The sequence below is a fragment of the Myxocyprinus asiaticus genome, chromosome 49 (genome assembly GCF_019703515.2).
Source record: "Myxocyprinus asiaticus isolate MX2 ecotype Aquarium Trade chromosome 49, UBuf_Myxa_2, whole genome shotgun sequence".
NCBI lineage: Eukaryota > Metazoa > Chordata > Actinopteri > Cypriniformes > Catostomidae > Myxocyprinus > Myxocyprinus asiaticus.
The window spans coordinates 10377760-10493280 of NC_059392.1; the positions used below are offsets into that span (position 1 = coordinate 10377760).

At 37.6% G+C, this 115521-nt stretch overlaps 3 protein-coding genes across 6 annotated transcripts; 2 read left to right on the forward strand and 1 right to left on the reverse strand.

Moving 5' to 3' along the window:
* Positions 1-2872: 2872 nt before the first annotated feature.
* gatad2ab (GATA zinc finger domain containing 2Ab) lies at positions 2873-60923 on the forward strand. 4 transcript variants are annotated; one of them, XM_051694021.1, is made up of 12 exons: positions 5370-5545; positions 24717-24800; positions 42628-42871; positions 51215-51341; positions 51522-51650; positions 52033-52104; positions 52187-52306; positions 52747-52932; positions 54067-54331; positions 54648-55063; positions 56711-56930; positions 58976-60923. In XM_051694021.1, exons 3-12 carry the CDS (start codon positions 42636-42638, stop codon positions 59107-59109), a joined length of 1905 nt encoding a protein of 634 aa, XP_051549981.1. In that variant the 5' UTR covers positions 5370-5545; positions 24717-24800; positions 42628-42635; the 3' UTR covers positions 59110-60923. The 4 variants fall into 4 exon arrangements, with proteins under 4 accessions (XP_051549978.1, XP_051549979.1, XP_051549981.1 ...); XM_051694018.1 differs by lacking the exons at positions 5370-5545; positions 24717-24800 and adding an exon at positions 2873-3262; XM_051694020.1 differs by lacking the exon at positions 24717-24800.
* A 2639-nt stretch (positions 60924-63562) lies between these two features.
* On the reverse strand, positions 63563-64405 carry tssk6 (testis-specific serine kinase 6). The gene has a single exon (XM_051693357.1). The coding sequence runs from the start codon at positions 64403-64405 to the stop codon at positions 63563-63565; it is 843 nt and encodes a 280-aa protein (XP_051549317.1).
* A 2872-nt stretch (positions 64406-67277) lies between these two features.
* On the forward strand, positions 67278-113662 carry yjefn3 (YjeF N-terminal domain containing 3). The gene is made up of 6 exons (XM_051693228.1): positions 67278-67435; positions 101218-101326; positions 108684-108794; positions 109799-109912; positions 109996-110146; positions 112541-113662. Exons 1-6 carry the CDS (start codon positions 67377-67379, stop codon positions 112735-112737), a joined length of 741 nt encoding a protein of 246 aa, XP_051549188.1. The 5' UTR covers positions 67278-67376; the 3' UTR covers positions 112738-113662.
* The last annotated feature ends 1859 nt before the right edge of the window (positions 113663-115521 follow it).

The following is a 115521-nucleotide window of genomic DNA, read 5'->3' on the forward strand; positions in this document are numbered from 1 at the left end:
TTAAAATGGTAAATTCTCTATATTTTGGCCTCCTTTAAGAGATCTTTTAAAAACCGGGATTTTAATTTAGGGTAATAATTGATAAAGTTAGGATAAGATTATAACATTAATCTAGATGCTGGTTAATGTTTTATACCATTCACTTTAAAACTCAGGCCCATATTTACTCACATCTCTCGTGTGTGATTAACAAAAAGGCATGTTTATTAATGAATACATTAGTTGCCAGTTATAATTAATAATTAATTCCTTTAATTATAATGTATATATAATTTATTTTATAATTACTATAATTATATTTAACTTAAATTAATAAAATGAACATGCTACTTAACAACATGTTACTTAAAAAAATAGTTCACCCAAAAATGAAAATTCTCTCATCATTTACTCACCCTCATGACACTCTAGATGTGTATGAATTTCTTTTTTCTGCTGAACACAAAAAACTTTGAAGCTCCAAAAAGCACATAAAGGTAGCATAAAAGTAATCCATACGACTCCAGTGGTTAAATCCATGTCTTCAGAAGCAATATGATAGGTGTGGGTGAGAAACAGATCAATATTTAAATCCTTTATTACTACAAATCTCCACTTTCACTCTTACACGATTCTTTTGTTTTTGGTGATTTGCATTCTTTTGCAATTTATAGTTATAAAAATAACTTAAATATTGATCTGTTTCTCACCCACACCTATCTTATCGCTTCAGAAGACATGGATTTAACCACTGGAGTCTTATGGATTACTTTTATGCTGCCTTTATGTGCTTTGTGGAGCTTCAAAGTTTTGGTCACCATTCACTGGAATTGTATGGACGTAAAGAGCTGAAATATTCTTCTAAAAATCTTTGTTTGTGAAGAAAGAAAGTCTAACATATCTGGGACGGTTTTAGCGTGAGTAATTTATGAGAAAATTATAATTTTTGGGTGAGCTATCCCTTTAAAATATGGGTTAAGTAATCATTGTAGAAAAAATATAGAGATTTCAGAGTGCTATGTTTATACTTACGTTTATAGTATATATATATATATATATATATATATATATATATATATATATATATATATATATATATATATATATTTGTCTGGATATATAGTATACATATATATTACTTTATAGTAGTGATTTTGTTCAGAAAGCTTGAAAGAATCCACCTCGTTTAGATCTTTTAGGTGAGAATTGACTTGCTCTACTTCAAAGCAACCAGCAGATGTCGCCACTGCCCTGTGAATTCCCAGCATTCTATGCAGCGATGACTTCAGATGAAGATGATGCTGTTGATGAAATTAAACAGCCTATATTTTTTATTCATCATATTAAGTATACAATTGCATACAATCCTAAAACGCTACAAATATGCCAAAACTTCTAATGTTTTACTGTTATTGACAAACAAGTGGTAAACAACTCTAAATAAGAGTTCTGGCCTGAAAAGTTTCTCTAAAGTTTAAATTGCATGTTGTATATAAATTATGCTGTAGCCTTATTAGAAAGATATACACTGGTGGCCAAAAGTTTGGAATAATGTACAGATTTTGCTGTTTCGGAAGCATATTGGTACTTTAATTTGACATAAAGTGGCATTTAACTTGATCACAAAGTATAGTCAGAACATTACTGATGTAAAACAAAAGAGCACCATCACTATTTGAAAAAAGTCATTTTTGATCAAATCTAGACAGGCCCCATTTCCAACAGCCATCACTCCAACACCTTATCCTTGAGTAATCATGCTAAATTGATCATTTTCGTACTAGAAAATCACTTGCCATTATACCAAACACTACTGAAAGCTTTTTCGTTCATTAAATGAAGCTTAAAGTTGTCTTTGTGTTTGTTTTTGAGTTGCCACAGTATGCAATAGACTGGCATGTCTTAAGGTCAATATTAGGTCAAAAATGGCAAAAAAAGAAACTTTCTCTAGAAACTCGTCAGTCAATCATTGTTTTGAGGAATGAAGGCTATACAATGCTTGAAATTGCCAAAAACTGAAGATTTCATACAAAGGTGTACACTACAGTCTTCAAAGACAAAGAACAACTGGCTCTAACAAGGACAGAAAGAGATGTGGAAGGCCAGATGTACAACTAAACAAGAGGATAAGAACATCAGAGTCTCTAGTTTGAGAAATAGACACCTCACATGTCCTCAGCTGACAGCTTCATTGAATTCTACCCGCTCAACACCAGTTTCATGTACAACAGTAAAGAGAAGACTCAGGGGTGCAGGCCTTATGGGAAGAATTGCAAAGAAAAAGCCACTTTTGAAACAGAAAAACAAAAAGAAAAGGTTAGAGTGGGCAAAGAAACACAGACATTAGACAACAGATAATTGGAAAAGAGTGTTATGGATCTTAACCCCATTGAGCTTTTGTGGGATCAACTAGACTGTAAGGTGTGTGAGAAGTGCCCGACAAGACAGACACATCTATGACAAGTGCTACAGGAAGCATGGGGTGAAATGTCACCTGAGTATCTGGACAAACTGACAGCTGGAATGCCAAGGATCTGCAAAGCTGTCATTGCTGCATGTGGATGATTTTTTGATGAGAACTCTTTGAAAGTTTAAGAAGTAAATGCATGTAAATGCATTTATTTTATTTTTACATTTGTTGTCTATTATTATTATTATTATTATTATTATTATTATTATTATTATTATTAATTATCATTGTCACCATCTAAATTACAATATTAACATATGTATTTGCTCTTTCCATATATGTTCTTATGTTTTTGTACAAACTCAAATAAGGTTTAATAAAAATAAAAAATAAAAAAGAAAGAAAGAAAACGAATGGGCGCTTCTGTGACGTCTCCCTATTTCGCTTTGCCGGTGTTCTGCTTCCGGTCCCTCTAATATCCTTTCGTCACATTCGCAAACGGCGAATCCGAGGTGTCAGAGTGTAAAATGAGCTCCGGGTTCACCTGTGCTGTTTCTGGCTGCTACAACAGCTCGAAAAAACTGAAGAATTTCCAAGAAAATTTATGTATTGAGCACCAAAAGATTCGGAATGAATGTCCGTGCCCAGCGCCGTACGCATTACACTCTATGCCGAAGAATGAGGAAAGAAAACAAGCCTGGCTTGCGGCTCTGAAATTAAAAAGTCCTCAGAAGACAGTTTATGTGTGTTCATTTCATTTTGTGGATAAAAGACCCACGGAACTGCATCCTGATCCTGAGCTTTACTTGTGTCACAATCATAGTCGCCGTGATCAAAACAAAAGAAAACAAATTGAAAACGCTGACGGACTAGGTAAGTTTGTGGAACTCGTTTAAGATTATAATATTAATGGGTTTAAAGATATTTTACGGTAATAGTGTAAATACGAGATTAGGTTTGTTTTGACGGCGATGTCACGTGGTATCTGTTACTTTTCTCAGTCCAAGTCTGGATGGACCAATCAGAGTCGTTTGTGATGCCTGGAAACTAATTTTTAAAAATAAATGTATAGAGATTTCTGTGGTGGATTATTATTTCTACATCAGGTACCAATCCTTGGAATTAAAGTATTTGTAAAAGATTACACTATTTAGAGAGGAAATATCTTAAATAATACTAAAAATGGCTGGAATTTGAATTCGGTTTTTTTTAGCCGTGCAGCGCCCCCTGGAGGAAGACAACATAGTGCCCCTTAAGACAGTTATTACTACAGATTGTAAACATACTTTGTTGTCAGCATGGTTTTAAATTCTGAGCCCAGGAAAGGGTGCATATGAGTAGTTGACATGACATTTCAAGCAATGACATGCTACACTCCATCGAAAACTATTTTAAACAGGTTTAAAAAAATATATATTCTTGTATAATTATTATAAATGCTTTTTTAAGGGATAGTTCACCCAAAAATGAAAATTCTCTCATCGTTTACTCACCCTCATGCCGTCTTAGATGTACATAACTTTCTTTCATTTGTAGAACACAAACAGATTTTTAGAAGAATATTTCAGCTCTGTAGGTCCTCACAATGCAAGTGAATGGGCCCCAAGATTTTGAAGCTCAGAAAAGCACATAAAAGCAGCATAAAAGTAATCCATAAAACTCCAGTGGTTAAATCTATATCCTCTGAAGTGATATGATAGGTGTGGTTGAGAGAAATATTAATATTTAAGCCCTTTTGTTCTATCAATCTTCAGTTTCACTTTCATTTTCTTCTTTTGTTTTTGGTGATTTGCATTCTTCCTGCTTATTGCCACCAACTGGGCAGGGAGAAGAATTTATAGTTAAAAAAAATTACTTAAATATTGATCTGTTTCTCACCCACACCTATCATATTACTTCTGAAGTCATGGATTATACCATTGGAGTCTTATGGATTACTTTTATGCTGCCTTTATATGCTTTTCGAAGCTTCATAGTTCTGGTACCCATTCACTTGCACTGTATGGACCTACAGAGCTGAAATATTCTTCTAAAAATCTTTGTTTGTGTTCAGTAGAAGAAAGAAAGTCACACACATCTGGGATGGCATGATGGGTGAGTAAATGAACTATCCCTTTAATGACCTCATATTAATTGATACTAAATGGAATTTTTTCACTACTTTAAAGAACTCATTTTTCAGACCACAGAACTTTTTAAGTGAACTGGAAGAAACCAAAAAGTCGATTAAAATGGTGAAAAAAATTCAGAAATGTTTTCGGCATGTTGTATAAAATATAGGCCTAAATTTAAACTCAAAATCTGAAAAAAGTCAATGTCCATGTTATTTGTCGACTGTCACATAAAGCACATAAATCATACACAGATATTATATCTACAAAATCATATAAATGCTCAATTATATTATTTGAATAGTCTAACAGTCCTCAGTGCTTTCAGATTTTTACTCAGTTTTATATAATTAAATAATTTTGTATTTCAGAAAGAAATAAATTAACTTTGGGTTGATTTTCTGACCATTTCATCCATAGATATTTTGGAAATGTATAGTTTCTGCCAAAATACCATAGTTATTACAGTATTACAGTTATGTTGGTACTGTAAAACCATGATACATAAATATGGGAACTCTTCCAAACAGTGTCAAAGTTTTCAAAGTCTTTCATGGGTATAAACATAGTCATGCGTGCATTTTACATACTTAAAACATATGCACATTCAAGACTGTACATTGTTACATAAACCTGAAATCAAAATCTTTCTGTCATGTTGTTTACGTTGTGGTGGCTAATACCAAGTTGGCACAGCTCTATTGTAGCAACAATAACAGTAGTAACTAAGGTATTTTGGCGGAAACTATGGTTACCATGGTAAATATTTATAAGGGTGATTATGGGGTCAAAATTAAAACGAGAGGATGCTCTTCCACATTTAATGTTGCCCATTGCGCCAGTGCGCATGCGCGTTGCGTTGACTCAGGTCCATGTGTAGGCAGCAGCGAGGATATTTATTTGGCGACCGGAGCGGCAGCGGGCAGGGCAAATACACATAGAGAGGGGATCTCCGGGATACTTTTACACAAAAATTCTGGGGTAAATAACAACATCTATACGCGTGGAGACACCTCAGACGATTATTAAGAGCTTCATCTTCTCGGTGAGTTCTCATAAAGAGATGCTTGAGTGGTTTTGAGGGTGTTAAGAGTGTTTTGATTGAGTCCAAGCTGGTCTCAAGTTTTCTAAAGGTAAAGATGGGCCAGATAGCGAGCTAAGCTATCACACTAGCCAAGGTGTGTGTGTGGTGTGTGTGTGTGTGTGTGTGTGTGTGTGTGTGTGTGTGTGTGTGTGTGTGTGTGTGTGTGTGTGTGTGTGTGTTAGCCGCTTTCACTTTCAGTAATAGATGAATAATATACAACACATAGTAAGAGTGTGATCATATTTATTGTCTCTTTGCTAAATAAATGGGTAATGTTGTTGGTGGGTTGAAGGTCGTTTTTTAGTGTTAGCTGGCTTTGGTCCAGTGGACTTAACATTAGCTGTGCTAGCAACTGGACTGTTGAGATAAACAGTGGATTTACAAACTTAACCTAACTTAAACGTCAACTTGTTCCGACTCGTATAATCAGATTGTACCAGTACTATTACAGTGGTGAAACAATATTACATGTGTGAGGAGAAAGTTCTGAGTAGTTCAGATTGTAAGTGTGACAGTCTCGTCATTTAGCTCGTCTGCTAATTGGAGTTGATGAGTTAGTCAGCAGCATTAGCTGCTGTTAGCCGGGGTTGCTAACTAGTTGTGCTTCCTCAACAATAAACTCGTTTGTTTATGGCTCTTAATGTGGGTTTCGTAAATCCGTAAACTTCCCTTTTGAACGCGAGAGAATTAGTATTTGCCCAAAAATTACCAATTTATACTTAATTTGGGTTTGTTTGTCAGAAATGACTGTTATCGTGCTTATCTATGTATAACTATAGGTTGTTGTGTGATAACTGAGGTACCTAATACCTGGCAGTTTTACAGTTTTAGGCGTACAAGTAGTAAAATAAAGTTGGGACATGGTTAGTTTGTTTATTTATAGGTTTAATCCCAACCCTAGTTCAGTCTAATCTCAAATGGTTTACTGGTTTTCTCTAGTGACTTCATGTCAATGTATCAGAAAAGTAGTAACAATCAGTGTTGGGTAAGTTACTTTAAAAAAGTAATTAACTACTAACTACTAATTACATCTTCTACAGTGTAATTAGATTGCTGTACTAATTACTTTGTCTGAAAAGTAATTGCATTACTTATTACTAATTACTTTCTAAAACCCTCATCAACCTCGACCAGATGAAAATACAAGGATAGACATGAAACTGTTCTTTTAATTCTTTCAAATAAATCCTATAAAATCAAATGAATTATTCATGAACTGGCCAAAGAATTTAAGGAGGCAGCCTTAAGTTAGAAATTAAAAATTTAAATTCACTTTTGTTTTATATAGAATTGCTCTATAGTGTATACAGTATTTAAAGCAATTACATCAGAAGTAACTGTAATTAAATTACACTGCCAAAAATGTAAAATTTCTGAGTTTTTTGGGGGGGGATTTTCTCCCCAATCTGGCATGCCCAATTCCCAATGCGAAGTGACTCTTCTGAATCCAGGTGGTGGAGGACGAATCTCAGTTGCCTCCGCATCTGAGACCATCAGTCCTCGCATTTTATCACGTGGCTTGTTGAGCGCGTTACCGCGGAGACCTAGCGCTGTGGAGGCTTCACGCTATTCTCCGTGGCATCCACACACAACACCCCACGCGCCCCACCGAGAGCGAGAACCACATTATAGCGACCACGAGGAGGTTAACCCAACGTGACTCTACCCGCCCTAGCAACCGGGCCAATTGGTTGCTTAGAAAGCCTGACTGGAGTCACTCAGCACGCCCTGGATACAAACTTGCAACTCCAGGTGTGGTAGTCAGCGTCTTTACTTGCTGAGCTACCCAGGCCCCTCAGAGGTCAGAGTCTTAAAGTTTAGTGTATTAGTGTAGTACTCCCACTTTTAAGTCCAGTAAATCAGCCAGACCAGTTAATTGGCCGATATTTGGCTATTTTGAGATGATCGATATTGGCTGAAAATGTGGTAGCGGTAGTTCCCCTTTTGTCAGTATCAGCCTTTTTTTTGTTTTTGCATAATAGAGCTACAGTCTTCATCTGTCTGTCCTAGTATACATGGCACAATGCATAATCGAATATTTTAAGAAAGGACAAGTTACAGTTTTTTTTTTTTTATTGTTTAGGCACCATCTTTGAAACTATAGGCTATTTTTGCAAAACTCTACACACTAACCACAAAATCTTACACCAAATCAGCAAAACATTATACATCTCTTGCAAAAGCAACCAATTCTTGCAAAACTCTTGAAAATTTTGTTTTTGTTTTTGCGTCAATACAGTACACACAAACCATCATTTGAATAAGCACATGAAGCACCAATTACGCACTGATAGTATAAATGAAAAACACTTGTGGCGTTTGCTGTTTCTGTGTGCAGGGCATTGCAGTTTGCATAAGACTGTGGCCTATTTATAGTGCTCATGCTCTGATTTGTAAGTAGGGCTGCAACTAACAATTATTTTGATAATCGACTAATCTAACTGTTATTAGAACTATTATTCGACTAATCGGGCGATTATTGCAACGATTAATCATTAGCTCTTTTTTTCTTCTTTTTTTTTTTTGAGACTTTCTCCCCAATTTGACATGCCCAATGCTCTCTAAGTCCTCATGGTGGCGTAGTGACTCCGGGTCATGGAGTGGCGGAGGACGAATCTCAGTTGCCTCCGCATCTGAGACCATCAATTCGCACATCTTATCACGTGGCTTGTTGCGCGCATTACCGCGGAGACATAGCGCGTGTGGAGGCTTCACGCCATCCACCGCGGCATCCACGCACAACTCGCCACGCGCCCCACCGAGAGCGAATCATGTTGTAAGCGACCATGAGGAGGTTAATCCATGTGACTCTACCCTCCCTAGCAACCGGGCCAATTTGGTTGCTTAGGAGACCTGGCTGGAGTCACTCAAATCATTGGCTCTTAACCGATTATTCAGCATGTGCCCTGACTTAAAAGGTTGTATTAAATGTGCTTACTAACAGTAAAGAGGACAAAATCATCTTTTAAAAATACCTCTAAATGACATTCACTGAATTACAAGGGGGAAAAATACTTGGATTTTAGTTTAATTAGTAAAAAAAATTACTGCAAAAAATCCTATTGTTATCAAGTGCTTTTGTCTTGTTTTCTATTTTAAAATGATCTAAAAATCCTTAAAACAAGATGCATTTAATTGAGAAGCAACATAGAAGATATTTAGACTTTGTTTTAAGAGAATGTATCTTAAATATAAGTGTATTTTATATATAAGTGTATTTTTTCATACACTTCAGCCAGTGCAGTAAAGACAAAATATAATTATATTCAAGATACATTCTCAGAAGGCAAGTCTAAATATCTTATATGCTGCTGCTCAGGTAAACATATCTAGATATTTTAAAATATTTAAGTATTATATTCAACATTCTCCAATAAGTTTTTTCTTCTGCAGTGTAGTTGCTATATTACATGTATGTAATGAGTTTTAGCTATTTATATTGGAAAACAAACCAAAAAAGACCAATCAAAAACGTTTTTTTTTTTTTTTTTTTTTTTTGCACTGTGTAATGGGCTCAGACTACACCCTCTCACCTTTTTTGTTCGCTTGATTTCGATTTATCTTTAACTCACAAAAAACAAAACTCTCTCTTCTTAATAAAGAATAAAGCGGCTCTGACTGCACAGAGAAATGCCAGTTTCAGAGTTTGTGCTTATTTATACAATCCTTTTCCTTATTATTTGAACTTTAATAAAGAATGCATTAAAGATATAACGCAGGGGTGTTTCCTTTTTTAGACGCTCTGACAGGCAAGTTTTGCTCAAGTGGAACGCCAGGTACGGCTTTATTTCACGACAGCCCTGCTTCTGTATTTTTTTATTTTGTTTTTTTGTATTATAATTCCCTCATACTTTGCGATCTGCATCACTTTAATCTGTTTGGAAAGTTTGGAGTGCGTCTAGACTGTGAGCAGTGTTTTCTTCCCCTCCTCAATCAAGCGCGAGCTGAAGTGCTGCTCTCGCGCGCCATCATTAGCGTTTCAAATGATCTCATGTTGCATTAAATGAGGTCAATCGACTATTTGACAATGGAAGTTTTTCAGAGATAGTGCTTCAAGAATCACTGGTAGTGTTTAAGCATTCACAAAATACTGTAAATGCACATCGCGCAACACCTCTATCTTATGAAGCATTTCCTAGAGGTCTAGGAGATGGGCCTTAAAATGAAACCCAAACCATACCCGAGACAGTGTGGCCCGACCCTACCTGGCCCGAATGGTACCATCAGATTTTAAACCCGAACCCAACTTGAAATCACTTACTCTTATCATTTATTCTCCTAGCAAGTACTGTTGCAATAGGCTGTCGTACTGTAGCATCATAGGCAACATTCTTAACAGTATTGTAACAGTTACCATACACAGTTAAGACACGGCTGCCCCTCAGTACACTAGAGAGGAAAGAAAAAAAATCACCGTACCATTTATCAAGTGCTGAAACTTGACTTGATGCAGAACAATCTGGTATAACGTTAAACAATGTAACAGTCACATTTTTGCAACCTGAAATTGTTCAGAACGTTTAATTTTTGTTTAACCTGACCTAAAAAACAATCTAGACATTGCACAATGAATGAAACATGCATTTTTTAAAACTTGAAGTTCTTTTTAACTTGACACGGTGTCTAAAAATGTGCCTGCACGAGACGCTGAAGAAACCGCGAGACGCAGTGCAACAGTCAAAGATGTTTTTCCATCATGTGTTTACATAGGATAACAATGGATAAAAAGAGCAGACGGCCCCTAACTCATCCGATCGCGTGTGTCTGTGTGTGAGAGTGCATCCCTGAAACAAGTTCTTTATTTTTTTATTAATTACAAACACGTACCTGACCCGAAGTCCTACTGGAAAAACTGACCCGAACCTGACCTGAAACACGATGGATACATGGGCCCCTTAGGGCCCTGGTCGGGTTGCAGACCACTAGCATGTGCACAATGCTGAGTACATTTGTGGTTGGATTGTGGTCTGTTAGTACGACTTCGCAAAAAACGGACTAGTATGATTTCAGTCGGAGTAAAGCGGTTACATTTTAAAGACAAATTGTTGTAGCCCGACTGAAATTGAACGTTGAAATTGCATGTAAACGTACTGAATGAATAATCTGTTATCTAAAACGTTTCTAGTGTATTTTGAGTAAATATTTTGTAAAATAAGTCAGCTAAATTATTTTGTGTACAATGTGTCGCTATCGGCCAACCTGCTCTCTAGATGAGTGTTTCTCAAACTGCGGTATGTGGACCTGTGGGGGTCCTTTTCAGGCTGCGTCCATATTAATCTGGATGCATTTGAAAACTGTGTTTCCACACTGCCATTTTCAAGCATTTTCCAAAAGTTTCTCGATCACACTGAAATGTATGAAAATACATAAATCCTCTGTCTGCGTATGCGAAGAATCACCGTTCCATGTACAATCTGAAGCGCAATTGTCCTTGTGTTCCGTCGCCGAACAGCAATTCCAAGGAAACTTCCCATTGCCTTTGATAAAATTTTTACTTTGTACAACCTTCATATTGCATTACTTCAAAGTGAATATCAGGCACAAAAATGCTGCTACAACATGAGCCACCATCTTGATTGTTTTGGGTTGAATGTATCACATGAGTGCGTTACATGATAACAAATACATCATTGTTTGTGAAGACAGCATTTTTAAATGTATCCACTTGGGAGAACGTTTTCGAAAAGCTCAGGTTTTGCTGTCAAAAACGCCGCCTCAGTGTGGATGGAAGGCAAAAAACTTAGAGACAAAGATGCATTTTTAAACAAAAACATATGTGGATGTTGCTTCAAATAGCCAGGGGGTCCCTGGAAAATCCCTGCAATGTGAATATTGTGGTGCAGTGTTGTATTCAAATTAGCAATACAAAAACTATTCAATATAAAGCTATTGACTAGTATAAAAATACAACATAACAAAAGGGGGGAATTACTTTTTACACTACACATGTTATTAACATGAGATTCTGAGGATGACATTGGACAATATCCATCAACAATTGAGACACGGTGGTGTTGCTTCATCCAATAAAATAGAAGGGGTTTAACAACGTGTATTTCAAGTTATATCGACCACAATAAGTGTGAATATTCATAAGCCACATACTGGATTAGCAAGGTCCCTGTTTCTGAATTTATGTACAGCTGTGCTCAAAAGTTTGCATACCCTTGGAGAATTGGTAATATATGTACCATTTTTAAAGAAAACATGAGTGAGCAGGCAAAACACATTTCTTTTATTTCTTATGGGATTCATATTCAACTGTAGGTTATAACAGAATGGCACAATCATAAAACAAAACTTGGCAACAATGAAAAAAATTAAATGACCCCTGTTCAAAAGTCTGCATACCCTTAGTTCTTAATACTGTGTATTGCCCCTTTTGGCATCAATGACAGCGTGCAGTCTTTTGTAATAGTTGTCTATGAGGCCCCAAATTCTTGCAGGTGGTATAGCTGCCCATGCCTCCAGGTCATGCAAAGTCTTTGGTCGTCTTGCATGAACTGCACGTTTGAGATCTCCCCAGAGTGGCACGGTGATATTAAGGTCAGGAGACTGTGATGGCCACTCCAGAACCTTCACCTTTTTCTGCTGTAACCACTGGAGGGTCAACTTGGCCTTGTGCTTGGGGTCATTGTTGTGCTGGAAAGTCCAAGAGCGTCCCTTGCGCAGCTTTCATGCAGAAGAATGCAAATTGTCTGCCAGTATTTTCTGATAACATGCTGCATTCATTTTGCCATAAATTTTCACAAGATTCCCCGTGCCTTTAGAGCTCACACACCCCCAAAACATCAGTGAGCCACCACCATGCTTCACAGTGGGGATGGTATTCTTTTCACTATAGGCCTTGTTGACCCCTCTCCAAACAAAACGCTTATGGTTGTGACCATAAAGCTCTATTTTGGTCTCGTCACTCCAAATTACAGTGTGCCAGAAGCTGTGAGGCATGTCAAGGTGTTGTCGGGCATATTGTAACTGGGCTTTTTTGTGGCATTGGCGCAGTAAAGGCTTCTTTCTGGCAACTCGACCATGCAGTACATTTTTGTTCAAGTATCGTCGTATTGTGCTCCTTGAAACAACCACACCGTCTTTTTCCAGAGCAGCCTGTATTTCTCCTGAGGTTACATGTGGGTTTTTCTTTGTATCCCAAACAATTCTTCTGGCAGTTGTGGCTGAAATCTTTCTTGGTCTACCTGACCTTGGCTTGGTATCAAGAGATCCCTGAATTTTCCACTTCTTAATAAGTGACTGAACAGTACTGACTGGCATTTTCAAGGCTTTGGATATATTTTTATATCCTTTTCCATCTTTATAAAGATTCCAGTTAGCTTGTTACGCAGGTCTTTTGACAGTTCTTTTCTGCTCCCCATGGCTCAGTATCTAGCCTGCTCAGTGCATCCATGTGAGAGCTAACAAACTCATTAACTATTTATACACAGACACTAATTGCAATTTAAAAAGCCACAGGTGTGGGATATTAACCTTTAATTGCCATTTAAACCTGTGTGTGTCACCTTGTGTGTCTGTAACAAGGCCAAACATTCAAGGGTATGTAAACTTTTGATCAGGGCCATTTGTGTGATTTCTGTTATCATTATGATTTAAAAAGGAGCCAAACAACTATGTGATAATAAATGGCTTCATATGATCACTATCCTTAAAAGACAGTTTATTTGCATGATCAGTCATATTTTCAAAATCAAAGCCAAAATTTCACAATTTCTGCCAGGGTATGCAAACATTTGAGCACAACTGTACTTATAATTACTTTGGTTATGCTTGCTAGATAAAGTAAGCTACTGTTATATTGTAAGTTGATAATATGACAATTGATGAACCAGCTTCATGTCAAATGTGATAATGTACAGTATTTCCTAACACAGTGACTGTTACTTTAACCATATCTTTCTAATGGTAGCCAATATTAGTTAACTTCGTTGTATTTATGCAGTATATATACTGTAAGTAGTGTTGTCAAAAGTACCGGTACTTCGGTACCAAGTCGATACTAAAATAAAGATGTAATGATACCAGTGTTTCTGCAGTACCCGTAGTACCGAGCACCAACTCAATCCGGTACCAGCGTGCATTATGACCGACAAACGACTGCTTTAAAATGCTCCTGAGCGTGTGCTCTGTTACTCCTTACACTGAAATGGCCAATTAATCAAATTAAAATCATGACTTGTCCTAGTGTGATTTATTAAACCGCTAAAGGCTGCAATCTTAGTGTGGAAGAGCTGCGTACTCTGAATAAATGCAATAGTCTGACTGCTCATACATATTGAGAATCATTCACAACACGTTGTATCAGATGACAGAGCAGAGCACTAATCTACTGTGAACCACGCAACACATGTAAAATATATATTTATATAATTAAATCGCAGCATTTGCGCTTTAATTTCTCAACTCAACTTTATTTATATAGCATTTAAATCATGACCAAAGTGCTTCACAGTAATACAATTTCAAACATAACATGTAAAAATGACCAAATACACAAACACCAGTAATCTGAAACCTAAAATACAAACAATCCAAAACTACGTCCTACATTTCATTTGTCAGACTCATGAATGATGAAGTTAATTTAAACTCTAAATCTGGAAAGTTCTGGAAAATTATAATAATAATAAAAAGGAAAACATGATTTGGTAAAACAGATTTCAGTAGGGTGCTAATTAAAAACACTTAAGCAATGCCTCGATTGAAAAACACGAAGGTAACATGCATTTCTTTTAATTTATTATTTACATTGAAATGTAACTTTTTAAATAGGCTAAATGGGTGTGTTCAAAAGCACTTTGTCATATTAGCATATTTATGTTGTGGTACCGAAATTGGTATCGAGATCTGTAAAATTTCACTGGTATCAGTAACGACTACTGAAATTTTTATAACGTGACCACACAAACTGTAAGTAGTAGTAGTAAGGGGAAAATATCAAAAATCAGCATTGTTCGTGCTTTGCAGTGTTCTCGGTGAAGTTTTGTCACCCTGTGGATGGATCTAAAACCAGAAATAAGCAACAGACTGTCTCTCGAACTTCATTTTATGGCAGTGGTTCTCAACCCTGTTCCTGGAGGCCCCCCAACACTACACATTTTGGATATCTCCCTAATCAGACACACCTGATTCAACTCATCAGCTCGTTAGTGGAGACTCCAAGACCTGAATTGGGTGTCAGAAAAGGGAGATATACAAAATGTGCAATGTTGGGGGACCTCCAGGAACAAGGCTGAGAACCACTGTTTTATGGTGTTTGTTTGTGCTCTCTAATATAAATCACTAGTGTTGTATTACTCGCTTGTACATTATACATTCCCTAGATGTAAATGTAGCCTAATTGAAACATTGCACACAGAAGCCTCACACAACAGGACAGCTGTGCTTGGCCGTTCTTAAAGCTTCATAACGTATGTATTTTAACTTATTGAAACTCATTATTGAGATCATTTTTATACTTTTAGTAAAGAATACCATATTTGTTGTGATGATGGTGGGGTGGGGGTCAGCAAGAAATGTTGGGTTATGAAGGGATCCTTGGTTAAGTTTGAGAAACCCTGCTCTAGATATTGGCATCGACAATCGAAAAACCGACATCAGTTGACCACTAATAAAAATAATAATAATAATGACATTAAACAAAAGAATTCTAGTATTTCACAGAAAATTGCCGAAGGTTTAAATCCAGGGCAATCAGATACTACCACTGAATATGAGCTGCAATAGTGCTTCATTTCAACATATGTTATGCTCTTGTAAGTAGTGCCCTTATTTATTTTTTAAAACCAATACTTTGGTGAACTACAAAAGCCTTCTACAAACTGATCCAAGAAGAATTGTTGCATTTGGGTCCGTTATGAAATGTTAGCACCTTTTTAATGGACAAGGATATAGCCTATGCTGAAGTAACTCAACAAGATTAGCTCAACGGACACTTTGCTGATATGATATCAAGCTACACGATGACATCATAGTGCTGCTTACTACTCACTAAATACTTGTCTTGTTTCTCATAATAAAGAAGAGGTGCAGTTCAAGGTTGATCTCTGTGGGTGTGGTGTTGGCTTAAGTTGTTTTTGTCTGAGGGAATCCATGATGTGACTTTAAGTAAATAAATTGGGTGGTACCATTTTAGAAACATTGTTACAAGAAACAAGGCCATGTTTCTTCTGCTTTAGTACAGAAGAAACAGCTACTCTAGATGCATTCCTGTCCATCTCAGTTAGATAAATTTTGATCAATTAATCATGCTAGAATTAGTGTGATTAGTGTTGATAAATATTCAAAAGTCAGTCCCAGTATGCTGCTTCCAGTGTGTTTGCTCAGGTATTGTCGAATCTTGGCTTACCATGTTGCGTATCTATTAAGCAACCAGATTAGCCACTTGGCACCTCTCGTTGAGTAGTAGCGGATATGTCTCTGATTCTAATACCACACCAAGGACAGTTCTAAGGACTAGTGGTTTACTCCAATAGATACTTGTTTAGGAATGATGAAGGCAGACTAAAGGCTGACTAAAGGTTCACTGCATCCTGGGATGAAGCCAGATTTGCAATTATATTACTATATTTAGCAGAGATGAGGTCTCTGTGTCATTAAAGAGAGATCTACTTTTCAGAGTTTGTAAGTGTCTTGCCAAGTAGTGGTGTTGTATGTCTGTTTCTGAGATGGTGGCTGGTGGTAAACAGGAATGGTTGGAGTCTGATAGATAGCCACTGCAATCTAGCGAGATCTTTTGCTGTTCAATCTCCACTTCCTGATATGTCAGATAAGGAAGATTCCTGAAAGAGAGCATAAAAGATGGATTGATCAGACAAGTAAAATGAAGGACATGGTTTCACAGGAGTAGTATTTTTGATTTGTTTTTGGTAACGCTTCTGTTTTGGCTATAGTCCAAAAGTAAATGCCATTGTAGTAGATGGTGACCGTTTCACTTTCAGCTGACTGTTGTTATAAGGCGTGGGTTTTGTAGATTGTAAAAAGGTGTAGAGGAATCCTGTGGGATCGTAAAGAATTTATTGGTCAAGGAACCTGGGTAGCTCAGTGAGTATTGACGCTGACTACCACCCCTGGAGTCATGAGTTCGAATCCAGGGTGTGCTGAGTGACTCCAGCCAGGTCTCCTTAGCAACCAAATTGGCCCGGTTGCTAGGAAGGGTAGAGTCACATGGGGTAACCTCCTCGTGGTCACGAATAGTGGTTCTTGCTCTCAATGGGGCGTGTGATAAATTGTGCATTGATCACGGAGAGAATAGCATGAGCCTCCACATGCGGATTCTCCGTGGTGCCACGTACAATGAGCCACGTGATAAGATGCATGGATTGGCGGTCTCCGAAGCGGAGGCAACTGAGACTTGTCCTCCGCCACCCGCATTGAGGTGAGTAACCGCGCCACCACAAGGACCTTCTAAGTAGTGGGAACTGGGCATTCCAAATTGGGAGAAAAGGGGATAATAAAAAATATTTCAAAAAAGAATTTATTGGTCAGTGGGTTTCTTGGAAATCACCACATTTTTACAAGTTTCATATAGCCTAAGCTCATTTTGAAGTTTCCTTTTGATCGAATTTCAGTCAGCTCACAATTTGTCTATTTGGCTTTTTTCATCATCCATCTTTGCTTTATAGTACTTAATTGGCACAATTTGGAAATGTAAAAACAAACATTGAATTGCTTAATCTGCTTTCATTTCCCCAATCAAAACCCAATACGTAATCAACATTAAGCCAAACACTTTAAACAAGCAAATCAATTTCCAAAAGTGCAATAATAATAGGAAGCCCCTGACATCAAAACATGGAACCAGGAAATGGCCTTTTAAAAATGGAGTTGCAAATCAATATATATAATTTAAGATTTAAGATGCCTTTACAGATACAGCTGTCCATCTTGTAATTAGATCGTAGGGCTGGGTATCGATTCGATTCCGATTATAATTTTGATGCAATGTGAATTTATTTGGACATATAATGTCCATTTTGCTTGCATATGAAAATTCTGTCTCTGCTAAACGCTTTTGCACACCAGAGGTGATACCCTAATGAGAAGCGATTCTCCTACAAATGGCCCTTTCACATGAAAGCGAATGATCGTTATCACTACATTCATGCCTTTACAGTAGGTGGCGCTAATCTACAAGCAATTTTACCCTGGTACGGTATAGGGATGTGCACGAGTAATCGACCAATGGGCTAGTTGCACAAGACGTCATGTTTGATTTCTGGTTTAGAGAGTGTGTGCGTAGCCACTTCTGGTTCCGCTAGGTGCCGGTCTAGAGACCGCTGAAAATGGCCTTTTTATATGAGGTGTTTACAGAAAAGGGATTTAAAATGTATTGTAGTGTTGCAATGAAGACACAGGAGGCCGATCTCACAAATGGTATTTTTGAACGCATCTCTGCTGTGTTTGATGCTCTCATGGTTTTTACTGCTTACTAGTATGTCGCAGTGACATTTTGATATTGACAACAGAACTATTCATAACTGTTTCAAAACAATTAAATGTTAGCAGTTCACAATTAATGTGATTTTAATGTAATTTTACTAACTTTATAAAAAGGTTCCATTCGTTAACATTAGTTAATACATTAGGTATTATGAACAATATATTTTCACAGCCTTTATTAATTGTAATGTTAGTTAATAAAATTACAATTGTTCATTGTTAGTTCATTGTGCATTAACTGTTAACTAATACAACTTTGGATTTTAAAAATGTAATAGTAAATGTTGTAACTAACATTAAGTTCACTAGTTCATGTTAACTACAGTAATGTTGTGAAATAATGTTAAAATAGGAACCTTTTTGTAAACTGTTACCGTAATTTAACTGTGTATAAAACTTGCAAAAGTGTGCAAAGAGCACTTTAAAAAAAAATCATAGATTGGTATCAGCCTCAAATTTCCTGATCGGTGCACCACAAGCTAGAGGTCGAACGATATATCGGTTTTACCAATTAATCGGTGCCGATAGTTGCTTTATGGAACTGTTGGTTATCTGCAGAAATCTATGCCGATAGTTGCCGATAGTTTCTTTTATTCCTCCGTAATCCTCTGATAATTCAGTTTTTTTAAATGAAGCGAGGGTATGCAAAGAAAAATGCAACTATATGGAAAAGTATCTTGTCAGCACATACATGTGTCTTCAACATATATTGTGAATAATGATAAATATATAGGCTGTAAAAAGCTTAAGTTGTAAATATTAAAAATGGAGCATTGTGGGGCCAACTGAGACTCGTCCTCCGCCACCCGGATTGAGGTGAGTAACCGCGCCACCACAAGGACCTACTAAGTAGTGGGAATTGGGCATTCCAAATTGGGAGAAATGGGGATAAAAAATTAAAATAGAGCATTGTAACAGAGCCAAGTCTTCGTCATTTCAAAATAAAAGTCCCCGGTGAGTTTTAGGCTTTAGTGATTTTTATTGAGATTTTGGTTGAAAAATAAACTACACCTAGGAGATTATTCATTTTGTACTCTGGCCTACAATACTGATTGTATCTTATTGCCAAGTACAACAACTTATATTATACATTTGCTGAAGACCCTGCATGTTGCAAATTAAATGTGGTGACATTTAAATGCTCCAAGAATCTATATAATCCACACAATAAAACACAAATCCCAACCAACATTAACACATTTTTATATACAAAGGCATGCTGATACAAATACATATATACAGAGTGCACAGCAATAGTATTAATATTTAGCAGAGAAAAACACTTAAGATCAGTTAAGTTGTTTATTAGGAAAAAGCGCTACAAAGGCAAAGATGACGCAGTGTATATACAGTATTAGTGATCAAATTATATATTGCCAAGGCCGATAAATCAGCCAATATTCTGACATTTTTAATTATCAGCATCGGATGATACATTTTCCTGTTTGGGCATTTTCTTTTTTTATTAATTTTTTTTATTTTTATTTCTTGAGTGCGATGAACATCTACTGCTTGCATGTGAAGCGACTGACACATGTAAATGACCAGTCACAGTCTGTTTTGTTGTTATGTGCATCGTGTTACTACAATAATAGAGCGGTGTGCAGCACAGTGTCATTTAAACAGTCCGCATATCAGAGCCACGTCAGACACGTTTGAGCTCGTTAAAGTGCTCGCCTGTTTCATTCTCCCTCTCTCTCCTCAACAGTTCCCAGTAACTTTTAACTGTCTTGTCTAATGATAAAAAGACAAATAAAACTAATATTATATATAAGGTCTGCTAATATGCACATATCTCATTTAAATAGATGTAATAAACCAACCTCACAACTTGAGCAGATCCAGCATCCTGTGGAGCGGTCATTTATTTACTTCTAAAGCAGGTATTCTATCAGCCTCTCCTCAGCAGTCCCCTGTCACTTGTAACTTTCCTTTCTAATGATAAAGGGCAAATATCAATAAAACTTCTATTATATACTGTTTGCAAATATGCAGATATCTCATTTAAACCAATGTTATTCACAAACCTTACAAAAATCCAGCGCTTTCTTCCCATCGAGCGCTCATCTGATATCTTCCTCTGAAGCGTGTATTCTAACAGCCAGAATCAGGATCAGGATCCAAAGTTCCTCTGATTCACGAATCATGATGGTCAGTGGTCACAGGCGATCCAGGCTGTTTAAACTGTCAGGAGATTGCTGCTGCTCGCTGGATCCGCACGAGCGCGTGCATGCAACCAAAGTCTTTCTAGCAAGTCAGTCCACTGCGGCCATGTTCGGAACGCTCTCGGGAGGCTATTTCCAGTCATGACAGTGCAGCTCCTATCTACTTGAATGGGGGAAAAAACAAAATCTCCAAAACGGTTGGTCAAGATTACGATCAAAGAACATATTTGAAATCGGCAGTAAAATCTGACAACACTGGTATCATAAATGGTGATTTTTTTTTTTTTTTTTTTTTCCCCTAAGACTACGCTAAAAAATTAAATTTTCCCAGCTTTTATAGCTAATGCGCGTTCTCGAGTTGATTGACGGGCGATGTCTGTATCTAAAAGGTGATTTGGCTCTTTTACCTGTAAGGCGGGACTTCTTATCCACATCCATTGACCTTTGGTTGCAGTTGGGCATTCTAATTTCTCCCATTCATTTTAACAGAAGTGGCCCGTTTCTGCTAAATAGTCTCTGGTGCCACTTCAATGTTAAAGCGCTTCACGTGTGCTAAAAGTAAACTTCTTATTCACTGTGCACTGTATGTACAATTGGTTTGATTCTGTATTTTTTGAGAAAATGCGATTGCTAACATGGACATGCCATCTATGGTTGCTGGAATACTGTGTGTACTGTTATTTCCTTCCTAATATATTAACAATTTCTACATGTGTAAATAAATTACTAAAATATGATGACTAAACAGAAATCAGAAGAATCTGCTATCTACCATTTAAAATACAATATTTTTTTTTGTTTTGTGTGAAATTGAGTAAATATAGTGCTAAATAAGAGTATCATTTTTTTTTTATAGCAGTTTTATGTTTATTTACTATATTAAATTGTGTTATATATCAGCATTGTATCAGCCCATCGGCCACCCTGCTCCCTGGATATCGGCATCGGCCATTAAAAAACCCATATCGGTCGACCACTATTAGAGATATAAAATAATTAATGTAAGATTAAATGCAAAGGCTAAAAATGCACGTGTGTGTGGTTTTTTTTTTTTTGTTGAAATTTTAAGGTATTTGATGCAAATTAAAAAGGGGTGCACCAAAATTTCGGCCAGCGAAAATGCTAATTTAGGTTTTCGGCCAAAGGAGAAAAAAAGCCGAAAATCCGACCAAAAACTGTTACTTTAAAATCAAGTAACAAGAGACACTGACATGAAGAAAATGCAGCGTTTTATGTGTAAAGATGTAAACAGCAGCTAATGTTGAAATATATATTGATTGGAACAAGATTGTGCTTATAATTGAAATGCTCTTATGTACTGTATGTGTGTGTCCACACAAACAAGTGCAACGGCACAAAAACACTCAAAGGAGTTTATGAAAGAACACTGGTGAAATTTAAAATGCGCATTCTGTTGGTATTTGCCTTACCTAGTTTCCTAAAGTCTACATTCCCAAAAGTAATGAAGCGATTGCTCTCTTGAATATCAGCACATTAATAGAGTGTTTTTCTGTGCGTATTTAGAGGCTGTGAGACTGTTGAGCTTGAGCCACCATCACATATGGTAAAATATCCCCTCCTACTGTTTGAGCCGAGCCACACTCTAAATCAGCGGTGGCAAACATGAGTCCAATTCAACCTGCTTTGCATCCGCTGCTCGCATTCTCACACAAACGAGCAAATTCGCAAATCGCTTTTCATCTGAAACTGGACCCCAGTGAGTGACACTGTCACAGTTAAATTCAGTTTATTTTCCCCACTCACTACAATACTGACAATAGGGCTGAAACGATTAGTCGACGTTATCAACAATGTTGACACAAAAAAAAATTGTCGACATTTTCATTGTCGAATAGTCATTTGATCTAATTTAACGTAACAAGATTATATGAATCTCTAATGATTGCACACAAGAGCAGCACTGCAGTTTGCGCCTGACTGAGGAGAGGAATTCCACAACTCGCAGTCCAGATGCACTCTAAACTTTCCAAACAGCTTCAGGTGATGTAGATCGCGTAGTATGAGGAAATTATACAAAAATACAAAATAAGTAAATACAGAAGCACTCTCATTGTGGAATAAGCGGAGCCGGAGCTGCTGCTCCACTGAAGCAAAACTTGCGTGTCTAGCGTCTTTAAAGGAAACACCCCGGCTTTACATCTTTAATGCAGTTATATTTAATGCATTATAGCTTTATTAAAGTTCAAATAATACAGAAGTAGATTATGTAAATAACTACAAACTCCAAAACTGGCATTTCTCTGTGCGGTCAGCGCCTCTTCTGTGAGTTGCACGAATGTCCCGACCTAAGGGGGAGAGATTGAAACTGCACCCGGCTGATGCACACTCTGTCATGGGGCCGCTTGTCCCTCGAGCGTGTGTGCTTGATGGATCTCGACTTATTGAATCATAAAATGCGTCACTGTGCATTTCTTATTGTGAATAAAATCAGCAATACGGAGCTTTATTAATAAGAGAGAGTTTGTTTTTTTGTGAGTTAAAGATGTATTGAAGTGAACAGAAAGGTGAGAGAGGGTTATACACTGCATCAAAATAGGTTTTTGTTTTGGCTTGTTTTCCAATATAAATATCTAAAACTCCTTAAAAACAATGTACATTTTCTTTAGCAGCTATACTGCAGAAGACAAAATAGTAATCTGAGAATGTTGAAAATAATATTAAAAATACAGATATTTTAAAATATCTAAAAATCCTTAAAGATGTATTCAGAGAAGCAGCATATAAGATATTTAGACTTGCTTTTAGGGAATAGATTTTGAATATAAGTATATTTAGTGTTTACTGCACTCGCAGAAGTATAACCAAGTGAAAAAAATACTTTTATTTAAGATACATTCTCTTAAAGCAAGTCTAAATATCTTCTATGTTGCTTCTCAAGTAAAAGTATCTTGTTTTAAGGGTTTTTTAGTCAATTTTAAATAGAAAACAAGACAAAAGCACTTGATAGCAATAGGATTTTTTGCAGTGAATTTCTTTACTGAATTAAACAATGTATTTTTCCCCCTTTAATTCAGTGAATGTCATTTAGAGGTATTTTAAAAAGATGATTTTGTCCTCTTTATTGTTTGTATGCACATTTAATACAACATTTTAAGCCAGGGCACAAACTGAATAATCGGTTAAGAGCTAATAATTAATCCTTGCAGTAATCGCCGAATAGTTGAATAATTGTTCTAATAATCGTTAGATTAATCGATTATCAAAATAATCATTAGTTGCAGCTCTAACTGACAATATGGATGATGGACAGATACAAGAAAAACTTAGAATAGGAAGGTATGCTTTTGTCCTTTGTTCATACTGTAAGTACTTTATTAGCACTTTGTTGGGTAAATATTTGCTTATGTTAGGCAAAAGTATGTTTTATATATATATATATATATATATATATATATATATATATATATATACACACACACAGACCTATATACAGTATATACTGTATACTAGTAGATAGATAATTATTTCAAAGTCTAATAAAATATAATATACTGTATATAAAAAGTTTCAGTTTTTGCCTGGTGTCTCCAGAATGTTTGGTTTCGGCCCAAAATTTTCATTTCGGTACATCACTAATACGCATTCTCACTGCTGGTTCAGGATTTCTTTCTAGAGTTACTTCAGCGTTAAATGTCACTGGCCAAAACAGCTTTCTGTGCTTAAGCGCCACCAGTTGTGCTGGGTTTGGTAACCGCAGTGGCTCCTGACAATTGATCCATAGCTCATATTTTATTGGTCAGGGCATTTCATTTCAAGGCGAAGAAAAAAAATAAATAAACAAACCTCCCTTTGTCGAATGTTCGGTCCAGGTGTGAATAGCTTCATGGGAATCCATTGTTTCTATTAAAAAATGTCTCCCCAATTTGGAATGCCCAATTCCCAGTGTGCTTTAAGGTCCTAGAGGTTGCGTAGTGACTCACCTCAATCCAGGTGGCCGAGGACGAATCTCAGTTGCCTCCGCATCTGAGACTGTCAATCCGCGCATCTTATCACGTGGCTTGTTGAGCGCGTTACCGCGGAGATGTAGCGTGTGTGGAGGCCCACGCTGTTCTCTGCGGCATCCACGCACAATTCACCGAGCACCACTGAGAGCGAGAACCACATTATAGTGACCACGAGGAGGTTAACCCAACGTGACTCTACCCACCCTAGCAACCGGGCCAATTGGTTGCTTAGGAAGCCTGACTGGAATCACTCAGCACGCTCTTTTCAAATTGTTAATCACACTCAAATTCATGTTTGGTGTGCAAAGGCCTTAATGCTGTAAGTTATGCAGAACCTTATAACTTAATATTACGAAAATATTAGTTTTGAAAATTAACAACAGAGCACAAATTATGCAGTTCAATTACTTTTTATTTAGCAGAGACAATAATTAACACATCCAAAACTCTGAAATAAACTAGTAAAAGTAGAAGATTGATTTTGGTATTTTAAAAATCAATAATGAGATTATTCAAATGAAGGATATTCATGAAATCAATATTTTTTCCCAGCCCTATTAAACAGCAGAACATTGCCCATTTGCCCAAGTGAAAGCCATGACAAAGTTTATGATTTGAACAACACAACATTGATTGGTAAGTGTAAATGCCTTAAGTTCTTTTTTTTTTTTTTTTTTTTTTTTAAATGCCTAACTTTGTAGAATCGTTAACTTTTACATTTGTGTTTACATTATTGTTATTTGAACAGCTGCAGAACAACATTTTGCAAAAGTCACCAATCGTGAATTGTCTCGTATGAATAAAACAATAGATTGGGCTAAAATACTAAGATAGATAGAACATCATTAATGGGTTTTGTCTCTTGTTCTGTGTAGTATATTCTTAATATACACTTACTGGCCAAACAAAAGTCGCATACTCTAATATTTTGTTGGACTGCCTTTAGTGCGCATTCGTTGTGACATTGTTTTGATAACCTTATGCAACGTCACACATTTATATTCATCCAGAGATGCATTAATTTTTGGCTGAGATCTTGTATTGATGATGGGAGAGTTGAACCACTCTGTAAAGTCTTCTCCAGCACATCCCAAAGACCTTCAGTGGAGTTAAGGTCAGGACTCTGTGGTGGCCAATTCATGTGTTAAAATGATTCCTCATGCACCCTGAACAAGACTTTCACAATTTGACCCTGATCAATCTTGACATAACCTGGTCATTCAGTACATTCAAGTAGTCAGCTGACTTCATTAGATTGCTCTATAATGTCGCTGAGCCTAGACCTGACCAATTGAAGCAACCCCAGATCATCACACTGCCTCCAGAGGCTTGTAGAGTGGGCACTATGCATGATGGGTGCATCGCTTTATGCACTTCCCTTCTTACCCTGACATGCCCATCGCTTTGGAATAGGGTAAATCTGGACTCATCAGACCACATGACATTTTTCCATTACTCCACAGTCCAATCTTTATGCTCCCTAGCAAATTGAAGTTGTTTTTCCAATCAGCCTCACTAATAAATGGCTTTCTTGTGGCCACATAGCTGTTTAGTCCCAGTTCTGTAAGTTCTCGTCGCATTGTGTGTGGAAATGCTCTTACTTTCACTATTAAACATAGCCGTGAGTTCTACTGTCTTTTTTTTTTTTTTTTTTTTTAAGCGTTTTAGTGATCTCCGATCACGATCATTCAAGATTTTTTTTGACCATTTTTCTTCCACAAAGGCGACGGTTTACTACTATACTTCCAGGTTTTAATAATGTGTTAGACAGTTCTTAACCCAATTCCAGTGATTTCAGCAATCTCCTTGGTTGTTTTCTTTGCTTGAAACAGGCCAGTAATTTGCCCCTTCTGAAACACAGTAACATCTTTTCCATGACCATGGGACACGTCTTCCGACATGGTTGTTTAAGAAATGAGAAGCTACTCACTGCATCAGTTAGGGTTAAAAGAATTGTTGCCAGCTGAAACATTAATCACTGCAATAATGATCCAATCATAGGCAACTTTTTTTTTTTTTTTTTTTTTTTTTGGCTAGGCAGTGTATGATGAACATTAACTTTTGACATTGAGTTATAGTTTCTTCGTCACAAACAATAGATGAAACAACTTGATACAGTTTTAAATCATGCAACTAATTTTCCTCATAGATTCTGTTGTTTGTTTGTTTTTAAATACATTATGAACGAAGAAGCTAATTCTGTGCTTTTCTAGAGTTTCTCCAGCAGTATTTTCTGCTGTGTGTCAAAGCTGGACTTTGCTGATGTGGCAACTCTGGAACTCTGTGCTGTAGTGACATGAATACACCATTAAGGTATTCATCCAAGAGCGAAGACTTGTGGGTGCTCGCGCATCCCAGGTATATTGGGTCATATTTGTTTTTCCAAACACAGCGTAGAAGAAATGTTAATGCCTGTTGTATTTTTATGAATTTTGATTAGCTTTAATAGTAGCGAATAGGCTAATCAATAAATATGCAATTGTAAAGTTAAGAAACGTGTGAAAATATGCTTCTGGTTTTGCATACAAAAAAACTAAATAGGGTTGTGCAAAACTACATAATATCAACAATGAATAGTTGTCTAGTTAATCAGACAACACACCGACTAGTTGGTCCTAAGGTAGCCCTGGATATGGTCATGTCCACCAGATACTTAACAGACAAATTTCTTGGTTATCCTTCAGTAGGATAACTGACATACTGAACAGTTAAATGGGCTACATAACTATAAGCTTTTTGTAAACAAAACAATCATAGTCCTCACAAAAATGTGGTGACCTATACATCATGCACAATAACTGGAACATTGCTAACAGCAGGCGATTTGAAGCCTGACTGAAATGGTTTTGAAATGTATTGTTAAAGGTCGTGAATTTGTAATGAAAGATGTGTTTTGATTGCTGTAGACACGGTGTTTTAATGGGGATGAATTTATAGACGCAACTTCTCGAAGATGGTTAACTGTTAGACTCTCTGCACTAGGGATGGGAGTCGTTGGGAATTTAAGGATTCTGGTTCAGATTCTCTATGTGCACACCCTTGGTGGCTCTCTCAGATCACTTCACATGCATTGTGAAATCAAAGTAATGCAGGTTCAAGCATATGTGCAATTCCAAACATTAGTAACTGTTACAAGTTATTATACAAATTTACAAACGTGGCACAGAAAAGGAGATTACAGCCTTTCAGGAAATGCAGAAAATTGTAAACTGTCAAATACACATTGCCTTTTCTGTGTCTAAATAAATAAATAAATATGAATAAATAAAAATAAAAAGATCCTTGTGAAGTTGAAGTGAATACGACTTTTATTTTGACACTTTCGGTGTCAAAATAAAAGCCCCCATGTGAAGATGAAGTAAACAGGACAGAAATATATTAATTTTGTATAACGCAAATCTAATAATATCAGAATAATAATGATAATTCAGCATTACATTATAATAATCAACCTGTCGTGTCCCACAGTAATAATTTTGTATTATGCAATGTTCAGCAAGGGGTTCACGGACAAATGTCAGTGAAGTAGCTTTGCACAGTAAAAACATTTGAAGCTATATAATGATTTTTATTTAACTACTATGTGTCATTGTGTATGAAATTTAAATATAAAGTGCATATCAATGAAAATAATTGAATTTCGTTCTCCCTAGTGTTTATTTAATGAAAAACGAATTATATTTTTATTTAATGTCTTTAAAATATTGAATCTACTTGTTTAAGCTACAATGGCTGTTTGGATGAAATGATGGTTCCTCTGATTTAAAAAAAAAAAAAAAAAAAATCCCCAAAAAGATTTTGAGCCATTTTAGAGCAAAAACATAATTATCAAATATTGTCAATAGGCTGAAAAGTATTGAGATATACAGTACCGTTCAAAAGTTTAGGGTCACTTACTCATTTTTTATTTTTATTTTTTCACATTTTAGAATAATAAAGTCATCACAACTATGGAATAATAGAAATGGAACTATGGGAATTATGTTGTGACTAAACAAAATCCAAAATAAATAAAAACTGTGTTATATTTTAACATCTTCAAAGGTATCACCCTGGGATGCTTTTTAAACAGTATTGAAGGAGTTCCCATCTATGTTGGGCACTTATTTGCTGCTTTTCTTTATTATTCAGTCCAAGTCATCCATTTCAAAAACTTTTTTTTTTTTTTTAATAACATTTTAGTTTTGTAATTAATATGTTGTCATAATTATATTTTTGTCTACAAAACTAATTTCTAACATTTAAGCATACACCTTCAGATCAAAAGGTTTTTAAGATCATGAGAAACATTTCAGGCAAGCGACCCCAAACTTTTGAACGGTAGTGTAATTTAAGACATATCGCCCAGCCCTAATGGCACAATACATACACAATATATATCTCGGTATTTTCTATGAAGTGGGCAAATGTTCAGTTATAAGTCAAGGCCACAATGTGGAAATCATTGGGCCCTATTTTAATCCTTTTGAGGAAGAAATATTTTGAAATAATAAATGCAATTCTTACTCTAAATGTGATGTTATTGATATAGATTGAACATTATTGAACAGATTGTAGAAAATGTTTTTAAACAGACCTTTTAATCAAGATTTTATTGATTTGTTTTTATTTATAAAATAAAAATGCATTTATATATATATATATTATTTTTTTTATTTTTTTTTTTTTACATATATCTGGTGATCATTTTCTGTTTTTCCAATGCATTTTCATTTGAACAATCTCTTTATTGATTCTTCAATCCCTAGATCGATCTTTTACTATGCGCAGCTCTCTACAAATCACTCGTATATGAGACCACATTTTGCGCTATGTGACTAAATATGTCTGTGATTAGCGACTGGCTGGTAATGTTCAGATTTCACTCAACAGTGACTGAGTAGTATAGTGGTGAAGTTTAGCAGCTACAACCTTTTACTGCGTGTTGACAGTAAATGTTTAATTTGACTCGTTCCGTGTAATGTTTGCCAAAGATGAGATCCACACAATCTATTTGTCATTTGAATAATGTTTCTTTTAATACCCTTTCTGTTCTGTCCTTTTCAGTCAATTGTTGATCAAAAACAAGAAAATAAAACATTTAATTCTAATCACAAATACCAGGCATGAGTAAAGAACCCATTCATGTTCTATCTTAATAATATATATACTCATTTACAGATGTTCTTTACAGAACTGCCAGTTCTCTTAAAGAGACAGTACCAATTTTTAGCACATGTTGTAAATAGTATAAATGATGTATTAAACAAGAAACATGTAACAACATTATAATATGCAATATTATATCATTTATTTATGGAATACATTGATTTGTACATTTTTAAAAAGCTCAAATTTGACAAATGATCAGAATTAGTTCACAGAGATTTGTTTTCATATGTAAGCAAAATGGAAATTATAACTTAAATATACCCATATGAATCAGAATCGAATCGAGAGCTTGTGAATCGAATCAAATCGGGAAATCTGTATCAATACCCAGTCCTATCAATACGAGTCATTTGTTTGTGAATTGAGCTAAACTGTTTGTGCTGTATATTTTGGGCTCTAGATTCAAAAGAACTGACCAAGTCATTAGTTTAGGAATTTGTTCCAGTATTTAAAAAAATAATTAAACTGATTCTGAATGGGGTGGGTAAAAATATTGATTTTCCGATGCATCGCGATCTTCATTTGAATGATCTCGATATTGATTCTTAAATCCCAAGATCGATCTTTTACTCTGCGCAACACTCCACTTCAATGAGCGGAAATCACCCATGTTTGCAATCAAATTTCGTGATATGTGACTAAAATGTATGTATTTGTCAACTGGCCGGTAAATGGTTAGATATCCCTCTCCAGTGATTGTGTAGTATACCGGTGGAGTGTTCAGCAGCGAGATCCTTTCACTGTATGTTGAGAGTAAAAGTTGTTCCGTGTAACGTGTCCAAAGATGGAATCCACACAACGATTTGTCATTGAATAATATCCCTTTTAATACCCTTTCTGTTCTCTACAGTCAGTTGTTGATCAAAAACAACAAAAATTAAATATTTAATTCCAATCAGGCATAGCACAGATGAGATGAAGCCATTCGAGTCCTCTCTTGTTAACATGCACTCATCTACAGACGCTCTTTACAGAACTGCCAGTTTTGTTTATTATTATTATAATTATTAATTTAATAATGCACCTAGTTAGAAGGTCCCCTATATGATTAACAGCATTATCTGGGAGAGAATGTCTTTCATATACAAGTAAAACAGACATTAGGACTTAAATATACCCATATGAATGGATATCGAATCTAATCAAATCGAGAGCTTGTGTACTGGAATCAAATCAGGAAATCTGTATCAATACCCAGCCCAAATCTTGAATAAGAATGGGTTCTTGATTCCCAACTCTACTCTGCAACTAAAATCCTGTCCAAGATGTTGTCTCTCCCAATTAATCTCCTTGACTAGTAGGACCATCCTGATCCATCACTTTTAAGAAGTTTAGGAGTTTTGTTACACCTGTTGCCCATCTTTATTGTTAGGTTGAGCTCAGAGCCATGAAACACCAGTCCGCTTGCTCCCCTGTCAGTTAATGTAGGATCTCAACCGGACAGAGAGATTAACTTCATCCTGACTGTCATTCAAACTAAATGAAGGCATCAGGTGATTAGTTAAGTTTGACAGTGGAATTATGAAGGTGAACCGTTCATATGGATTTGTACAAACATCATGGATTTACAACTCATACGATTGCTTGAGTGGATCTTGACATAATTACTGTTCATTAAATGTACTTTGTTGCTGCCACAGTGTTAAATATTCTTATCTAACAATCTGAAAGACCAGTTGTAATATATGTGTGTGTGTGCGTGTGTGCATCAGTGTACATTTGCACTCTAGTCTGTTTGAGATCACAGTGGGGGATGGGTAGATGTGTGTGTGTGTTGGGGGGGGGGGGGTTGCTTGCGACTGTTCTTACAGCAAAAGCATTCTTTTGTGCCCATGTGAAAAGCAGTCATCTGCTCTCTGTCGTTTGCTTGTGTCCTGTTGCTAGGGGGCACACCAGGTGGATCTTCTGGCAGATACAGGGTTAACAACGTCCATTTTGTTAGGTAACACCCTTGTGGCCTGATCTGTCTGTGGTGTTAAAATGGCAGGGCTTAACCCATGATATGCAGAACTGAAGCTGACGGCCACCTTTGACTCAACCCTCTTGGCAGCCACTTCGTCATTGTGGGTGAGAAGATTGTATTCGTTTTGCGAGATCTAGAGGAACATCCTTTGCATGCTTGACTCTGCTCACCTGGAACATCAGATTTTTTAAAATCTTTGTGACACAATCAGGAAGTCCTTCTCATCTGGACAAGTCTTGTAAACTGTAAAAGCAATTGTATGATCCAACTCAGGAAATACTCAGACTTTGACACAATGCTCAGTCTAGCACAAGTTGGCCTATGTATCAATTCTCATCTCTGTTTAAAGCTGACTCTTAAGCAAACAAAGCTATTAATATTGTTCATACTTGTAGTTAGGGATTTGAACAAACCTCCATAACCTCAAGGATTGAACTTTGGCCTGTAGCCCACCATTACGCAACGTTTACGCTACTGATGCGATACCTCAAATTGTTCGACTAGTTGAGGAGAGGTGTGAAAACACTTTTCTAAGTAATCAGATTTATGATTGTTGTCAGGCGGATGATAAAATGTGTGAAAAAAAAGGAAAAAAAACATCCCTTAGACCGTATCTAGGGATCAGAATATTAAAGAGACTTGAGGATGTGCTAAAAAGTATAAATCCCATAATTTTTTTTTTTTTTTTTTTTCCATAGAATTAATTTTTTAGGATAACTTATAAACCTCTACAGACAGACCTTCCGTGAGCTCCGAGGTTGTTTATTGATGGTAAATTGGTTATTTCACGTTATTTCAACTTAATTTTTAAAAAAGACGTCAGGGTTTTTCTGTAGTCAAAAATGGTCTTCGGTGGTGACTAGTGTCGATACAATCAAATATCGATATATCGCAATACTTTTTTTCATGATATTGTAGCGATAATTTAGATCCATATATCGATATTTATATTAAACTATTTATTCATATCATGCAAACACAACAAACTTGGCACACTGTAACTTCCAAATCAATTTAATGAGGCCACCAAGAGACAAAAACTTGATGTTTCTATCTGCATACTTTATAACTGAAATATACCCAAATAAATTGAAATTGATCAAATTATGATATCGTGATGTATTGCAAATCGAATCGTGTCATGTGTATTGCAATTAGAGGGAGCCGATAATGGATTTTACCAATGCTGATAACTATGTTGGTGGTAAAAGTCGATAACCGATAATTGGCCAATAGTTTTTTTTAAATTGATTTATAGAATGATCAAAGATTTCTTAGTCTTTTCTTACTAGGGCGAGCACAGAAATTGAGGCTACAAGAGTTCAAAATGAATAAAATCCTAAAAGCATTTTATTGTGTAACCAAAAATTCAATAATAATCAGAAAAATTAAGATTTGGTGCATAATGTGGGACTTTTAACTATAAAATAAAATACACCGGGGACTTTTATTTTAAAAATGACAAAAACTTGTCTCTGTTACAATGCTTTACGTGTATGTATTTAACTAAGCTTTATAGCCTATATATTCATCATATATTTATTCGTGCTGTCAGAATTAACGTGTTAATTTTCTTCATGGCAATTAACGCATTTACCATTTAATACAGCATAAACCAGTATAAACACTTGTTGGGAGGGTGGAACCTTTGTAATGTGTCCACCCAGAGTCATTACAGTGACAGACACACCACAACAGTGCTTCCCTGTCAGTGATAAAATGATTGAGAAGGGACCTCTTAGCGCTATTATTTGATGTACAAAACAAGCCCAGAAGGGACTTGTGATAGAAATCAAGTATTTTCATCCTATGTAAGGCGCATTTAAATGACCACAGAAGCACGTCAATCTTAACTATCACTCCGCTTTTCCCATGGAGTTCATGGAGACGCTTGACGCTGACGTTGACGCTCTGATGCGAATCATAGCCACAGTCTACCGGCAGATTAGTATTTTAGATGGATAGTTTAAGAGTTTTAATGCCCATTGCAATGAATACTAAACCTATGGGGACTAAAGGCATCTTTACACAGTAAATGTGGCACAGAAGCTGCATCTAAAGTGGCAGTTAGAAGTATTTTCACAGAGCAGGAATAAATGCATTTACAAAGCAGTTGCAAATGCATAAATATTGTTATGAGATTAATATTTTAAATGTAAAATTATGAGAATATAGAAATATGATTTTTTTTTTTAATTCAATGCAGAATATTTGAATGTGCTATGTGAAATTAAACTAAACACCATAATTCTATAATTTATTTTTTTATAAAATCTACATTAACGTAAGAACAGAAATGAGGAGCCACCCATGGTCTTACATATGCTTATGGCATTGCACTGTGAATATAAGGGCAAGTACATAAAGGAGGTTTAAAGTCTGGACCTCCAAGAATTAACAAATAATGGACAAAAGTTTTCCTGCTGTCCAATATACACTGATCAGCCACAACATTAAAACCACTGTCAGGTGAAGTGTATAACATTTATTATCTCGTTACAATGGCACCTGTCAAGGGGTGGGATATATTAGGCAGCAAGTGAACAGTCAGTTCTTGAATTTCATGTTTTGGAAGCAGGAAAAATGGGCAAGCATAAGGAGCTGAGTGACTTTGACAAGGGCCAAATTGTGATGGCTAGATGACTGGGTCAGAGCATCTCCAAAATGGCAGGTCTTGTGGGGTGTTCCCGGTATGCAGTGGTTGGTGGGCTACAGGCCAAAATCCCTTAAAGTGGTCCAAGGAAGGACAACCGGTGAATCTGCGACAGGGTCTTGGACGCCCAAGGCTCGTTGCGTGTGGGGAGCGAAGGCTAGCCTGTCTGGTCTGATCCCTCAGAAGAGCTACTGTAGCACAAATTGCTGAAACACTTAATGATGGCCATGATAGAAAGATTTCAGAACACACAGTGCATTGCAGGTTGCTGCGTAGACGCAGACCGGTCAGAGTGTCCATGCTGACCCCTGTCCACCGCCGAAAGCACTTACAATGGGCATGTGAGCATCAGAACTGGACCATGGAGCAATGGAAGGTGGCCTGGTCTGATGAATCACGTTTTCTTTCAGAACATGTTGACAGCCAGGTCCGTGTGTGTCGCTTAACTGGGGAAGAGATGGCTGCAGGATACACCTTGGGAAGAAGGCAGGCCGGCGGAGGCAGTGTGATGCTCTGTGCAATGATCTGCTGGGAAACCTTGGGTCCTGGCATTCATGTGGATGTTACTTTGACACATACCACATATCCAAAGACTGTTGCAGACACGTACACCCCTTCATGGCAACAGTATTCCCTGATGGCAGTGGCCTCTTTCAGCAGGATAATGCGCCCTGCCACACTACAAAAATTGTTCAGGAATGGTTTGAGGAACATGATAAAGAGTTCATGATGTTGACTTGGCCTCCAAATTCCCAAGATCTTAATCCGATTGAGCATCTATGGGATGTGCTGGACCAACGAGTCCGATCAACGGAGGCCCTACTTCGCAATTTACAGGACTGAAAGGATCTGCTGCTAACGTCTTGGTGCCAGATACCACAGGACACCTTCAGAGGTCTTATGGAGTCCATGCCTTAATGGGTCAGAGCTGTTTTGGCGGCACAAGGGGGACCTACACGATATTAGGCAGGTGGTTTTAATGTTGTGGCTGATCGGTGTATGTTCTGTTTGAATGATGTTTGATATTAGGAAATAATCTGGCCTTGTTTGCCTTCAGATATTCCTAAAGATTACTTAAATTATTAAGAGCCTGATGAAAGGAATACAATATCGGTTATGGAGTAGGAAACAAACATTTTCACTGGCACAGTTCCAACTCAGTCAAGCGTTCTACTCATGGGAACAGTCAGAATAGTATAACTAGACCTGCTCAGTTTATTTTTGAAAAATATTTTGCTGAAAATTATTTATTAGAACTAGTAGCCTAAACACATTTAGAAACTTAAAGTATTCACTTTAAGTGTTGTGATTCACCTCAGAGCTGGTTGGTTTGGTTCGGTTCATGGCTTAGAACTCTTATGAAAGATTTTATGAAATCCCTATAGAAAAAATGAATGGGAGAAAAATACTTCCTTTCTAGTTTGGCTTGTATTGCCACCGTGTTTTGTAGGGTTGGTAATTGACTCCTATGTCTTTCTTGGTCTGCACCCTATGGACGGCCATTACATCTGACGATTCGTCTTCAGCTGGCCCCGTGAGGATAGTCACCACACTCCCAGCTGGCCAAAGCGTGGCATGAATAAACATGTTTTTCACTCCGGTCGAAACAATCCAATACACTGCTGTTATTGAATGCAGTGGTTCAGAATATAGCTGCAGAAGTTGGAGTTATTGGCTCCGCAGTGTAGCTTAGTTCAAATGGGTCAAGTCAGTGTTATTTGTGTTATGCTTTTCACAGTACATACAATTGTAAAGCAGCTTTATAGAAAATAGGGCCTTAATGTATCCAGTGTGCAAGCCAATTAAATAAAATATTAAATTAAATAAATTGTTGGAAAGACAATGATAAAATTGTAATTTAATCTTTAAAGGCCATCATAGAACAACTGGAGTGATGCAGGCAGCATAATTTTAAGTCCATGACTTAATGATACGCATGTTGCAACTGGCTTGCAGTTGAGTAACATCATGGTTTAAATCTGCTTAGTAATACTCAAACACATAAATAAAACTTTGTATATGTTGTTAAGACTTCAGGCTTTCTTGCTTTTGTAATTCTTTCATTTACATTTATGCATTTAGCAGACGCTTTTATCCAAAGTGACTTACAGTGCACTTTTTACAAGGACATTCCCCCCGGAGCAACCTGGAGTTAAGTGCCTTGCTCAAGGACACAATGGTGTTGGCTGTGGGGATCGAACCAGCAATACCACCTATGTGCTTTAGCCCACTAAGCCACCACCACAATTAACCCAGTGTGTATCAGTACACATTGGAAGCAACAAAATTGTGTAGGTAGTAATTTGAGTGTTACCAACTTTGATGCCTTTAAGTCTTTTTTTTTATTTCATAACAACAAACCCTGTTGAATTAGGCTATTTATGAAGGCATGAATGCTACATAGATGTAAGGAACTCCTGATGCCATCCTTTTCCCATGGAGCCATGCGAGCCACATGCCAGCTGTTTTGGCAACAAGCATCTATTTCCTAACAAGAACAAGTGGCTTGTGTATGACTAAAGTAGTCACCCAGTGTGAAAACATGGCAACTTTCCTATGTTCAGTGAATCGCATTGAGCTAAGGAGTTAAGCTGACTGTCAATGCAATGAAATGGTCTTGTGTCCAGTTTTTGTCCATTCTTTGTAATTTAGCGCACTTTCACTCTGCTGATTTGAACTTTGTTCAAGTATACTTCATTTTTTTCCCCCCCATTTTTTACATCCACTGTGCCTACTTTTTCAGTTATTTGGACAGCATTGACTATGCTAAAGGAGTATCGAAAAAACAGTTGTAATTCTTTTGCACACCAAACATTCAACATTTTGAATCGAAATAATGGATTCCTTATGAGCCATTCTCACCTGGAGCAAACATTGGTGCTAAATCATGTGGCAACTAGGGGTGTAACGGTTCTCAGTAAAAAAACAAACCGTACGGTTCGCCACCCACGATCTGGGAAGCATTGGCACCGCGGTTCACCAAGTTTATTGACGCATCTGGAGCACAAGGTTTTGTGAAGAAAATAAAGCGTCAACTAGCCACGCACAGTTACAACCTCCGCTAATGCACCTGAATGGATCTGTAAATGGATATGCTCCGCCTGTGTTTCATTTGGGTCAACTTGATGACATCACTGTTCTGCAAGCATTGTGTGTAGTTGAAAATGGCAAGTGGAGAAAAGAGCCACTGATAGAGAAGCCCCCTGCCTTATTCAGGTCTCCTGTCTGGAAACATTTTCTTTTTGCAGTCTACTACAACAAGCGACGGTCAAAAACGTTTACAAAACATGCACTGTTTGCAGACATCGCTCGACACGAGGGCCGTATATTGGTAGTACATCGACATATGATCATTTACACCGAAATCATTGGGGAAAGATAGAGCGCGGCGCGCAGAGCCGCAGATGAGCAAAACTGCACACACTCGTGTGACCATTAGGATCGTAGGTCCGTTCGAACAGCAGCGAAGCACCACCCACTCAACCGTCAATCAGCTGCTGCACTAAAACAAGAGCTTTAAAATGTACGTTACTTGCGGCTTTGCTCTAAACATCATGTTTGTGCTTAGATTAAATGTAAATATAACAGGTAGACACAATTTTTTCGCTCTTATTTTGCGCTTTATTATCATGCAGTAAAACACTGACGCATTAATTGATGTATGTTGTCATTAAAAATTGAGACTTTTGAGACTTTCCCCTCAAAATCTGAACACAAGTGGTCAAAAGAGATGTAAATGGCTATAGATATGTCTCGCCTGTTCGGATCGGATTGCCCAAAACACATTTTAATACCAGGTGTAAACAGGTCCAAGAACAGGTCCTTGAGTCCTTCAAGGTTTTTGGCTTAAATGGATTACATTTGCTTGTCGATGGACATCCAGTGACTGTGCAAAAGTCTTGGCTGACTACATTTCTAACTGTCAGTATGTAACTGATAGGTTTGGTGACCTACTTTCAATAGCCCTGTCCAGTGCTCATTTTCATTGATGATTATATCTGTGACTGCACGAAAAATTGACCAGCAGCTGGTTCGAGGGCCAGCCTCATTTTAAGAGAAATGTTTAGAATAACTTCAGGTTTGCTTCTTTGATCACTTCAGCATTTGTTAGGCCTAATTCATTTTGTGAAAGTGACAGAAATTGCTTTTTAATGCAAGAATTGCTTGGAAGAGGGATGGTTCACTTAGAGTGAAAATGATGACAGAATTTTCATCCCCTTAAATGTTTAGTCATGTTGCCTCTAGTTTTATTTGCTGGATGTGAACTTATTTGGTTCATCGAATAACTTTCATTGTCGAGACCACTGTGCCGGTTATTTTGCCAGCAACAAAGGGGTGGACACTTCCATCTCATCTCTGAAAGACTTGTGTTTTGGAATGCACACAGCCCATCCCCCACTGGCAAACATGCACATCTGTGTGGCCGCATTCGCTGCCAGTCAGTCTCTCAAGAGGTTAAAAAAAGTCTCGGCTACGTCCAACAACCAGTTTGAACTGGTTTTTAGGGAAATACTTTGTGTTCCATGGAATCTTGGGATGGGTCATGTGGAGTGATGTCACAGCAGAGGAGAGCAGGCCTGGCTGTTGAGTCAGCTCTCCTGCTATCAGATGACTGATATCATATGTAAGACAGGTAGGTCATTATAGGCAGGGCTGTCATAGACAAGTCGTAACGTTAATGAACCCAAATTATAGATTTGTTTCCCTTAGCTGTTGGCTGCATGCATATTTTAAACTTCAGTTGAAGCTTTCCTGGCTGATGTTTTGAATGACAGCCTGTAATATTCCAGGATAGAGCATTAATTCTCTCTGGGGTTCTGCTATGTGCGATTTGTATTTCCTGTTTGTGGGGTTTACCACAAACTTCTTGACACCGTGTATGCATGCGTGCAACTCCACAGTTTTCTTTGCATCTGCAAAAACTTTATACTGTATACCTTCGTAGATTTGCATAATGCATCTCTTGAGTTCGCTTGTACAGGAATTATCAGATATTAGTTGCCAATATGGACGGCGATGGTACTTTCCAGTAAAATGTCATGTGTCGAGCAATCTTGGAACAAGTGTTTCTAAGAAGTAGTATAGTATTAATGATAGAATGATATACAGTACTGTGCAAAAGTTTTAGGCACTTGTGAAAAACTTTCAAAGTGAGGATTTCTTAAAAAAATAATGACAAATAGTTTTCATTAATCAATTAACATCATACAAAATCCAGTAAACAGAAAAAGAGCTAAATCAATATTTGGTGTGAACAATTTTGCCTTCAAAACAGCACCAATTCTCCTACTTGCACCTGGACACAGTTTTTCTTGGTTGTGTTGGCAGATAGGATGTTCCAAGTTTCTTGGAGAATTATCCACAGTTCTTTTAATTTAGGCTCTCTCAATCACTTCTGTCTCTTCGTGTAATCCCAGACTGACCTGATGTTCAGTGGGGGGGCTCTGTGAGGGCCATGCCATCTGTTCTAGGGCTCCCTGTTCTTCTATTCTATTTGCAAAAGGAATGTTTGGGAGTATAAAATGTATATTTCCTATTGACACTAAAGTAGCAGATATAAATAACCATCTTAAAACAAATGTTTTTTTGAAACATCTTATGTGCCTAAGACTTTTGCACAGTACTGTATATATGGGCCAAGCTGACTAATAACAGTTCCAGCTTGGCCAATAGAGCGCAACAGTGCCCGCCTACTTTTTCAGCCACCTTGGTTGTGAGAGTATTTTTCCCCCCCATTCATTTTTTACATAGGGATTTCATATAAACCTTCATAAAAGCATTCTAAGCCATGAATTAAACCAACCAACTCTGAGGTGAATCACAATATTACAAACTTTTGATTTGAAGACTACAACCCCTGGAGTCACGAGTTTGAATCCAGAACATGCTGTGTGACTCCAGCCAGGTCTCCTAAGCAACCAAATTGGCCTGGTTGCTAGGGAGGGTAGAGCCACATGGGTCACTATAATGTGGTTCGCTCTCGGTGGGGCACGTGGTGAGTTGTGCGTGGATGCCGCGGAGAATAGCATGAAGCCTCCACACGTGTTATGTCTACGCGGTAATTTGCTCAACAAGCCATGTGATAAGATGCATGGATTGACGGTCTCAGACGCGGAGGCAACTAAGATTCGTCCTCCGCCACCCGGAATGAGGCGAGTCACTACGCCACCATGAGGACTTAGAGCGCATTGGGAATTCCAAATTGGGGAGAAAAAGGGGAGGAAAAAAAAGGGAATGAACTACAATCCCATGAAGCCTTGTGAATGATGTAATCAAATTAAAAATGATTGAAAGACTTTTAAAGTATTGATTTGTAAGTATAGAAACTAACCTATTAAGTTTATTGCAAAATTTTCAGATATCTACAAATATAAAAGTAGTTTGAGAGTAGGGTTGGGTATCGCCTAGCACCTCACGAAACGATACGCATTGCGATACGCATGTAACAATTCGATTTATTGCAATACATCACAATATCATAATTTGGTTCAATTACTAATCAATTCCAATTCATTTGGAGATATTTAAGTTATACTGATGTCTGATTAAGAGCATGTAGCTCATAACATCACGTTTTTGTCTCTTGGTGAGCTCATTAAATTGATTTGGAAGTTACAGTGTGCCAACTTTGTGTTTACATGATATTAATAAACAAATAGTTTAATATAAATATTGATACATGGATCTGAAGTAAAGATGTAATATGAGAATCGCATTATATTGATGTTTGTATCGACACTATTATCGGCCGATATTAGCCTTTCACAGATAAATCGGTATCGGCGTGTATGTTTTCCGATATGCGTAGATATGAAAACCTTTTTTCTCAAACATATAATACAGAAAACAATGCTTGGGGTGATTTAGAATTGGTGTCATAACGTAGTTTATCCATCAGAGCATGCTCTGACTCCAATGTTTAGAGAGCTGAGCTGATGGTGGTTCTGCAGACAGTGCAGTGTTAAGCTGTGTCTTCATGGTAAGTTGCTAACTAGTTTGTGAATACATACTGGAAAGTTAATAAACAATGACCCCATCGTTTTCCCTTTTCAATATAACTAATATAACGTTAACCCTGTCCCTGACAACCATGTCACTCATGTTTATCACATCTGTTAGCTATGTTATCCAGCTATAGTTTGTCAGTGCAGTCAGTAATGTAGCAGATTGAAAGGTAAACATCAGAGCATCTATTTGCAGCTCAGCAGACAACGGTGCGGTGGTGGATTGTGTCTGTTGAGTGTTGATTTCATGATATGTTGTTACCTAGTTGGTGAGACACAATGCTGGAAAGTAAATAAACAACGTCCATCTTTTACTCTGTGACAACGAGCTTATAACTAACTAGTTAACCACGTAGCTACTTTCATACCTTGTCAGCTGATTGGAAGCTAATGTGTAAACATGTATTCACCAAACTTTTGTTCAAGATTCGCAGTTTGGTACCCCCTTCAACCGAACAATTCCAGTCATTGCATTTACAAAATGTAATATTTAAATTTCCACTGTTGAATGTTTCCCCTGAACTTGTATAGCAGAATCCAGTGTAACACTGCTGCCGCTGTTTATCTCTTGACTTGGCAGGTGTAAATGCCAAGAAGCTGTGCTGCTTGTTTTACAACCTGCCCCTAACTGACTGGCCATATTAAAATAGTCAGCAATTGACTGATACTAAACAGTACTGATGTTTATTTAGCTATTTACTTTATTTGAATTTATTCTTTATTTGATACTGAACATACAGTACTGATTTTTATTTAGCTATAATTGTATTCTTTATTTAAATAGTCAGCAGCTGACTGATACTAAACATACAGTACTGATGTTTATTTAGCTATTTATTGTGTTTTTATTTATTTTCTCAATGTTCATTTCTAGAATTGGTTGACAATGTATAATAATAATGTCAAATATTCTTTGATAAAAATATTTGTATAAGAAAGCAGCCTTCTGTGTACCTTTGCATAGTCATATCAGTGCAAAATCGTGCACAATCTGTTTTCATTCCAGCTCAATTTATTTTTATTGGCCACCATATCGGTAATCGGTGAATTTCCCCCCTCTAAAATCGGTATCGGTCTCGGTCTAAAAAATGCTGTATCGGTCAGGCTCTAATCGACACCGCGCTCTTTTGAGAGTGTAGGGAGACGACTCTGTTGCGTCATTCGCAGTGCATCAATTAAGTGTCTGGTCATTGCTGGGCTCTTTTGTTGCGGTTTGTTTGCCGAGATTCTCTGATTGGTGTATTTTCCACCTCAGGATCATGGGAAGTGTAGTTATTCACCACAAATTACGCTATTAAATGTAAGTTGAACTAACATGGACTGGCGGCTTGAACAGAAGCACATACCATTGATTAACAACCTCGGAGCTCATGGTAGGTCTGTCTTTAAAAGTTTATAATTTATCATTGAAAATAAATTTCGGAACCAGACAGTTGTGCTCTGTTAACACAAGTATTAATGCCTTGTTTAAATTCCAACTTTGTTAATGGATAATAAACCATTTCTGATTTCAATGGTTTGAAGGAGTTTCCTAAAGATGGTTGAAAGTTTAATTTTGTGCACATCTGTATCAGCATTGTATTGTCCATCAGCCAGTCAGACTTCAACCTCTAAATCGTATAGTCTGTTAGGCAGTACTTATATTGTTTGAATATGAATATACTTGGCTCATTTAGTGATGTTCTTTTACAGGTGAGAAGATGTCGGAAGACGCTGTGCGTCAGACGCGCAGTCAAAAGCGGGCGCTGGAGCGAGATGCCCCCGCCATGAACCCCAACGTAAAAAGGGTCAAACTGGAAAGTGTGGATGCACTGAAGACCAAAAGCGAACAGGCCAACAAGGTGGCCAACATCCTGAGGGCCGGGGAGGTAAAGGCTACCATCAAGGTAGAGGTGCAGACCAGTGACGAGCCTGTGGACATGAGCACGTCTAAGAGGTAGGCCACATGCCTTAAAATCAATGTTTTAGTTCACTAGAAAGAACCTTGCTTGTCGAGATTTCCTGGGGTCATTAATGAAAGAGCTAGCTAACACGAATGTTGATCGTGGGTAGTGGCGACCTGTGAACTGCAGAATTACAGAGATCTAACTCCTGCCATTTCACATTTGTGCTGTTATTGAGGGCACTTAACCTCAAGTTGCTCCACTGAGACCTACTAGAGGATCTTAATATAAAGCCTCTGCTAAATGCAAAGTAAACAAAGGATGACATGACTACAGAGTTGCACCATTCAGCTTAGGTTAAGTCTGTTATTCTAAAGAGTTGCCTGGAGGGGCTTTAGCTTTGCTGTTTTTAAAAAACGTTGATCCTAAATGCCATGAATTTGTTCCAGCGTTAAGTGACAAATCGGACGTATAAAGACAGAAACTGACATGAAAACATTCTTATAGAAACGGCAAGTGTACAGACTTAATTTTACTTGATTGTGTAAATGGGTGACCAGGTTTACATGCATAAGTATATTAAGATGATTTAATTATTAATAAAGTGGTAAGCATTTAGGGTTTTTGTGTACACATATGGTTTATTTTATGCTTTGTTATATAAATTGTTTGTAGAAACATTTAGGAAATAATTGTACATTAAGATAAATCTACGCACATCCTTGTAGCCTAAATAAAAGGCCCTTTTTTTTTTTTTTCTCTTTTATATAAATACACATAAGGTTTGCATGTGGTTTATTTTACATATTACTTGTAATATGAAAAATGTAGGAAATTATTGTACAATGATGTTTAGGATGATTCTACACACATCTTTATAAATGAGGCCCCTGGTCTTGTACGTTTCTACGCATTAAGTTTATTTTATGCATTACATTTTAGAAATCGTTCGTAGGAACATTCCGAAAAATTATCATACATTAAAAGGATAGTTCCCTATTAAACTTCTATCAGAATTTACTCACCCTCATGCCATCCTAGATGTGTAAGACTTTCTTCTTCAGAACACAAATGAATATTTTTATAAACGAATATCTCGCTGCATGTAGTCAATACAGTGCAATTGAATGGTGGCCAGCACTTTAAAGCTCCAAAAAGCACAAAGTCTCCAGTGGTTAAATTAATATCTTCTAAAAGGATACAATTGCTTTGTGTAGGGTTGGGCGATATGACCAAAATCTTATATCACAATATTGGTAATTTTATATCATGAAAACGATATATATCATGATATAGTAAATTTATTTGGAAAATCAAGAGAAACTTTTTAATATATGAAAACCATTTTGTACTGCCTATTTTTGTATAATCCAGTCAGTGAATTTAATACTTCCAAATACTTGTATAATTTTCTCTTTATTTGGAACTTGACAATAGTCCAAGTAATAAAAAAAAGTAAATATATAAAATAAATAAATAAATTAAATAAACACTTCTTGCAAAAAAAAAAAAAAATTGACCGATTTAATACATTTACATGTATTCATTTAGCAGGTGCTTTTATTCAAAGTGACTTACATAATGAAGAAACATTCTCAGCAGCCTGCGGAGTGCATTTTTTTTGGCTTCCATAGTCTTTGTGTGCTTCATTTCAGGAGGCACAACAGATTGCTTGTATTACGAATGATTATCGTCATGCAACACAGTTTGTAGGTTACATTTGTTCTGCTCTGTGTTGGCTTTTGTGAACCTACACCACAGATGTCACACCTGTTTTAAAAACAAGCTCCTCTTCATTTTCTTGACTTGTTTGGGAGTTGTCCTGTTCTGTGGAGAAGTTTTTCAGGGTTTTTCCTGAGTCAGTAATGATTGAGTAGCGTGAGTGACCCCATACTTTGTTCTCGTGTATATCGGGAAGCCTGCTGGACTAATGCGTGCATGTGCTCCAGAGATAGCATGCGCGACACGCACATGAAACACATATGTGCGTGTCAGATGAGGAGCATATTAAGCGCTTATGAAGTGCCAGACTTGAGATGAATGTCATTAAATTTGCTTTGGTGGCTGCCTTTTTTTTATTTTTTTATTTATGCTGTAAAAACTCAGTTCATGTTTCTTAAATTCTCTGTCTCATGTGAAGCCCTGCCTACTGATAAATAAGCCCACACTGCACACTTATATTTACATATCGCAATATACACAATATAGCAAAACTGGTATCGATTGACACTATATCATCGCTACGATATATATCGTCATATCGCTCAGCCCTAGCTTTGGGGAAGAAACGGATCAATATTTAAGTCCTTTTTTTACTTTTTAATGTTCACTTCCGGTTGCTCTCCAATGCGTTTTCATGAGAGGACCGAGTTCATTCAGCCTCTCACGTGCGCAAGATATTTGTTACGCCACCCCCCCCCCCCCATTGGTCTAGGGATATGAGGGAACGTTAACATAAAAATGAAATGTTTCCAGGTTCTTTACCCTAGACAGGATAGTCATTCAATGGCCCACATGACTCCACATGCCGAAGTGTCCTTGGGCAAGACACTGAACCCCAAGTTGCTCCCAATGGCAGGCTAGCGCCTTGCATGGCAGCTCTGCCGTCATTGGTGGGTGGGTGGGTGGGTGGGTGGGTGTGTGTGTGTGTGTGTGTGTGTGTGTGTGTGTGTGTGTGTGTGTGTGTGTGTGTGTGAATGGGTGAATGTGTCACAGTGTAAAGCACTTTGGAACCACTAAGGTTAAAAAAAGCGCTATATAAGTGCAAAGAAAAAAAATGGTTAAGTACATAGCCACCTTATATAAAGTAGGTCCTGCTTTCCTTTCAACACTATTGTATGGATAATAGTGGCAAAAGTTAAACTAGTCAAGTTCTGGTCCCTGTTTATTTGTCAGCTACGTGAAAATCGTATGTCAGTTTGTTCAAATCCCCAACTCTCCAAATAAGCAATAGTAAAAGTGCTTCTTGCTAAAACCAGCACCACTTGCAATAGAAAATGTGCTGTGCAAATGGCAACCAAAGTATTTTGAAATGTCTAAATGGTGAACTTATAGCATGATAATCTGAAGGTGGCAATTCCCACTGACTTGTGATCGTAATTTGAATGGAACATACAAACAAAGGTAGTCACGAACTACAAGAGCCAAGCTCATGATAAAGTGAAGAGGACAAAGGAGGTGGCCTGATGCCATGTGGGGTGGGGGAGGGGCAGAAAGTTGAGTGAAAGATGTCACACTCTGCAAACACGACCATCGTACACTGAACTTTTCCCAAAGAGCATACTCAAGATTGTGCTTGCTCAGCATTTCAGTTATCCCTCAGGTCCCATAGCCCACTCAGAATTTAAAAGCGTTTTCTGTCACACCTGAACCCTGTCTGACTTTGCCAAACAAGGTCTATGTTACAAACTGGTTTCAGCCAGCCGTTGCCATGGTTTCCACACTTGCAGGAACAGTTAAAGAAAAGGGAGGGTGTGAGTCATGTGACCAGAGGGAAATTCTTGCATCATGTGATCTTATTAGTGCTGGATCATACACAGGAAGTGATATAGGTCATGTCTAAGTTATGGTTAGAGTTTAGTTGTAGTTTTGACACAAATACTGACTCAGCACTCCATAAGATAAGCATAACAGGTTCTCCCATGAGGAATTCACATTACCTCTCAGTGGTTCCAGAAAATGTGGACACTGTATTTGGGGATGGATTTAATTGTCTCACTTGCTTTTAAGGAACACTCAGTGAATCTGGAAAGTGACAGCTAAGTGTTTTTCAGGGATATGTGGTGTTTCTTACTCTTTTTATAAGTGTCAATTTACTAGAAAGGATCATGCATTTGGAGAGTTTACTAGACCCCTCTTCGTCATCCCATCTTTAGTGCTGCATGAGGAATAGATGCTCAATCTTTGGAGCCATCCTTCTGTTCTAAGTGTTTGTCCTGGATTATGGGAGTTTAGGGTTATGTTGTCTTGTTGCCAAGGCAAGCATTACTAATACTATTCCTCAAACTTGGGATATAAGAAAAACCCTAACCCCAAGTATTAAAGTCCCTATGATATTAAATTAAAAGTTTTGGGGCTTTTAGTCCACATATTAGCTTAGTATAGGGCAACTGAATGCTATATTCTTTAATTTAGCTGGCTATACCAAAGTCCATTTCAAGGCAAGTCAGCCCACTTAGCGGCCATCTTTGGAATGCTCTCAGGCAGCTATTTTCTGTGTAAACAAGTGACATAAGAGTACAGCTCCTATCTACTTGAAAGGGGGAAAGAATGTAATCTCCAGAACAGTTGGTCAAGATTACAATCAAAGAACATATTTCATTCAGCAGTCAAATCTGACAACAATGGTATCATAAATTGTGCTTTACCTCAGGTCACACTTAAAACTCTATTTTTCATGCTGGTTCAGGTAATGTGCATGCACATTCTCGAGTTTATTGACAGGCAATCTCTATCTAAAAGCTGATTGGCTCTTTTACCTGATAGGCAGTATTTCCTTTTCTACAACCGTTGGGCACTCCATTTTCACCCATTAATTTTAATAGAAGTGGTCCGTCTCTGCTAAATAAGCATAAAACATGCATAAAACTATGGTAAACTCGCTCTTTAGAACTGTTACTGATGGCCAGACAAAAACTGCATGTGTTAATTTAATCATTTCGTCAGCAGCCAATAAGACTGTAGTACTGAACTCAGTTTAACACATTTTACCATGTTTAAACCTATTCCACAAAAATGTGCAGATTTTTCAACAAAATCAGTGTAGAAAATGCCAAAAAGTCAGATCCTGTCTGGGCCTAAACTAATCTAAACACACTGATTCATCATTGCACTCACGCGTACAATGGACATGTCTCTGACTCATGACTGGTTACATTGCTCAATGCTGCAAAAAAAAAACAAAAAAAACATCTAAAAAAGAAAATGTAGGCAATACCGGAGTATACCTAAAAAGAATTCTGTAATTTACACTTCACAATAGGTTAATTGTGGTAGCCGTGATGGTAATATGGTAATTTTTTTTAATTAATTGTGCAGCCCTTGCATATGAAAGCTATTTGATTCTCAATACCTATTTAGGTACTACAAAAAATACTAATTTGATTAAACATTGTTTGAAGTTCTCAAGTAATTATTCAAGACAATTAAACCGTCAGTAATAAAGAACGAAGAAACAAAAAACATGCAATTGAACAAATCAAAAGAATAGAACAAAGATACCAATTAAGAAAACAGTGCTTAAAGTTTTTAAGTGTAGTATCAAGTATTTGAGTAAACATTCAGAGATTGAAAGTTATGAAATATAACCTACTTAGGCCATGTCCACAACATGTTTTCATTTGAAAACGCATCTTTTTCTCTACATTTTGGCCTTCCATCCACACTGAGATGTCGTTTTTGACTGCAAAAACTGAGGTTTTTGAAAACGCTCTCCACACTCATGTGATCCATTCAGCCCAAAACAGTCAAGATGGCGGCCCATGTCGTAGCACCATTGTGGTGCCTGCTATTCACTTTAATAGCGTGGTTAAAGATAAATGTTACAACTTGGGAATGGGAATTGCTGTCCGGTGATGGAACACGAGGACAATTGTTTCTCAGACTGTACGTGAAACGGGAATTTTTTTCCCCCGCATGCGCAGTAAGAGGATTCGTGAGTTTTCATATGTTTCAGTGAGGACGAGCAACTTCTGGAAAACGCTTAAACGGCAGTGTGGATGGAGTGTTTTTCGAAAATGAAAATGCCACTTTCAAATATATCCAGATTAATGTGGGCGTAGCCTTAAATTACTGGTCTTCGCTGTATGATTTTAATACATGAATACTTTTTAAATCTACTAAAGTTATCCAAAGTTATCACTTTTTATTGATGTTTGATTTATATTAACGACATACTAGATAGCAGCAGGTCAGTTGGACTTAGTGGTCGAACAATATTTTTTTTTATGACCGATGCCAATATCCAGAGAGCATGGTGGCCGATAGGCCGATACAATGCTGATATATAACACAATTTAATATAGTAAATGTCAAACATAAAATTGCAAAAAACAAAAACAAAAAAATACAGTCCTTGAAGTTGCACCAGAGACTATTTAGCAGAAACGGGCCACTTCTGTTAAAATGAATGGGAGAAATTAGAATGCCCAACTGCAACCAACTGGAAATGGATGTAGATAGGAATTTACCTTTTGATATCGCCTGTCAATCTACTCTAGAACGCGCATGCGCATTAGCTATAATAGCTGGGAAAATTTTGTTTTTAAGCATAATCTTAGGTAAAAATCACCATTTATGATACCAGTGTTGTCAGATTTTACTGCTGATTTCAAATATGTTCTTTGATCGTACTCTTGAGCAACCGTTTTGGAGATATCGGTCTTTCCCCATTCAAGTAGATAGGAGCTGCACTGTAATGACTGGAAATAGCCTTCCAAGAGCGTTCTGAAAATGGCAGACAGTGGACTGACTTGCTAGAAAGACTTTGGTTGCAGTCACGCGCTCATGCGGATCCAGCGCGATCAGCAATCTCCTGACAGTTTAAACGGCCTGGATCGCCTGCTTGGATTGTCATGATTTGTGAATCAGAGGAACTTTGGATCCTGATGTTTTGATTCTGGCTGTTAGAATTTGTGCTTTAGAGGTAGATATTAGATGAGCACTCGACGGGAAGAAAACGCTGGATTTTCGTAAGGTTCGTGAATAACATTGGTTTAAACGAGATATCTGCATGTTTGCAAACGGTATATAATGGAAGTTTTATTGATATTTGCCTTTTATTATTAGAAAGGATAGTTACAAGTGTCATGGAACTGCTAAGGAGAGGCTGATAGAATGCGTGCTTTAGAAGTAAATAAATGAGCGCTCCACAGGATTTTCTGCTGAAGTTGTGTGAGGTTGGTTTATTACATCTATTTAAACGAGATATGTGCATATTAGCAGACGGTACATATGATATTAGTTTTATTGATATTTGCCTTTTTATCATTACACAAGACAGTTAAAAGTTACAGGGAACTATTGAGGAGACAAGACAGTTAAAAGTTACTGGGAACTGTTGAGGAAAGAGAGGGAGAATAAAACAGGCGAGCATATTAACATTATGAGCTCAAACACGTCTGTCATATGCGGACCATTTAAATGAGACTCTATTGCACACCTGATCTATTATTGTACTAACACGATGGCACATAACAACAAAACAAACCATGACTGGTCTAGAAACCACTCTGAAGACCCTCACAACCACATAACTAACAATGCAAAAGTCTAGTCCAGTAGCTACAACTGCTCCCAAGCAACTGGTTTCACTCATTTTAACTAACATATTAACATGGATCATCAAAAATAACTTGTTTATCCAATGTAAACATTAAATTGCAATTATGTAATAAACCAACTTTGTGCACGTAGATGACCGTGTATGTCAGCCACCACCGAAGATCATTTTTGACCCAGGAAAAAACCCTCGGTCAGCACTTTTACTATGACATGCCTAATAAGTGACCAGACTTCCTATCTGCCCTCTCCCACACTACCATTGCAGACCAGTACAGAGGCTGCCATGTCACGCATAAAAGACTGCGTCTTTGTTGATATGTGAGTGCCATGCCTTCAGTGAAAGTTGAGGACAGAGTACACTCAATAGCCTGGCCTCTAGCCATCCCATCCCCCTCCTACAGTCCTTCACTTAGGAGGGGCCACAGACCCAAAGCTACTGTCCTTAAGTCAACTTGACACCAATATCATCTGGTGGAACGGCTTATAGAGTTTAAACCATAAAAGCTGGTCAAGAATACATTTCCCATCCATTTTCTTTCTCACTGGAACTGGGCATGAAATAAGGCTTGCAGGGGTCTTTAATATAGTCGATGAGAGCAACGAGACCCAGTCTCCTTCTGTACATGTAAATGGATCTTCTGACCACAGTTAAGCTACTTTTGCAGCTGCTTGAGCTACTCAAGTTACTGGTCTTATTACGACCTCTTGTGGGCAGTGCAGAAACTACATTTTTAGTCTTGGTGGAGAGTATTTATAAATGAAATGTGTAATCTTTGCACCATTAGTGTCACTAAATGGAATTGCAAAAATAATGGCTTTTCAAACGGTTTCCCAAAATCCATCTGTCTTCCATTATTTGGACAGACAAATTGGTTGGAGTCCTGTCCCAAACTCAAGCCAATTGTTTGAGCCAATGTTGATGTATCAGGCTTAGTTTTATACTTCTGGTTGTTGTTTTTTTGTTTTTGTTTTTTTCATATAAAGCTAGGATAGGAGAAAGTATTTTAACATCAGAAAATTGCTTTTTGAAGGAAACAAATTTTAAAGTGTGTCATGGAAATGTTAGTGCATTTTCATACTTGACTGATTTTTTTTCCCCTGTTTGTCTTTCTCAGTGACATAAAGAAAGAGAGACCTCCGACACCAGATGATGTCATTGTTCTGTCAGACAATGAGCCTTCTAGTCCTTGCATGAATGGGGTCAGCCACAGTTTTAAGAAGATGGATACTGAGATGCTAATGGTAATATCGATTCTAGGACATTGTCTACATTTACAATTAAATAGCAATCCAATTTGCAAGATCATTTGCACTTGATATGACAAGGTAATTCGAGTCAAGTTTTATGCTCCGACTTTAAACATCAAATGAAGGTGTACTGTTTGGTTGTTAACTTGACTTTCCTCTCTTTGGTGTGTGCAGAAGAGCTGCCCATCCGAGCGTGAGCGCATCATCAAGCAGCTGCAAGAAGAACTGCGTCTGCAGGAGGCCAAACTAGTCCTGCTGAAGAAACTTCGGCAAAGTCAGACCCAAAAAGATGCCATACAAAAGGTAACTGAAAAAGGAGTTCTCACATGTGTGGAAGTGGCCAAACTTCTACACATTCCCCACCATTTCTACACATTCCATTTGTTAGCTATTTTAACTATGAGGAAAGTATAGTAATTGCAGCTCTGTTTAACACATTCCACTATGCTTAAATCCATTCCATAGCTTTCCCCCCCCAAAACTAGCACAGAAATATTGAATCTGGGCCTAGTCATAACCAACAGGCTGTTAGACGCTACATAACACATCAAATAGCTTCAACTAATAACATTTTCTGAACTTTTTTGTAAAATCAGCCATGTTTACAAACAAACTAACCTTGTACTTTCATTTTTGTACAGATTCTCACATAATTTCTCACATCTCTCTTTCTTTTCTTTCTCAGTCAACCAATTCTGTAACTGCTCCTCCACCTCTTGTCAGAGGCAGCATCTCATCCACTAAAGGACCCCTTCAGGTCACTTATGTTTAGTCTTACTCTCAAACTGGCTCTGTCAGTTACTGAGCTGTAAAGGCTTAAATATGTGTGTTGTGTTTAGGTCTCCAACCGAAACTCAGGGACAGTCATTCCTCCTCCTTTGGTTCGAGGTGGAGTGCAGGGCTGCAAGCATGGCTCCCATAATGCAGTAGTTATGCCACCCTTAGTCAGAGGCTCACAGGTATGTACAGCAACAACTTAAGTAAACTTAATTCACTTTTAAGACCAAATGAAATGTGGTTTTACTGATTTGTTTCAGTCTGTCAAAATGAAACTTTAATAATTTTGAAATGAATGGGTGATCGGCTGAAAAATCGCTCCTTTTTAGATATCATTTACATTTTACATTTACATTTATGCATTTGGCAGACACTTTTATCCAAAGCGACTTACAGTGCCCTTATTACAGGGACAATCCCCCAGGAGCAACCTGGAGTTAAGTGCCTTGCTCAAGGACACAATGGTGGTGGCTGTGGGAATTGAACCAACAACCTTTTGCTTACCAGTTCAGTGCTTTAGTCCACTACGCCACCACCACACAGTTATCAGCATCGGTATAATTTATTGAAAAACCCATATCGGTTGACCACTAAAATGAATCCATTTTCATTTGTGCTGTAGCCCATCGCAGTGACCCCACAGCAAATTGCTACACTGAGGCAGCGTCAGCAACAGCAGTCTGGTTCAGGTCCTCCTCCTCTTCTGCTGGGCCCACGGACCTCTGTTCCCAGCGTGCAGGTGCAGGGTCAGAGGATCATCCAGCAGGGCTTGATCCGTGTAACCAATGCCAGCGTCCTTGTCCCACAGGTCACTTTCATTTACTGTCTTTATAGCAGTAGATTTCTAGTAAAAGCTTCGAACCATTATAAGCTACAAAAATGTAAGTAGGTTAGCAGAGAATTTCGCCGAAAGCTCATCAGAATGTGAACAGCCATAATTTACAAAATCATATTCACTCAACACTTTACATGCTCATTTTTGGCTAAACAAATTTATTATGGCTAATACTCATCTCAGTTTAATATGGAGCCTCTTAGAGGACAGGACGGGATTTTTTTTTTTTTTTTTCTGAAATAGTTTTGTTCCCTCGCAATAGGTTTTGCGTTCCCTCGCAATAGGTTTTGCGTTCCCTCGCAATAAGGTTTTGCGTACACTCGCAATAAGATTTGCATGCATCCGCAATAGTTTGCATTCCCTCGCAATAAGTTTTGCGTTCCCTCGCAATATTTGTGTTGCCTCGCAATAGTTTGCATTCCCTTGCAATAGTTTTCCATGCCTTTGCAATCTATTTACCGTTGGTTTTACTACAGTTACCATATTTTAACCATGATATTCGTAGTGAAACCATAATGATAATACAGAAAAAGGAAAACTATGTTCATAAAAATCGTAATTTTGTTTTTGTGTTTTACTACACAATACCATAGTTTAACTATGGTTTTACTATAGTACTTTTGTAGACTGTAGTAATCATAGTTTTTGGCAAAAATAATGTTTTTATTGTAATATTGTAGTAACCATGACTGTTGTAGGCTAGTTTTCATTTTCCTGTATTATTACTATGGTTTTACTACAAATATCAAGGTTAGAATATGTTTACTATTGTAAAACCATGGTAAATTTATTGTGAGGTAACACAAACTGTTGCAAGGAACAGAAAACTTATTGCAAGGGCACTCATTTTACCATTTTAAAATCCATTTTCCCCACAAATTGTGCAAAAATGTGAGCAGATTATGTGCAGTCCAATTATAAGCTACTATCAGGAAATTTTCTGGAATAAAAAATTTCTTTTCTTGACTAGCTTAATTCATTATTTAAATATTGTGTATTTTTCATGCGTAAGACATGAAAATGATCAATATGTGCAATTGTCTTTATGAGAGTGTTTACTTAAATGTGTATAGAAAATGTCTTAATGTCATGTTCTCCCATGTCCAGGCATCTTCAACTGGTTTGAAAACTTCCCAATCTGGTCTGGGCACCAGCACCTCCACTGTCAATACCAATGACTCTCCTGCCAGCCGTCAGGCTGCTGCGAAGCTTGCATTACGAAAACAGTTGGAGAAAACCCTCCTTGAGATCCCACCACCTAAACCACCAGCACCAGCGCTTAATTTCCTGCCCTCTGCAGCCAATAATGAGTTCATTTACCTGGTGGGGCTGGAGAAGGTTGTCCAGAACCTTCTAGATACACTGGCTAAAAGTGAGTACAACCTAGTAGAGCATGCTGTCTCGCCGAAAGCTTTGGTTGAACAGAAATTGTGCCATTACTTTTCTGTAAAAGTGATCAGTTTGTTAATTTTTGCCTGTTGGACAATAAAACAGGCAAAAAAGATTCTATAGACTTGCATTAAATTACACAAGCCTGAATATCATTGAGATTTGGGGATGGGCTTTTTTGACTTGGGCTATTAAGTAACCACCTACTGTAGCACTGCAAAAATATTGTCATGAACCATTCGGCTTGCAAGTTTTGTAGAAAAGCATGTACTATTTTAAATCACTTGTTAACCTTCCAGGTAAGCAGCCACAGGCTGAGTCTGTGTCCACCCCGGCACCCAAGGAACCTTTCACGTGTGCCCAGTGCCAAACAGACTTCACCTCTCGCTGGAGACAAGAAAAGAGCAACGGATCCATCCTGTGTGAGCAGTGCATGAGCTCCAACCAGAAGAAAGCACTGAAAGCGGAGCATACCAGCCGTCTGAAGGCTGCCTTTGTCAAAGCCCTGCAGCAGGAGCAGGAGATCGAGCAACGCATTATGCAGCAGGCCGCCTCGCCTGTCTCCAAGTCCACCACCACCTCATCCTCACCGGTGATTAAATCAGAACACATGCTGGTGTCGCAGCAGTATAAGCAAGTTCGCACATCTCTGACCCAGCAGCAGAGCAACAGGGGAACATCGGTCGGTCGCTACCACACGACCACCATCAAGCAGGTACTGGATACTCTTAGAATGGCTGTTTATAACTAGGGATGTGCGCTACAACTAATTTGACTATCGTTTAAAAGGAAGTTTTGTAACCGACTAGTTGACAAGTCTAAAGAGAAACCAACCTTCAGAAAACAGTAAAAAAAAAAATAATTTTTTATACAACCCTTTTAAAATACTTAATCTTCTAAATCCAATGCTAAATTCCACTGAAAAGGGGCATTTATTTGCAACGTGCTCGCCTTGAATTATGATCATTGTACATTAAATATAGAACATGACACGCATTCACTGAATCAACATTAGCGAAAATTTAACAGACATTTTTATTGAAAACAATTGAATGAATAGTGCAGGATCAATGGAACAACCCTAAAAGCCTGTTCTAAACAGAAATCACCAAGTAAAAGTTACTTAACGTATTAAAACAGTCTGGACATTGTTGAAAATAATTAACAGGTAGACTAAGCCAAATGTATTATAATCATGATGTGCACACAGAATAAAAGATCGTCGGCAACTCGTTGAAAATAGCCTTAATCAGCAAATTAAAAAAATGGCTTACCTAGCCTAAAACAGTTATTTTCTAGGCTACTTACTCAAAAGCATACATTTTTTGATGAGTAAAATTAACACGTCGACATGGTCCGGTGAAAGACGGGACTTGACTCACCTGAGGCAGCTATCCTGCGCTTGAAAAAGCTTGCTCAGCGGAAAAATTACGTACAAGCATGCGCAGATTTAAAGAAGACTCAAATGTGAAAACCTCACACTTTCAAACATTTGGAAAGCCGATTCCCGCACCACCGAAGTGATTTTATTGCCACTTTGCTGAGTTTACTTGTCTAGTGAGAGAACATTTTCCAGCGTGCTGTGAGTGAGAGAGGGAAGAAGCACGTGCAGCCTGATGTGAAATTAAATTCTGTATCTGCTCCAGATATCCTATTTTTTAAATAATATTTGTATTATTAATTCTATTTAAAATATGTAACATTAGTATGATTAGTAATTTAAGTGCAACCTCTGTAAAAATATATATTTTAAATATATATATATATATATATATATATATATATATATAAACTAAACGTAAATGTGTAAAAATCATGATCAGTTTAATGGGGAAATATTAACTGACTAGTAATTCCAGTGTCGACTAGCAGCATCAGAACCGTTTAGTCGACTAGTCTCGCACATCGCTATTTATAACCAAGCATGACTTTATCCTGAGCATAAATGCAGCTTTTCCTGCATTGTCAAGGCCAGGGTTATGTTTGGTTTTCCACAGCAAGATGCAATATCACAAATCACTCAAGTTATCACTTTCAATCGGTCTAGCAACTTAGTACGTTAAGAACGTTTCTCTTTCCTACTCTTACAAGTTCGTCTGAAATCGGAATTTGTAGCTTGGCTTCGTCCAGCACTTTAATTGGACCACAATTGGCTTCTGAATTTTGCACAGGCTCTGAAAGTCAGAGGCGACGTGCGTATTTGTTCTCCTTCCTTCCAATATTCGATTGCGCATTGCGTCAGAGCAAACGCGAGCATTAGCGTAAACGCAACAGTTTAATTTAAGTGTTTTTGTTGTCTTAATTAAAAATATTACTCTCCTGAATCATTCTTTGACCACTAAACTTCCCTTTCTCCTCTCAGAACCAAGGGCAGCTGTCGCACAGCATACAGCAGGCTGTGAACGCGAGCGCACGCGGGGTGAGCCACAGCTTCTCCACATCCTCTCAGCTCCAGAATGCCGTCACGGCCGCCACACTGGTCAGCAGGCCAGGTAAGCATGCCATGAGGGCAGGGGACAAGGGCACCAGCAGCAGCAACCCCACCACGAATACCTGGAGGAAACAGAACAGTGGGACCACAGGTAGATGATGCCATTTAAAATACCAACAAATGAAATTTCTGTCCCTACGTGTCTCTTCTCTTCCTGTGTCCGCACACCTATAGAGAGAGACAGACAGACACAATGGATGGATGAATGGATGGATCAGAAAGAGTGATGTATAGATCAGATGGATGGATAGAACAGAAAGAGGGATGGATGGATATATAGATAGTTGGATAGAAAAGAGAGCGAGATTGGATGGATGGATGAAGATGGATATATAGATAGATGGATGGTTAGATGTATGGATAGATAGACAGTCAGTCAGTCAATGAATGAAGATTCAGACCCCTTCATTTTTTTTTTCTCCACATTTTGTTGTGTTGCAGCCTTATGCTAAAATGCTTTAAATTATTTTTTTTACATCAATCTACACTCCATTCCCCATAATGACCCATCAAAAACCAGATGTTTGATAACTTTGCAAATTTTATTGAAAGAAAAACTGATATCACATTGACATAAGTATTCAGACCCTTAACTTAGTTGAAGCAACTTTGGCAGCGATTACAGCCACAAGTCTTTTTGGGTATGATGTGACAAACCTGGATTTGGGGATTTTCTGCCATCTCTGCAGATCCTCTCAAGCTCTGTCAGGTTGGGCCATTGGTGGACAGCCATTTTCAGGTCTTTCCAGATATGATCGATTGGGTTCAAGTCCAGGCCCTGACTGGGCCACTCAAAGACATTCACAGAGTTGTCCCTAACACACTCTTGCGTTGTCTTGGCTGTGTGCTTCGGGTCATTGTCCTGTTGGAAGGTGAACCTTTGGCCCAGTCTGAGGTCCAGAGGGTTCTTGACCAGGTTTTCATTAAGGATATCTCTTTGTTTTGCTGCGTTCAGCTTTCCTTCAACCCTGACCAGTCCCCCATTCCCTGCCGCTGAAAAACACCCCCACAGCATGATTCTACCACCACCATGCTTCACCATTGGGATGGCGCCGTTGATGAGCGGTGCCTGGTTTCCTCCAGACATGACGCTTGGAATTGAGGCCAAACAGTTCAATCTTTGTTTCATCAGACCAGAGAATCTTGTTTCTCACAGTTTCTGAGGGTCCGTCAGGTGCTTTTTTTATGTGTCTTCACTGAGGAGAGGCTTACGTCTGGCCACTCTGCCATAAAGCCCAGATAGGTGGAGTGTTGCAGTGATGGTTGTCCATCTGCAAGTTTCTCCCATCTCCACACATGATCTCTGGAGCTCAACCAGAATGACCATTGGGTTCTTGGTCATCTCCCTTACAAGGCCCTTCTCCCCCCAGTTGCTCAGTTTGGCCGGGCCGAAAATTTTTTTGTAGCCTTCCCCAGATCTGTGCCTCGACACAATCCTGTCTCTGGGCTCTTTAGGCCGTTCTTTTAACCTCATGGCTTGGTTTTTGCTCTGATATGCATTTTCAACTGTAAGACCTAATATAGACAGGTGTGTGCCTTTCCAAATCATGTCCAATCAATTGAATTTGCCACAGGTAGACTCCAATCAAAGTGTAGAAACATCTCAAAGATGATCCAGAGAAATGGGATGCACCTGAGCAAAATTTCAAGTGTCATAGCAAAGGGTCTAAATAATTATGTCAGTGTGATATTTCATTTTTTTCTTTTTAATAAATTTGCAAAGTAATCAAAAATCTGGATTTTGCTTTGTCATTATGGGGTATGGAGTGTAGATTGATGTGAAGGAAAAAAATAATTTAAAGCATTTTAGCACAAGGCTGCAACATAACAAAATGTGAAAAAATGAAGGGGTCTGATTATTTTCTGAATGCACTGTAGGTGAATGGATGGATGGATTCAATTCGATGGATGGATAGAACAGAAAGAGAAAGATAGATGGATAGATGACCCATAATGTAGAATGAACCTTAAAAAGAATGGGGAATTAGTGTTTCCATGTTCCCGGGTTTCCCTCTTGATGGGTTACAGAGCCACATTGAAAGCTTAACCGTTGACATCAGTGCTTAATTTACTGGAAATCTCAGTTTATAGTTTGTTTTGAATGATTATTAATCTCTAAACATTCTCCCTGGGCAGGTGTCACCATGGCTTATGTCAACCCCAGCCTCTCTGTGCACAGGACAACGTCTCCGGTGGACCGTCAGCGAGAGTACCTCTTGGACATGATCCCTTCCCGCACCATTTCCCAAACGGCAAACACATGGAAATAATGCCCTATTCCACTGATAAAATTATCCTAAGATTTCTCATAATTATAATCCAGACTTTGGACATCTGGTTGGTTTTTAACATCAGAGAACCAGCCATTAAGCAATAATAAAATTAAAAATATATATTTTCACTCAATTTCTCCTTTGTTCTGAGACCCTTAGTTGTACAGTCTGAGGTAAGACATCCCAATAGGCCAATAAGTGTGTCCTAAAGGAGAACTGTACCAGGACCAGTGATAAAGGAGACACGAGGACCTTTTGTATAGGCCTTTTGTATCTATCTGCTGAATCCCTCCAGTACCCATTGGGCTTTAGTGATCTAATACACATGCAACTCCCAATTTGTGGCTCCCAATGGCTCTTCAAGTGGAGAAATGGCTTTATGTGAAGTACAGCCTCTGTTCAGAGTTCCAGAGACTGATGGACACATTTACCCACAGGAAGTGGAGGGGATGGGACCGTAGACTTCCTGAATAATGCCAGGGATTGTGTTTGGACTGTTTGTGGACCATCTACACGATTTCTTGAGCTGTGAAAAGCTTAAAGGGATCATTGACCCAAAAATGAACATTTTGTCATGTTTTACTCGCCTCCACAACTTTCATTTTTGGGTGAACTATCCCTCACAAGGGATTTGGGAGTGTATGTATTTGATGTCAACAAATTTTTTTTCTTAGCTTAACTGTGGACTCATTCCACCCATTTTTTGAAATTGCCTTTTTTAAAGGCTTCAAGTTTAAAAGGTTTTGTTATACTGTTGAGGTGGTTACACATCTGCTGGTGTAGTGTGTATTCTTGAATACTTTGGGTTGTTTTTCTTTGTAAGCTTATAAAAGACATTTAACCAAGAATTGCGTATCAGGGATGGTTACATAGATGGACTTGACTAACAAAAGCAGCAGCCACAACAGGACTACTAGACCTATAACATTTGTTGATATCAGGTGAGCCTGATGGTAGCTCAGTTATTACAGGAACAATGCGTAGATCTTATATTGCATTACATTTTTTATTAACCTTGTGATGTGCTCCCCTGCCCCAGGCTTTCTTATAACAGCATCTAATATTTGGATGTTGTGTTATTTATAAATGTCACTTTAGATGAAGGATATACCATTAGCCCAAGTTTAATGAACTTCTATACCCGTGATTTCTCCCAAAGTAGTTTCAAAGGGTTATGAATTTAAGATTGGACTGTATTTAGGGTGTTTAAATGCAAATTTTGCTAGTTGTTCATGTTCTATCTACCATTTTAGATCCCGTTTGAAGTTGTGCAGACTAGCACAGCTTAATTGTTCCTTAAAGGAAATGTTGTGGATAAAAGCATAACTGCTTATTGAATGTAGCACACAATCTTGAGTAAATAGAGTAAATCAAAGTCCTTACTTACCTACCTGTTAGGTGGTGGTCACATTATTTTGCCATCTCTTATTTTCCTTTCATCTGATTTGATTTGCTAGCAGTATGCTTGGTATTTTTGCTAAACAGTTATGTATTTTTATTTTAGTCATGGCAGACCAATCAAAACGTCAGTTAAGTTATGCTTGCGTCAATTCACTTTAATCCTTTTAAGATGATCCGTTCAATGATCTTGAACATCTGTGGAGTGTTTCAGACATGGAGGCCCCTGTTTCAGACTGCTGTTCTGACTACTGCCTGCTGTTGACAACTAACACCATTCCATTTTCCTGGGATGCTGGCATTGTTTATTGTATCACATCCCTTTTATGAACTGTTTAAAAAAAAAAAAAAAAAAAAGTCATCTGTTTCTGCTTTATCAGTTAATAATTATAATAAAAGCTAATTTTAACCTGTTTTGTCTGTTGTGTGGGTGTCTGTTGAGTTTGAATGTGTATTAAATTTTGTGGATCGTAGATACTGAATCTAATTTCTGCATTTTGGCAGCCTGATCTCAAAATCCTGATGAAAGTTTCATGAATGTGGTGATATTTTTGCAAAGTGATACTACATGGTTCCTTGCACATTTTGCAGCAGTTCCAAAGTATGTCTACTGTATAGTGCTAAAAGTGATTTAAATACTTTCTCAAATAAATTAGGTTTTTAACCCTATAAAGCCTTTGTATCAAATATGATACACAATGTTTGACAGCTCCTGTTTTACTCTGTTCAAGCTGACGAGCCAAACAATCTATGGGATGTTTCACATGTTTATGGCACCATCTAGTGGTTATTTGTGGGGGGGTGGGGGTGGTTTCAATGTTTATATCGATCTATTTAAAATGGTGACAAAAAGTGATGCTTATGTTGGGGTAAATGACAGCTTGCCAGTAATTGTTATATTGTTTCTGATGTTTTAAAATGAGTATTTGATGAATATAAGCAACTTGTGTTTAGTTAAATTTTTTATTATTATTTTGAAAACCCCCCCTTGGAAAGCCATGTATCAAATATGATACAACAGGCTTTTGAGGTATAAATCTCAATCAACATTACGTTCCATAATTCCCACAAAAAAACAAAAATCACAGCTTTGAACATTCTGACATATTCATTTTATAAGTGTGAAGTAATATTTCTGTGTATTTTCATATATGCAGCCTGCTCTGTGAATATAAAGATCTCATTTTACATTACAAGCTATTATGATGTCATCTTACCATAAGTTCCTGAGACCCAGAGAAAAGTTTTACAATTTCCCTTTTTTAAATGTCAATACAGTGTTTAGTGCATAAAATACATATGATAAACATAGTTTATTGAAAAAAGTAATATTTTATTTGATGTGCTGAATTGAACTGATACATTTCAATCAATATTTATAGAACAAGGAGAGGAAGTTGTCATGGCCAGACTCGGGGAGTCATCTGATCATATCCCGAGATGTACCACTGTAGCATGTATGGGTTAAAAAAATCTTAAATGTCTTGCACAAAAATGAATTGCTGGGCCTCAGGAGGATAATGACCTTTAAAGCCTAATGAATCAAATATGATTCATAAAAACAGTACTCAATAGTTTAATGTAAAAAAAAAATAGAATTTTCTGACAATTCTTTCATGTTAGGCATCAAAGGGTTCAGAGTAATGCTCTTAAGTTTTAAATCAACAAAATCTTACTCTTTACCCTAAACCTTACCGATAGTGTCATAAAAAGCACACGTGACATGAAAAACGCAATTGCTGAAGCAACCACGTTATGTCGACACATGCTTTTCAGGACTCGTATGCCGGTACGAACTTTCTGTCATTTGAGCTGCCGAACAATTTGATGCAATTTGCGTGCAAACTGTGGGTGTATTGGTAATGAGGTGCCACAAAGCGCAATTTGCTATTTTCCTGAGAAATACGTCATTGTGCTAAGACATTTCAAAGGCACGTCTGTCTGCTGCACAAAGTCTAAAGTCAGTTCCTGCATTTGCAGTTTGGAGATTCCACCAGCAGGTGGTAATAAAGTAAATGTTCAAAATCTGTAAATATAGTGGAAAATTTAATTAAGTCCCTGAAAATAGCCATTTTATGAAACAAAAAATTATTAGATTTGTGTTAAACTATCTATAGGTCATGGTTTATTTTTCAGTTATTATTATTGTTTTTCATATTTACAATTGTTTTTATGATCTAATTTGTATTGATATTTTTCCACCTGTTGACCACTTTGTTGTTGAATGGGCTATTTAATAGGACGCAGATGGAGGAATAAACAGAGAAGAATCTCAAAATTAAATTGCACTTGACCCAGCCTATTAGTGCTTGGCGTTCATACTTTCACCAAACCTACTTGTACCTAGACTTTGCGCATGCTTGCACAAAAATACCAAAACTTCATGGCCCTTCCCACTGACTTTGCGCTTATGACTTAAAGCATATTAAAATATTTTAATTCGATCTTGATGCTTTCCAGATGAAAATTTGGAGAAGTGCTATATGGGATGTGTTCCAGACTCATTCCACCCTTTAAAATTTAAGTTATACTGTTGAAATGGTTATACTTTTTATACCAGAATTTTTTGTCCATTTGGACATGCTTTTACAAATATTATTCCGTCTTCCTTGTCTTAAGTTCTGATGCATTGAAGTGTTTTTAATAGGCCTATATTACAATTTCACAATGTCTTGGTAAAGCTGTTTTTTCCCTAAGGGTGTTGACTAATGATGTTAACTAGCGATGTTTTGACATTTTCAAATTATCGGTATAGACTGATAACTGTGATGTTTGGCCAGTTAACAAAAGTCATTCCACCTATTGTCAGTTGTGAAATCTACCATTAGTCTTGTCAATAGTGCACATTTACTGTATTATATACAGTGTACTTTTGCTGTCGTCAAATTGTAGCCTATTATGTTAATCGTAATACCAGCCATCCTGCTGGATATCGGCATCTGACCGTTCTCAGGAAACAAAGAAACTGGTCATTTTACTCAGTGATGACTGACAATGAAATTAAAAGATTGAAACTAAATGAAGACATGTATTTGCATTTGCAACACATCTTTTAATCAGCAGCGCTTGCGCCTTGGCCTTGTGACACCTGCAGCCACGGATCTTCTGCCAACTGTTGGATGGTACGACGGTCGGAAGGGTCGTACTGGAGCAGAGTCCCGATGAAGGTACGGCATGATTCCTCAACATCAACATTGTCAGGATAAACCAAAGCCTTTTGTTGAAGACGTGCGAGCTGTCTCACGTTTCTATCATCATATGGTGTAGTTCCAGTGACCATTACGTACAAAACCACCCCAAGGCTCCATACATCGTATTTCTTCGGATCATATGGTCTACCCAGGATGACTTCAGGGGGCGTGTAGGCTGCAGAACCGCAGAAGGTGCGACTGTGCTCTGAGGCATCTACGAAACGGCCGAAACCAAAGTCGGTGATCTTCACCACTTGGTCATTTGCTGTTAGCAGTATATTTTCGCACTTTAGATCTCGATGGACGATGTTTATCTGGTGCAGGTAGTTAACTGCACTGACCATCTGAGAGAACAAAGTTTTGGTTTGGTCTTTTGGGATGTGGTTGACTTCGTGAATCTTCTGAAGAAGATCTTTAGCTGCAGCTTCCATCACGATACACATTCGCCTACTGCCCACCTCGATGAATTCAAACACTTGAATGATGTGGTCGTGAGTCACTAGTCTCAAAATTTCCAGCTCCCGTGGAAGAAATTTTCGTACAAAATCTTCCTCTGCCTTTTCGCGGTCCACGATTTTGATGGCCACATTACGATGATGCTTCTGCGAGGTGGCAAGTTTGACTTTGGAAAAACTGCCCTCGCCGATTGAGGCAATGGGCTTGTAGCCCATGCCTTTCAAAACTTTATCAATGGGAGTTGTCATAATCTAGCGAGAATTATCAAGGACCCCCATCAGTACCTTGGCTTGAGTTTGGTTTGCCTTCTTCGCTCTTTAACTTGCCTTTACTGGAAAGTATCTAATGGAACTTTCTGAATCTTAGGCTTTCTGAATCTTAGGCTCAATGTGACAGATATTCACATTCTATTCTATGATGTCATAATAGAACATGCCACAGGTAAGCAATGGAATAGACCATAGATGGGCACACATGGGAGTTAAGAGGAATAAACCGCCATAAAATAAATAAACCAGGTTCACTGACCCTTGTGAATTATTATTATTATTATTATTATTTTGACATTTCTGCTGAACAGTTATTAAGTGTTTTACATTGTTTAAGTATTTTGAGACTTGTCTGTTTAACTCAACGATCCTTTTTGAAGAGATTTAATGTGGCCTGTCATCTTTTTGACCATTATTTTAAGTCAAGAAGTGGGTGGCTACAGACATTTACCACAAAGTGTTAGCTTATGGCTTTGCTTACTGTCTACAGTGAATGGCTGCTTAGATACTTGTTTCAATTAATTCAGCAGCCAAAATTTCAAAGATATCTAAAGAGAGACCAGAGGAGCAGATTATAGATTTTTCTACATTTCTAGTGAGTGGCACTTGCTAAACTGAAACTTCCGCCATATGAGGCTAGGTTTTGCTAGGGCTGTGTGGTTGTTCAGGTGTTCTGGAGTTTTTTTTTTTTTTTTTTTTGTCTACTGAATTTTTTTGGAAAGACGTTTTGTTTTCAATGTTTCATCAGCTGAACGATCAACTTGCTCTTTCCCTCATGGCCGCCGCCTCGTCAAAATGTATTTTTTTTTTTTTTCAGGTAGGGTAAAATAGAGCTAAAGGTACACCTTGAGGAATTGTTTTTTTTTTTTTTTTTTCTGGTCAAAATGTATCAAGATTGAAATAATGTATTTCTTTTTATTGAATATTGACAGAGCAACATAATTTGTGTAAAAATAAATAATAACAGAAGGTTGTTTTGATTAAAATTATTATTATTATTTTGGTTAAAAGGTGGCGAGGGGGGTCTTTATACCCCACACTTGGGCTCAGAGGTGCAAAAACCATATAAACCGATCAGCCACAACATTATAACAACAACCTGCCTAATATTGTGTAGGTCCCCTTCATGCCGCCAAAACAGCGCCAACCAACAATAGCATTCTGAGATGATATTCTTCTCACCACAATTGTACAGAGCGGTTATCTGAGTTACCGTAGACTTTGTCAGTTTGAACCAATCTGGCAATTCTCTGTTGACCTCTCTCATCAACAAGGCATTTCCGTCCACCTAACTGCCGCTCACTGGATGTTTTTTGTTTTTGGCACCATTCGAAGTAAACTCTAGAGACTGTAGTGTGTGAAACCCCCAGGAGATCAGCACAGAAATACTAAAACCAGCCCATCTGGCACCAATTTGTTTTGAGATAAAAGACGTTTGTTATATTCAGTTTTGTTCAAGGTGATTAAATCAGATGTTTTTCATAAGTGCCTTCATAAACAAATGAAGCTCCATTGTGATTGGATCAAATAACAAATATTCACCCAACTTAAGACAAACAAAGTGTTTTATGGGGGTCTTTAGCCACTGTAACAGGGGGGCTTTTTACCCCAAAATACCATCCTTTCACTTATTAGACAGTAAATGAAAAACGTTCGATTTAATCACCTTGAACAAAACTGAATATAACAAATAAGTCTTTTATCTCAAAACAAATGTGAGAATCTCAGGGAGTCTCATTAGCTGCATAAATTTGCAACATTTTAATAATGATTAAAGATTATAAATTGCCTCAAAATCAAACTTCAGACATTGCACGCAATTGTCTCATGGATCAGGAATATTTAGCAGTGCATATTGATAAAAAGGTGTTTAGGAAATTGCTTGCCCAGTTTGAGCAATGCTACAAAAAGTATTCATGTTGTCCAAACCCAAATGGATTAAGTTAACTTCAATTTTACAAAATCTTGGGTAGAAGGAGAGACAAGTGAAAAATAATGGTTGCCTTTGCAAGCACCTCTAATAAGACTGGCCAGTCAATTATATTGCTAGTTGGATCCGCTAATGAGTTAATCATAAATATATCTTGCTGAGCCTTTAGCATCTGATTTGGACTTTGCTTGTGCTCACATCAGGTTTATGGCCAGCGAGATCTGGGATACATCATTAAAGTGATTCTAATTGCATGGGAACAAATGTGTCTCATTAGCTTTCAACCATCTCAAGGATCAATTTATAGTGTTAATTTCTTCAGGCTGCCTGCAATGACACTAGAAGACCTGTAGAAGGAGACGTTTACTACAGTGTGATGCAGTCTCAACATATCATGTTTTTCTGCTCTTGATTAACACACTGTAGATTTGGATATCCTCGCATCCATCAATTTTGATTTGTATCACTTGTATTTAAGTGTAAATTCATTTGAACTGGCAAGGTTAGGAGCTTTGCACCAATTTAAAATATATTTGCAGCTATTTATATGAATCATTCTTACATTATTATCTATTTATAAACACAGAGGGGTTTAAATGTATTGAGTATCATATGACATACTGATATATAAGTTGTAGTTTTATAGAAATAATATCTAAAAACAGTACAAATATAAACACCAACTTAAAATAATGACTGTGATGAATGAGCATTTAAAATGTAACATGTTCACACTCTTGTTCTGTCACCGAGGATGCTCCATCTGAAAGGGATGCAGTTTATGGCTTCCAGCATCAGGGGTGTTCAGCCAATCAGACGGCACTCATGGTGACTCCCTGCCTCTTAATTGGCTGACACTTCCAGCAGGAGTAGCTGATCTAAGCGTGGTGCCTGGTTTATCAGCCAGTGGAGATAGAGAGAAGCAGGGCACACAGATTGGAAAAAAGAGACTGCGATAACGAGGTGACTGTGACAAGAGAATCTCATCACCAATCATCAGATCATCACAGACCTGTCAAGATGAATCACAGCTCCAACGAGAAAGAACCAGAGACCATAGAGCCACTGCGTTATCTCAGGTATGTTGGACACACTGTGCTATTCTTTAGTATTAAGGCTGATGCTGTCACCAAATAGAAATTATTTGTACATATTTAAACCTTTTAAGATGCTTAGACAGCTGTGTTTGCAGACATCCTTTCAGTTTGTTTGAATAGTAACTTTTAAGTTAACAAGATGTGTCACCCACAGAGATGTCTGTAATATCCCTTTTCTGAACTGTTGCCTTCATTTCTTAAAGGGATAGTACACCCAAAAGTGAAAATTCTGTCATTTACTCACACTTATGTTGCGTCTTTCGGATGAGACTTTAAACCGAGGTCCTGACTCTCTGTGGTCATTAAAAATCCCAGGGCACTTCTTGTAAAGAGTAGGGGTTTAACCCTGGTGTCCTGGCCGAATTCCCCCCATTGGCCCTTATCTGTTATGGCCTTCTAATAATCTCCATCCCTGAATTGGCTACATCACTCTACTCTCCTCTCCACCTATAACTAGTGTGTGGTGGGCGTTCTGGCGCACTATGGCTGCCGTCGCAACATCTAGGTGGATGCTGCACACTGGTGGTGGTTGAGGTGATTCCCCCTATACTATGTAAAGTGCTTTGAGTGCCTAGAAAAGCACTATATAAATTTAAGGAATTATTATTAATTATTATTAATTATTATTATTATTATTATTATTATTATTATTATTATTATTATTGTTACATACAGTACACATTCATTGCATTCACCCATCAACATGCTATAAAACCAGGAATTCTGGAATGTGCCTTGTCAACAAAACAGGTGGCTGTTTCCACATCATCTATCTTTCTACGGCAGTTTGTGTGTGATTTAGGCTTGTCGAGCTGCTGGTCGTTGTGATGGCAACATCATGGCCAGTGATTTGCTCTTTCAGCAAGCTGAGGTCACCTGTATGCCATCTTTGTAATATAGGTCTCTTGTAGTTCTGAGTGAAATATGGTATATGCCACAGCGCTTTCTAAAGCATAATCAATTTGAGCGTATAAGTGTCCAACTGCCTGTGATTTTATCTAACATATTACCTCAGCCCTTTGTTGGTTTGACAGATTGCCTCTTTATGTTATTTAGGGACACCCTTACCATATGAGATTCAGTTGTTGGGTACAACTGGACTAGAGTTGACTCCCTAGCAGAGATGAAGGCATGTAATCAGTGTAAAAATGACATGGCCGTGACACAGAACAAATGTTGTTTTGATCCGAAGTGCTAGTGGCACGAGGTTTGTTTTCCACACTGAACGTTTTCCTGGCAAGAGAAAGCTCTTGAAGCTCTTCACACCAGCCCACGGCAGTTTAAAATATGCCAAGAGATGAGGCAAATTATACACTTTAAGGGTGGATGGAATAACAGGATTTAAGGATTTGAGTTTGAAAATCTGGATTTCGAGGAGAATTATGTTTCCCCTGCAACATAAACCCTTGTAATATCTGGTAATGTTGTTGTTGTTTTTTTGCAAAACAATTGACTTTCCTATTGCGGTTTTGTTGAGAACATTCATTTGTGGATTTGTACATGTCAATGGCCACTGCGTCCTTTTATTGAATTAAACAAATATTCCTGGTTCAATACAAGTTAAGCTTAATTAACAGAATTTGTGGCATAATGTTGATTAGCACAACAATTTATTTCAACTCGTCTCTCCTTGTCTTAAAAAAAAAAAGCAAAAATCTGGGTTCAAGTGAGTCACTTACAATGGAAGTGAATAGGGCAAATCTGTAAATGTTAAAATACTGTTTCAAAAGTATTGCCACAAGACGTAACATTATGTGTGTTAACATGATTTTAGTGTGATAAAATCACTTGCTAACCTTTTCTGTGTAAAGTTATAGCCAATTTTACAACTTCATTGCCATTTACATTTACATTTACATTTATTCATTTGGCAGATGCTTTTATCCAAAGCGAAAACATAAGCGAATCACCTTAGGAGACAGAGGTATGAAAAGTGCTGTATTACAAAATATCACTAGCATCATAATAGTATTCAAAACAGAATAAAGTGCAACAGGAATTTTTTTTCTTTTATTTTTTCTTTAAATGACTGGTTAAGTGCTCATGGAACAGATGTGTTTTTTGTCGTTTTTTGAAGACAGTTCCTTAGCCCTCATTGCCATGATGATGTACTGTCAACAAACCCTAAAATGACCATAAAAATTAGAGGTCGACCGATAGTGGATTTTGCCGATACTGATAACTAAGGTGGTGGGAAAGGCTGATAACCGATTATATACTTTTAAGTACAAACAAGCCCAAAACACACTGGGGACTGGAAATGACGAATTGATGAAAAAACTATCGGCAACTATCGACAGATTTTTTTTTCCGATAACTGATAGTTCCAAAAACTGTAACTTAGATTTTTGCTTTTTTCAAAGAAAAGGACAGACTAGCCAAATTAAATTTTTTTTTTTTTTTTTTAGTTTTTTTTTTTTTTTTGTGGTAATCAACTTTATGACACAAATGCTGTCGATTGAGCTTAACTCATGTACCTGGAATATTCCTTTTAAACTATTGACTCTAAAACCAAGAGTAGCACAATGATGGGCCGTATTGGGTTACAGTAAGAGTTTTTTTTGCATTGTCAGGCTGTTGAAACCAAGGTTTGGCTTCTTAGCATTAATCCCCTGCTGGTAGATGTCGTAACTACACCATTTGGCTGCAAAAATGAATCTTTCACCTTTGACATTTTTTCTAAAGTATCTGTAAAGTACACTGACCACAGAGCTCTAAAATACCTGGAGAAAGCCTAACTAACATTCATTTCATTGGCATCTGCTCAGTTAGTGCAGGGTTTCCTGGAAGTACGCAACCTGAAAGCTGTCATCTTTGCTCATGGGTGCTCAGTTCTGTCATCAGCCGTCACATGAACAATCACTCATCAATGGCAGCAGATAGGGGAAAATATGAATCCATTTCACGCTTTTAAGAGCCCTTCAAAAACAATCTGTCACTGGAAAAAGATGTACTATAAAATTGAAATAATACATTTTGTCATACACGGCTACTTTTGAAACGCTGTCTATGGAGAAACATACTTTTTGCCATCACAGGGTGTAGTTCCTGCATTTACCAGCAGGGGCAAACGGGGACCTGCTAACAGCCAAGTACTGACCCCCTGATACTGACGAATAAATGTTTTTTGAGCAACATAAATTCCAAATATTTCATTACATAAAGAAACCATTTTCTTTTTAGGGCTCTTAAAAGCATGGAATGGACATATTTCTCTGCTGCCTTTCACGTAACAGCTCAGGATAGTTACTAGTGAACTGCTTGTTCTTGTGCTGCTGTCCCAATCAGCGTTGTCATATTGGCTGTGTCTTGTTTGGAAGGATGCGTCCTCCGGAGGTCGCATTTGTCGGCCGCATACGTCATTGAGGCTGTCTCATTTCAGAAAAGCGAGTAGGACACTTCGAATGCAGCCTTCGAATGCGACCTTCTTTCACGGGAATTCGGAGGATGCATGAGGTGTATCCTTCGTGGGCACTCATAACCCACAATACTTTGTTTCAACGGAAATGTCTAAAAAGAATTTACGCCAATTTGCCCGTAAATATGATGTTCAAACGCAAGGAATGTTAATTCCCAAGTTGAAGTACCTCAGTAGATGGGTGCAGAGTATATAATATGTATAATTATATTAATATATAATTAAAATAAAGTATTAGACTAAAAGTACACCTGTAAAATCTATTTTCTTTTCTCTTTACATCATAACTCTCCTAAAATGTACCTCATACATTCCCTTCTAAAGGGACTTTGTTCCCTTCTCACTCAAAGCGCTCCCGCTTGTTGAAGAGTGCCGTGCTGTCATAGCAGCCATGTTACGTTCCATTTCCATTTGTCCTATGAAGGCCGTCTCGTTTAAACAAGGCTTGTTTATAGGAGGACACTCAGTATACTGCAGCCTTCAATGGACGCATCCTACCTAGCATGCAGCCTTCCAAACGAGACACATCCATTGTCATTTTCCTGCTGCCCCAGAGTGTTTAGTCACATGGTATTTACGATTTGCTCAAACAACCTGGCTGCAGAACTGAGTGCACATGAGCAAGGATGCCAAATTTCAAATTACGTACTTCGGTACTTTCCTGCATTTGTTTTGCAATAGCATTTCTGCAAATGCAAAAATTGTATCAGTGGTTAAAGTTACTTGAAGAAACTTTCATGTTTTGTTCGAAAAACATAATCAGTCAAACCTCAAACATGAATTTTGGAGCTGCTGTGTGTTTTTAAACGTATGTTGCTAACAAGTTGTTAAATAAGGACTACAATGGTTGTCTGGTTCATCAAAGCTTGTAAACTCAAATCCTTGTGGTAGTTGTAGTCCTTATTTAGCACCTTGTCAGCAGCTTATGATTTTAAAAACATCAGCAGCTTCAAAATTCACATTTTGGATACGACTGTGTGTAGTTTGTGAAAATGCGTTAACCACAGACTTCATTTACTCGTAAATCAACAACCACTATTGAAAAAACCCCATTGGAAATTCCTGAGGAAACCAGTGGCTCAAAAGTGCTAATTCTCTTCTGGGTTTTATGATGACAAACTGAACACCTTTTACCAGTATTCTTACCGGCTTATCCAATGTGCACAAGTATTGCGCACAACCCTGTTTATGTTTTGATGCGAAAAGCAGAGAATAATCAGATAATTTCATATCTCATGTTATGTGCATGTAAGCGTCAATTACATCACACACACTGGCAGCAAAAAGTTTGGAATAATGTACAGATTTTGCTCTTATGGAAAGAAATTGGTACTTTTATTCACCAAAGTGGCATTCAACTGATCACAATGTATAGTCAGGACATTAATAACATGAAAAATTATTATTAAAATTTGAAAAAATGTAAACTACTTCAAAGAGTTCTCATCAAAAAATCCTCCACGTGCAGCAATGACAGCTTTGCAGATCCTTGGCATTCTAGCTGTCAGTTTGTCCAGATACTCAGGTGACATTTCACCTCAGCTGATCCCACAAAAGATCAATGGGGTTCAGATCCATAACACACTTTTCCAATTAGCTGTTGTCCAATGTCTGTGTTTCTTTGCCCACTCTAACCTTTTCTTTTTCTGTTTCAAAAGTGGCTTTTTCTTTGCAATTCTTCCCATAAGGCCTGCACCCCTGAGTCTTCTCTTTACTGTTGTACATGAAGCTGGTGTTGAGCGGGTAGAATTCAATGAAGCTGTCAGCTGAGGACATGTGAGGTATCTATTTCTCAAACTAGAGACACTGATGTACTTATCCTCTTGTTTAGTTGTACATCTGGCCTTCCACATCTCTTTCTGTCCTTGTTAGAGCCAGTTGTCCTTTGTCTTTGAAGACTGTAGTGTACACCTTTGTATGAAATCTTCATACTTTTTTGGCAATTTCAAGCATTGTATAGCCTTCATTCCTCAAAACAATGATTGACTGATGAGTTTCTAGAGAAAGCTGTTTCTTTTTTGCCATTTTTGACCGAATATTGACCTTAAGACATGCCAGTCTATCGCATACTGTGGCAACTCAAAAACAAACATAAAGACAATTTTAAGATTCATTTAATGAACCAAATAGTTTTCAACTGTGTTTGATATAATGGCAAGTGATTTTCTTGTACCAAATTAGCAATTTATCATGATTACTCAAGGATAAAGTGTTGGAGTGATGGATGCCGGAAATGGGGCCTGTCTAGATTTGATTAAAAATGACGTTTTTCAAATAGTGATGGTGCTGTTTTTTACATCAGTAATGTCCTGACTATAATTTGTGATCAGCTGAATGTCACTTTGGTGAATTAAAGTACCAGTTTCCTTCCGAAACAGCAAAATCTGTACATCATTCCAAACTTTTGGCTGCCAGTATAGATGAAAGATAGAAACATTTCTTTGGCTGGATAGGAGTTCAACAGAAATAGTAATAAAACATTACAACAAATTGTACCTGATTACGTTGCCGCCCACTGTTGTTCTCCACATCCCTACAGCCTATCCAGCTCTTTTCCTTCTCCATCGGCTGCGGGGGTTTATTTATAAGCCAAGACTCTATGCAATAATGTGAAAGACAGCCTGCATGATTTGTGGTTTCTTACCAGGCAATGCATTACTTCTAATGGTGGCCACCTTTAAGGTTCGATTGTGGAGTCGAGATGTCAAGAGTGTTTGTGTGTGTGCAACGCAGAGAAAGAGTGATGTGTATTTTTTTTTTTTTTAAAGTGTTTTTAGGTGGCGGTGATGGTGATATGTGGGATTGTGATACCCAAGCTAAAAAAACATCATAAACCAGCTAAACATTGGACCAAACCCCTTTTAAAACCAGGGAAACACCAGCCTTACTACGCTGGAAGACAAGCCGACCAGTTTAGGCTGATTTAGAATGTGTTTTCCTGCAGGAAAGTGTGCTAGGTTGAATAATTTGAATCAGCTGAATAAATACCAATGGTTTTGAAATTAAACATTCACTATAGGAATTTTGGTAGTATAAACGCACACGGTATGGATTAAAGTTTGTTGCTGGAATAATGAGGCGGCTTTGAAGTGAGGCCCACGCATGGGAGACTCGTGTCTCCCGTCACGTGTGTGAGTCGTAGAGCAGAGAGTGAGAAGAGCTTCCTGGACTCTACATTGTGCGAGGACAGAGGGGCGCCAAGTGAGGGCTAAGAACCATGAGGGCAAGAGCGCAGAGAATGAAGAGAGCTGACGAGGAAGAGAGAGTTTGTCTGAGGTGGGGAGGCTTTGTACTGCTGAGGCTGGCCGCACCCCAAAGGTGTCTTGAGCCAATCAGAAGTGTCTTTCTGATATCATATGATCATCTCTCTGTCCCTCCTTCTGAAGGTGATTAATGATCCTTTGTCCCGTTTCCCACTTGAAAAAGTATGTTTTAATCATACATTTTATATAATGAAATCAGTGTAAGAGACATGACATCTGTTAAAATCAACATTCTCTACATAAATGGGCAATCATTTACATATGAAACATGACATATTTTCCCTTTATGATTACTTCACTACACATTAACATTTGAATATACATTATTATACATTGTATAACTGAGCATCATGTATGCACGAGGTCTGCATAATGCATTCTATGATTTTAACCACAGACAGGCATCAAGTGAGGCACTTAGCATATTAAAATTAGGTTATGTGCGTTCAGAAGTGTAGAATGATGAGACAATGGAGTCTTTTGACAGTTTTATAGTTCATAATATATGTATGTGCATTGAAAAAAAACCCAAAAAAGTTAGTTTTGCGATTGTGTCAAAGTTCTTGGAAATAAGAAGAGTTCAGAGGGATCCTTCCAAAGACAGTAAGACAGTTTTCAAGCTCTCTCATCTCGTACAGAGTTTTAGCATGTGACACAGGAAATATCTCATTTTAAGTGTGTTCAAAATTAAAGCCAAAGGACAAAGGAGTGGCTTAGTTTTCCATGGGATTTCCATGGCAACTGTTCTTTATCTATCTCTTGGAATGTGTGTGCCAGTCGTGGGGGATTTTCTAAGAGTGTGTTCAGACAGATCTGCCCTTTGTTCGTTGACCATTTTATTGGCCAGACGCAGGTTTCAGCTAGACTCCTTGGCGCCAGCAGAGCAGAGTCTTCAATTTATGACTTTGAGGAATGTTCGGTGTGACTGCTGGCCTCTGAGAGTGGAAATTAATAATTCTTCTGCCCATAAGATCCTACAACACGCACACAACCATGTAGTGTTCAGGTGTCCACAAATTTTTGGCAATGTAGTGTATATGCTCACCCTGCAGTGCCCTTTGTATTGAGGTCAAATGATTCATTGGAGAAGAAGATTTACAGGTCCAAGGAGATGGTCCACCATCATTTTCCTCAGCTGGTCAATAAAAATACTGTCATGCACCATCTGCCTCCTAAACACTGATGCCAGAATTCGTTTGATGCACCATCAATCCAGATCCATCAAATGTGTCCATTCAAGAGCTCAAAGATCAAAGTAGACTGAAGTCAAAGATCAGTGCTGAAACCATTAGAGTGAAACATCTTGAGAATGCAATGGGTGAATGAGATCGGGAAATGACACAAGCTGGACTTGAACCCATTTCGCCCATAACAACACAATAACCAAAGTCCATTTAAAGGCATAAACCATAGGTTTTAAAACTATGGTTTCCACCAAAAAAGCATGCCCTTCCAGAAATAACCATGGTTTCACTATAATAAAACCACAGCAGCCATGACTGTAGTAATAATTTTTGTGGTATTAAAAACATGGTTTTAAAACCATGGTACATCTACCACAAATTAATAATGTTACTATAGTAAAAATAACCATGTTTTTTTTTTTTTTTTTTTTTTTTTTTTTGCCAGAATGAATTGATTTTTCCCCCCACTACTTTTGGTTGTCCTTTATTACTACTCTGGTTTTACAGTGGATATCATCGTTAAAATATGGTTACTGTAGTTAAACCAGGGTTTATTTTCACAAGGGATGGATAAAGCTATTGTGAGGGAACACAAAACTCTTGTGAGGGAAAACAAAGCTATTGTGAGGAAAGCAAAACTCTTGTGAGGGAACAAAACTCTTGTGAGGGAACGCAAAACTTATTGTGAGGGAACGCAAAACTCTTGTGAGGGAATGCAAAACTTAATGTGAGGGAGCGGAAAATTCTTGTGAGGGAACGCAAAACTTACTGCACCGGAGTGCAAAACTCTTGTGAGATTACGCAAAACTTATTGTGAGGGAACGCAAAACCTATTGTGAGAGAACACAAAACTTAATGTGAGGGATACAAAAATCTTGTGAGAGAACACGAAACTTATTGCGAGGGAGCGCAAAACTCTCGTGAGGGAATGCAAAACTTATTGTGAGGGAACGCAAAACTTAATGTGCGGGAACGCAAAACTCTTCTGAGGGAACGCAAAACTCTTGTGAAGGAACGCAAAACTTATTGTGAGAGAACACAAAACTCTTGTGAGGGAACACAAAACTTAACGTGAGGAATGCAAAACTTATTGCGAGGGAGCACAAAACTCTTGTGAAGGAACACAAAACAATTGTGTGGGAATGCAAAACTATTTCAGAAGATAAATTCTCTCCCCGTCCTCTAAGGAGCTCTGTAGAAAAATAAGTTGGCTTTGTGACTTTTTATTTTTTTGGTGGAGCAAATTACAAAATTTTGATAAAAGATTATGAAGACCATGGATTTTGTATTATTATTACTGATAAATCTTTCACAATAAGACCAGCGACTTGTATTAAAAATCTTTTTTATTTAAGATAAAATTAAAGTACAAAATACAAAAAGATGAACATAATTTCAAATATTCCTTAGAACAGAGATAAAGAGATCCATCTTTTGTTTTTTAGGACATAAAAAGGACAGCACGGCAGTTAAAGTGCTTGTTTTTCTCAGCAGGATTATAATGTTCATTTTTATCTTCACTTCTTCTTGCTTATCTATTTGAAAGAGATGAATATCTGAGCTAGCTCATATAGAGCCTCATTTTATTGAGCTATAAAAAGGATAGATTAAGGTACATATATCACTTGCAGAATAAAATGTTGCTCTGCTGCAGTAAAGCACAATCACTTCAGTTTAAATAATATTTTTGTTTGATTGGTACCTCGTAAACAAGAACCCAGTTCCCAATAACCTAGTTCATGTATAAATCATATAAAATCCCTCTATTATAGATAATTTTTTCATTAATTCATGGCCAAATCCCTCCATATTTAGAGTGCCCCCATTTTGCTTTACTTTCATTGCATCTTTTTTTCGATGAAAGTAAATGGTGACTGAGACTAAACATTCTAAAAATAAATGTTTCATTCATTAATTAATTCATTTTTGTTTGAACTATCCATTTAAATTAGATTTTGAATCCCAGATTTTCAGTGTACACTTAGACGTTTGAATCCTACAGTATAATATTACATTGTGGCAATGAAGATTTAGCAATTATAGAGGTAAAATACATTTGTGGTGTGTATGTTCTTCAGTCAGGGGGTTGAAGAAGATTGACAGAATGTCTTTTTCTCCCCTTGATGCATTTAATGAGTTTCTTCACTGCTTGCAGTTGCGGTTGTGTTTCTTTTTCTCCCCCTGATGTGTTTAATGAGTCTTCACTGCCAAGCTCCTGTGTAATGAAGTGCCTCTATTTCTGACAGACTAGGTGAGATGTTTGATGTGGGGAGGTGAGTTTGTTTATGACGAACTTTCTTCCACGCAAGCATGGGGACCTCAAGTGACTGAGAAATCAAGTGTGATTGAGATGCCCTTAATTGCCCTTCTATTCATATCTTGAATATCTTCATGAAACTGAATGATGACTGAGACCAATATTCCAATATTCTGTCAAACATTTCCTTTTGTGTTCCACGGAAGAAAGAAAGTCATACAGTTCGGAGTAAATAATATGAATTTTCATTTTTGGGTAAATTATGGCTTTAAGTAGGATCTGTTCATTTTATAATAGACACACTTGCAACAGACACACAGATTTCAGAAGGTAACGAGGAACCATCAGTGGTTAAAAGAATAAATAGTAGCTGTTTTCATGAGCACATGCTACAGTTTCCTTTTGCAGTGCTAAACGCTGCAAGTCAGTGACTGACATATTGCCAAGTCGCCATAGAAACCGTATTCCATGAGAAAGTATTGACTACATACATATTTGAAGACATTTCTGGGGAGAAACACAAAACCAGCTGACCAGTCAATAAGGGAATGTGAATATTAGTTTGAATGGTATTAATTATATTTGTAACTGAATGAAGTACTGCAGCTTTGTCTAGTTTAAACATCCGGAATGTTCTGCTTTAGTGAAAGTTCTTTGTAAAGTTTGACTGAGGCGAATCCCCAACATTTTAGCTGTTGTGTACTGGATTGGCTGTCTTTAAATTGTCCCTTTTTTGTTTCGCCAGAGACAGCGCAATTGGGTTAACTGTCTCGCTCTGTTAGGCTCATTACGAAGCCATTATGCTCTGGCTAACACTGACAGACTAGGAACCCTGGTTATAATTTGGTCAATGTCTGCTTCTGCTCCTCAAAATTACTGTAATTTGCTCTCAAATTCTGTCTATGTGGTAAGGTTTAGTCTACATTAGTGTGCAAATTAACTCATGTTAAAGCTTCAGAAAGGACACAAAATTAGAGGTACACGATATATTGATTTTACCGATTAATCGGTACCGATAGTTGCTTTTTGGAACTATCGGTTATCAGCAAAAATCTATGCTGAAGGTTTTCCTTTTTATTCCTTCATGTTTTACTGTGGCCGGCGCTGGAGGATTCTACAGTTAGAACGATTTTAATCTACAGAATAACAGCAGCCACTAGAGGTGAAATAAAAACGATCACGTGGGAATTTGCTGTATCTAAATCATTCATTACTGACAATAATCATCCATATTTTCATCCTCACTTCAATGCATATTTTGTTATTTTGATTAGATAATCAAGTGTTGTAAATCGATGGGAAGGCACGCAAAGAAAAATGTGTCAGTATGAAAACGTGACACATCAGCACAAACATTGTGTCTCCAACTTCATATTTTGTGAATAGTCATTAACCTTATTCCTCATTTATCCTCATCTGATGAAAATATAGTCTATATAATAAGAGTTCCTTGTGTGTTTTGGTAACAAAGTAACAAAGCACTAATAATAATAATAAAAATAAAAAATACTGTATAAATCAATTTAAAAAAACTATCGGCCGATTAATCGGTTATCTGCCTTTCCCACCACCATAGTTATCAGTATTGGCAAAATCCACTGTCCACACAACTAGTGTATCATGTTCCCAGAATTTAACATTCACACGCAAGCCACTGTGAATGAGCTTATCTCATAGCGTTCATGAACGCTAAACAGACGTCAATGTTTTCACCCAAAAAATTACTTACATTTCGTGTTGTTACTCACCAAAACCTATCACATGCCTTCAGAAGCCTTAAAATATGTTGCACGGATCTCATTAACTACTTATTTTAAGCTTTTTAAATTCGGCACTCTCCACTGCCATTGTCTTGAAAAAATGGACTTTAATAGTCATTAAAACATCTCCTTGTATTCTGCTTAAGAAAGTAAATCAAACAGGTCTGGAATGAGAATTCTATTTTTTGGGTTAACTATTACATTTTTAAGCTAAAAGAAGAAGTAATGCAATTATTGTGTTTTCATGATTGATCATTGCTGTAACATCTTAATATTCAAGCACTCGTGTGCAGCATCCCTACTGTTTTATCTATTTGCTGTGCCCAACCCCACATCCCCGCTGAAGCATCTGTTGCCATTTCTCTTGTCTGTTGCCATTTACCTCCATTACTTCTGCCTCTTAGTCTGCTGGGAGCAGTGAATACCCATTATGACCAAGTGTGTGCGAATTGTGCAGAGTTTACTGTTGAAAAATTGTTAATCTGTGCAGAGATGAAAAGCGTTGTCGGGTTAACAGATGCTGTGTTGTCTTTAAGTGTTTTTATTTTTGTAACGACAGAACAAAAGGCTCTTAGAGGAGAAGTTGCTGACCTTTAGCAGACATTTAAAGTGCAACTTCTTTACTTTTTGATGTGAATCTGTTCAAGGCATGAGCTTGTTGTCTTATGATCCAAGTGTCCGTGACTTAGCGTGAGAGGTGGCCTGCTCTCGGGGCCGCAAGCGACCTGCTGATTTGCTCTCTTGCTAATTACAGTCAACAGTCTGTAATTAAGTGGAGGATTTTGGCAGTCCTGGCAATGAGTAGGAACACCTTTATATGACCCTGTTGGAGGTCTAGAAATTCCGATTCTATTGATCTATTCTGCACCCCTGTCCAGCCATGCCGTCAAAGGTCAGCGACATTGAAGACCTGTACTGGAAGTATGGCTGTGCAATATAGCTAAAACAATCATATTGATATTCATCAGCCTTGAGATGATATTTGATATGGATATTTATGTGTATTTGCTCTTCAATTGATGAATCCAATTAGATTCTAAATGTTTCATGCAAGAAGGAATGCATGTTTTATAATCTATTTTTCACTAAATGGAACAATATTTAATCATTTTCACATCAGCTCCGTCACATTTACTGTTGCATGCCAAAATTCCGCAGGCAAAATACAGTAATTTTGACAGTGACCTCTGAGTGGGAAGTGCTTCATACATGGCTACACTGAATATTCACAATGGATGAGGAAATAATTTTAGCTGTGAGTTTCTTTATAACTTCACTATTCCAGAGTGTGAAGTGCAGCATAATAAAAGAGGCTGCTTGGAAAATAGTTTTTGTGGCTTTCACTTTTGCTTAACATCCGCACATTCCGCCTTCGTATGTGGAATTTTACTGTGCAAAGGTAAATGTGACCAAGTCTTAATAAACAGCAAAATCGATCTAATAGTTCTTTTTTCTAAAACATTTTCATTGTGTGGTCAGTTGATAATTTGTTTTAATCGTGATTAATCACATAATGTTTCATAGTTAATCGCGATTAATCGCAGATTTTTTTTTTTTTTTGACTATATATATATACTGTATTTCTATTCTTGTCAAAAGGCATTTATTTCCTTTTTAGGAAAGAAAGCAAAACAATATTGTAGGGCTTTACTGGTTGTTTAGATCAGTGTTACTATCAGAAATAATAATTATTTCTGTAGTTATTAATCAATATTTAAATTAATCAATTGAATCTAACTCATTAAAACCTCATATGGGGCTCCAGTAAATGTATTGCTCTACGTTTAGGAGCAAGTTTGGTTATTAGCAATAATTAATAATTATCAAAGATAGTTATTAATTATTAAAATCAATAGAACATTGATGAGAATCAATGTTAGCTTTTTTAATCCTTTAAATCAATAGTTATCAAAGATAATCATTAATTGTTAACATCGATGAAAGATTAATTAAAATTAATACTAGCTTATTGATCATTCAAATTCAATCATCAAAGATAATTATCAGTTATCAAAAATCAATAGAATATTAATAAGGATTGACGGGGCACCACCCTGGAATTAGGGACTAATAACCAAATAGTAAAACAGTCTCAATATTAGATTGTTTTCTTAGGAAAATCGGCATCCGAAGAATATCGATTTTCGGGAAAAAAACAATGAATGAAGGTTTGAATCTGAGCACTGACATCCCATCAGCATGACACAGGCGTATGCAAAACAAACCAAAACACTTCTCTTTGTAATATAAACAAAGTTTATTTATGCAGTAATATCAATTTATAATTAATACAATGCAGTCAATAAACTTCCGACTTACAACTACAAACTAAACAGTGATATGATTAGATATGGAAATAAAATAATTTTATAACACATAAGGTGTGTGTGTGACAGTGTGTGTGTGTGTGTCAGTGTGTGTGTGTGTGTCAGTGTGTGTGTGTAAGGAGGGACGCGCACAAAATAGCGGACGTGACTCTCGTGGAGAGTATGTCACGCGAGACTTCCGGCCAGGGAATATGACTGCGAATGGGGCGGAGATGACGTCTACCAGTTACCACGTATATCCGCTTGTACAATAGCTTAGGGACAAAGCTGGGCTTTAGCATTTAAGCTATCTATGAGCCAAAATGTGTGCCAGAATGTTTGTGAGGGGTCACGTGCCTGCGTGTGTGTGTGTGTGTGTGTGTGTGTGTGTGTGTAATTAGTACGAGAGAGAGAGAGAAGTGACAGCCCTAAAGCTGATTTTGCGATCGTGGGAGAGAAAGCAGCTGTTTAGTTCATCGCTCAGAGACGCGGTGGACGGCTCGTAAACAGTCCCACGTTATTTGACTCTTTAGTGGATGAACTCAGTTGCTGTCTCACCCGCGATGGCGAAATTGCACAACAATCCAATTTGGTTGGACTACAATACAGCAAAACAAACTTGTGATAATTAATACCCTGAGTATTAATAATGAGCGGACATGGCGGTCCGTAAACTGTACAAGCAAAACCTTGAAACACAAGAATAACACACTATAATATTCTATCTCTGCCCAGACATAAACCTCTTACTTGAATCACATGAGGACACAGGTAGAATGTGTTTTCCTCCGTCCTTTAACTTTGACCCGGTTCCTTGAGGCTCGTGTGATGACGGGAGGCCGTTTCCTCGCTCTGTCGGCGGGCGGTACAGCTGTTGATTGTCAGCGGGCGGTATGGCTGTTGATTCTCGGCGGGCTGGTGGAGAAATCAGAAATGTCGACTTGATTGAAGATGGAAGAGAAATCTTTTATCTCTTCACTTCTGTAGGCCAAAGGATGAAGATGCGAATTGCTCGGCGGTCTCCTTCGGATCCGTTAGAGTGTTTGGTTGAACACAGAGTAATCTCAACTCGTCCAGCGAGATGGAGATTGTATGGCTACAGTTTCAAGTCGGACATTACTTCCTTGCGCCACGAGGTTGCACCGGAGAGCAGCAAAAAAAAGCTACGTCTATATTCGGTGAACAAAGTCGCTGGAAGTGAATTCTGGAAGCATTTCAGAATTATTTCAACTCCTGATGATGTCATGTTTGAGGGACGTTCTGTTGTGTGCCTCATCCAATAGGAGTTGAGAGCTCGATCCTTTAGTGAGCAAGGCTTCATGGATCTGTAGTCTGTTTTGGACTCCATTTGTTTGATTTTGGCATGATTTTTATCAGTAAAATCTACGACTTAGAAGGTGGGGACTTGAGTTATGTTTTTACGACTGTGTTAGGCCTGCCTTTGTCTTCTATCTGAATACATGAGGCCCAACAATATGTAAAAACATAATGCTTTATTAACATTTTCCAAACAAAGTCTTCCACAGTATAAAGATAGAAATGCACTAAAATAGCACCAGTTCAAGTAACATTAAACATTTCCCAAAGTCTAAGTGGGAGTTTGACTACTTGAAGCGACTAATCCCCTTAAGGGTTGCATATTCATTGCAATATATTAATCACCCAGCAGACTGTGGCTATCCACTTTCCGACAGCAATCGTGAAGCCACATTCATGATTCACATGAGGACGTCAATGTCAGCATCAAGCGCCGTTTTAAACTCCACATGAAAAGCGCTTGCAAACAAAAATGTCTCATTCTGTATTTTCGTGATAGTTAAGACTTGACCTGCTTCTGTGGTAATTGAATTGCTCATTACAGAGGCTGCAAAGCACTTGCTTTCTGTCACAAGTCCCATCTGAGCTTGTTTTGTACATACAAATAGCGTTAAGAGGTCCTTTCCCATAACTGTAGTGTGTTGTGGTGCGTGCATCAGTGAAATGACTCCAGAAGGACTCATTGACACATCTCAAAGGTTCCGCAATAGACCCACCAGTGTTTTTGCTTGTTTGTGCTTTATTAATGATAAATGGGTCAATCGGGATTAAGAAAAAATAACATGTTAAACTTTTTTATTAATCATATGCGTTAACGCATTAATTTTGATAACTAACTTTTATATATAAAAAAGAGTAATGACACAAACGATACATTACATTTCAATCAATTCATTGAAACGGGCTGTTTGAACTGATTTATGAAATTAATTGAACTTACGTACCAATTTTAACTGAATTTTTTGCTACTTTAAAGTATAAACATTATTAAACATTTCTGTCTTATCGCTCTCATATTTGCAAGTTGCGAGACAAGTAAAGATTGCGAAATTAGTCTAATAACCCAGTCTTTAGGAAACGTAATGGACAATAAAAAGTGCTAAAAAATCATTACGATATTTCATACAGATTGCACTGAGTTTGGCGAAAAGAAGTCGAAAGTTCTTCAGCTGAAATCGGTCTGTGCTTGCTCTCAACCCTACACCCAGTGGACGAAGCAAAAAATGTTGTTGAACATTTTGGCGGGTGTGAGCTGTCTACAGAGTGGCGGCAAAATCAAGTTGTATTTTTAGTTGTAATTGATGTAATAATCAACAGAAATGCATTTTTTAACCCTAAACCTAACCATCAGTGGAGAAAAAATATATGTTTAGAGCGAAGATTCAACCTCCGAATTGCGCTCATCATTGTTTATGTGAACATAATTACTTACTGATTCCCACAGGAATAGAACCTATGTATCTCAGGTTACTCGTGCTATAGTGCTACAGGAAAAGGTAAACATTTAAATTGATGCAAAAATGTCTGATGGGGATGGCATGTTGGAATGATGGAATATCTGATGTCAGTAATTCGGCAGAATGGGGTTGATATCATAGCACATGAACATTTGGAAGCAACATGCTGATTTCCGTCATATGATCTTATATATTTAACGCTAACAAAATTAATGTGATTTATATTTTAAAATGTCTATTTGTTGCCCAGCCCTAACTGGAAGGTGGCTATGACAGGTGTAGCATTCATTGCTGTTTGCTGTAATTACAAAGGGATTGGAAAGCAAAATCTTGGCACCTGGCTTGCTTGTGCTCTCCCACACTACACACATTTTCCACAACGACTCTCCTCAGTGATGTTCCAGTAATGGGGACGTTCCTGGAAAAAAGATAAAATAGGCAAAATAGGCTCATTGTTCTAGTCAGAGCCAATAGCTAATTTAGCAACTCAGTTTCATTTTATTGGGTCCCTGAAAAACATGGCAATAAACAAGGTTGGCAGCAGCACATAAATATCTCATAAAAGTGAAAAAATGGCGTAAGCGAAGCTCATTCGCTGACCTACAGTGTTGTGCTTTAGTTTTGCTAGGATAAACAAATTCTTGTTTATTGCTTGGCACGCTTCCAAGAGGCATTCACACCAACTTTTTTTGAAAATAAATAATTTCCATGACTCACGTAATACAATCAAGAACAACAACTTTCCATGAAATGTGCTTCAAGTTTCAGACTTCAATATTTGGTCTTAATTTGATAAGGAAACATAAATTAAATTGGATTTTGCTCTAACAATTTTACATAGGGCACCAGAAAGGAGAGAAATGTTCTCTCTTTTTGTCGTCTTCTCTCTCTTTTTAGTCGTATGGACTATTTTTTATGGTATTTTTTTTTTATGGTGGCTTTTGTCATTTGGAGCTTGTTACTAAAAATCACTGTCCACTTTCATTGTATAGCACAGAACAATTTGAACATTCTCCTACATATGTCTTTGGTGTTTTACGGAGGACAGAAAATAATACAGGCTTGGAACAAATGCATAAATGGTGACTGATTTTTTATTTTTGTGTGAAATAACATTTTAACAGTATTTAAATATGTTCAAAACAGCACCAGAGTGACGTTTTGGTTTAGATAAATATCTATAGATTTACATTTCCTTATGAGAGTGTGTTGACTAATGTTTAATTATGTACAAACAATGAACAGATGAAGAAACATCTGACAAAAATTATTAGAGCGGTTTCTGAACTGTATTCTAATGAAGACAACAAGAGCATGAATAAATGATGACAGAATTTCATTTTGGAACTAAACTGTCTGAACCGGGATGCTTTATCACATTATTCTTGATACAAATTCAAACTCATTGCGAACATCAGGGGACGTGTTCTCCATCTGCTGTGATGCCATAACACCCTTAAAAAGCTTGAGTATGATGGTGGAGAGTTGACACGACTGATTTTCAGGATAAATTGTAATTCTCAGATCAGCCAGATGAGGACATGGACCCCTGCCTGGCTTCTCTGGCATGGTCACTATAGTTTATGGTCATTCTGGGCAAGAGTGCACTGAGCTGGATGAAAAGGAAGATGAGAAATCAAGGATAGGCCGCTTGAGAGAGAATCTCAGAGGACGCACTCTCATTGGCTCGTGTTGACAAGCTGGGTCAGGACAGGAACAATGCTTATGGTCAGAATGATAGTGCAGATTGTCGAATCTTACACACCGGGAGAGACACACATTCACAGATCAAGATACACCTTGTGAAAAACACACATAGGCATTATATTTACAAGCATACCTTTTATGTATATGGGTGAATCTAAAGATCATGTCCAGGTAATATTACACCCCAAAATCAAAAGAAAAAAGGATTAAATTATACATAGTAAAAATTTAAACATCACAATAGTATTTGTTGTACTACATTTAATTTATGCTGATTTTATGATTTACTAAATATTTTAATGTATTAATCTATTAAAATCTATAATATTTACTATAATACAGTAAAAAAATGTCACAGAATAAACATTCAGAATAATGCGTATTACAAAAAAAAAAAAAAAAGAACAAAATCAGTAAAAAAAAACAAAAAACGTCAAACATCCGGATTCATATTAAAAACATGTCCAGGTAATATTACAACCAAAAATCAAAGAAAAAAGTATAAAATTACATTTTGCTTAAAGAAAATTAAGCCTATTTCTGGGACCATAATGCAAATTATAATAATAATTAAAAAAACCTAACAAACAAACAATTCTCATTACTGTAATATGATATGATATATATATATACACACACACACTGGCGGCCAAAAGTTTGGAGTAATGGACAGATTTTGCTCTTATGGAAAGAAATTGGTACTTTTATTCACCAAAGTGGCATTCAACTGATCACAATGTATATTCAGGACATTAATAACATAAAAAATTACTATTAAAATTGGAAAAAATAATTCAGAACTTCTTAAACTACTTCAAAGAGTAGCAGCAATGACAGCTTTGCAGATCCTTGGCATTCTAGCTGTCAGTTTGTTCAGATACTCAGGTGACATTTCACCTCAAGCTTCCTGTAGCACTTGCCATAGATGTGGCTGTCTTGTCGGGCACTTCTCACGCACCTTACAGTCTAGCTGATCCCACTCAATGCTCAAAGCTCAATGGGGTTCAGATCCATAACACACTTTTCCAATTATCTGTTGTCTAACGTCTGTGTTTCTTTGCCCACTCTAAGCTTTTCTTTTTCTGTTTCAAAAGTGGCTTTTTCTTTGCAATTCTTCCCTTAAGGCCTGCACCCCTGAGTCTTCTCTTTACTGTTGTACATGAAACTGGTGTTGAGCGGGTAGAATTCAATGAAGCTGTCAGCTGAGGACATGTCTATTTCTCAAACTGGAAACTCTGATGTACTTATCCTCTTGTTTAGTTGTACATCTGACCTTCCACATCTCTTTCTGTCCTTGTTAGAGCCAGTTGTCCTTTGTCTTTGAAGACTGTAGTGTACACCTTTGTAGCCAAATAGCTTTCAACTGTGTTTGATATAATGGCAAGTGATCTTCTAGTACCAAATTAGCAATTTAACATGATTACTCAAGGATAAGGTGTTGGAGTGATGGCTGCTGCAAATGGGACCTGTCTAGATTTGATCAAAAATGACTTTTTTCAAATAGTGATGGTGCTGTTTTTTACATTAGTCATGCTCTGACTATACTTTGTGATCAGCTGAATGTCACTTTGGTGAATTAAAGTACCAATTTCCTTCTGAACCAGCAAAATCTGTACATATGTATATATATATATATATATATATATATATATATATATATATATATATATATATATATATATATATAATTTTTATTAATTCATTATAATATATAGAACAATTTAAACATCACAATAGTATTTGTTGTACTGCATTTCATTTATGCTTATGTTATGATTTAATAAATATTTTAATCTATTAAAATCTATAGTATGTACTATAATAAAATAAAATACAGTAATAATATTACACCCCAATATCAAAGAAAAAAAGTATAAAATTACATTTTGCTTAAAGAAAATTAAGCATATTTCTGGGACTATAATGCAAATAAAAAATAAAAAATAAAATATTCTTATTACTGTAATGTGAAATAATATAATTTTTTATTATTTAATAATATACTATTTTTATATAGTAAAAAAAATATATCAAAATTGTGTTTGTTGTAATGCATTTGATTTATGCTGATTTTATGATTTAGTATATATTTTAATCTATTAAAATCTATTATTTACTATAATACAGTAAAATACAGGAAACAATATTGTATCACAGAATAAACATTGAGAATAATGCACTTCAGTAATAAACAGAATTGTGGAAAATAATCAATGCAAAATCTTGATGAAAAATATAATTTATTATTTTGTGAAATCTAACCTGGACGTATTTTTGTGAGATTCACCTATATGATATTTTAAAGCTACTTGAGATCTTTTGCATAATGGCAACATAATGTCACATTGGTTGTTTGAGAAAGTCCATGAAGGGAGACATTTTAGTCACACTCAGATGCGATACATTGCCTTACTTAGCTAGTCATGTATCTGAAATTTCTTTTTAGGAAGCTCTTGAGATGACTGTAAACACAGAAACTGGTCCTGCTCTCATTTATGTTCTATAGTCTTTTTGGACAGTGTTCGGTTCATTTTTCATAATTAAAGGAAGCTTGTTTCATATTTAATTCACCCCACATCCTTTGAAATTATCATGAAACGGTAACTTCCTAATTAAAATAAATTGCATAATTGTTCAGGCCAAATTTTAGTTATTTCTTACCCTATGAATCATATGAATCTTCCTGCATGAATTTGCTGCATTTAGATTACACTTTACATTTTAATGCTGAATTGTGTTATTTTTGGATTTGTTTTAAATACTTAAGCCATCTGTTGGTTGTTTTCCCTGTACACATTGTGGCTTTGTGGCACTATCAGAACATCGCAATGTTTGTTTTAGCAACCAATCACATGAGTTTGGGACTGTTACTGTGACCAATGGAAAACAGGGGGAGTGTTCTGTAAACCTGTTTTAAAATGATCATTATTTACAATTTCGTTCGCTTAGTAATGCCAGCAGAACATAAAATACACACTTCGGTTTTAATGCCAAATGAAAACACTAACCTTAGATTGTACTCCAAATGTAATTCATGTAATTTTGCAGCACATACATCCTAGACTGTTCCAGATGGCAAACGCAGGGTTGCTCGATTAATCTCTGTCAGCCTTAAATTAGCCTGTCAAAATACACTCGAATGCATAAAGCAAAATTACAGGGCATTTTATTCAAGCATATCTCTGGCCAAACACAGCTGTTACAATCAGCTGAGGCACAAATACCTTTACTAAGCAAGGTTTTTTTTATTTTTTTATTAATTAATTAATTAATTAATTAATTTTTTGTCTTTTTTGTCATTTTTGGGTAAGGGGGTAGAATTCATAAAATATGCATTCCTGTTGACTGTATTACAACATTTAAAACTCTCTTTTAGCGCCACCCTGTGGACATTCACTCTGAAACCGAACCTCACATGTTTAGCCACTGGGGGGCAGTGATTAAAGTTTAGGAAAGCACAGACCAATTTCAGCAGCAGAACCTTCGACATACTGTTGCCGAATTCACAGTGAGATTAGTCTGAAGAAAATGTTGACAATCTGCGCTTTCTACAGATTTTTGTAATTATCTTAAGTGAACACCACTATTTTCGTTGTTGCTGGCTTTACTATTTTCAAATCGACATAAGCATTATGCATTTAATAACTGAAAATCACTGTGTGCGCTGCAGTGTTTGATTTAATTGCTGTCTGAAGAATCGGACTACAAGGTCCCCAAAATCACATCGTAACCAATGTCGAAATTTCAAATGAAGCTACTTTTTGATGCGTTTGTGTGTATTCATTACTGAATTTCGAATTCAGTAAAAAGTCTCGTCACCCATGATCATAACCGATAATTGCAGTCACTTACAAGTAGTCTGTACTTGTGCCTATCCATAGCCTTTACTGCTGAATATTCACTTTCTTTATTTGCTCTGTTTTCCGTCTAACTCCAGTTCGGCCATGCAGCACTTTTAATTAAGCCTGAAGGACTGTACCTGCTTTCCTATTCTCTTTCTCTCTTCTGTGCTTTCTTCAACATGTCTGTGGGCACATTCGGCTCCGCAACCTGTCTCTCTTTGTTACCATGGTTTTCTCCACTTGCAAAGTCTCTTGTGGTCCTCTTGCTACCATTGTGCTCAAAAGTTTGCATGCCTTGGCAGAAATTGTGAAATTTTGGCATTGATTTAGAAAATATGACTGATCTTGCAAAAAAACTGTCTTTTATTTAAGGATAGTGATCATATGAAGCCATTTATTATCACATAGTTGTTTGGCTCCTTTTTAAATCATAATGATAACAGAAATCACCCAAACGGCCCTGATCAAAAGTTGACATACCCTTGAATGTTTGGCCTTGTTACAGACACACAAGGTGACACACACAGGTTTAAATGGCAATTAAAGGTTAATTTCCCACACATGTGGCTTTTTAAATTGCAATTAGTGTCTGTGTATAAATAGTCAGTGAGTTTGTTAGCTCTCACGTGGATGCACTGAGCAGGCTAGATACTGAGCCATGGGGAGCAGAAAAGAACTGTCAAAAGACCTGCATAACAAGGTAATGGAACTTTATAAAGATGGAAAAGGATATAAAAATATATCCAAAGCCTTGAAAATGCCAGTCAGTACTGTTCAATCACTTATTAAGAAGTGGAAAATTCGGGGATCTCTTGATACCAAGCCAAGGTCAGGTAGGCCAAGAAAGATTTCAGCCACAGCTGCCAGAAGAATTGTTTGGGATACAAAGAAAAACCCACAGGTAACCTCAGGAGAAATACAGGCTGCTCTGGAAAAAGACGGTGTGGTTGTTTCAAGGAGCACAATACGACGATACTTGAACAAAAATGTGCTGCATGGTCGAGTTGCCAGAAAGAAGCCTTTACTGCGCCAATACCACAAAAAAGCCCGGTAACAATATGCCCGACAACACCTTGACATGCCTCACAGCTTCTGGCACACTGTAATATGGAGTGAGGAGACCAAAATAGAGCTTTAAGGTCACAACCATAAGCGCTATGTTTGGAGAGGGGTCAACAAGGCCTATAGTGAAAAGAATACCATCCCCACTGTGAAGCATGGTGGTGGCTCACTGATGTTTTGGGGGTGTGTGAGCTCTAAAGGCACGGGGAATCTTGTGAAAATTGATGGCAAGATGAATTCAGCATGTTATCAGAAAATACTGGCAGACAATTTGCATTCTTCTGCACGAAAGCTGTGCATGGGACGCTCTTGCACTTTCCAGCACGACAATGACCCTAAGCACAAGGCCAAGTTAACCCTCCAGTGGTTACAGCAGAAAAAGGTGAAGGTTCTGGAGTGGCCATCACAGTCTCCTGACCTTAATATCATCGAGCCACTCTGGGGAGATCTCAAACGTGTGGTTCATGCAAGATGACCAAAGACTTTGCATAACCTGGAGGCATTTTGCCAAGACGAATGGGCAGCTATATCACCTGCAGGAATGTGGGGCCTCATAGACAACTATTACAAAAGACTGCACGCTGTCATTGATGCTAAAGGGGGCAATACACAGTATTAAGAACTAAGGGTATGCAGACTTTTGAACAGGGGTCATTTCATTTTTTTCTTTGTTGCCAAGTTTTGTTTTATGATTGTGCCATTCTGTTATAACCTACAGTTGAATATGAATCCCATAAGAAATAAAGGAAATGTGTTTTGCCTGCTCACTCATGTTTTCTTTAAAAATGGTACAAATATTACCAATTCACCAAGGGTATGCAAACTTTTGAGCACAACTGTATATCTAGCTTGGCACATTTACTTGAGAACCTGCCAACTGGCACAAGCCATAATTTCATAAGCGCAAGACCATCGAAAAGTTACATAAGATCCACTTTGCATAAATTTGATGTAATGTCGCTGAAGGGAACTAATGGATTTAAGCCACTAATAGTGGTTGCTAATCGCATTTTGTGGTTTCTCTGTCTTTGGCAAGCTGTACTGTTGCAGAAACCAGTCTCTCAGTACTCCAATGTCTGGTCTACTTGAACTGAATGGACTGTGTTAAAATGAGACATCCCTTGACAGAACTTTCATTATCAAGTGCATAAGAGAATTCATATTTTATAGTACACAGACATGAAGTGGGACCCCGGATGTTTAAGTCAAGTGTAGCTCCAAATGAAGTTCTCCTGAAGTTGCTCCTTAATGCCAAACACAGTTCATCACACTCAAGCATCCTTTGTCACAAAAACGCTGCCATGGAGACGGGCATCCGTTCCAGAGCTGACTGGCTCCAGAACAGGCGTGCTTCTAAAGAGGTCCGGACATGCCGGGCCAGATTCTCAGACTTGCACCAACAGTTGATGTATTATAATCATTTCAAGTTTCCAAGCCCATCCAAAGTGCTATGGAGAGGAGTTTACAGATCATCGATATGACTTGAGACGATGCCCATGATCTGTTTATTGATGTTCTCATCTGGAGCATGAGAAATGGCTGGAGCGTAATACTCTCAGGAGCCTTTGGAGTAGCTCCTTGCTTTCATGCTTTCAGAGAAATTATTGAAGCTCAGTCCTGGCCGTCTGTTGTTTACCACTTTATCTGGCCAGATGAAAGTCACTGTGGAGTGTTCTGGCCAGCTAGGCCAAAGCCTGATCCCATTTTCTGGTATACCTGAATTGCAGGATCGCTTACACCCCATCGGACAGTTAAAATGTATACTAATTTACAATTTGAGAGAAATTTACAGGTCAAAGATTTGGTCATGGAGGATGGGAGCAGTCAATAATGTAAAGTGGGGAGGATGATACAATATGGTGTTTTTAAAATGGGTGTCATTGAATTATTGGCAAGAGTAGTAGCCCTATTTATCATAATTCTCCTACATTATCAGATATTAGTCCAATGATTCATTGTCGCTTTGGCACCTGATGATGTTTGGGCTTCACCTCTGCCATAAATCCAACATTGTGGCTCTTATTTCCTGAGATCGCTTTTCCCTATAAATGCACCAGATGTTCCCAAGGTCTTGGCATGGTCGCTTGGCGCTGTGCCTCTGGACCAACTGTAACCCCCTACTCAGGGCATACTTCATTTACTATGCTCACATTCTTTATTCGCGGTGTTTAATAAGGGAAGCATCAAAATTATTATTACTCATACTTAAGTCTCAGTCACATTTACCTTTGATCACTGAAATTCCACAGGCGAAGAAAGCGTGGGCAGATGCTAAACATGAGTGAAACCTGCAAAAACGACTTGCCTAGTAAAAACTCATACACTTCCATTGAAGGAGGGAACAGACCCAAATATAGGGACCAGAATGTCATAGAGACTGGGTGTGGCCTCTATTGACCTTGGCCAGTACACAACCACCTAGTAACCAAGCAGAACACCCTAGCAACTTCAGAGAAACTCATTGGCAACCACCCTTGCATTGTGGCAGCATGTTTTGCATGGGTAAGCGTCAATCATATTTTTTTTTTAGAAAATGTACAAATCTAGTTCTATTCTATTGTATTCAATTATATTTTGAACTAATAATTGCTCTTCTCCTTCCAAAGCCCCTATCAAATTAAACTGAATTTACTGTGAAAATGCACAATTAGACAGCCTTTTTTGTGCTTTGAACTTGAAACCTCTATCATAGATAAGTTAACACAAGTTATAGAGGTTAAATTTCAACCGATATACCGGTTTTACCAATTAATCAGTGCCGATAGTTACTGTTTGAAACTATTGGTTACCGGAAAAAATCAATGCCGATAGTTGCTGATAGTTTTTTTATTATTATTATTCCTCAGTGTTCCTCTGGAACTCATTGCTCACTCAGTATTTATAGCCCATATAACAATGTTTACTTTATTGTGTTTCTATTGTAATACATTGTATATGATCGTAAGAGTCAATTTTTTCTGGTTATAATTGGGATTTTGGTTGCACAATAAATGACATCTGGAATTTTTTTATTTTAGACTCTTGTTGCCTCTATGCCTGTGGCCATTACAGTAATTATATACTAAGAATTGTTTTTTTATATTCAGTAAATAAATGTTTTAAAACTAGAAGCCAATTTAGCGGTTATCTGCCTTTTCCATCAGCCTAGTTATCGGTATCAGCAAAATCCACTATCTGTCGACCTTTAATAGAGGTACTCTCAGGGCACTGGCCATTATTTCCACTCTGAAGGTGAAGTAGTGACTTAGCTTTTCTTCTGCACATAGTGTGTTATATTGTGTTTTGTACTGTTTGTCATTTGTCATTAAAGGAATAGTTCCCCCCAAAATTCTCTCATCATTTACTCACCCTCATGCCATCCCAGATGTGTATAACTTTCTTTTGTCTGCTAAACACAAACAACATAGAACATTGTGAAAAGCAGATATTTGTTTATCGTTTTAATACATAGCTCACCGAACGTGGAAAGACTTAGGAAAGAATACCTCTTCAGATGTTAATAAACTGTTATGTTATATGTCACTGTAAAATATCACTTCCCTTGGCCAATTAATGTCAAAACTAGGCTAATATTAGAACAATAGTGTTGCTTTTGATACATATTTAATCTTCTATATAAACATATGTCAGCAAAGCCAGGCTTCTCACTGCCTAGAGCTTTGAACTTTCAAAACATTGGTGTCAGCTCAGTTCAACACTGCAGCCCACTGTTCTTTGGCTCAGAAATCACTTTTAGAACCAACGTGTCTGCTGACTCAAGAGGCTCTGTTCCAAAAACGTAGTGAGCTGCTTTGCTGTCTGCTGCCTCCATAGGCAGCTACCTTCTAAATGAAATGGAGCCTCATAAGTGACCAATTTGGAACTCTTGACATGGGCAGCAATTCTAAGCATCATGTAAATAGCACTCCTCATAAGAAGTGCACAGGATACTTGACTTGCATTTGATTTTAATAGTTTGATGTTAGCATGTTGCTAAGCTAACACTGTGTTACTCCAATAAGCATTAAAATATGAAGCACACACAAATATTGGGTAAAATAGTCAATTTTAATTAGATTTACTATTTTTATAGATTCATAATTAACATTTCTCTCACTTCGTCCACTATCTTGGATGGATTAATGCCGACGCAGGCAGCTCACTAGGTTTTGTCACCCGTCACCATAGAGGTCCAGTCTGTGATGCCTTCCTGCAAATCTTTTAACTTACCTTTCTCTTTCTCAACATTTCTCTCAATCTATCTCACTATGTCTTCCTGTTCTCTTCACCTCTGTGATGGTTTAATTTAAAAATGTATCCGTGACTCATTGACTCTCCACATCCAAAGTTTTACCTCTCTAGTACACGTGCAAACAAAAGTTTCAAACTGAACGAACTCTCCAAAGACCCCTGCTGACAGTTCCTCCACTCTAGTGGCTCAAACCGGCTTTTATGTCATTAACGAGCAGGAAGCCGAAACACTCATTAGGAGGGAGTCAGCAAGAGCTTGTGCGTCGTCCCCTTTTAGAAGTTTTTAATTGCTTTAAGAGTAACATGAGAGCAGTTCCTAGATCTTCGGCATCATTAAATGTTGTTTTCCGTTTCATGGACTCAATTGATGCATTTTAAAGGGATCGTTCACCCAAAAATGACAATTGTGTTATTATTTACTCACCCTCATGTTATTTAAAACCTGTATGACTTTCTGTCTTCCATCAAACTCAAAAGGAGATGTAAGGCGATATTTGTGCTTTTATGTTGCTTGACAGCTCCTGAACCCCAATCACTTTCATTACAGGTGCATCTCAATAAATTAGAATGTCATGGAAAAGTTCATTTATTTCAGTAATTCAACTCAAATTGTGAAACTCGTGTATTAAATAAATTCAATGCACACAGACTGAAGTAGTTTAAGTCTTTGGTTCTTTTAATTGTGATGATTTTGGCTCACATTTAACAAAAACCCACCAATTCACTATCTCAAAAAATTAGAATACATCATAAGACCAATAAAAAAAAACATTTTTAGTGAATTGTTGGCCTTCTGGAAAGTATGTTCATTTACTGTATATGTACTCAATACTTGGTAGGGGCTCCTTTTGCTTTAATTACTGCCTCAATTTGGCGTGGCATGGAGGTGATCAGTTTGTGGCACTGCTGAGGTGGTATGGAAGCCCAGGTTTCTTTAACAGTGGCCTTCAGCTCATCTGCATTTTTTGGTCTCTTGTTTCTCATTTTCCTCTTGACAATACCCCATAGATTCTCTATGGGGTTCAGGTCTGGTGAGTTTACTGGCCAGTCAAGCACACCAACACCATGGTCATTTAACCAACTTTTGGTGCTTTTGGCAGTGTGGGCAGGTGCCAAATCCTGCTGGAAAATGAAATCAGCATCTTTAAAAAGCTGGTCAGCAGAAGGAAGCATGAAGTGCTCCAAAATTTCTTGGTAAACGGGTGCAGTGACTTTGGTTTTCAAAAAACACAATGGACCTACACCAGCAGATGACATTGCACCCCAAATCATCACAGACTGTGGAAACTTAACACTGGACTTAAAGCAACTTGGGCAATGAGCTTCTCCACCCTTCCTCCAGACTCTAGGACCTTGGTTTCCAAATGAAATACAAAACTTGCTCTCATCTGAAAAGAGGACTTTGGACCACTGGGCAACAGTCCAGTTCTTCTTCTCCTTAGCCCAGGTAAGACGCCTTTGACATTGTCTGTGGTTCAGGAGTGGCTTAACAAGAGGAATACGACAACTGTAGCCAAATTCCTTGACATGTCTGTGTGTGGTGGCTCTTGATGCCTTGACCCCAGCCTCAGTCCATTCCTTGTGAAGTTCACCCAAATTCTTGAATCGATTTTGCTTGACAATCATAAGGCTGCGGTTCTCTTGGTTGGTTGTGCATCTTTTTCTTCCACACTTTTTCCTTCCACTCAACTTTCTGTTAACATGCTTGGATACAGCACTCTGTGAACAGCCAGCTTCTTTGGCAATGAATGTTTGTGGCTTACCCTCCTTGTGAAGGGTGTCAATGATTGTCTTCTGGACAACTGTCAGATCAGCAGTCTTCCCCATGATTGTGTAGCCTAGTGAACCAAACTGAGAGACCATTTTGAAGGCTCAGGAAACCTTTGCAGGTGTTTTGAGTTGATTAGCTGATTGGCATGTCACCATATTCTAATTTTTTGAGATAGTGAATTGGTGGGTTTTTGTTAAATGTGAGCTAAAATCATCACAATTAAAAGAACCAAAGACTTAAACTACTTCAGTCTGTGTGCATTGAATTTATTTAATACACGAGTTTCACAATTTGAGTTGAATTACTGAAATAAATGAACTTTTCCACGACATTCTAATTTATTGAGATGCACCTGTATATGAAAAACATTCTGTTATATGAACATTCTGCCTTACATCTCCTTTTGTGTTCCACGAAGAAAGGAAGTCTCACAGATTTGCAATGACAATTTTATTTTCGGTTCAGTTATTTATTTAAACTTCAATAGAATCCAAATGGTTTAGGCAACGTCCGTATTTATTGTCTGGGATTTCAGTCTCTCAGCAGGGAGAGAAACGATTTTTCTTCCTCCTTTTTTAAAATCTTACATTAAATTACGAGGAAATGCTCGTAGCAGCATTCACGCCTGGGTGCATATCCATCAACTGACATTAAAGAGTGTGTGTGACAATGTGTGAAAATGATTTTGTACCGAATAAATTAGCAGATGTCAGCTGCCGCAAAGGCTATCCACCTCCTGTCTATTCATCAATTTATGCCATACTTAAATAGCAATGTACTCTCCTATTCACCATAATCATTACATTTCTTTTATATTATTTCCACCCACTCCTTTTCCTTTGTTAAATCCGTGCTCACTGAACCCATTGACCGGATGCTTGTCAAAGGCTGCTGGTCCCCAAAAACATGCCCCATGATTTTAACTGGAGAGGTGGTTATTTAGTTGTCTTGTGGTGTGCTGGGTTAATTATAGTGTTCTAAAATGTGGAGAAAGAAGGAAAATTTTATTAAAGTGATTTTGAAAAGTAAACCCCCATTTTCTGCTTTGCAAATCCAGACATAAAATCATTGTTTACCCAAAAATGAAAATTCTGTCATCATTTACTCACCCTCATGTTGTTTCAAACCCAAATGATGTTTGTTCTTCTGTGGAACACAAATATTTAGATAAGTGGTCAACCTATATACTTTTAAAGTGTTGATTGTGAAATAATTACATCTAGTCCTCCCCAATCTTGAATACGTGATTACATTTCTTGAATTCAACACTCTTGCTAGCTCATCTTAAGCTAGTAAATCTTCCATAATATTACATCTGAGATCTATATACCCTTCCAGTGGGACTCGGTTTGTTGTGAAGGGTGTATATGCTCGTAAACAGGAAAAACTGTTGCAGCACTCCAGCGTGTTAAATAAGCTTGTGGGCTGGGGCAAGCAAACTCATTAGCCGAGTTGTTATTACAGCTAATCAGCACAGTCCACGACTCCCAGATAGTGTGGTTCCTTTTGGGGAAATTAGAAAGACTCTTGAGGCGGGCACTGGAGAAACCTGCGGGCTGATACTGTTGTTCATACTGTGGCTGTGCATTCATGTGTGCATTTACGCTAAGAATAATCAACAAGAATTAGCACTAGCCTTATGGAATATCAATGCCAGAGGAGACGCTAATGCAAAACTGATGGCAATTTTAGGGCCTCTGTTACAAATGGTATATTATACCAGCTCTAGATTTACAGATATGAGCGGATATATGTTAAGTGACCTAATAATGTGTTGCAATTTGAACTGATGGCTAATCTGGATGCAGTGAGAACATTCTGGGCCATGCTGTCCCCTGGTGGTGAGGTCCTCTCAGTGCAGTTTGCCCGCCACAGAAGCTTGAATTGTAAAATAAGGGGTAGGCAGACATTTAAATTGTTTTACCATTCTTCAGTTTTGCTCTGAGAGGAATAGTTCACCCCAAAATTAAAATGGTCACTATCTGCTCACCCTCTTGTTATTCCAAACCTGTTTGACTTTCTTTGGTGGAATTTCTAAACTTTTGAAAACTGTCAACTTCATGGCATAGATATTTGAGTATATTATCTTGTGTCTGGAACACATTTGTGAACTTGGTCGGGATATGTGGCCCTCAGGATTTCTCTTGATTTCCATCAATAGGTTGATGGGAAAGGAAATATCAAAAGCACTAGACTCAGCTGAACTTTAAAAATATCACTGTGTCACAGTACGCCAGGAAATCTCCCCCTGCAAACTCGGCTTGACAGCGGTGGCACTCTATTGGAGATTGTAAATGCCAGAACGCTGGGATACTCCATGCGGTGGGTTAACCAATGATTAGAGCGCATCACTGACCCGAGTAAACGTTAGGTGACCTGTGGCATTTTAAGTGACCGAAGACAAAAATATGACTGAATATAGTACAGACCCTCTTGGCCTCTGGTTTGTTTTATGGTTTTGCCTTACTTATGCTTGTAAAAAAAATCTTTTAATATATGTTTTGCCTTTAAAATGCACCCATGGTTCACCCAAAAACAAAAAAATCTTCTTTTAGTCACCCTCATGTTTCCCCAATCCAGAATGACTTTTTTTTCTCTTCTGTGAAACACAAAAGGAGATGGTAGGTCGAATATTAGGTACTGACAGCCTCAGTCACCATTCACTTTCATTGGATGAAAAAAAAAAAAAAAAAGATGACAGTGAGTGGTAACTGAGGCCATAGTTTGTTTAAAATGGACTTTACTCAATGATAATTTCTTGTTTATGGGTGTTTCTTCAATTTCTGACAATTTCATGCACCAGGGGTAGATTTTCTTCTTTTTATTACATCAAAGTCACACTGAAATACTGACTTGGAAACATTTACCAGGCCTTCACCATTTATTTCAAATGCCTTTTATGTATAGATTTGATTAATTTAGTCTTGACCCAGATGCTGACTTTCAGTATTAAACTATGAAAATCCATCTTAAAAATACAAATTATGTTTAAAATTATGATAATCTAAACAAAGAGTGAAATAAACATAAAACATTATTTCTCTCAATTAAAATTTTTACAAGAGTGAGAAAATGTTGGGAGAATAAGAGAACCAGAGGGGGAAAAGATTGCTTAAGAACTTAATTTATACAAAGAATTTCATACATTTAATACACTGCACAGATAATACAACTGTAACCCCTATGATTTACCTGGATTTCTGCATAAATTGGCCATTGAATTTGACTATGATTTAAAAAAATTGTCTGCTTAACACACACACAGTTGAGCGCTTTTTCTTGCACTGATTATGCCAAATAAGCCGACAATGTGTGTGGTTATATAAACACCTTAAACGGTTTTCCTTTATCAAAGTAAGTTCATAAATGGTTTAAGCAGAAAACTGATTGGCACACATAGATTTTAGCCTGACCAGTTTAGGCAGATTTAAGATTTTAACTTGTATAAAGCTGGAAACAAAAGAATCTCTAAAACCATTGATGTTCATCAGTCCACTGCATACAGTCATTTTTATAAATATGTGCTTCTTTTGTTCTTTCTCAACTGCCTAAAGAAATAAGAGACAACAAACACACTACAATGAATCTGTTGCCCTGAATACACAATGATAAAAATGCTTTTGGGTTGAAACAAGTTGGAAAAGACCTGCAAGCCAAGGTATCTAAAAAGAGAATTAAGCTCTGAGAAAACTAGAAAACTGCTACTAAATCTTTAATGATCAGCCAATATCCCAAAGAATTAAAGGAACAGTTCCCACAAAATGAAAATGTACTCACCATCATGTTGCTCCTCCAGCAGGGGGCTCTGATGTAACGACTAACGTTCTTTGAGTGCACAAACATGTCCCATAAATTAGGCTTTCCATGTTTTAGATGTGAAGTAATGACCTGGATTTTACAGTTGTGTTGTGCTACCTGTTGCCAGCATTAAACACAGTGACACAATGTCTGGAATGAATGGCGTCTCCAATACAATGTGCTCAGAAAATACACATGTAAATGTCAGGTAGTGTTTTGTACTCCTTGGTTTCCATGTAATGAACCCACCCAGCTTCCAACTTGACGCTTGTCTGCATTGATGTTGAAGCATAAAGCATGATTTATTTATTGTGCCAATTGGTGAGTGAATAACATGTGTATTATGGGCTCTGTGTCAATGCAATTTGTCTCTTTTTCTCTTTCCATTGTAGTAAAACTGAGGTGTCGACCATTGAGACAGAACTCCTGCGGGACTATCGCTTCGGTCAGCAGCAGTTGATTGAAATATGGGGCCATGCATGTGCTATTGCCGTCACCAAGGTTTGTCTGTACTTTCACATTCAGTGAAATACACAGTGGTTCTCAACTGATTTTGCACTGGGCATCAAGTGACAAATTTTATTTAAAAATAAAATGATTATTATTATGCCAAGGAAAGTATAATATCTCACAAGTCTTAGAAATAGAAGTCTGTGCCTATCATGCTCCTCTTATAAAAAAAATATTATTCCTCCACCCGATGGCTGCACTGTCGGATGGCGCTTGTCAATCATTGCAGCAGGCCAATCTTCGTATCTAGTTCCAAAACTACAGGAAGCCAGGACTTCAAAAAAAGCAATTGACTTGACGGCCATCTATCCCCTCCGTCAGCCTTATAATCCTTATGTTGTCCCGCCTTGACCTATTCTCTGCATCATCCAACTTTGTAGACAGCACCTGCATTTTCTTTTTGGTTTCTTTCAGCTTGCCTGTCATTAAGGCCATGCTGTCTTCAGTGTCCGACAACCGTAGACATTTAGTATTGTCCTCGATATGGGATGAAATAGCGTCCAAGGCATTAATGAATTTGGTAAATTTCTCCCCCAAGTATTTGCCAACACATACCATGACCTCGTACGTCAGCTGTAGCGAGTATTCATGCTTGCATGACCTGCCATCCTGTATTCCAGCATTAGCGTGTCTACTCCGAAGACGAAGGCTGGAGTGGCACATCCGTCCCTACTGGATATGGTTTTGGACTGCTTTAAAGGCTCAGATTAATGTCAAAAGAACTATTGGTCAGGTTAAAATTCAAAATAAAGTCAAAAGACAGGAGCTTGGCACCTCAACGCAGGTGTTCAAGACCCTTGATGTTCTTTCTAATTTGACACATAAACGCTTCGCTATTGCATGAGGCTCTTAAACAACTGCGAGGTGCAGCGCAACTATGAAAAGTGTGCGCTTAGAGCATGTTTACATAAAAAACCATGCATGTTTTGAAAATTGAAAAATGCAAAGATGTATTCAATGTGAATGCAACCTAACTATGTACACTATATTGCCAAAAGTATTCGCTCACCTATCCAAATAATTGAATTCAGGTGTTCCAATCACTTCCATGACCACAGGTGTATAAAATGAAGCACCTAGGCATGCAGACTGCTTCTACAAACATTTGTGAAAGAATGGGCCGCTCTCAGGAGCTCAGTGAATTCCAGTGTGGTACTGTGATAGGATGCCACCTCTGCAACAAGTCCAGTCGTGAAATTTCCTCGCTACTAAATATTCCACAGTCAACTGTCAGTGGTATTATAACAAAGTGGAAGCGATTGGGAATGACAGCAACTCAGCCACGAAGTGGTAGGCCACGTAAAATGACAGAGCGGGGTCAGCGGATGCTGAGGCGCATATTGCGCAGAGGTCGCCAACTTTCTGCAGAGTCAATCGCTACAGAAGTTCATGTGGCCTTCAGATTAGTTCAAGAACAGTGCGTAGAGAGCTTCATGGAATGGGTTTCCATGGCCGAGCAGCTGCATCCAAGCCATACATCACCAAGTGCAATGCAAAGCGTCGGATGCAGTGGTGTAAAGCACGTCTCCACTGCTCTAGAGTCCAGTGGCGTTCTCTGGAGTGACGAATCACGCTTCTCCATCTGGCAATCTGATGGACGAGTCTGGGTTTGGCGGTTGCCAGGAGAACGGTACTTGTCTGACTGCATTGTGCCAACTATGAAGTTTGGTGGAGGGGGGATTATGGTGTGGGGTTGTTTTTCAGGAGCTGGGCTTGGCCCCTTAGTTCCAGTGAAAGGAACTCTGAATGCTTCAGCATACCAAGAGATTTTGGACAATTCCATGCTCCCAACTTTGTGGGAACAGTTTGGGGATGGCCCCTTCCTGTTCCAACATGACTGTGCACCAGTGCACAAAGCAAGGTCCATAAAGACATGGATGAGTGAGTTTGGTGTGGAAGAACTTGACTAGCCTGCACAGAGTCCTGACCTCAACCCGATAGAGCACCTTTGGGATGAATTAGAGCTTAGACTGTGAGCCAGGCCTTCTCGTCCAACATCAGTGTCTGACCTCACAAATGCGCTTCTGGAAGAATGGTCAAAAATTCCCATAAACACACTCCTAAACCTTGTGGAAAGCCTTCCCAGAAGAGTTGAAGCTGTTATAGCTGCAAAGGGTGGGCCGACGTCATATTAAACCCTATGGATTAAGAATGGGATGTCACTTAAGTTCATATGTGTCTAAAGGCAGATGAGCGAATACTTTTGGCAATATAGTGTATATTTATGGTGTTTCATTTTATTAATTGCATTTAGCATTGTTTTTCCATACAAAGGGAATAGCATGGACATCAGAGAAAAACAACAGTTTATCGCGAAAACAACAGCATCAGTTAAGATCCACTGAACAAGTGCAAAGTGCCAGTTAACACGTCTAAATCTTACATCTGAATTCTAATCCTGTATTTACTACATGCAATTATTTACACATTGCTTGGAATGTACCACTCTCTCAGCATCTGTCGGCATTTGCAGAACTTCAATAAATCCTCTTAAGAACTGAGGCCCTGCTGCAAGTGTTGATGAAAACTGTGGGAAACCTCTGATCTCTCTCTGTTTCTGTAGAGTTTCTAGGGGTCGAGTACCTCTTCATCAAAACGAACCAGAAATTTTCCTTTTAACCCATATTATACTGAATATCTTTTAGCTGCATCATTATTATTATTAAAGTTATTATTCAATATTTTCCTTATATGGTCATATATGAAGATATACAGTATATAATGTTCATATATTCTCTCAAATGTGCAAAATTTAAGTTTACAAAACAAAAAAGGTAGCACATCTGTTCATGACATATATTAGAGCTGCTGGCTCACGAGGACCTGGGTACGAATCTGACCTGGGTCAAGTCCTAATCCCGTTCTCTCTCTCAACTTTACTTTTCTGACTTTGTCTACTGTCTTCTAAAATAAAACCCCCCAAAAAATAAATGAGTAAAAATGATCCCCCTGTGACAAATCCAATGCACTATCACCGAAGGTGTTGAAAGTCTCCAGTTTGTGGCCGGACTGTAGTCAGGCGGTCTTGGGGCTTTGGTCTCAGGGCAGCCTGAGGGTTCTGACAGAGACAGGCCAACCTAAACCAGACTACTGTGGTCACACAGCCGCAACCACCACATCTGGATTCAATCAGGCTAACAGGCAGCACGGGCCTCCTCTTGACCTACCTGAGAGTCGGTTAAAGCCTGAAATTGTTTCCTGAGTTAGCTTGTGCAAATTTTCTAACTCCGTTAGAAGAATTTTACAGATTGAACCTTATGCCTCTTGAAGGCTCGCGGTCACATGCAGCCGGCCACAGTTAGCATCAACAAAACTTCCTCTGCTATGACCTCAGTGAGGTCGCCATAAATTGCAGCTAAAGAAAACATGCTGCTCAGTAGCTCTGACACCGGCATTACATCAGCACAGTTGTTTGGAGGGGAATATTGGTTTTATGATTTTACCACTGTGTGATTTCACAACCAAACTATCTGCGCCAGTCCAGATTCCAAAATCGGGGGGGGGGATAAGTGCTTCGGTTACGTCAACTAAGATGTCTATGATCATTCCCTGCTGTAGATATCAGGAAGTTCTTTTCATCTCATCTCATTTGACTCATGAAACTTCCTTTTTGTTCTGAGTAAGGAATGCAGACTGACTTTATAAAATACCCTAACCATGGTGCATCATACTGTCTGTGTTCCTATTGTATTTGCCATTTATCTCAACATGACTACATGAAAAAAGAGATTAAAAAAAAATGTGACCAAAATAAAACAAGTGAAACTTATTCACAAGCCAAAGTGATGTGATTCGTCAGCAAATCATACTTTGAGTCGGTTCTTTTTAATTAATTTGGTCAAACGGATTTACAAATCAGTCTAAATTATTCATTAATGAATTGGTCTGAATAAAAACTATCCAAAAAAATTATTATCCAGTAATAATTATTGACTGGAAATGTCATGGAAATGTCCTGGTAACTGATTGATCAAAAAGAGTGAGAACCCTGGCATTTAGATTAGCTTAGTAAATGTGTGTGTGTGTGTGTGTGTGTGTGTCAGTTTGAGGGTAGAGTAATTAGGTAGGGTCCTCTCCAGAGAACTCATTTTCTGGAAGCATGGAACCGAAATCTTTGGGTTCAGTGGCTCCGAACAGGAGCAGATCAGAGCTGTGGTCTCCAGAGTCCTGGCAGGAGCTGACACCACAGAAGAATCCAGCACAGCTGCTGCAGACCTGTAAAACAAATGAACAATACATCCACTGGCTTCTGCTCCCAAGAATATTCCATGTTATTTTCCAGTAAAGAAACAGAGACGGAAAGAAACAAGAGCAAATCCAATAATATTTCATAGGCACACACTCACATGACTGCTTCATTTAAAGTGATTGTCCATACCAAAATGTTGAACCTTCTCACAGATTATTTTGGAAACTTACACTTGTGCTTCTCTGTTACTTAACTGTCTCTACACTGCAAGTGAGCAACACAACAAAACTAGAATGCTCCCATTATCAATGTTGGGAAATATACTTTGAAACTGTAGCTTGCCAAGCTACAAATGTCTCATAACTCAAAGTAGTTAAACTACAGTCAAGCTTCCATTTAAAAATAGTTAGCAACTCTATAAAAACAGCAATGTGGCGGTTTATAATGATACACAGAGCTACGTTTTGAGTCACGCTTCTTAAAAATGTAGTCAAATGTAGTAGTTGGTAATGTCACTACTTTTAGTTGCTAGCTTGCAGTGTAGAAATTTTAGTTGATTACAACAGGAGTAGTCTAGTTTTTCTCAGTGTTGCATTGCTAGCTTGCAGTGTAGACATTTTAGTTGATTACAACAGAAGTGTTCTAGTTTTGTTGCATAGTTGCACTGCTAGCTTGCAGTGTAGAAAGTTTAGTTTAATACATCAGGAGCATTCTAGTTTTGTTGCGTAGTATTGCATCGCTAGCTTGCAGTGTAGATAGCTTAGCTGATTACAAGCGGAGTGTTTAGTTTTGTCATGTAGTGTTTCATCACTAGCTTGCAGTGTAGACAACTTAGCTGATTATAACAGGAGTGTTCTAGTTTTGTTGCGTAGTGCTGCGTCGCTAGCTTACAGAGTAGAGAGCTTAGCTGATTACAACAGGAGTGTTGCAGTTTTGTTGCATGGTGTCGCATTGCTAGCTTGCAATGTAGACTGCTTAGCTGATTACAACAGGAGTGGTGCAGTTTTGTTGCGTGGTGTTGCATTGCTAGCTTGCAATGTAGACAGTTTAGCTGCTTATAACAGGAGTGGTGCAGTTTTGTTGCATGGTGTTGCATTGCTAGCTTGCAATGTAGACAGCTTAGTTGATTACAATAGGAGCATTCTAGTTTTGTTGCGTAGTGTTGCATTGCTAGCTTGCAGTGTAGAAGGCTTAGCTGATTACAAGCGGAGTGCACTATTTTTTTGTTGTGTGGTGTTTTGTCACTAGCCTGCAGTGTAGACAGCTTAACAGGAGTGTTCTAGTTTTGTTGCGTAGTCCTGCATCGCTAGCTTACAGAGTAGAGAGCTTAGCTGATTACAACAGGTTTGTTGCAGTTTTGCTGAGTGGTGTTGCATTGCTAGCTTGCAATGTAGACAGCTTAGTTGATTACAACAGGAGCATTCTTGTTTTGTTGCGTAATGTTGCGTCGTTAGATTGCAGTGTAGAAAGCTTAGCTGATTAAAACAGGAGTGGTGCAGTTTTGTTGCGTAGTGTTGCATTGCTAGCTTTCAGTGTAGACAGCTTAGCTGATTACAAGCGGAGTGTTCTAGTTTTGTTACATTCTGTTTTGTCACTACCCTGCAGTGTAGGCAGTTTAGTTGATTACAACAGGAGTGTTCTAGTTTTGTTGTGTAGTTTTGCATCACTAGCTTGCAGTGTAGAAAGCTTAGCTGATTATAACAGGAGTGTTGCAGTTTTGTTGCATGGTGTTGCATTGCTAGCTTGCAATGTAGACAGCTTAGTTGATTACAGGAACATTCTAGTTTTGTTGCGTAGTGCTGCTACGCTAGCTTGCAGTGTAGACAGCTTAGTTGATTACAACAGGAGTGTTCTAGCTTTGTTGCATAGTGTTGCATTGCTAGCTTGCAATGTAGACAGTTTAGTTGTTTACAACAGGAGTGTTGCAGTTTTGTTATCTGCATTGTAGACAGCTTAGTTGATAACAACAGGAGTGTTGCAATTTTGTTTCATGGTGTTGCATTGCTAGCTTACAATGTAGACAGTTTAGTTGATTACAACAGGAGTGTTCTAGTTTTGATGCAGTGTTGCATCACTAGCTTGCAGTGTAGAAAGCTTAGCTGATTACAACAGTAGTGTTGTGTTGTTATCTGCATTGTAGACAGCTCAGTTGATTACAATAGCAGCGTTCTAGTTTTGATGTGCAGTGTTGCATCGCTAGCTTGCAGTGTAGAGAGGTTATGTTGATAAAATTTTGTTGCTAACTTGCAGTGTAGATGTTGTGCTAACAAGAAGCACTGACAAGCTCACTTTTAAACAATGGGTAAATCTCCTACACAAATTCCCCCTAGAACTACAACAGATGGAAACATACGTTAATTTTCCACGCTCAGATATGCGTTACACATTTGTTCACACAGTGCTGTGACTAAGACAACCAGTGACAATAATGTAATCTAAACTTCATCAGCTCACTAATGGAACATCCATGTGAGCTGATAATTTTCAACTCCCATGTGCTATTAGCTTCATTAGCGTTTCTTTTCCTGTCTCTCTTGGAAGTCTGCAATTACGCCTCCGTTCACAGCTGATTTGGAAGTAATGCTGGTTGTGGCATTGTCCATGTATCAGTGATGGTTAATTGGAGATGAATATAGCATGCACATTACCTTAACTGTGTTTGATTTAGTGATTTAGTGGTCCTTATTGTAGAGTATGCATCAAATGGACAGTAACAATAACTAACAAGTAACAAACATCATCCCATATTAATGGCAAAGATTTCAACCATTATCTGACTTAAAGGACATACATTTTTAAAGAACCCTACTGATAAGACCATGAGACCAGCATGAATTTTGCTAGTTTGGTGCTGGTCTTTTCAACAGGAAAGTGTGATTGTGGAGAGAGTGAGAGACACCATTGGAAAATCTGAACAAAGCTGTCCCAGTTTAGAAACCGGACTGAAAATGTGTTATTTTAAGGTTGCATCCTGTGGTGTTGTCTCCACGGGCTATCTACTATTGTTGCGACTGTTGCTGGGTTATTGTGAAGAGCATTCTCTTTCCTAATGCAGATAGAATTTTGACAAGTATGAATGGCTTGGTATACTCATCGGTATTGAAATAAGATGTCTCGATCCCCATTTCACTGTCTCTCTTTCTTTGTCTCTCTCTCCAGGCTTTTCCCTTGAGCTCTCTGAGTAAAAAGCAGCCCACCCTGTTGGTTGTTTGTGGTCCTGACCAGAATGGCTCCGTTGGTCTGGTGTGTGCACGCCATCTGCGCATATTTGTAAGTACAGAGCATGTACAATGAATGGGGCAGAGGGTGGAAGACATAGTCACAGACTAGTAGGATGCTAATATCACAAGTAGAATGCAAATTTAGTGTAATTGTCTTAACGTCTGTATTGCTTACTTTAAGTTAAAGCGTTTACAGTAAGTTTTGCCGAGCTGTGGCGCAGCAGATAGCACACATACTTGTGACATAAACAGAGCTTTTGTTTAAGGGTACGGAAGCCCTGAACTGCAAGGTGAAAAAATAATCTTACTAGTTTTTCTTAAATGCACATTGCTATAATCAATTAAAGTTATTCCTTTTCTGTCCAAAGGAGTAAGGCTTGGCCAGTCAAGGTCTGGGTAGTTTACATTATGGGATTCTTGGAATGAATAAAACACTCATACCCTGATCCAAAGGAAAGACATGAACAATAGAGGATCATCACATGATGGCTGCTGTTTTATACATTCCCAGCGTACATCTGCATGGATTCTTGTGTCCGTACCAACGTTATGTAACAAATACATTAAGTTTAACTACTGGATTGGGATGAATTTACCCAGCAATCCAATTGTGGGGATTTTATCCTATATCCTGCGGGAAGAAAAAACAGTGTTATTGTTTTTTTTTTAGGACACATTAATCACTTCTAATGTCCTTCTGAAATTAAATTAGGAGGTACAGTAATTTTATGATGTGATTTATGAACTTGATTTCTTCAGTATCTTCCAGAATACATACAGACTGCACAGAGGGGCAAAATATTGCCTAAATCATCAGACAGCTTTTATGGAGACTTAAGCATCAACTGTCAATTTCATGTGTGGCCTCCACAAAATACTGTACATTTCCAACATTTTTTTATTTATTAATTTTTTCACATTGCTTGTCTTGTTAATTTTGTATTCATTAAAGAGTTATCACAAAATCCCTTGTATGCAAACTCAATATACACAGGTTTCAAAGAGACATTCTGAATGGAAATTCACTTTTTCTTCCCTTTCTCTCAAACGTAGGAATATGAGCCCACCATTTTCTATCCCAAACGTTCCTCTCAGAGTTTGCACCAGGACCTCACCGTTCAGTGCGAGAAAATGGACATCCCGTTCCTCTCCTATCTTCCGACGGAGGTAGGTGCTTAACACAGGGATGTTCAATCTGATGTTCATTCTTCTGGACATATGTCAGTCCTAAATAAGTCCCGTCTGACCAGGTCCAGCTGCTAAATGATGCGTACAATCTGGTGATTGACGCCATCCTGGGACCAGAAACTGACCACAAGGAGGTGAAGGAGCCCTACGCTGGGATGCTGGTGACTCTAAAACAGGTCAAAATACCCATCGTTAGTGTGGACGTGCCCTCAGGTATTTGCTTATTAAACACACATTCTACTGTTTCAGAGAAATTCTGCCCATGGCTGTCTAGATTGCCATTACAATTGCTGTAAGATCACAAAAATATTCAAGTGATGCACAAGTGATGTTACATTCACTAAGGGCATATTTAGGGGGTATTTAACATTTAGGGTCACTTAATGCTTATATGATTGTGATCCGATCTACTATTCCCACACTAATGTATATGCAAATATAATTGAGTTCCATTCCATTCATGCTTATGCAAAGCAACTAAATTATGCAGTTGAAAAATCCCAGTCCCAAAGTACCATAGAGTAAGTAGGAGAGCATATTTTATCATGGTCTTAGGTTGCTCAGCTGTGTTCGCAATTAAATGTGAAAAAAATAAAATAAAAATACAACGTAGCATTTTGTAGCTTAGCTTTGGAAAAAGAAGCTTTTTACGGAAAAAGCCACACTATTTTCAAAATAGCTGAACTATTGTCATGCTACTGTAAATAGTTGCTAATTTAGCATTGTTGCTAATTCTACTTGCAGTGTAGGCAGCCTAACAGGAGCATTCTAAGTTTGCCTAAAAGTGTTGCATCATTAGCTTGCAAGCCAAAGAATAATTAAAAATGTATCATTAAGAAGGTTTCAATCTGTTCAGAGCACTGTTTTGGATGTTTTTGTCTGACCCAAGCTTATCAAGACATAAAAAACTCATTAGTATTCTTCAGCGCAGACAGTAAAGATGCTAACATAACAAACATAATAAATCTGATGACATAATTTGTACACATTTTTAAACCATGAACATCATTTGCGCAATTCTTGACAGCTAACCATATGTACCATCGATGATAATGTACTATAAGGGAAATTCACTAAGAATGAATTGTGGCCGGTAAAAGCACTGTTTATGTGGACTCGCTGTTTGTGCTGGTTTAGCGCCCGATTCACTAAAATGCGTCAAAAGCAACAGAACCCCATTATAATCAATGATGCTGTCTACTCTGGAAGCGTCCATTGCGGCGCGTCCGTCGTGCCGACAGTAAACATTTTGCACTGAACATGCTGGCAGTGTGTAATTTATATAAAAAGGAGGCGTGTTTATGCGTAAAGGAATTACAATGGCTTAATTTAAATACTCAAGATGCAGTGACATTTCAGTGTTGATTACGCCTGCTTAAACCATGTCCACACTAATACGATTTCGTTTGAAAATGCATATTTTTCTAAACTTTTTGGCCTTTTGTTCACAGTGAGACAGCATTTTTGACAGCGAAAACTGAGCATTTAAAAAATGCTCTCCTAAGTGGATACATTTGAAAACATCGTCTTCACGTTGTAGTGTGGACAGTGTCAGTTTCAGTGTATCTGAAAATGGTGACATATTTGTTGTCATGTGACGCAGTCATGTGATCCATTCAACCCTAAACAATCAAGATGGCGACCCATATTGTAGCGGCATTGTTGTGCCTGCTACTTACTTTGACAGCGTTGTAAAGATAAATGATACTTTTTGAATTGCTGTCCGGCGACGGAACATGAGGACAATTGTGTTTCAGATTGTTCGTGGAACGGCAATTTTTCACATGCGCAGTAAGGGGATTTAAGCATTTTCAGACATTTTAGTGTGGGCGGAGAGCACTTTGAAAATAGCATTTTCAAATGTATCTGGATTAATATGGACATGAAATACTACGCGCAAAAATGGCGCAACTGTTTAGTGAATTTGGCCCTAAATCTTTTGGTTACTGCTTCTTTGTACATTTGTGCTTTGTTGGTCTCATGACACATAGTGTGTGATATTGCCCTCTTGAATGCTATTACTAGAAGAATTTAACCAGCTACCAATTTAAATTAAAGGTTAAGTGTGCAATTAAATAAAATTACACACATCACCATTAACATTAGAATTACCTCACTGTCATGGCTTATAGCCACTAGATACTAAGTATAACTAAAAACAATAAGAAAATGTTGATACATTCTTATAAGTATGCAAAATAATCATTACATTATTGAGAAATGGTTTATTAGCACCTCCAAGATTTCAATGACGAAATCCCAACTTTGGCGCCAACTAATTTGATAAATGACTTGACCAGAGAAGCTTTATGTGCAACTTTATTGCACTAGCCTGGAAGTATTTGTATAACAAATCATCAAATAAAAGAAAAATCAACCATTATGTCATGTCGAGACCGTATTTAATAATTGCAGCTAATGGCTGACACATAACATTTTTTTGTACTTGCCTCCAGATGACAAAAGTGTGATCTCTACAGTACAAGCCAGTTTTCCACTTCTTATCTGGAAGAATCTGGAAACATGGTTATGTTTTAGCAATACACAATGGCTTTTTATGGTGAAGACGGCTAAAAAGAACTCTTCTTGTCTGTCTTTCTTCTGAAGGTTGGGATGTGGATGAACCTGGCAAAGATGGGATAAATCCAGAAGTTCTTGTCTCCCTGACAGCCCCCAAAAAGTGTGCAGCAAGTTACTCGGGAAAGCATTTTCTGGCGGGGAGATTCCTACCCTATGATATTCAGAAGAAATACGAACTGAATCTGCCTGAATTCCCAGGCACAGAATGTGTTATACAACTGTAGCAATTTATTTAAAAAAAAAAATCTGTATTTTGAATAAAAAAATATGTTTTTCCCCTTTTGTATTTTATAGATTGTTCTGTGGCATTCTGTTACTGACAAATATTATTATTGATTAGATATTTTGGCTAGTTTAAATGAGATAGGTTTACAATGATGAATATGTTCAACATTCATGTCTGAGTTCTCAAATTCGCCAGTATACAATATTGTTCAATACATATTAATGTTGTCTTTTTAATGTTGGATATATACAAAGTGCATTACCCTGACAGTGCCTCCTGTCTAATGTATTTGACAACTACCAAACCAATGCTTTTCCACTGGAATGTTACTCCAATAGAAATTAATTCACCTGTACTTTTTTTTGGAAAGGTTGTGTAGTCTACAATAGTCTGAGGCTGAAGAACATATATGTGTAGATAATTTTGTTTTTACATGTACATGTTTTCATTGTTTTTATGATGTATGAATTTGGGAAGTTGAGAAATTAAATTATCTATGTATAAACTCTGTTCTCTATGCAGTTGATGAAAGGCATATGGGTTTGGAACAACAACATTTCATTTATGGGTAAACTACCCCTTGAAATTCAAATGTTGGACATTCAAAGACCAGTGGATCTTGAAAACCCATGGATGTTATTATTTAGCTAGGTCTTGGATATACAAACTATTGGAAACTGTGGTCCATTAGCCAATATGTGGGAACAAGAGTATATTATTTCTTTCCTGAGATTTATTCAAAAGTCAGGAAAAGGTGTGGGTGATATAAAGGAATTTATCTGTCTGAAACAACAACAGTTAGAGTAATGTAGACAGGAATACCAAAACAATGTAATGATTCATCACAAGTGCATTATAGGCCATTTCAGGACACTCTGATATTCATCAAAAGGTGTTCATGAAGTCATGCGAAATAAAGGGGAAATTTGTCAGCCAATAAACATTCTACATTTTAATCCCCCCACCCCCCCTCCTCCCCCCGAAAGCCAAAAATATATTTATTGTCTTTAAACACACCTGGAAAACCCCACAGAAGTAACAGGCACCCATATGCACTCAATATGGTGACAAAGGAAAATATGAAAAACTGTTTAGACTGGGACCGAATGAGGGAAATTATTTTGGTCTGTGCTTTTCTCTGCAAATTTGGCTGATACCACAATTCCCTATAATCTAATATTTTCTCGAAATATTTTCAAGAACTTGTCGTTACAGACCATGACGACTTATTTAGTACCACATATTCTCAAGTCAATGCTTTCAAACAGACAAAATAACTTGTTGGACAGCACCATGGATTGGCGAGTAACCTCACATCTCCTCGTCATGGATGTGTTTGTTATGATCTTGGTCAGTGGAACAGTACTGTACATGTTGACTGCATGGGAATATTTACAAATGGTCAAACACAATTACCATTGCTCATGAAGCATGAGTTAGACTTCAAAGTTCAGCTTTTCACAAGCATATAAGCTTTTAGTGTGGACTTGATGGTCAAATGATGGCACTTTCTTCCATGGCAACATAGCCATCTTGCACTCTGTGGTTGGTAAAGGTGGAGAAATGCACTATAAGCAGACCATCTGCTACTGACGGACTGTACACAAACAAAAATTTAATTAAGTCATAAATTAAACAAATTAATGCAAAATGGGTATTGGGAGTCAGAGTCTGTGACAGAGATTGCTGTGGGTGATTCATTAGAAATATAATACATTTGGTTGGAAATATAATCTGTTGGAATAACTGTATGTATTGGAAATAATACATATATGCAATATTATTATTATACCATGTATGTCAGATTTGTATGTAAAAGTTACTCTATTAACTGAAATGTTATCATTAAATTTGCTCACTCACTTGAATCAATATTATGCAATGTAGTTAAATAGATTTCACGTAATTTTTTACGTCTGCAAAAACTTGTGAAATAAAAATGATGTAAATCTAAATTTAAAGTAAATTTAACTTAAACATTGACTGGTGAGACTAGTAGTTCATTGCTAAGTTTTTGCACACAGTTTTTCTAAGTAAATTTTAATGGTAAAAATTAAGTAAAATCGACTTAACTTTATGACACAATATTGATTAAAATGAGTGAGTAAATTAAACTTTTCAGTTAATAGAGTAAATTTTACTTACAAATCAGATGTACATCTGAGATACTTAAACTTAGTAAAATTTAAATGAATTTTTTTTTAGAACATTTTACATTATTAACTTGCCTTAAAAACAAGTTTAATCATATACCATATACTAACACCTTCCACAGGAAAGCATAATGCATGCGTTATAGTCTATTAGATCACCTTGCATTACTAACAATAGATATACGATGGCGCACACAAACCTCCACACTTGGTGCACAAAACACGATGACGGTAACAATCAACAGATAATTTTTTTAATTTTTAGTAGATTTTTTTTTTCTTCACACAGCAAGAAGTTACAAAACTTAAAAACAACGAAATCAACAATACAGAGTAAATAAACTTGCAAACAGTGAAACTATGCAAGCTTATTAATTATTCAAACCGGTTACAAGCTGGGAACACCAAGTAAAATGTACTTATTTTGTTCACCTGTAAAAGTTAATCAAATTAGCGAATAAATATTACAAAGTTTTCTACTTTAGGATTGATGATACATTTTAAAGATAACAAACAATCATTAATAATATTTACTTATATCTAGAGCATTAATGTTTGAATTGCGTACAAATTTAGAATTTACTTAATAGTTCATGGTTAAAACGAACAAAAGTAGGAACTTAAACGTT

What these genes read in the sequence shown, in the direction of transcription:
- gatad2ab (XM_051694018.1), top strand. Translation starts at nt 2,917, where the DNA reads ATGAGCTCCGGGTTCACCTGTGCTGTTTCTGGCTGCTACAACAGCTCG. An exon ending in AAAAAGATGCCATACAAAAG is followed by an intron (nt 51,651 to 52,032) that starts GTAACTGAAAAA and finishes TTTCTTTCTCAG; the next exon opens with TCAACCAATTCTGTAACTGC. An exon ending in CCAGCGTCCTTGTCCCACAG is followed by an intron (nt 52,933 to 54,066) that starts GTCACTTTCATT and finishes TCCCATGTCCAG; the next exon opens with GCATCTTCAACTGGTTTGAA.
- yjefn3 (XM_051693228.1), top strand. Translation starts at nt 67,377, where the DNA reads ATGAATCACAGCTCCAACGAGAAAGAACCAGAGACCATAGAGCCACTG. An exon ending in GAGCCACTGCGTTATCTCAG is followed by an intron (nt 67,436 to 101,217) that starts GTATGTTGGACA and finishes TTTCCATTGTAG; the next exon opens with TAAAACTGAGGTGTCGACCA. An exon ending in TCTCCTATCTTCCGACGGAG is followed by an intron (nt 109,913 to 109,995) that starts GTAGGTGCTTAA and finishes CCGTCTGACCAG; the next exon opens with GTCCAGCTGCTAAATGATGC.
- tssk6 (XM_051693357.1), bottom strand. Translation starts at nt 64,405, where the DNA reads ATGACAACTCCCATTGATAAAGTTTTGAAAGGCATGGGCTACAAGCCC.